General features: G+C 38.1%; 4 protein-coding genes and 2 long non-coding RNA genes across 7 annotated transcripts; 2 read left to right on the plus strand and 4 right to left on the minus strand.

Moving 5' to 3' along the window:
- Positions 1 to 18337: 18337 nt before the first annotated feature.
- On the minus strand, positions 18338 to 20851 carry LOC127962342 (zinc finger BED domain-containing protein 4-like). The gene is made up of 2 exons (XM_052561915.1): positions 19256 to 20851; positions 18338 to 19076 (listed from the first exon to the last, which is right to left on the minus strand). The coding sequence occupies exons 1-2, from the start codon at positions 20497 to 20499 to the stop codon at positions 18416 to 18418; spliced, it is 1905 nt and encodes a 634-aa protein (XP_052417875.1). The 5' UTR covers positions 20500 to 20851; the 3' UTR covers positions 18338 to 18415.
- A 1921-nt stretch (positions 20852 to 22772) lies between these two features.
- LOC127962415 (uncharacterized) lies at positions 22773 to 26202 on the plus strand. 2 transcript variants are annotated; one of them, XR_008154580.1, is made up of 4 exons: positions 22773 to 24196; positions 24460 to 24663; positions 25024 to 25228; positions 25842 to 26202. It is a non-coding gene; the product is annotated as an uncharacterized LOC127962415 (long non-coding RNA). The 2 variants fall into 2 exon arrangements; XR_008154579.1 differs by having other exon boundaries at positions 25024 to 26202.
- Positions 26203 to 36719: 10517 nt separating this feature from the next.
- On the plus strand, positions 36720 to 38949 carry LOC127962418 (uncharacterized). The gene is made up of 2 exons (XR_008154583.1): positions 36720 to 37221; positions 37317 to 38949. It is a non-coding gene; the product is annotated as an uncharacterized LOC127962418 (long non-coding RNA).
- A 10056-nt stretch (positions 38950 to 49005) lies between these two features.
- Positions 49006 to 82882, minus strand: LOC127962613 (uncharacterized). The gene is made up of 8 exons (XM_052562238.1): positions 82796 to 82882; positions 79919 to 81911; positions 79664 to 79827; positions 79272 to 79492; positions 77739 to 77868; positions 77433 to 77533; positions 77277 to 77342; positions 49006 to 49099 (listed from the first exon to the last, which is right to left on the minus strand). Exons 2-8 carry the CDS (start codon positions 81888 to 81890, stop codon positions 49006 to 49008), a joined length of 2748 nt encoding a protein of 915 aa, XP_052418198.1. The 5' UTR covers positions 81891 to 81911; positions 82796 to 82882.
- A 16638-nt stretch (positions 82883 to 99520) lies between these two features.
- On the minus strand, positions 99521 to 108158 carry LOC127962347 (leucine-rich repeat LGI family member 2-like). The gene is made up of 8 exons (XM_052561921.1): positions 107720 to 108158; positions 107452 to 107523; positions 106491 to 106562; positions 105618 to 105689; positions 105461 to 105532; positions 105135 to 105304; positions 104063 to 104227; positions 99521 to 103986 (listed from the first exon to the last, which is right to left on the minus strand). The coding sequence occupies exons 1-8, from the start codon at positions 107947 to 107949 to the stop codon at positions 103169 to 103171; spliced, it is 1671 nt and encodes a 556-aa protein (XP_052417881.1). The 5' UTR covers positions 107950 to 108158; the 3' UTR covers positions 99521 to 103168.
- Positions 108159 to 110050: 1892 nt separating this feature from the next.
- On the minus strand, positions 110051 to 117172 carry LOC127962614 (O-phosphoseryl-tRNA(Sec) selenium transferase-like). Its single transcript, XM_052562239.1, has 5 exons — positions 117151 to 117172; positions 116937 to 117107; positions 114896 to 114987; positions 113126 to 113238; positions 110051 to 110909 (listed from the first exon to the last, which is right to left on the minus strand). Exons 1-5 carry the CDS (start codon positions 117170 to 117172, stop codon positions 110780 to 110782), a joined length of 528 nt encoding a protein of 175 aa, XP_052418199.1. The 3' UTR covers positions 110051 to 110779.
- Between the last annotated feature and the right edge of the window lie 4628 nt (positions 117173 to 121800).

A 121800-nucleotide genomic window follows, 5' to 3' on the forward strand; every position in this document is an offset into this window, starting at 1 on the left:
ATTTGGGGTAGCTAAACTTTGCAGGACACTGGCCATCCAAGAGGAGGACTGAGAGTCCTGACATTAGCACTTTATATTCAGTGCATGTGATTTATCAACACTGAGTACATCTTAAAATGTACAGCTCATGAAAAATAAAAGATCTAGATGGACAAACATTAAATGCATAAACCAGTGTGAATAAAAAATAAACCTTAAAATAAATTTGGAGGTAGGTTGAAAAAGCCAGAATGGGAAGTTTTAAGTACAGCTTGAAGTGTGAAGTTTATTCGTGTACACGGATATGGCATATTCATGGTAGTACACATAAAATTAATGTATTTATTTGCCATTTTACGTAAATAGAAATCCTGTCTCCCCCTCTAGTGGACATTTAGTGTAAGACCTTCATTGCTCAGATAATGAAAGTCACTAGGATTTTTTGAGAAGGAAATTTGGTGAAACATTAAAATATTAGTCGTTGTCAATTACTCTCAAAATAAATGATAATAATGTTCAAATATATGTCGGCTTTCTCAAGGCCAACAAAGAAGACTAAAAGAAAAACCATTCAATTTAGTATGTAATAAAACTAATATTGCTAATTTCTTTCATAAATTTAACTATATTAATTTTCCCAATTAATTATTAATGTCACACACACACCTGCCTAGTGCCTTTTGACTTAAAAGATGAGAGTGGTAAATGTTACAGACATATTATCATGGAACTGTTCAGTCTATTATTGATTTTTATTTCCACTTCACTTTTATCCAATGAGACAAAACTATTTGTACTGTATTTACAGTGGGACAATATTCATACAATACTATAACCTAGAAATAATTTAAAGGCGTGACTTGCAAGTCACAGCAGCACGAATTATGTGCGCAGCAACATCTGACTCAAATATTATGTTAATTAACAGTAAGCGGTGGTTTCAGACACTACTCTTATAAGACTCTTATTCTGAAAGAATGTAAGATCGAGTTGAAGGCGGAGCGATTCGACCAATCAGATGAAAGGAGCGTTTCAGCTCTGCCCACAAGTGCGTATGAAATATTGAAGCCATAAACAGTTTTTTAAACCCCAAACGACAAAATGAGAAATCAAGTCAAAAACTCATTTTCCGTTTGTTTACCTAGATGCCATAAACGAGCCATTTTTCCATTTCTCGTTATTGAATTCATGTTCTCTCACTTGAATCCTCTTGAGTCTTTCGTTTTCTGATTTTTAATTGGAAACGGGTTTGGAATGGATGGAAGATACCCTGATTAGTAAGCAGGGGTTTTCTTGTCTCTACTCTTGCACTGCATTAATTAGTGCACGTACATTGATTTGGCACTAGACTGTCCAGCTAATAATAATACTTCAGCTCAACTGCTGTTTGAGCTGGAACAAATAGTGGACTCTGTGCTATGAACTGGATCTGTGGAGTTTTTGCAACACACATTTGTCATACAACATGGTTTTTGGTGCTTCAGGCTACCAAAACTATTTGCATAACTGACCTAATCATTATTCTTTCATCCCACCTGAGTTGCTCTGAGCTGAGCTACTTTTATGGCAAGCTATTAATGCTCTCCATAGTCAGCCTATTTCATTTGATTAATGCCGCACTTCTGCTACCAACACTCACTTCACATGAATGGCCACATTATGTACTACAACATACAATATTGTACACTAAAGATGTTGGGTGCTTCATGCTACCAAGCAGTGGTTTGCATGATTAATTACTCTGTTCTTTTCAGCTACGCTGTTGAATTGAGCTGGAACTGTGTATAAATGTGGGCAACCTACAAGTTTGTTGCCTTTATCAGCTGTTCCGCCGCATGTTGTGTTTCGGACTGATTTTACCATTCTCCACGCTTTAGCTTGAAGATGGAGAGGATAGCCCTAAAGCCATTGGTGCAGGGCTTATGTTGACATCCAAGTCCCCACTCTGTGGTTGGTGATGGCATGCCTGATTTAGTATCCATTCCTTTTTCAGAGGTTATTCCTACAACTTAAATGTCTCGGCGTGAGGGGGGATCAGGCTGTCATTGGTTACACCATTCAGCTTATTTGGGTTGATTGGATTTGCATCACCTAACATTGTGCTTGGAGTAAGCAGTGTCAAGATACTGACACAGATGCTCATCCTGTCTCTATCTGAACCAGAGATTGGTTTGTGACCATCAGTCTAGGATGCATACTTCTGCAACCAGATCTTCAAGTGACACAGGAAGTTCCTCAGGTTTTCTTTTTGAATGAAGCTTGCCAATACTTTATTATTCCATTGAACTGGTCTTGAACTCCAACTGAGTGGCTGTCACATTAGGTCAAGGCCATGACTGTGGTCTCATAAATTGGTCAGAGAGCATTATTGTCACGGTTGGTAAACCGTGATCTCGGGTTGTTTACACTTTGTGGTGAATTCTGTGTGTTCTGCGTCTGCACTGATTAGTTGTGGGCGTCTCCGTTAATTGTATCAGCAACAGCTGCCACTCATTACTCATCTCCTATATAAGGGCTTGTCTCACGTCTTGTGTTTGTGAGATCGTTGTTTCATGTCGTTGTGTCACCCCCGTCTGGCTTTAGTGTTAGTTTGCGTTTGGATGTCTGTGTTTTTCCCTAGAACCTCATCCACTCTCCGCACGATCAATCAGCCATGGACACTTACCTTCGGCTCTATTCCCCGCAGTTCCTGTGCCACTCTCTCCTGCTGCCTCACGCCACCAAGACCCGGACTCCCCACCTACACTCCACTTCCGGCTGGATTTCTCACCTACCACCGTCTTCCTGGAGTGTTATCGTCTCATCGTCTTTGTGTGTCGTTGTACTATTTGTCTTCATCTCATTAAATCCTGTTAACTCGCATTTGTTTCCGGACTGTCTTTCACCAGCCGTCACAATTATGCTCTCGCCCCGTGTCAGGTTGGTGAGATGTGTTTTTCTTTCTCAGACCAGACTCAGACCAGGTTCCTGTCGATCAGAACAGTTCATCTCCATGTCTGATGCAGAAAAGCTAGTTCATGCATTCATGACCTCTAGACTGGACTATTGTAATGCACTTCTAGGTGGTTGTCCTGCTTCTTCAATAAAGAAACTGCAGGTAGGCCAAAATGCAGCAGCTAGAGTCCTTACCAGGTCAAGAAAATATGATCATATTACCCCAATTTTACAGTCTCTGCACTGGCTACCTATTAAGTTCCGTTTTAGTTACACATTATCATTACTTACCTATAAGGCCCTAAATGGAATAGCTCCTGCGTACCTAACTAGCCTTCTACCACGTTACAATCTATCACGCTCCCTAAGGTCACAAAATGCTGGACTTTTGGTAGTTCCTATGATAGCAAAGTCCACTAAAGGAGGTAGAGCTTTTTCACATTTGGCTCACAAACTCTGGAATAGCCTTCCTGATAATGTTCAGGGTTCAGACACACTCTCTCTGTTTAAATCTAGATTAAAAACACATCTCTTTCACCAAGCATTCAAATAATGTATCTCTTAAATTGTGAGTGTAGTTGCATCTGATCAAATGTGCATTCTTATTCTTTAGCATGGGTTAAACTAATTTTACATTGTTGGAACAGCAGCTATGCTAACGATGTCTCTATTTGTTTCTATGTTTTGCCATGGGATTTACATTCTGTAGTAACTAGGATTTACACAAACTCCAGTCTGGATCCAGAACACCTGAGAAGAGATGATGCTGACCCCTCAGAGGACCTCAGATGATGCTAACCCTGAATCAACAAACAGAACTAACAAATATTGCTACAAGTGTTACTGCATCATATAATAATTACTGTTAATAATGTTCATAGTCTGGCTGATTCTGTTCAGAGTAAGGTTGGTCTGAGGGAACATCTGTTTTTGGTGGTGCCGTTTTGGCCCACTCTTACATGGTGCTTTATGCCATTAAGCCATTAGGTTTAATCGCCTGGGCCGTCAACACAGTCCCTCCAGACAACCCTTCTCTTCCGGTAGGGGGCGCTTGAGTCGAGAGAACACAGTCGGTTCTGTCGACGATCACGAGCCCATGCAGGTGGGTCGAGCTCGGCTATCCCGGAGCCTCTTCTAGACTCCGGAGCCGAAGGTAATTTCATTGATTCTTCACTGGCACATCACCTGAACATTCCTGTCCTTCCTGTGTCTCTCCCCATCCATTTCACCGCACTCAACGGCCAGGAACTGCCTCCTGTCACCCATCATACTGAACCCATCACACTCATCACATCCGGCAATCATCAAGAAACCATATCCTTTTTTCTCATGGACTCCCCTGTTGCTCCCATTGTTTTAGGTCACCCCTGGTTGTCCAAACATAATCCACGAGTGGAATGGGGTTCGAACACTATCACATTGTGGAGTGAAAGTTGTCATGAGTCTTGTTTGGTTTCTGCCTGTCCTGTTGTTCCTGTGTCTGTCTTTCAGAAGGAGACCATGGCGTTGCCAAACGTGCCCGTAGAGTATCTGGACCTGAAGGAAGTGTTCAGTAAGTCCCGGGCTGCTTCTCTTCCTCCGCATCGTCCCTATGACTGTGCCATAGACTTAGTGTCAGGTAAATCTCCGCCTAAAGGCAAGTTATACTCTCTTTCTATTCCTGAGAGGGAGGCCATGGAGAAATACATTTCTGATTCCCTAGACTCTGGGTTCATCCATCCTTCCTCATCTCCAGCGGGGGCGGGGTTCTTTTTTGTGGGTAAGAAGGATGGTTCTCTGCGACCTTGTATTGATTACCGGGAGCTGAACAACATTACTATTAAGAATACTTATCCATTACCACTCATGTCTTCAGCTTTCGAGAGGTTGCAGGGAGCATCGGTATTCACAAAATTGGATTTACCTAACGCTTATCATTTGGTCCGCATCAGGAAGGGGGATGAATGGAAAACTGCCTTTAATACCCCTAGAGGGCATTTTTAATATTTGGTTATGCCGTTCGGGCTTTCCAACTCGCCCGGGGTTTTCCAAGCACTCGTGAATGACGTGTTGAGAGATATGGTAGATCAGTTTATATATGTTTACCTGGATGACATACTGATTTTTTCTTCATCTCTCCAGGAACATGTCCAACATGTCAGACGAGTGCTCCAGAGGTTACTAGAGAATGGGCTTTTTGTCAAGGCGGAGAAGTGCGTATTCCATGCACAGTCGGTCCCCTTCCTAGGGTTTATCGTGTCGTCTAAGGGAATACGAATGGACCCTGACAAGGTAAAGGCTGTGATAGATTGGCCATCTCCAGATTCCCGTAAGGCCCTACAGCGGTTTCTGGGGTTCGCCAATTTCTATCGGCGTTTTATTCGTAATTACAGCCAACTAGCCTCACCTCTAACAGCCTTGACCTCCCCCAGTACTCCGTTCAGGTGGTCTGACGCAGCTGAAACTGCGTTTTCCAACCTAAAGAGCCGCTTTGTTTCGGCTCCCATCCTTGTCGCCCCTGATCCCACACGGCAGTTCGTGGTGGAGGTTGACGCATCAGAGGTGGGGGTAGGAGCAGTGTTGTCCCAACATGCTGCTTCAGACGATAAGGTCCACCCTTGCGCGTTTTTCTCTCATCGATTATTTCCTGCCGAACGTAATTATGACATTGGCAATAGAGAGTTGTTGGCAGTCAAGTTAGCGTTGGAGGAGTGGCGCCACTGGTTAGAGGGTTCAGGGGTTCCCTTTATTGTTTGGACCGATCATAAGAATTTAGAATACATTAGAACTGCTAAAAGACTCAATTCCAGGCAGGCTCGGTGGGCACCTTTTTTCGGTCGTTTTGATTTTACCTTATTGTACTGCCCGGGTTCCAAGAACGTTAAACCCGATTCTTTGTCACGTCTTTTTGATCCCTCCGCCCGTCCCGTTACTCCTGAGTGTATTTTGCCTGAGAGATTAGTTGTCTCAGCACTCGTATGGGAGGTCGAGTCGAAGGTCAAGACGGCCTTAGAAGGGGTAACGCCTACGTCTGGTTGCCCACCGAACCGCTTATTTGTGCCGGAGGAGTTAAGGTCCGAAGTTGTCCGGTGGGGTCATTGTTCCAACATGGCTTGTCATCCAGGGATAAGTAGAACTAATGGGTTGGTTAGACAACGATTCTGGTGGCCACGTATGGCTCGCGACGTCCGCGATTTTGTTTTGGCTTGCTCAGTGTGTGCCAGTGGTAAGTCATCTAACCGACCTCCTGATGGGCTCCTTCAACCGCTGTCTGTCCCTTCGAGACCCTGGTCACATATCGCTCTAGATTTTGTTACCGCCCTCCCGCCCTCTAATGGCATGACAGTCGTTTTGACTGTAGTGGACCGGTTCTCGAAGGCGGCACATTTCATTCCCTTGCCCAAATTACCGACAGCCAAGGAGACAGCGGTTACTGTTTTAGATCACGTCTTTCGGCTCCATGGCCTCCCGGTAGACGTGGTCTCAGACAGGGGATCCCAGTTTATATCCAAATTTTGGAAAGAATTTTGCAAGTTATTAGGAGCGTCAGTTAGCTTGTCGTCGGGTTATCATCCCCAAAGCAACGGACAGTCTGAGCGAGCCAACCAGGATTTAGAGAGGACGTTGAGATGTTTGGTCTCCAAGAATCCTTCTTCCTGGAAGGCCCACAATTCGTTGCCAGTGTCAGCTACGGGCCTCTCTCCGTTCCAGTGTAGTGTAGGGTACCAGCCAACAGCATTTCCCAGTCTGGAGTCTGAAGTCACGGTCCCCTCCGCTCACGCGTTTGTCCAGAGGTGCCACCGCACCTGGACCAGAGCCCGTGAGACTCTGCTCCGGGTGAGGGAGCGCACTAAGGCCAAGGCCGATCGCCACCGGTCAAAGCCTCCCGTCTACGTCGTGGGTCAAAAAGTGTGGCTTTCTACCAGTAACATTCCATTGCGATCCGTTTCGAACAAATTAGCTCCCAAATTTATCGGCCCGTTCACTATCACCAAGATCATTAGTCCGGTGACAGTCCGCCTCAAACTACCTCCTGCGTACAAGAGGATACACCCCGCCTTTCATGTGTCCAAAATTAAACCCATGTTTTATGCACGTATTAATCCGCCTACTCCGGTTCCCCCGCCGCCGCGTCTCGTAGAAGGGGAACCAGCATATTCGGTTAATCGTATTCTGGACTCTAGACCGGGGTGACGAGGATTCCAGTATCTGGTGGACTGGGAAGGTTACGGTCTGGAGGAGAGGAGTTGGGTACCTGCTAGGGACATATTGGATCACTCCCTTATTGATGAATTCAATCAGCAGGTAGGCCCTTCTGGGAACTCCAGGAGGAGTTCTTAGAGGGGGGGGGGGTACTGTCACGGTTGGTAAACTGTGATCTCGGGTTGTTTACACTTTGTGGTGAATTCTGTGTGTTCTGCGTCTGCACTGATTAGTTGTGGGCGTCTCCGTTAATTGTATCAGCAACAGCTGCCACTCATTACTCATCTCCTATATAAGGGCTTGTCTCACGTCTTGTGTTTGTGAGATCGTTGTTTCATGTCGTTGTGTCACCCCCGTCTGGCTTTAGTGTTAGTTGGTGTTTGGATGTCTGTGTTTTTCCCTAGAACCTCATCCACTCTCCGCACGATCACTCAGCCACGGACACTTACCTTCGGCTCTATTCCCCGCAGTTCCTGTGCCACTCTCTCCTGCTGCCTCACGCCACCAAGACCCGGACTCCCCACCTACACTCCACTTCCGGCTGGATTTCTCACCTACCACCGTCTCCCTGGAGTGTTATTTTCTCATCGTCTTTGTGTGTCGTTGTACTATTTGTCTTCATCTCATTAAATCCTGTTAACTCGCATTTGTTTCCGGACTGTCTTTCACCAGCCGTCACAATTATGCTCTCGCCCCGTGTCAGGTTGGTGAGATGTGTTTTTCTTTCTCAGACCAGACTCAGACCAGGTTCCTGTTGATCAGAGCAGTTCATCTCCATGTCTGATGCAGAAAAGCTAGTTCATGCATTCATGACCTCTAGACTGGACTATTGTAATGCACTTCTAGGTGGTTGTCCTGCTTCTTCAATAAAGAAACTGCAGGTAGGCCAAAATGCAGCAGCTAGAGTCCTTACCAGGTCAAGAAAATATGATCATATTACCCCAATTTTACAGTCTCTGCACTGGCTACCTATTAAGTTCCGTTTTAGTTACACATTATCATTACTTACCTATAAGGCCCTAAATGGAATAGCTCCTGCGTACCTAACTAGCCTTCTACCACGTTACAATCTATCACGCTCCCTAAGGTCACAAAATGCTGGACTTTTGGTAGTTCCTATGATAGCAAAGTCCACTAAAGGAGGTAGAGCTTTTTCACATTTGGCTCACAAACTCTGGAATAGCCTTCCTGATAATGTTCAGGGTTCAGACACACTCTCTCTGTTTAAATCTAGATTGAAAACACATCTCTTTCACCAAGCATTCAAATAATGTATCTCTTAAATTGTGAGTGTAGTTGCATCTGATCAAATGTGCATTCTTATTCTTTAGCTTGGGTTAAACTAATTTTACATTGTTGGAACAGCAGCTATGCTAACGATGTCTCTATTTGTTTCTATGTTTTGCCATGGGATTTACATTCTGTAGTAACTAGGATTTACACAAACTCCAGTCTGGATCCAGAACACCTGAGAAGAGATGATGCTGACCCCTCAGAGGACCTCAGATGATGCTAACCCTGAATCAACAAACAGAACTAACAAATATTGCTACAAGTGTTACTGCATCATATAATAATTACTGTTAATAATGTTCACAGTCTGGCTGATTCTGTTCAGAGTAAGGTTGGTCTGAGGGAACATCTGTTTTTGGTGGTGCCGTTTTGGCCCACTCTTACATGGTGCTTTATGCCATTAAGTGGACACAATCTGGACCCAGTCCATCTGTAAATACCTGCCAAAGGTTTATGTGGCTGCCATATCTGCTGAGCGTTTCAGAAGGATGTCACCTTCTGGTTTTCCATTATGCAAGGACGAGATGGCTTAGGCTTTTCCACCCGGCGCAGATCCTTTTTGGGACTTATTTAGATTGGAAGGACTGGAAACATCCATTTGAGAAGTTTAAGTTTGTCAGATAACTTTGAAATAATCTATTCTCTATTAGATGAATGAGGATCTGTAGGCTCTGTCAGCTCCTTTTGTATGGACATTTCCCCAAAGTTCAGCAAGTGGTTGGAGGCTTTCTCCCTTGCTATGCGGGGTCAGGTAGTACTATATCTTTAGCCTATGAGGCACGTGGTGTGACTTCACCTCTAAGGTGCCTGCTGGTTTTACTAGAGCAATGGCTTCTTTTTAGGCTCTCTTTAAAGAGCTTTTGATGGAGATGTCTGTACTGTGTCAGTTAAGTCCTCTCCTAGCACTTTCTTCAAGTTCTACTTGGATGTCTCTTGGCTCCCGAATCTCTTCAGCTTGAGCATCCTCTTTCCTTGGTCTTCCAGCTATCTTAGGTATGTCATGACCGGTGATACAAGGAGACACAGTGAGAGATCCAAATGCGAGTACGTTTTTATTTAAGGGCAATCCAAAGAGTAAACAGTCCAGGCATGGGTCAAAACCAGAATAACAATCCAACATGAAAACAAAACACGAACACAAGGCAAGGGCACGAATGAATGACGGACATTAATTCACAAGGACTCCGTGACACATACTAAGACAGACCGGGTTAAATACACAGGGAGAGACAAACGCTAATGGGAAATTGACAGAGTGTAATGATTGATAAACAGTGACAGATGGGTGCAATGATTTAGGCAGGGATGTGAGGAATGTGGTTAATGAAGTGACAGACACCGTGGGAAAGGAGGACATCTAGTGGATACCCAGGGAACACAACCCAGACACTGTGACAATACCCCCCTCTATGGAGCGGCTCCCAGACACTCCACAACAAGACACAAAACAGAGACCAGGAGGGAGGCGGACAGGTGGAGGCTCAGGGGGAGGGACGGAGGGCCAGAAGAAAAACATGGGAAACAGACACCAAAAGTGTATACACAAAATAGGGAGACCAGGAGGGAGGTGGACCGGAGGAGGTTCAGGGGGAGGGACCAAGGGCCAGGCTAACAGAAGGGAACAGACAGAAAAAAAAAACAAAAGAAAACAAAAACACAAAAACCAAAGTCCATGAAGGACATCACATGATGCCCACGAGGGCGGAACAGAAGACCACCACATCCTTGTGGTTGAGGCCGGAGTCCCCCAGGGCGGAGCAGAAGACCACCACAACCCTGTGGTCAAGGCGGAAGCCCCCCAGGGCGGAGCAGAAGACCACCACAACCCTGTGGTCAGGACGAGAGCCCCGCAGGGCAGAGCAGAAGACCACCACAACCTTGTGGTCAGGGCGGAAGCCCCCCAGGGTGGAGCAGAAGACCACCACATCCTTGTGGTCGAGGCCAGAATCCCTCAGGGTGGAGCAGAAGACCACCACAACTGTGTGGTCAGGGCAGAAGCCCCCCAGGGCAGAGCAGAAGACCACCACCTCCGTGTGGTCGGGACGGATGCCCCCCAGGGCAGAACAGAAGACCACCACGTCCTTGTGGTCGATGCCAGAATCCCCCAGGGCGGAGCAGAAGACCACCACAACCGTGTGGTCAGACCAATGGGAGGATGAAACTCTGGTAATCCTATGGTGTTCCTTCTGGATTCCAGAAGATCGGTGCTGACTTGACTCTGCTCATGAAGATTATTGGTGACTTGCATTTGTTCATGAAGATCACCGGTGACTTGACTCAGTCCTTGAAGATCACCGGTGACTTGGCTCAGTCCTTGAAAATCACCAGTGACTTGACTCTGTCCTTGAAAATCACCCATGACTTGACTCTGTCCTTGAAGATCACCAGTGACTTGACTCTGTCCTTGAAGATCACAAGTGACTTGACTTGACTCTGAAAAGTCAACGGTGACTAGCCTTGTCTCTGGAAAGTCCATGGTGACTAGTCCTGACTCTGGAAGGTCAAAGGTGACTAACCCTGACTCTGGAAGGTCAATGGTGACTTACCCTGACTCCGGAAGGTCAACGGCGACTAACCCTGACTCTGGAGGGTCCACGAGCACCTGACTAAACTCTGGAGGTTCAACGGTCACCTGACTCGACTCTGGAAGGTCCACAGGAACTAGCCCTGACTCTGGAGGGTCAACGTTGACTAACCCTGACTCTGGAAGGCCGACGGCGACTAACCCTGACTCTGGAGGGTCGACAGTGACTAACCCTGACTCTGGAGGGTCCATGAGCACCTGACTCGACTTCGGAGGGTCCACGAGCACCTGACTCGACTCTGGAGGGTCAAACGGAACCTGACTCAACTCTGGAAAGTCAATGGGCAACTGACTCGACTCTGGAAGGTCAACCGGAATCTGACTTGATTCTGGGGAATCAACTGGAACGTGACTCGACTCTGGAAGGTCAACAGGTACTAGCCCTGACTCTGGAAGGTCAACGGTGACTAACCCTGACTCTGGAAGGTCGACGATGCCTAACCCTGACTCCGGAAGATCGACGGTGACTAACCCTGACTCTGGAGGGTCCATGAGCACCTGACTCGACTTTGGAGGGTCCACAAGCACCTGACTCGACTCTGGAAGGTCAACAGGAATCTGACTTGATTCTGGGGAATCAACTGGAACGTGACTCAACTCTGGATGGCCAACAGGAATCTGACTCAACTCTGGAGGGTCAACTGTGGCTGTCATCCTGTGCAGTGGTGCTGGGCAAGCAGCCATCTTGGGCCATGACTCTGGACAGGTGGCCATCTTGTGCTGTGGTGCTGGGCTGGCGACCATCTTGTGCTGTGGCACTGGAACGGTGGCCAACTTGGGCATTGGCGCTGGGTTATCGGCCATCTTGGACCATGACTCTGGACTGGCGGCCATCTTGGGCCTTGGCGCTGGACCAGTGGCCATTTTGGGCAGTGGCGCTGGACCGGCGGCCATCCTGGGCAGTGGCTCTGGGCTTGCGGCCATCTTGTGCTGTAGCACTGAGCTGGCGGCCATCTTGTCTCGTAGCGCTGGGCTGGCGGCCATCTTATGCAACGGTGCTGGGCTGGCGGTCATCCTGGGCAGTGGTGCTGGGCTGACGACCACCTTGTGCTGTGACTCTGGGCTGGCAGACTTCTTGTGCAGTGGTGTTGGGCTGCCGGCCATCCCACCGGAAGAGACAGGAGTGGCTGGGGCATCCCACGGAAGCCGATGCTGCAAGTAGTACACAAATTCCCAAAACGCAAATGTGTCTAAATGCACCATTTCCTCTTGAGGAACCGGGTCATCCCGCTGTTAAAATAATTCTTAGGGGCCGCGTCATTGTATCCCATGCCCTCGGCCAGGGACCCGAACACCTGTGCCATGGCACCCACCTCATTGCCCTCTTGGCGGAAGGCGGTCAACTTCAAATATTTCACTCTCCGCTCCGCCATCGTGGCTGGGGAACGGGAAACATCAGAAGACATACTGCTGGATCTTGCTGACGGAGGACTTCTGTCACGACCGGTGATACAAGGAGACACAGTGAGAGATCCAAATGCGAGTACGTTTATATTTAAGGGCAATGCAAAGAGTAAACAGTCCAGGCATGGGTCAAAACCAGAATAACAATCCAACATGAAAACAAAACATGAACACAAGGCAAGGGCATGAATAAATGACGGACATGAATTCACAAGGACTCCGTGACACATACTAAGACAGACTGGGTTAAATACACAGGGAGAGACAAACGCTAATGGGAAATTGACAGAGTGCAATGATTGATAACCAGTGACAGCTGGGTGCAATGATTTAGGCAGGGACGTGAGGAATGTGGTTAATGAAGTGACAGACACCGTGGGAAATGGGGGACATCTAGTGGATACCCAGGGAACACAACCCAGACACTGTGACAAGGTACATCAGGCATTATATTATATCGTTCCCGAAGCGATGACGTCACGTTGAAGAGAACCTATGAAAGGGAATATCTTGGTTACGTATGTAACCTTGGTTCCCTGAATAGGGAACGAGATGCTGCGATGCTGGCTGTTCCGTACCTTCGATAGCGCTTCCTTCGTCATAGTGTAAAATCTGATGAAATAGTGCTCAGCATGCATTTATGAGCACTGCTCATGGCCGGTGCTAAGCGCTATTGGCCAATAAATGGTGTGATGGTAGAAGGGCTTCAGACATTCATCACACCGGAGGTGTTCCCGAAGCGATGATGTCATCACAGCATCTCGTTCCCTATTCAGGGAACCAAGGTTACATACGTAACCGGGATGTTTTCTCTTGGAATTTTGCTATTTTAAAATCTGTTGCCATGGATTGTTTTTTATATCTGCTGATTGAAGCGAACCCAATAACATAATATTATAGCAATGCGATTTTTGTTTTTGTTTGTTTGTTTGTTTTAATTCAAAGAACAATAACTACAATATTTTATCAAGAAATAAAATGACAAAATAAAATAGAAAAATAAATTACAACAAATAGAAGTTGTCAGGGGTAGGTAAGTATAAAAGTTCAAAAATACAAGATACATGCATTTCATACATACCACCTATACATATCAAAATCAAATAAATATAAAGTTCACAAGCCTTCAAGATTCTTACAGCTTTTTATTCAGTCTCTGAAACTGTCTATATATATAGGCCTACACTATATAGTGTTCCTGTAGCTCAATTGGTAGAGCATTGCGTTATGAAGCCCAAGGTTGGGAGTTCAATTCCCTGGGAACACATGATAGGTAAAAGTTGATAGCCTGAATGCACTGTAAGTTGCTTTGGATAAAAGTGTCTACTAAATGCATAAATTTAATTTAATGTGTGTGTGTGTGGGTTCAGCCAGCAAACCCATAAAATTAGATTTAAATTAGATTATTATTAAATTAAATTTGGTTCACACTATAAGTAAATTAATTAAGTAAAAATGAATATATCCATTGATACATTATGGAATTTTACACTAGTGAAACTGAATTTGTACAGAGCCAAAATAAATTCAAGTACAGTTTCCTCATTCATTGCAGAAAATACTTAATAACTGACTAAACAATTTAACATTGTCCTTGAACCAGTTCTTAAAAAAGACTTTTGTGTTTGTATAGAATGTTTCAATTATTTCATATGAAATAAAGATGCAGAGAAAAATTATGCTTAATTATTAATGACCAAGATAGGAGCCTTTGTTTATTTTTGTTACCTACTTGAAAATATGCATTATCAGCATGGGTGTGTGTAATTTGTATTGTAGAGCAAAAGTATTTTAGTTATTTATAAATAAAAAGTTACTTATCACAGATCTTACTTTATTGTAAAAAACCCATTATAAAAACCCTTTGGAAAACCTTGAGGGAACCAACAGAGAATTGGTCTTTATTAGTCAGGTTTTGACATCAAATCTTAAAAACATTCTATTCTCAGGGAAAGCAAGAACTGAAACATGTTTTAAAGCTATTATAAATCTAGGCCTATATCCCTAACATGTTTTTGTACTGTTGTTCTCACTATTTTATTACCACTTTAGTACAATTTTTATATACATTTTAAATATCACATATCACTTTTATTATATTTTTTACAGTGTATCAGTGAATAATATTTTACCAATGTAACTCTTACTGGATCCATAAAGGATTATAAGTTACATTTCTTATTGTTTGGTGTAAAGTTTATATCTGTATCCTGCTTTGAAAATATAGAAAGCAGACTACCAGTGTGTACATTTTGGAAATTTGAATTTTTGGAAATGAAGCAATACGCACATTGCTTAAAAAGTTACAGAGAATCCTAAAACACTGGAAAACAAAGTTTAAACCTGAACAAACATTTATGCAACTAATGAGAATCCCTGAAACCCCAAATTCACTTTCTGTTTCGTTGAAGCATCAAATCTATAGACATTTCTGTGTGGATGGAGATTGTAAGCTTTTCTCTTGAAGCTGGAACTTGTGTGACTGAGAAAAGTAATGAGACAAATCATTTATGCAACTAATTAGAACCCCAAATTCACTTTCTGTTTTTCTGAAGCATTAAATCAACATTTCTTTCAGTAAATGGAAATCTAAAAATGGTATAAAAGCTTGTCATTATTGGTGACTGCAAAATTTAATTTTCTCAACGGCAGTTTCTCTGGAGTTCTCACATGGGGTCTCACTTGGGAGGCCAATCATCTCTGAGTTTAAGAGAAAACGCCAATGAAAATTGGCTAGTTAATTTTGCATGCTGAGCCACTCCCTGTATAAGGAGACAGTGTGAATCCACTCAATCAGGTTTTACGCTGAGGAGCCGAGAACATGAGAACATAACCGAGATGTTCCCTATCTGTCGGTCACTACGAGTTATGTCGAACAACATATTGGGGCCATGGAAAATGCCACAACCTGAACACCATCACAACCCTGTGGCACTGCAATTGTCGACAAGCCATGGTGTGTCACAAACAGGGGCGCCCCCAAGGGGTGGCCACGGCCACTACTGTATAAACTATGAAGGTAAATCAGTTGCAAAACTCGAGAGGTTGTAAGTTGGAATTTGAGAACTTGTCATATTAATATTTGTATTTGTAAATTGAAATTTACACTCACGACCCTGATGTGAAAAGCTGAATCTTTCGATTTGCACACACAGACAATGATCAAAACACCCCTGTTTTAAAGCTGAACTTGCAGATTAAAAGTTACAAATGTGTAAAATGTCATTCACATGTACAAAATGACAGACACAAATGTGTGTATTTTGCACTTTACTTCAGTTTCGCTGTACAACCTCAAGTCGGCGCTTACAACCTCTCAGATCTGGCAGTACAAGTTCAATTCCTGGCGCTTTGACTTTTGCTACTCTTTTTGCGATACTACCTGTTGCAAAACTGACTTGTGCACTTGTAAACGCAGACGCGAGAGAACACGGGGAGGGGAGGGGGGTTGGGGGGTGATTGAATCCGTTTTATTGGTCGATGCCTGACCAATGAACAACGCCAGCCAGTGCGACTTGTCATGCTGAAAAAAAAAACATTTTTATGCATATGTATGCTTCATTTTTAAAACACTTGGACAATATTTTCATTAAATATCCTGACGGGATTTTATATTGCACTAAAAAAAAAAAAATTCGTTTATTGGTTGGAGCCAATGAAATGGGACGTTTTTATGTATGTGATGACGTCACTTCATAGACCAGATCGCGCCGTTTGGCGGTCAATGTCTGTCATCACGATGGAGGCATCAAACAATCCCAGGGTAGGTTTTTATTTTTAATAAATTAAGACAGTTTCAAAAATCAAATCATTATTATGTTTTCCTTGACTGATATGTTTCACTGATGACGACTACCATCCACACAAAAATAACTTTTTGCCATTTGTTTAAATGTGGGTGTAAATGCTCAACATAATTCATTATTTAAGGCATTTTCTTTGATGTGACGTTAACGTAATAAATGACGAGAAGGTGATAAGAGCGCCAACGCGAAGTGTCACCATGTTATCACACTAAATGGGGTTTATTTTGAGACAATGGCCAATTGATTATGATGTTACATGCTGTTTATTACACATTATTTGGTTATAATGAAGTATTCCAGATTGCCACGATGTGATCATTTTACTAGCTACCACTCCCCATGCCTTTACCTATTGAAAATACTAAAGCTTAATACTACATAAAAAGCATTGTTAGATGATAGATGAATTGAAGGATTTACATTTTTTTATTATTATTATTGATATATTCATATCATCTTGCAGGAATTGTTGTTGAACCATTTATTACAACGGCTTTACACACGTCTGTCACTTTGGCTGGAACGCATTCCTCTTGACATGGACTTCTTAGAATTTACGTGTTCTTGTGCACTGATCATTTAGCATGTATATTGGGGCTGTTAATAAGATAGAGTCCTGTATTTAAGCTCTGGCCCCTCAGGCCAGGCATCGGGCCAATTTTCATGTCAGCTCCGCTGAACAGGGCCGATCTGTTTGTCAAGTGCTGAAATTACAATCTGGAATACTTCATTATAACCAAATAATGTGTAATAAACAGCATGTAACATCATAATCAATTGGCCATTGTCTCAAAATAAACCCCATTTAGTGTGATAACATGGTGACACTTCGCGTTGGCGCTCTTATCACCTTCTCGTCATTTATTACGTTAACGTTACATCAAAGAAAATGCCTTAAATAATGAATTATGTTGAGCATTTACACCCACATTTAAACAAATGGCAAAAAGTTATTTTTGTGTGGATGGTAGTCGTCATCAGTGAAACATATCAGTCAAGGAAAACATAATAATGATTTGATTTTTGAAACTGTCTTAATTTATTAAAAATAAAAACCTACCCTGGGATTGTTTGATGCCTCCATCGTGATGACAGACTGCTACATTGACCGCCAAACGGCGCGATCTGCTCTAGTGATGTGTCGTTCATGAACGATTCGTTCATTTTGAACGAATCTTTAATGTGACTCGGAAAGAACGAGTCGTCACGGGGAGTGATTCGTTCAGTCGCGCATGCGCAGTGTTCTATACAGTCTGAGCCGGAAAGAGAATTGATTAGTTCATAGTTCGGGTCTATCGGGTTTTTGACTCGTTCCTTAATCACGTGACAGCCCCACACGCTAACCCAATGCAATCTGAGCCGGAAAGAGAATTGATTAGTTCATAGTTCGGGTCTATCGGGTTTTTGACTCGTTCCTTCATCACGTGACAGCCCAATACACTAAAACCAATGCAGTATGAGCCGGAAAGAGAATTGATTAGTTCATCTCATGAGTCTTCGGGTCGAGTCATTCCTTAATCACGTGACAGACCCATACGCTAAAACCATAGATAGTAAAAGAATGCAGTATTGAGCCGGAAAGAGAATTGATTAGTTCATCTTTCGGTTCTTCGGGTTGGTCGTTCTTTTGTCCCGTGACGTGACAACATTGGCTAATTAGTTAATTTACTACTTTCCTTACAAATGGGTGCGTAGTACTTATTATTATTATTATTGTTATTATTTACTCTTACAGTTACGTCATGCATTTCTGGTTTCAAATTGTTGCTTTTAATTTCTGTCATGATGGTACTTTTCCATAACACTGAATGTGGAAATAAAGAGTTGGTTATGCTTAAAATGTTGATATTTTTTCTCTCTCTCTCTCTGTTTGTTTGTTTGTTTTTGTGTAATTGTGCAGTTATTAAATCAGGTTGTCTGTGTAAACAATACTTTTGTAACATATGACACTTTATAAAAATAAAAAAAAACACTGTGTACATACTTTTTAATTGTTGTTTATTGTTTATTTATGTCCCAGAAAAGCTTTTTAACAAAGAGGAAAATTAAAATTAAAAGATAATAAAGCCACAGGGTCTAATAACCTTAACAAATAAACTTTAAAAGTACCGTATAAAAAAAAAGAAAAACTAAATATTGCACAACAAGGCTGCTAGTCTTTTTTAAAATAAATAAAAATAAATAAGCTTTAAAATAAATAATACAATGTGGCTATATTTTTGCAAACATGACTTTAAGGCATGTTTGCATTCAAAAAAACAAGCTCCCGGACCTTGGATGGGCTGAGTCTGTTTCTTCTATCAGATATAATCTGCCCAGTTTTAGAAAAAATTCTTTCAGATGGCACGGATGTGGCCACAATACAAAGTCTTTTCTTCGTGACTTCAGAAAGGCTTTTGTAAACGGGTGAACATCTCCTCCACCAGGACAGAGGGTCTGATGTGCGGGGTAAGAGTGGCTCTGCAAGGTAGGCCCGCATCTCCATCATCGCATCTGAGGTCTTAGAAGAGGTAGCAGAAGGCCTCAAGCTTGCTACCCTCTCATCAAAATCTTCCCAAAACATGGCCCCTGCACTGGCAGTCGCACCAGGATCTGAAGTATCCTCCTCACTCTGAGCTGGGTTAATAGCTGCTGCAGCTGCAATAATCCTCTTTACTGTCTCTTCTGCTGCCTGGTGATTGACAAAAGCTTGCTTTTTGAACCTTGGGTCCAGGCAAGTAGCATCAGCAAGCTTTTCAATGTGTTCCACTCTGCCAAACCTCTTAGTCATTTCTGACATCAGGGCATCCACTAGTTTTTTAACAGGGTCAAAGCTGGAGGGATTTCTTTGATATCGGGCAACAATCCTCTGAAGACCTCTTGTCATCAAAATGACTTTGGATGCAGTCACAAACCTATGAAAAATGCAAATTGTTTATAAATTAATTATAACAAAATAAAAATCAATACTGCATATACTTCTTTGTAAAAAAAAAAAAAAAAGGCTACAGAAAAAAGGCTGCATCAAGAGACGTTAAAAAATGTGGTTTTAAGATGAATAATAATAATTTAAAAATGTCCTAAAACTACTTACTTTTCTGCACTCACTTCTGTGGTGACCTCTTCAAATGGCTTAATGATGTCCAATATTTCTCTGGAAATGTTCCATTCCTCTGGTGACAAGCTTGGCAGAGATGCATTAGTTAGTGCCAGGGTGGAGATGATCGGATCTTTGATTTCTGTAAATCTTTTCAACATGTAATATGTTGAATTCCACCTTGTGGCCACATCCTGTTTTAACCTCAACGGCTCTTGACCCATCTGTTTTTGTGTGGCCTTGAGCTTGTCTGAAGCAACTGTACTTCTGTGGAAGTATTCAACTATTGTTTTGACCTTTTGCAATATAGTTTGGACCTCCTTCAATGCAGCTCTGACAATGAGGTTCAGCATATGGGCAAAACAAGGTATGTGGTCCCAGTGGAGATGGTCTTTCAGGGCTGAAACTATGTTGCTGGCGTTGTCTGTGACACAAGCTACAATTTTGTCACCCACACCCCATTCATTTGTAACCCTTGTCAGCTCACTTGCCAGGTAAGCAGCAGTGTGTCTGTCTGTCAAAACAAAGCAGTCCAGGAGATAGGAGGTCATCTGAAAGTCCTCTATGAAATGACATGTCACAGTCATATAACTTGTTGTAGTCAAAGAGGTCCAGCAGTCTGTTGTGAGACAAACAGCAGAGGCAGTCTTGATTTTGTCCATTATATCACTTCTTAATTTGTCATACAGCCTAGGCATTACAGTTTTTGATAATGTTTTTCTGCTAGGTAGACTGTATGACGGGTCCAGAAGATGTGAATACTCCTTAAAGCCCTTGTCCTCCACTATAGAAAATGGCTGAAAGTCACAAGCAATCATTCTCACCAGAGCCTCATCAAGTTTGCTTTGTCTTAATGGATCCATTGGTCTTGTTACAAAACTGCTCATTGAAGTTTGTTGTTGTGGCCTCCTTGGCCTAACTGCTCCTTGGATGATGGTGGCTGCTGCTGGTGTACTGGATGCTGTAGATGTGGTCAGCGTGCCAGCTAAAGCAGTCAAAGGTCCAGCAGAAAAAGTGCTGGTGGTAGAAACCGCTCCAGCTGCAGCAGGGCTATCATCTTCAGTCTCTGTTCTAACTTGTGATAACAGCACCGTAGGATGTGCAGATTTAAGGTGCCTTCTCAAATTAGAAGTGCTTCCTCCTTTAATTGAAAAACCTTTTTTGCATATGTTGCATTTTGCTTCAGTGGCTGTAGTTGCCACAAAATGAGACCAAACATCACTCCTTTTTCTAGTGCTCATTGTCCTGAGGTGTTAAAATCTGTCTGAGGCTCTTCTCTGCCCCTCACCTAGTGCAAAACAAAGGGGGATGGGTGTGGAATGGTCACCGTTCCCTTAGTGACAGTCTTGAGTGACAGTTGTTCTTCAGTTGAACCATTGGTTAAACCTTTGTGTGACCCAAGCACACTATATTTCTAAGTAAATCACTTTAACTCTCCAGTTTTATTTCAGTTTGGGTTATAACGGTTAAACCTGAAGTTATCATAACCTTAATGTTTTAAACTAACATTAATAATTCAATTTCAAAATGTTATTTGCTTTTAATTTATGTCATTATGTCCTTTTTTGAGCAATCTTCTTATACATATATTACACCAATATGTCAAGTCTCCCTAGGAAAATTATTATTATAGTAGCAAACTCATAATTGGAGTAAAAATTAACAAACTAGTCTATAAATACTTTTTATTGTAATATTGGATTATTATATAGCCTAGTGTTTGTTTACAGATCAATATTTTATTTATAACAGGGTTTTATTGATTTATAAAATAATAACAAACGACAAATCCTCAACAAACAGTAATAAAAACACAGTGACAGAAATGTCAGAAATTGTGTATGGGTCTGTCACGTGATTAAGGAACGAGTCAAACTCGACCCGAAAGACTCATGAGATGAACTAATCAATTCTCTTTCCGGCTCAAGACTGCGTTAGTTTTGTGTATGGGTCTGTCACGTGATTAAGGAACGAGTCAAACTCGACCCGAAAGACTCATGAGATGAACTAATCAATTCTCTTTCCGGCTCAAGACTGCGTTAGTTTTGTGTATGGGTCTGTCACGTGATTAAGGAACGAGTCAAACTCGACCCGAAAGACTCATGAGATGAACTAATCAATTCTCTTTCCGGCTCAAGACTGCGTTAGTTTTGTGTATGGGTCTGTCACGTGATTAAGGAACGAGTCAAACTCGACCCGAAAGACTCATGAGATGAACTAATCAATTCTCTTTCCGGCTCAAGACTGCGTTAGTTTTGTGTATGGGTCTGTCACGTGATTAAGGAACGAGTCAAACTCGACCCGAGAGACCCGAAAGACTCATGAGATGAACTAATCAATTCTCTTTCCGGCTCAAGACCACGTTAGTTTTGCGTATGGGTCTGTCGCCTGATTAAGGAATGACTTAAACCCGAAGACTTCTTCTTGTCAGAAAAGGGGTGAGGTGAGCTTGTCACAGACTGAAGACCCAGGTAAAGAATTAATATTTTTTTCTGTATCTTATAGTATTTTAGTTTTGTATTGTTTGTAGTGTGATCAACGTTTGCGTAAGTACTGGATGTGTTGGGGAAGTAGCACATAACATTTTAATGACATTTTGCTAAAATGAACGAAATGAACGAAATGACTCGAAAAAAGATTCGTTCATTTTGCTGAACGAGACTCAAAAGTCCGAGTCGGTAAAATGATCCGAACTTCCCATCACTAATCTGCTCTATGAAGTGACGTCATCGCATACATAAAAACGTCCCATTTCATTGGCTCCAACCAATAAACGAATTTTTTTTTTTTAGTGCAATATAAAATCCCGTCAGGATATTTAATGAAAATATTGTCCAAGTGTTTTAAAAATGAAGCATACATATGCATAAAAATGTTTTTTTTTTCAGCATGACAAGTCGCACTGGCTGGCGTTGTTCATTGGTCAGGCATCGACCAATAAAACGGATTCAATCACCCCCCAACCCCCCTCCCCTCCCCGTGTTCTCTCGCGTCTGCGTTTACAAGTGCACAAGTCAGTTTTGCAACAGGAGTATCGCAAAAAGAGTAGCAAAAGTCAAAGCGCCAGGAATTGAACTTGTACTGCCAGATCTGAGAGGTTGTAAGAGCCGACTTGAGGTTGTACAGCGAAACTGAAGTAAAGTGCAAAATACACACATTTGTGTCTGTCATTTTGTACATGTGAATGACATTTTACACATTTGTAACTTTTAATCTGCAAGTTCAGCTTTAAAACAGGGGTGTTTTGATCATTGTCTGTGTGTGCAAATCGAAAGATTCAGCTTTTCACATCAGGGTCGTGAGTGTAAATTTCAATTTACAAATACAAATATTAATATGACAAGTTCTCAAATTCCAACTTACAACCTCTCGAGTTTTGCAACTGATTTACCTTCATAATAAACTGTCCTGGCCACCCCAGGATGATTTGAAGTGGGTACTATTAATTTAAATGCAGAATGTAAATTCATAATAGTTTAAGAAGTGGGGAAAATGCATCAACTGCTTCGAGACAGGGGTAGCTGCAGCCTGGAGCAATGGGTGCACCGAAAAGTTGGGGCGTGGCAAAAGGTTTCTCATTGGTGGAAGGAGTTTTACTTCTGGCCAATCAGCAGCTAAATATACATTTACGTAATTTCCTTAGACAAGGTGGCGGCGATAAGACGTGAGGTAATTATTCATTGTTTATACGTGTATCTATACTTTATATACCACAAATATGTATATTCAGATAAGTTTGTTACAATACGATGATATATTTTTCCTTTGCGTTACATCTTGCAGCGTTAGTAATTAGGGCCCGAGCACTGCAGTGCGAGGACCCTATTGGAATTGCTCCGTTTATTAGTTTATTGTTGTTGACAGACATATGTACCATACCTGTCAAGTTTTGGATTTGAAAATAAGGGAAATTTTCCAGCGCCCATTGCGATCAGTCCCACCACCCCAACAAAGCTCCAGTATCCCTTACATTTTAAGACAGGTGTTATAGCCCAAATTAAAACACAAAAGGGTATATATGAAGAGCATTTATTTAAAGGCTTATTTGCATATTTTCTGTTAATTTAACATTGCTTGTCTTTACATTTACATTTTATTTTAATTCCACACATTCTTTTCATTTCATATTGCTTTTCTTTAACCGTTTTTCTTTTCATTTCACATAACTTTTCTTTTACTCTTTTAGTGAGTTGTTGTACCAATTTGTTGCAGACTTTGCATTCTTTAAAAAAGTAAATTCGCTGTCCCATTTATCGCGGTATTTACACATGGGTTTTGGTTTTTTGGCAGGTGTGCCTTCACTCTCTATTGTAGCATCCATCATCCTTCTCTGTTTTTTCTTTTGTTGTTGTTGTTTTTCCCACGTTATAACTCATGTCATCTGACCTCACACACCCCTCGCGACAGGCTACTACAGGTGGGAGTTATCGCGAGACTAGTGACAGAGCTCAGATTGGGAATGTTTTTATTATTATTATTTTATTAATAACGCAGGTAAAAAAAAAAATAATAATAATAAAAATACGGGAGACTTACGGGAAAATACTAATACGGGAGGACGGCGGGAAAGAAGGGTAAAATACGTGACTTTCCCGGCCAAAACGGGATACTTGACAGGTATGATATGTACAGTGAGACAAAACGATGACCGCACTGACGGCGAATCCTTCAGAGATGATTGTTTATATCTGCGTCCTTTTTGTACAAGAGAGTACAGAATACATCGTGTAAGTATAATAATTATTACCACCTCTATTGCAACTGTATGAAGATCAATTCACAATCTGGAGACGATTAGACAAAAAAAAAAAAAAACTCTAACTTGGAGTTTGTTTCTACCTTTCTGCCAGGTCTCCAACTAATGCAGAGTATATTCAAGCTGCCAACACACTGGTTGTGAAGAACCCTTTCCAGAGAAATATAGAAAGAGATGATTGTGTAAGTTACATTGTTTTTAAACCATTGATTTATCTCTATCAACATAATCATACACAATATTGTAGTAACAAGATGTTGTAATCTTTATTTGCTGGAAAATGACAATCAGTCAAGTTTTCACTGCCTGACCATCATCTTAATGTTAATGAAGTTCAGTGTTTTTATTATTTTTTAAATCTAAAACACCTTGTTCAGTAAGTATTTAGATGTTTTTCATACATGTCACGGTCTAAGCATGATCTGTTTCTGTTGTTCTGATGAAGGAAACTTGTGTTGGGGAGGATTCAGTGTCTGTTGAGACACATGTGAATGTGTTATAAAGTGAGTATCAGAAAACACATCCAGACACATGGACTGTCAAAGACCACACGACAGGAACATTCTCCCGGAGACGCTGAGAAAGCACAGAAGGAATGTCTGTGGAGGATGTACTCAAAAAATACACATACTTAAGGACACCTGCTGGAGTGAGTATATTAAAGAAAAAACTCATCAACTGTAAAATATCTTGTTTCAAATCTTTTCAGGTTATATTTTATTATTCTGTACCTTTTTAGCCCATCTGTTAAAAATTTAAAGCAATAGTTTTAGAAAACAATGTAAGATTTATCTGTGTGTATACAAGAACATGAAATGCATGGTATATTGTGAACCTTATACATTAGCTTCTGATTGTTTCTGCAGTTCTCCAGTGTATGTAGCTCCACTGTCTGAGTCAAAGAGTATGCAACAGAATCTGATGAATCTGAAAAGTGTTTTCTGTTTTTCTCTTTATTATTATTATTATTGTTGATATTATTCTTTTTATTTATTTATTTTATGAAAAGGGGACCCGGCTACACCTTTCCTACCATACACCTGATGGATACTGACTGTAAAATGGCAATCGTAGTTCGGGGGATCAGTGTGGTGACAGAAGATGGAACATTCTGCTGTATTCTGCTTTCAACATTGCATATCCACTACACCTGAGAAAGACACTGACTTTCCTTCAGAGGGACATTGTCAACATTAGAAGACGAGACAAGCTCTGTCAGTAACTTTACTTGTATTTCTTGTATTAGATCCTCATGCCTTGACTGTACCATTGCCCAAAGTGCACTCGAAGGACATTCACTCTTTTGAAGTTAATCCAACATGTTGAAGTGGTACATGCACATTAACCAAATAGCTTGCTCTATAGTTTTTCTATTCTATCTGTTTTCTTTTTATTTATTATATTATTTAAAAGCCCTTGCTATGTGTACTGTGTTAAGCTAACTGAGACTTGTTACTGCTCTTATATATCATTGCTCTTTTTGTTGTTTTTGATTGCTTCAACTCTGTCCTCATTTGTAAGTCGATTTGAATAAAAGCGTCTGCTAAATGAATAAATGTAAATGTAAATATTAGTATAACCTGTGGTATAGATGAGTGCCAGTCAACTTTTTTATATTCCATTCTTTTAGAAACCATTCACAGGAAGCATATGTACTTTTGGTCCTGAAGAGTCAGTAGTACAGTTGTATTATAATATAATGGAGAAGGGTCTGGCTGCAGACGTGCACTCTCAGACACTTGTGCTTCGTTTTTTATTGGATATTTTATTCTACTTATTGGTTAATTATTTTTTGAATCTCTCAACATTTGTTTTTCTCTTGTGTAGGTATGGTTTACTGGAAGTCTGTCAGTCCAGATGTGAGGAAGACACACAGAGTGGAGCTGGAGCTCAGCAGATGTGTGATGCTGTAGATACTGTGGTCTTCACAGCTTTCTATTCAGACAAAGAAAACAGAAGTTTGCTGGATTCTGTTCTATGGACTGCTACTACAGAATGAATGAATGAATTAAAGAATGAGTGGTTTATCTATCTATCATCTATCTATCTATCTATCTATCTATCTTTATCTATCTATCATTTTACTTGAATTGGTGACTGAAATTGAAAGCTAAATAAATGTTTTAGTGGATAAAGCTGTGTCTGTTTGCTTAATTGGTTAATGTCACTTAAAACAAGGTTACTAAACTCTTCTGACTAATTTTTAAATGTATTAGTTTTTAATTTTTACTATTTTTTCTTTATCAGGCAAAACCTGGTTTTCTAGTGTAACACTTTACAATAAAGGTTCATTTGTTGACTGATGTATTAACTAAAATTAACTATGAGCAATACATTTGATACGGTATTTATTAAACTTTGTTAGTTAATAAACATACAGCTGTATGTTGTTTGTTCTTGTTCACTAATGTTTACAAATACTGCTGACTTTAAATGACTTTAATTTAAGAGCAGCAAGTACGACTAACCTTGTTTAGAGACGTTTGTATTCTCAAAAATAATTGTAATCTGTTTTTGATTATCGATAAACTAAGACCTAAAAGTGCGGTGGTGATTACGTCAGTAAGCCCTTTTGAAGGTACTTTCGAAAGTAATTTAAAATAATATTATTTACATCATTAACGCAGTTTTTACATTGGATGAATTTCAATTGGTTTTATAGGATTATGTGTTTAATTTATCGCTTTCTATTAATCTTTAGGCCAATAGCGATTAAGAGTAGGCTATGGCTCGCCTTTAGGGGGGACAGCCAGTTTTCGCTACACCTTTTGCCACGCCTCCTACCTTTCTTTCCACCAATGAGAAACCTTTCGACACGCCCACCTTTTGACACGCCCATTGCTCCAGGCTGCAGTTACCCCTACCTGCCTGCTGCAGCCACCAAAAAAGATTGCAGATAGGCACCACCAGAGTAGTTGCCCTCCTCCCTCACCCTCCTCTCTAGCCCTCCCCCGTCCAAACAAAACACAGAGTGCCCACATACATCATGTGATGCTCTAGACTAGTTTGCATTGTAAATTTAGAATGATCTTTTTTTTTCAAGATATGGGGCAGAAAATGTATGGATCTATATCATTTGTATAATGTCCTATAGAAGAGTGATGTTTTTTCTCCAAAAGTCAGCATAATTACAAATGTGATATTGCTTTTATACAACAGCTCAATAAACAAGAAGTTAATATCAAGAGACTTACGTTTTATACAGCATATTCCCTGCTTTTGCTCTATTTAAAAAAAAAAAAAAAAAAAAAAAAAAATGTTTCGCGTCTCTAAGCAACATGATGCTTCGTTCCTGAATGAATCAACCGTTTAAATGGTTCGGTTCAACCGCAATGACTCACTTATTAACAGTGACTAGTTGAATCAGGGTAGATACCCTGATTTAGTTGCCACCTACTGACCATTTTAATTTCACATTTTCATTTTTTTTTTATCATTTCAAACATCAGTTTTCAATGTTTTATGTTTAAAATATTAAAACATTATTTATTCATTTGTAACTGAAGGTTAAAATATTCTATGTCCCTCTGAGCTGCATTAAACAGTTTGTAAAACATCTTAAAGGCACTTCAGATGCAACTTCTGTTTTCTCTGCATTGCAAAGATCTAATTTGTTGATACTGATTACATTTGCTTGGTAATATCCCAAATGCAAGTATTTGGCCTAAAAGATGTTGCACACTTTTAGAAAAAATGGCTTAAAGGCAGTGCCTCCCCTAGGACAAGCCTGTCTCCCCTGAGAAATGGACTGTCCATCTGATGATAAATTAAAATTTAAAAGCAAAAAATAAAATAAAAAATCCGCGCTCAGAAAAAGTTCATCATGTGAGAACAGAACGCCAATGAAATGTTTACCTGGCAGAGCTTTAGAGCAGTGGCGTGTCCACAAGAGTGGCACCCAGTTGCCATCCCAAAGCAGCATATGGGATCGAAGTGCATTGAGAGCGGAACAGCCTGATTTTGACTGAAACAGTTTTTTTGTTGAAAGCCAGAGAGTTCTGGTTTCCGCTCACTCGAGCCCCTGCGACGTTGAGGTCCAACGCTAAAGTGCCCTCGCGGTCCGGTCTGCCCCCTGTCCTCAATTTCTGCCAAGGATAGGATATTAATATTTTTGGTCATGCATAAAAATGTCTCCATGATATGCTTTTGAATAAATATCACTGTATTGTGCTGCAGCGCACATTCCATCAGCTGCAGATCTGGCGCCACGGAATTAATATACTGCGACATACATTAACATCAGAGTTAACTCAGTGGTAGAGTTACTCTCACGGGACACTGCACTTCTTCACAAAATATTTTTTTGCATCGCCTTTAAATCCTTACTTAAACGTTATTTAAACGTTTCATTCGTGTGCTTTTCTGACATGCAGTTTTTCTGAGCACAATCAGAGCGCTGCACGAACACAAAAAAGCCCTTCTAACTGTGCCTGATTTCTAAGTTATGTTTTGTGCTAATACTGTCAAAACACACAAGGTTTATGTGCAGACTCAGTTGGATGTGTCTAAAGTGAAAGTAAACAATTGAAAGAGGATGCATGTCTGTATTGAGAGTGAGGAGTTGTTGTCATAGCACAAAGCACCTCTCCTCGATATCACAGTCTCTCCCATGTTGGCAGGACACCGGCGGCGAAACAGGATTGTTTACATGTGTTGTTAACTCGGTAGTAGAGGAGGTTTTTTGCAAAATGACAAAGTAACATAAATAACTGCGACTGTTTCGTAAACACTAGATTGTAACGAGATGTAATGTACACAAACATTTCCAACATGTTTTGATTTAGGGTAAAGCTTTGTATGTTTAGTTATAATTTGATTTTAGCCCAATGACACATACTGTCCAGGATTTTGTATTGGGGGCTGCAAAGTGGACAAACCAGTTCTGGGTTGGCTAGGGTAGTTAAATGTGTGATTGCAAGATGTAAATGTCCTGTTTAGATTAAAGCCATTAACAGTGTGAATGCAGGGTGACTTACATCATAAACAATATAAATCACAATGTCCATATGTGTGCAGTGAGGTAAATGGTCCAGTACTCGGTGCCGCTCCAGCGAGCTCGTATGGGTCGATATTTTGGATGCCTGAGAGCTTCTCCAAACACCGCTGTTTTGCGCTTGGTGTGAGCTTGTTCCTGTATAAGGTCCCCTTATCTTTCTGCATTGCGTTACTTTCTTCATTTCTTTCTCATATTCGTAGATCCGTCTCTGTTCCGCCGACATAATAAATGTGCAAAAATTAAAGATCTCTGAAATGTTTAGTCGTGCCTCTGTGAAGTTCTGAAGGCATTGCCCCTGGTAACCGATAGCATGGCCGACCGGCTCAGACCCATAGACAGTAAAAGAAATGGACACAGCGACCTCATTGGAACTCAATTGAGACAAATGAAGCCCAGTTTTAGCGTTTTTTAGCACTTCCGTTTCTGACGCGCAGACTCAAACGAAGCTTGACGACGTCAGCAACCTGTCTGCCAGATGTAAATCTTCTAGTGGCTGTGCGTGCAAACTGCCATCGTTAATCTTGCAGAGACGGCGAGCTTGAGCGGGGAGTTCTTTGGCGTGAGTGAGTAGGATTAATTATTAATTAATGATTAATTATTTTGTATAGTAATTTAAAATGTAACGCCAGTACGCCATATTAAGTTAATTGCCTGCGAGCTTCTCCTCCTGTCTGTACGGTAATGCGACAGAGAGTCGAGTGGTTATGACGCAATCGTTAGCCTATTTTTTTGCAAAAACTGTTTATACGGGGCCATAATGTAACATAGAAGGTAATGGAGCCCTTTATACATTGTCGTGTATATTTAGAAATAAATAATGGACAAACGGAGTCTTTAAATGCCTCAGATGTAAAGTTATTCGCTGTCAAAGTGACGCCAAAATGAATGGGAGTCAATGGGAATGCTAACGCAAGTGAAGTTCTGCTACAAGATGGTAGCCCCCACCCGACTTCAACTTCCGGTCGAGTTCCTTGACGCCTGCTCAGACCCCTCCAAATCAACCCAAATCGGCATGTGACTCCTCACTCTCAGATGCACGCAGGTCTTAAAGGGACAGTAGGCTACATGCTGCCGTTTGAATTAAAGGGATAGTTTGCCCTAAAATTTAGTTTCTGTCATTGTTTATACACTCACAACGTTATCCAAAACCTATATTAACTTCTTTCTTGTGCTGAACACAAAAGAAGATATTTTGAAGAATCTGTGTTACCAAACAGTTGCTGGTCCACATTAAGTTTGATAGTAGCAAAACATACTCTGGAAGTCACTGTGAACCAGCAACTGTTTGGTTTTCCACCTTCTTCAGAATAATGTTTAGGTTTAGCAGAAGAAGGATCAGGTTTTTCCACTATTTAAATTTTTGGGTGAATTATTCCTTTAATGTTAATAAAACACCAAAAACACAGAGAAAAATCACTCAGTACTCTTGAAAGAAAAACTTTAATTCAGTTGCTTTAATAGGAATCAGTGTATATAGTGTTTTATTTTTATATTTGTTCATTATCAACATTATTATTTTCATCCTGGTCTATCTTTGGAGTTACATACACATCTGGAAAATGAACCTTAATAAAATTACCAGACATAAAATTTGACATAAACTCTTGTAAAGGTCTAGGAAAAGATGTTTTCAAACTCTTCAGAATGTTTTTAACTATTCTCCCTGATCAACTTCCAATCTTCTTAGTAAACACCTGTACTGAAACCCACTCTCTCTTTGACAAATCCAACAAATTTCCAACTTTAGTTATTCCTGCTGAAGCAAAATTAGAGATATCAGTGTTAGACATAGTACAGTTTTGACAAAACCAGGGGTTATGAAAAAGTGGTTCATCAAAACCAAAATGTTCTCTCCGTTCCAGCTTAAAATACCTCCAAGATTAAAAAACAGATCCATAAAACTTTAGAACAGTCTTATCTTTTACATCATTTTCTGAAATTAAAAACATCTGTTTTTCAAATCTGAAGAATAAAGCAGCTTTTGGTCTGTTTGTAGCCTCATTGCTTTTACCTTAGAGGTCAAATGGATTAACCCTTGACCGCCCTCATTGACAGGAAGACAAAGTACTCCAGGGGGGAGCCAATAATGGCCCCCCCAGAAGAAATCCACAAAAGCTTTCTGAAGTTGTAACAAGAGATCTTTTGGAGGATCTAATACTGTTAAACGATGCCACAGCAACTGTTAATATAGAAAGCAATGACATATTTCATATTAATAACTATTTTAATGTTGATTTTGTATATTTAGTATTACAATAATTGATTAATAAATTAATATTTTTAAAGCAATCACTATAGAACCATTATTGCATACTCTACCACAATACTATTATGTGAAGTTTATATTAAATTATTTTTACATCATAATATAATACAACATTCATTATCTTAAGTAGTTTTTTATCTTTATTTAAGAGGTCAAGGTCAAGGTAAACTTTATTGACCCACAAGGGGAAATTCATATGGTCATTCATTCATTACGCGCCCTTATCACAACATATTCTTCAAAAACAAAACACAACACATAATACACAACAGTCTATAAATAGAACAATACAGCCAAAAATAAATAATACTACAAAAATGAAAATTACAATCCAAGTACAAAATTACAAATACAAAATTACAATCCAACATTTAACATTAAAAATATATAATATTAACAGGTAGCTAAAACTATGATAGCTTACGATGTGCTTGATCATTAAACAATATGATCACTATGGGGACAAATGATCTATTATTAATATCTATTATTAGGACAGAACACTCTGAAGTAGACTTTTATAAAACATTACAAGAATGTTTTTTTCTAATCTAAAATTATATAATTTTCTGAGGAAGTACATCCGCTGGTGCATTTTCTTAGTTTTGTTCAGTGCACATTCATTAGAAGTTAATTTAGAATCAATTTCCACTCCCAGGTATTTATACATTGAGACCCTCTCCACTAATTCACCATTAATATTAGAGGGGGGAATTATCACTCTGTTTTTACTAAAATTTATGACCATCTCTTTTGTTTTCTTGACATTGATTTCCAGAAAATTTTCAGAACACCACTGGGTGAAACCCTGCAATTCTCTCTGAAAACCCCTCACAGACGAAATGTCCGACTTTAAAAACCAACCAATGCTGTATCGTCAGCATATATAAAATAAGTGTGAGCTGAAGAGGAAGCTTGACAATTATTGGTATATAATGTGTATAGGATAGGTGACAGAACACACCCTTGAGGTGCCCCTGTGTTTATCATTTTTGAGGATGATATATATGAATTAAATCTGACTTTCTGATTACGATCTGTCAAGAAGTCATAGATCCATAAAATCATTTGGGGATTTACTCCCAAATGCAGTAGTTTTCTCACCAACAAGTGGGGTTGGATCGTATTAAAAGCACTACTAAAATCAAAGAACACAATCTTGACCGGGCTCTGAGCATGTTCAAGGTGCTCATGAGTGCTGTTAATTAAAGATAGCAGTGCATCCTCAACACCTCTCTCTGCACGATAGGCAAATTGATTTGGGTCTAAAAGGAGTGAAACCTCTTGGAGAAGTCGTTTTAAAATTATTTTTTCAAAACATTTCATAACTGCAGAGGTAAGGGCAACAGGGCGCAGATCATTAAACTACGTAGGTCTATTGTTTTTAGGCATAGGCACTATTAAAGATTGTTTCCATAAGGTGGGAATAACGCCTGTATCTAATGACAGCTGAAACAACCTATGGAAAGGCCGAGCCAACTGATCAGCACACACCTTTAGTGTCCTGCAGCTGATCCCATCAGGTCCACAAGCTTTACGAGGATTTACACGTCTAAAATAGAATTTGACCTCGTAGTCAACTATTTTAAGAATAGTTTATCAAGTGAAAAATTACATTGTTAGGTATGTTATGCTTTCAATGTGTTTTTTTTTTTTTTTTTTTTGTGCAATAGGCTATATCAGTGATCCTCAAATCTGGCTCGCGAGATCCACTTTCCTGCAAAGTTTAGCTCTAACCCTAATCAAACACGCATGAGTTTGCTAATCAGTGTCTTCAGGATCATTAGAAAATCACAGGCAGGTGTGTTTAATAAGAGTCAGAACTAAACTCTGCAGGAAACTGGATCTCGCGAGCCAGATTTGAGGATCAATGGGCTATATAAATATATATTTTACATTTCAAGCATGTTGTCAGTGCACTTAATGTAATTAGCATCATATAATACACTTGAATAGTATTTAATTAGTGAACCACAATCATTTAATACAACTATATTTATTATTATTATTATTATTTGAAGGGAAAAAAAAAAAACGTGTGGGGAACCAGGCTACACTAAGAGACCAGAAAGCAGGATCACCATCAGATGAAACTGTAATATATAGCATATTGATTTACATCATACAGTGCGTATTTGTGTTTTCTTGAGAGTGTTTACTGTGTTTTAAAGTATTGAGCAATGTAGCCAATCATGACAGACATAAGTTGTGTCCCAAAGTTGAGTGTACACACTTTCGAAGGCCACGGACTTTTAAGACCAGTGCTGTGTTCAAATTCCATACTATCATACTACTTATAATATTTCTGCAGTATCCATCATGCATGCTGTGCATAGTGTGCAAATTTTCTGTATGCATCAAATACCCAGATGACCTACTATGTTTACCAGATTCTTTTAAATAAAGCTCAAGTACACTGAATTCAGTACAGAAGCTGTGTTCGGAATGGCATACTACTGTACCACACAACTCCTACTATACTGCAGTATGCTGCATGTATACTGTGAATAGTATGTGAATGTTCTGTATGAATGGAATGCCCGGATTACCTACTACATTTGCTTAAATTTGATGTATGCATCTGAAGACACTGCATAGGACACTGTTACCAAGAATGCAACGCGCTCCATGAAATGTTTCACCTCCAAACGTGTGAGTGATCTGGAGGCGGGGAATGGTAATTATAAAATATTTTTATACATACATGTTAATGTAAACTACAAACTATCACTGTGTATCTAAAAACAATATCGCAATTAGGACATAAATTGCACTTTTCTTTAAAATATTGCAAGCAAGTATACCATTTCACAGCCCAGGCCTCCGAAGTGCGTGAGATGTTCCAAATTCGCAGAATTTCCTAATTCCACCACCTGGGCTGCATCCAAAAACTTAGGCAGGTGACTTGCTGCCTTGCTGTCGTATCAGGCAATGACTTTGCAGGCAGCGTTTTTGCATGAAGGCACCTCATTAAACTGATTTCGGACAGGTTTCTGAGGCAATGTAACGGTTTAAAGATCTACGGAAAAATATAGAGAGCTTTGGTGATAACTAAGTGGATATTTCATTACTGCAATATTTATTTCTCGCTAGAAATGACATAAAAAGTGGAAAACGTTGATACATTTATTTACACACAACCTGACCACCGACTGCAACTTTCAGACGCCATCTTGTTTTGGCTTAACTCTAACAAAATGGAACGCACAGGGTTTTTGGATATCAATGGCTGTGAAGGATACATCTATGCTGCCTTCAAAAACCGGCCAGATGAAGACATCTCAGGAGACAGAAACTGAAGCTAACATTGAATTTGGACGTGCCTTGATGCTTCACGACCTTGGAATGCATCCTCCGAAGCGGATGCAGCCCAGATGTTTCCAATTAGCGCTCTATCGCATAGCAATGGTGCAAGAGGACAGCTGATGAGAGGACAACCCTGCTAGGAAAAGTGGAGCCAGAACTGCTAGTTTTTGTATATCATAATCAGAGTTGTAGTGGTAAAAAAAGGGGTGGGTAAACTATAAATTCTGGGTGACCACATCGTGGTCACGGTAAGGTGGACCACTGCCTACTTGGTGTATGTGTATCCTGATGACATCGCTATAGGCTATCATTTGATATTACTACCAAGGTTATCACTGGTTGTTCCCTCATATAGGTCACACAATCACTATTCAATTCATACATTAATCTAAGTTCTTGTTAAAGAGACTCAAGAAGGAATAATGAGGTTGATATCTATAACGTTTACTAAATGACAAAACTGAGAGAACAATTTTTTTAAAGAGGAATAGAGAGGGAGGCTTATATCCAAGGGTTCCAATGCAATGCACTTGTACGTAATGATTAGGGATTTTGGATTATTTTCATAGTCGATTAATCTATTGAATATTTTCTCAATTAATCGGTTAGTTGGTTGGTCTATAATATGTCAGAAAAATGTGGATCAGTGTTTCCCCAAATGCCCAGGAATGGTCCTCAAATGTCTCGTTTTGTCCACAACTCAAAGATATTCAGTTGACTGTCACAGAGGAGAGAAGACACTAGAACATATTCACATTTAACAAGCTGGAATCAAATATTTTTTTACTTTTGTCTTTCATATATTTTATCAATGACACAGACTGCAATGACACAGACAGCTTCATTGCAGAATGACATCCTTTTGGTGACATGGTTCACATGAGATGATTGACAGCTTTACAAACTAATGATATCGCACTGATGTCATAGCTGACGCGAATCAATAAGAGGAGAGTAATCGCTAGCTCTGTTAGCTGTTTTAGTTCTAAAGATCGCATAAATCAGTGTAAAATGAATAGAAATGTTATTCTGTATGACAAAATATTTTACAAACATGTCATAAAATTATTATCTCTTCAAATGTGCGTACCATTGGACTATAGCCCTGGTGGATCGTGGATATTGTATGTATACGAACACAAATAAACCGGCGATGAGATGAATGGCTGCTGTATGAGTGATGATTTCTATTCAAAATAACGAACGTTATTATTATTGTTATTATTATTAATTTCCTGATAACCATTTTTTAATTTTGATGCAGTCTGTTGCGTTTCGTTCATTTTGAACGAATCATGACTCAGGACTACAGAGTTGTCTCAGAGAGTGATTCGTTAATTTTGTGTTGACTGCACATGCGGATTACACAACATATGGGTTCTGAATCGACAGGTTAGGTCCGAGTCTTTTAATCTTCATATCAGTCCCATAGAGACGGGAATAGAAAAGATTAGTTCATTTTGCTGAACGAGACTCAAAGATCCGAGTCAGTAAAATGATCCGAACTTCCCACTACTGGCAACACCGCAAGCAATTGGTCAACACTGACAAGTTGCAGCGCAATATGAAAGACTTCGTCTTTAACAACAAACAACCTATGAAACTAATAATGAACAATATGAAATTAAAATGACATAAGATTAATTTAAAGTGTCATAGGAACTGTAGGCTATTTAGAGGTGGATAAACTCAATTCAGAGGTGGATAAACGCACTTTGGAGGTGGGTAAACGCTATTTCTGAATTTTGGGAGGTGCGTAAATGGCGTTTACGTCCGTTTAGCCTCCACTACATCCCTGATCATAATGGCGGAGACGGTGATGTACCTCAAGCTTAGCCAAGACCGAGGCCAGTTTTCTGCGTCCTTTGTCGGATTACAACTTTAAATGCAGGTAGGCTTGGAGCTTACTTGAATAATGTTATGACACATATGAAAGACTACAAAATACACACATGCATAGCAGTTCAGATGCTGACTGAAATCTTACAAAGGTGTGATATAGTTTATTCTCTTGACCAAGATGACTATATGAAGACACAGGTTTGCAACCTGTATTTTTTAGGCAGTTGAGCATAAAAATAAGACTGAATAAAAAATAAAGAAAAAAGAAAGAAAAGAGCGTAGTGAAGGAGTGGATGCCGATTTGCCATATCCTTCATACTGATATTAATTAAATTATTACATGATTTCTTGTTTGACTATTAATCAAGTTATAGCAAGAGTGAAATGTGTAACCTTATGTGTGCTGTATTTCTTTTCCTCAAGATTAATGTCCACATATTATGTGTGTGTATCCAACCGTAATGATAAGACACTCGCCAGTGCTAGAAAGCCTTGAATTTTAGATAAGTTCTCTGTGTACGTGTGTTAGTATCTGTCTGTACAGGGAGAAGCTCAGACAGTCCCAGGACAAACGATCAACTGCCAGTGTCCAGCATATCAGATCTACGTCTTTGGAGAGTTTTATCTAGGTTTTGGAACCAATCAGAATTTTGTTGACTCATGTATTGACGCAATTAGTATCCTCTGTCAGGGTATAACTGTGGTTGATTTTGTATTGTACTGGGGGCGGCCTGCGAACTCCTTCGAGAGTGTTGAAGCTGACTTCTGCTGATGAAATTGCAAACTATTTTCTTCAAGTAAAATTATTATTATTAATTGAACTCATCTCTGAGTCCTGGTCTTCATTGCGACATATCTGGTCCTTGGGTTTTAACTGTAAATTCCCCTACAGTTAATGGTGGAGGATCGGCGGGCAATAGTTCTTTGTTGACATCCCTGATCAATCATCAAACCAAGGTAGGAAAGATTTTAGATTTAATATTATTGGTTAGGGACTGTCTGTAAGTGGAGGGGGTCGAGAGAAGGAGGAACGATAGACTCACTCAGACGTGAGGGGGTAGACACCAGCTCCAGGGTGGAGTAAGGTAAATTGGTGTCACAATATACCTGTAAATAAGTAACCTTGTGAGTATAAGGGGTACAAGTACACATCGGTAGGTCTTGATATAAGATATTTAGAGATGTGTACAGTTACAGAGGGAACAGGTGCACACCTATAGGTCTTAGAGAGAGACGTAAAATTTGTTTCTAGGTGTGCACAGTCCAGGGGGGGACAAAAACGCATTCTTAACAGGCATGTGAACCCGTAAAGGGCAGTGCTGGGTCAAGCACCGAGGGACAAGGGACACATAGGGCCGTAAATAGGCAGTGCTGGGTCAAGCACAGAGAGCCAAAAAGCACGAGAGGCCATAAAGGGCAGTGCATTTATGGCCGGGTAAGCCAAAGTAGGGGTATGGGAAATCCCGAGAAGAATGTAAGACGCTAGACGGGGGTTCTAGTCGTATCTCGCTCTTCCAACTCTCGATCACCCACCATTACAGACAGGGGCGCCCCGAGCTTAGAAATAGGCCAGGTCAGTGGTTAGGGAAAAGAGTATCCAAAATTAGTGTTTAAAAATAAATAGTGATAATTCATATGTGCACCTATAAAAATATAGGGATATATGCAAAGGGAAAGTATTGATTGATCTGGGATGCCTCAGGAACAACCCCAAAAGAGCTAAAATGTAGTTTTCATGACCCTGATTGGATTGGACCAGTATATGGAAATTCTGGAATATACTTTGCAATTTCATCACGCAGAAGTCAAGTGCTGTTGGTAAGATCGCCGCCTCAATATGTTTTTGGTTTATGATAGAAATATGACTGACAAATTAGGTAACCTGGTCAGCCCTGATAGAAATAATGAAACAGAAGAGAGCAAATGCTGTAAACAGTTTGGCTCTGAAGCTCTGACTTTAAAAATATATATATATTCTCTGAATTCATTTAAAGAATGATCAGTCTGAGCTTTAATTCTGATTGTAATGTTAAAACAAAAACTTGATTGGCTTTAAACTTAGAAAGAACCTGAGAAATAAACATTTATAAATGTATGTGCCGATTTGTTAAAAATAATCCCAGAAGTAACTGAGTGATGATTTAATCTGATTCTCTGTGCATAGAAGGTTTAAATGACAAAGAATGATATCATAAGACCTGTTCCAGTTCCTATATAATTGTTGAAAGTCCTGACAAGGAATACTGAACAGAATTCTGTGTTAGTGAAAAAAAAAAAAAAAAAAAAAAAAACTGAAGGCACACAAATTGGCAGTGGCATTTTGGAAAAACTTAGAAGCTTATGTTTTGCTTTAAAAAAGATAAAATTACTTTGACTACAATGACGCCGTTGTTTTATCTCATGCTGGCCCCCACCATGACTCTGGCTTAAGCTTTAAAAGTACCAGAGACATGTTCTGAGTAAAAAAAAAAAAAATGTAATTCCTATATTTACTAATGTTTGGCCAAAAGAGTAATTTTATTGTTGGATTGCAAAATTGTAGTCACGCAGCATCATAAAAAAAGAAAAAAGAAGAGAAAAGAAAATTATTTTTTGTTTATGAGATGATAAAGTTGTAAACAAGTAACATAAACGGGGGTTTCAAAGTAACTTTGAAGACAGCATGCTAGCAAGACCCAAAGTAATATACCTGGGTCAGATAACCTCTGACAGATTTAAAACCAATGTTGAAATTCAGAAGCCATGGCCAGAATTAAGTGAATGGATAAATACAAGTTGATGTAAAAGTAATGACAATGACTGCAAAGAACTTTGAGAAACATTTGAGTTGCGAAAATAAAGTAAAAATACAAATATAAAGATGTTTATTTTTAAAATGCATATAATTTCTGACAAGTTTTAAACTGGGCTAGAATAAAATGATAGTACGATGAAATTATGTTAAAAATGAATGAAAATGCATTGTTACGAGTCCTGAATCCCTCAGAGTTCTCTCTCTCTCATTCAAAGTAAGCTAAAATGCCGTTATCTGAGCCTGTGTTTAAGTGATAAGATATTTATAGTACAGCACAGTGTTTCAATCAAATCATATGCACTGAGATGCTAAAGGACATACTAAAAAGAGTTCAGATTTAATGTATTAAGAGGGCAATTGGTAGTTAAATGTTCAACTGCCCAATGCATGTAAGAAATAAGAGATTATAAAAATAATGAATAACAATTTAGGAGCAATTGTTGAAGAGACATGAGGTCTTTAAAATCATAATACAGACCCTGAGCTATAGATGTAATAATTTTGAATAGTTAAACAGTTGTATTGCTATTTGTTCTATGACCAGTAACTTATCTGTCTTATTTTTAGTCTCCACCATCATATAGGGCCTGATGGCTGCAGCTACAGAAGCAACAGAAAATTACAATGAATGGACGGGTGTGAAAAATAAATTCACTGAGTAATCTCAGCATGATAGTTTGGAGGTATCCAATTGAGTTTAGCGATTAAATATTAGTTTGATTAACCTTTTTCAATGTTTTAACACTAGTAGGTGCTGTCAATGGCTCTCATGGTTCTTGAGTGCACCTTTCCTAAGCTGCAGGAAATACTGGATTCTGGAAGAAGACTGTTGAGGATGTTTCAACGGGAAAGAGTGGTTACCAGTGTGCATGAGGTGATTTCTCAATGACGGGTAAGATCCTCTTCTGGCCAATAGGGGACAACCTAAGGCAGGGGGTCACCGCCACTGGGCACCTGCCCTGAAGGGAGGTGTTATATGTGAGATGGTAGTGGAGTTGAGCGGATGCTTGATAGGCCTAGAGCATCATTAAGAGGGGAACTGTAGGAAGTACAGGAATCTGCCTCAAAATGTGAGCTCCTCCAGACCTGATCACCAGCAACCGCATTCCTTGACTGATTGTTGTGACAAGCGTCCACAACTTGATGCAACTATGCCAGGGGATCACACCCTGAGGAAAAGAGGCTTATTTATAAAGAGTTAATGGCAATGGGCTTTCAAGAACCATCTGAGACCATGTGATGACAGCCATTATTTTGAGACAAAAATTTCTTATGAGGCTAAAATGATATTGAACTAATATGTCTATATCATAGTCTTTACTCATGCAGGTCATTAGGCATGACACAAGATGATTACAAGATATATGGTGGTGGCTAAAAATGAAGACTGCTTCTGCTTAATCAAGAGATGGTTTAGATAACAAAGGTTAAGGGAATTAAGCATGTAAGGTAAAAATAATTTTAAAGAAATGTTCCTAGCATTATGTATTTTAAACAGTTTAAACTGAGATTTGAGATATAGAAACTTTGACATTTTTAACTTATTTGAATAATTTAGGTTTATATGTTGTAATGAATTTTATATTATAGTCTAAGTTAAAGTTTGGCAAAAATTGTCAAAATAAATAAATAAAAAATATTTTGCACAGTAAGAGAGAGAGAGAGAGAGTGCTTGAGTGGAGGCAGGGATGGTGCTCTTCTTCTATTATTGGCCTGCTAAGAAAGAGTAACCAAAACAGAGCAATAATTTTAAGACCAAAACAACCCAGCTGATCTTTCTCAAAATAAAAATCATTAATGATCAGGCAAACTTTGAGATTAGATAAGAGATTAGGTACAAACTTGGTAAAATGCACAGACAATGTTTGAGTTTAAATCCTTCCGATTTAATACCAAAAGGAAAACCTTAAATATGAGCTGTTAAAATATAAATGTGTTAAGTATGTGCATGCATGAGAATGGATATATATATATTATTGGGGGACAATTCTGTTCCTGTTTTGTTTCAATTGAGTCACTAACCTCTGGAATGAGTGTTTTATCATTACAGATGTGTTAAGTGAAATTACTTTACAGAAGTCGATAATTCTGAGTGAAACTAATGAAAAGACAATGCCGAACATGGGACGAGCTTTAAGTGTTTTGGTTATCCAGCTCTGTCTGCTACTGGTAATAATGACTTGTTTTGTCTTTTATAATGCTGATTTAAATCACTCTCTGGATTAATATGTTAAAGAGTGTTTATATGATTGGATTTGTGAAATTTAAGTTTGCCGTCAAAAATGGGTTTAAAATCCATGCCTAAATTTAAATGAGGGTCTAAATTTTAACAAGTTAACACTTTGTTGTTTGAATGGTAAAGGTAAATATTTTAGACGGCAGAAAAACAGTGACAGATTGGCTACGTCACTAACCAAATTATCCAGAGAGCACCCTCACATAAAGAAGCCTGGTGGGAAAACAAAGGAGTGAATCCTGCTTGTGTAATATAGTGCAAAAGCTTTATGTAGTGGTTTATGTAGAACAGAGATAAGTTGAACAAAAACGTGTGGATAGCCCCTTAATGGAGCAAATCCATAACAAGAGGTTTGAATTAATTGAAATAGAACAGCAAAAAAAAAAATAATAATAATAAATTTTGTTTGAACAAAACAATTGTAATAGGCTCTATGGAGCTGCTTATGAACACCTGTCAGGTCAAATCAAATTAATATTGTGAACACTGACAGGGCTTTTTGATAATGTATACTGTTTCAATACAGATTTACAGAAACTGAGGATGTCTCTTTAATAAATATTTGGGCGTTTAGAACTAAGTAATAGTATTGTTCATTTAGTAATAGTATTGGGAAATCTGTGTGCTTTTTTTTTAGTTTATAATAATTTATGAGTAAATAAATATCACTACCAATTGACAAACATGAACGAGGGTTTTAAAGACATTGATCTCGTAGCTGATGTGTAAGCATTTATCACTGACAAAACAGTGAGAACTAAATTGACTTAATACGAGGTATTGAGGATTTGCTTCTGAATGTGTCATTAATATAGTATGAAAATTGACAAGATTTGCATTTGAAAAAAAAAAAAGGGTAATGATAAGGCAATGAGTATGGTTAACAGTAATGTCCTGGTATAAAATACATGCATGACAATAAGTGGATAGGTTAGTTGTATTTTAAAAGTTAGACACTTCGATACTTAAAATGTAATTTTAACCAAATGTGTTAACAATGACAAGTTTATGGTTCATGTATGTGTAAACAGCATGTGAACTATGATGACTGCAACTGGATTCGTGGTGAAAGTAAAACTTAATAAAAGGGTTATTAAGTAATAAACTAGGACCTGCTCTAGGTTTGAGGAAATTATGATTATTTTTATTTTTATTTTTAAAGATGGCTCAATATTGATCTTACTTATTTTTGGTTTGTTTATTTTTGTGTTTTTAACACCAAGTTTGGAATGAAAGGGTAAAATAGATAATCAATCTCTATAATTGTACCATTGATGGGGAAAATTATAGATTTTCATAAAATAAGGGTATCTTTACTGGGATTTAGGTTATAAGCAATGTCTATATTTGGTATCTGTGAGGTGACTGAGGGTCTGACATATGTCAGGAATGCAATAACAGTGGTTATTCATTTAGCCCGGCTTCCAGAGAATAATATATATACGTTTATTGTAATGAGTTTATTTTAAGATATGACCAAATTAACTAAAATTCATCATAGTTGTATAAAACATGCTAAAAGAAAACAAATAAGGCAAATATCCTTCTTAAGGGTTTAAAAAAAAATTGAATTGGTTATAGTGTATGCGGTTTTCTTTAATGATTTGTTAAATCTGGTTAATGAATATGCAAATTTAGTCTTAAGGCTGTTAGATAAATGTTTTGTTTTAGAGGGTAAGTGTGAAGTAGCTGTAGTAGGAAGAGAGGTATTTACAAAGATATGTTGATGAAAGTATATATGGATGGAGGACACTTTTCCAGGTAGAGGGACACACAGAATAATTCACTGGAAAAGACATTATGTGAAGAAAGACTAGTGCAAGTGGCGATATTGTGGGATTAAGTTAGTAGATGAATGTATATGGGAAGTAAGAATGATTATGGGAAGTATTTTGTACAAAATAATGTGTTTATTACTAGAAATGTCAGCCAGTACCAGAGATCTTAAGTATATGGACCTGCTTAAGTTGACCAACAGCCTGCATTCTTAGCATGCATCACAACTACACCTGACCTCATTTATTAGACCAGATCTGGGGTATTAGACCCCACATTGATCTAAAACGGGGGACTGAAGGAGTGGATGCCGATTTGCCATATCCTTCATACTGATATTAATTAAATTATTACATGATTTCTTGTTTGACTATTAATCAAGTTATAGCAAGAGTGAAATGTGTAACCTTATGTGTGCTGTATTTCTTTTCCTCAAGATTAATGTCCACATATTATGTGTGTGTATCCAACCGTAATGATAAGACACTCGCCAGTGCTAGAAAGCCTTGAATTTTAGATAAGTTCTCTGTGTACGTGTGTTAGTATCTGTCTGTACAGGGAGAAGCTCAGACAGTCCCAGGACAAACGATCAACTGCCAGTGTCCAGCATATCAGATCTACGTCTTTGGAGAGTTTTATCTAGGTTTTGGAACCAATCAGAATTTTGTTGACTCATGTATTGACGCAATTAGTATCCTCTGTCAGGGTATAACTGTGGTTGATTTTGTATTGTACTGGGGGCGGCCTGCGAACTCCTTCGAGAGTGTTGAAGCTGACTTCTGCTGATGAAATTGCAAACTATTTTCTTCAAGTAAAATTATTATTATTAATTGAACTCATCTCTGAGTCCTGGTCTTCATTGCGACATATCTGGTCCTTGGGTTTTAACTGTAAATTCCCCTACAGTAGTATAGCTCAATGTTCAGCGGCATCTGTCACAGCTAAACAGTGCCCTGTTTGAATTTGTTAAAGGGGTCATATGATGCGATTTCAAATTTTCCTTTCTCTTTGGAGTGTTACAGGCTCTTGGTGAATTTAGAAGATCTGTGAAGTTGCAAAGACTAAAGTCTCAAATCCAAAGAGATACTCTTTACAAAAGTTCGTCCACGTCCCCCTCAAACGGATCATTCTAACACGCCCCCACATCTCTATGGCGGTATGTGGAAAGATTTGCATAATGCCGCCCCAGATGTTCATGCAAAAAAAGGCGGCGTATCTTTTATTCTTGTTGTAGTATTGTTGTTGCCACCACCACCATTTCATATAGACGCTGTGTGTTTCACTGTGAAAGCGAAACTACTTTTTTTGGCCTTCTAAAAGAGGACAATATCCATTACGTCATGTCTGGAGCTGATTCGTGCTGGTCGCTGAGGAAATACATACATTTTACACTGTGGATCGGTGAATTGGCTTTCACTGTGGATGATGTGGTGTCCAGCCCGGGGTTGTCACAGGTGGTTGCTTCAAGACCAAGGCATGCTCCTTTTTAGAATCTGCCAGTCCTCTGTCCTCAAGCCGGCACACCTCTGCTCACTCAAGACCACGGCTCAGTCTAGGGCTCCAGCCTCTGCTCACTCAAGGTTGCCGTGTGTGACGTTGTTCCGTTGAGAAAGCGAAACTACTTACAAAATACTTTTTAACTGTATTTTATTTTGATAATGAGCAGGCTTCAATATAGCAAAATTATGTTGTGTCAGCATGATGGTCATACCAAAGCTGGTTGGTTATACAGAAGCAATACATTATTCAAAGATGTAAAGCTTTTTCAAAATAAAGAAAACTACTCTCTGCTGTTTCGTTTTCCTTTCCGAAACCTTTGGAATGTGTCACAACGAACTGTATATTAGTACACAGTAATTTAGCACATGCGACCTAATTTCTCAATGGTGCAACTAAAAAAAAACAGAGGCCGCACCAGTGCAACCAGCCATTCGAGGGGGGAAAAAGTCTCTGTGGTTAAACAACAGAAATTAGAGCCCTGCATTTCAGCCTGAGCCCGACGGTCCACAACCTGAACAAAATCCGAGTTTTTTACACCCCTCGATTTAAGGCTCCTTTTCGCTAAAAGTTGCTTTGTTATTTATTGGCTCATTTGACCACTAAACAAGTGTGTGGTCAAGCATTTGTGCCTAAAGTAAGCGAGTCAGATTTTGACTGTAGTAGACAGCTGGATTTATTGGCTTTTCATCTGCCGCCTTTTTCCTCATCGAAAGAAGAGTGGCTGCATTGTTTGTGCGAACGAAGGGATTAAGGAGTAATCAGTTATTTGTTTCATGGCCTCATTCTCATAAGGGTTAACCTATTTTTCTTAATGCGATGTTCTTTTTGTCTCTAATTCTTTTGTTTCCTCTTTTGACTTTTGCTGGCTGAGTTTTAAATGAAGTTTGGCAAATTCTTTTAGCCCTAATAAAAGTTGTTTGTATGGTGATCCACACCTCTTGCCTTTTCCATCTGGAACATATTTGTGTGTGGGGGTTGTTTTTCCCTGAATTTTTCCATCTTAGTCACTACATTTTGGCTGCTTGCTACACACGCATTAATTTGTATGTTAACTGCTGAGTTTGTGCAAGATGTTGCACTACACATAGCTGTCATTGAGAATACTTATTCTTCTGAATATGTATGTACAAATACATGTACTTATTCTTCTCAATTAGTACATGGATGTGTTGTATTTGCATCATTTTTAAGGTCTAAAAACATATTATGACTGCATTTGGATGGATTTTTTGTGATCTTTCATTTTTTACCTGCTGCTGCTGGGTCATGGGCCAAAACCTTATGAATTAAATTGTGTTAGTCCACCAAGATCCAATTAAAATGTTTTGTCCACTATTTTGGTCAGAGAAAATTCCCACAAAAAACTGTGCCCATAAATGTGCTGTTCACCACAGGACCATGATTTCAGTTTCACAGGACAGACCCAGCCTCCTACAGGATTAGTGTTTCAATGGTTGATTTTGACAGGTTTTTTTTTTTTTTTGAGTGTTCTTTTTGTCTCTAATTCTTTTGTTTCCTCTTTTCAACCTATGCTGGCTAAGTTTTAAATGAAGTTTGGGCAATTCTTTTAGACCTAATAAAAGTGGTTTGTATGGTGATTCACACCTCTTGCCTTTTCCATGTGGAATGTATTTGTGTGCACTGGTTGTTTTTCCCGGCATTTGGGGGAGGCTTAGTCACTACATTGTCGTCCTGTCGTCCTGTCGTCCTGTCGTCATCTGTCTGGACTGAGCAGTTTTAAGGGTCTATAAGGGAGCAGGAAGCAGGAAATTCACAGTCCTCACGCATTAGCAAATATTATAGAAATGGCAGCACAGCCAGTGGTCAGAGACATGTATGGTTTATTTAATCGGAGAACAAAAGAATATAGAGAAAGGCAGCTGAAACAATATCCAGATGTTCTCTTCAGAATATATAGGTTATTGCATCTTCATGTTCTTCTCTTCAGACCCACAAATCCCATCCAGTGGATGATAATGCTTCGAAATCAATATGAAAACATCACTGCTCAATGGACTTTCTTAAATCAGGCTGACCAGAATATTTGGCATGTGATAAACGTCTCTGGTGATCGCAATGAATTGGAAAGATTCTGTGAAAATTTTCCAAAACATCTGCAGGAGATTCAAAATGATGAAGCTGAAGTTGATGAAAATGAAGAAATTCTGAGAGCAAGAATACAAGAGCTCGAATTAGAAAACAGAAGACTGAGAGAACGACAACACTAAAAGAAAAAGCCCTCTCATAAACATGAGGTACAACATTCAATACAATCACCTTACACACAGTACAATACATATTTCATAAAAGCAAATATTTTAGGAATGGTTTAAATGGTTGTTATAATTTTTGAATCGTTGTCAGTCAGAGTTGATTGGTGTTTGTCTTTTACCTCCATCTTTAGTCACAAATTAACAAAAGGTAGTAAATGTTTTAATATAAGATGTGTTTTAAGTGTTTTAAGCTGCAAGAATTTTAAGAATGTTCATTTATTTTCTGGTCAAAATCTGTCAAACGTTTAAATGTCACACAGTCTCTTGCTCGATAGTAACAGAACTCTGTGAGATCGCTAGTGAATTGAAGTAAGCTAACTGGACTGAAGTATGCTTTTTAGTTATTATAAAGGCCTCTATATAATCTATTAGGAATCTAAATATAAGTTTTGCTTTCCATGCTGCTACGAGGACCAATGGCCACAATGACACTCAAAAGTTTTGAAAGTGACACCCGTATGTAAATGCAGTCATGACTTTCAAAATTGCAATGACATATAAACAGATGGGACAAAAAAATAGAAATATATTCTGTCAATATGTGCATTAAGCAATACAAATGCAGATTAATATTTAAATGTTTTTAAACAACCTTTTTTTTTGTGGGGGGGGGGGGGGTATTGAAATATATTGCAAAATTTGTAACTAATTGTTTACAAAAGTTGCCTAATGAATTGTAGGCCTAAATCTAAATCTCTCACTGTACTATTCTACAGTAAGTCTCTACACTGTGTTATTATGGTTATGGTGGTGCTTAGGGACACATTGTTTGCACATTACATCTTCACTTTATTAGCACCCTTACTAATTTAAGAAGCACCCTCAGCTATTATAGAAGGGCCCGCATCTGACCTCCTCATTTAATTAGATATTATTAGTCAAATATTATCATCAACTAGCCCCTAGCATATTATTCTGGCAATCACTGTATAATATTTTCAAGGTTGATTGATCTGTGTTATCTCTATTAATTAACACATGAATTACACAGATCTATTCTTTAGACCTAAACAAATGGCTAAAGAAAAATAAAAGTCTTTAACAACGACTATTACAAAAATAATAATACTTACGCACAACTGTTTCTTTCCTTTTGCAGGTGAAATCACAGCTCTTCAGATGTTGGTGAAAATGAAATTACTTATTGTTGATATTTGCGACGGGCAAAGGCTCATCGAAGGCTTAATGCTGCCCTCCTCCGTTCATCCGAAGCACTCCGCTTAATGGGATATATTATCTTCATATACTATATAGTCCAGCTTTTATTGTTTCATAGCCCTTATATGTACAAAGGATTTATTTCCGTTTATGCAACTTTGATGAATATAATAATTTTCTTTAAAAATCAGTTGTACAAACTTTTGCTCTGGTTGCTTTGCCTCCATTGGAGTGCATAACGAGGGACTTGTATATTGCTGCCTGTTACCAGAATTACAACTCACATGGTTTTATAATGAAATGAGAACGTCAAAATATTTAATTTACATCAGTTTTTCTTGGATAGGAACAATAACTCTGTGTGTTTTTTAATCAATATGCACATTTGCTAAAGGGCAGGATTAAAAGTTCTTACTTGTGAAGAAGGGACATAAAGGTAGTGTATTGATGATAAAAATGAATATGATGTTAATCCTATATATCTATCTTATTTCTATCTTATCCTTTTTCATATAAATATTACATTTATATTTATATTATGCAGTATTTCTATCATGACAGTTCATTATTTACACATAGAATTACATGCAGAATCTAAAATGTTTATAATTTTTTTTAAAGAAAATTTGTCTGAAAGTTATTAGTTTTTTTAGTACTGGGTAAATTTTACATAACCATTGTTTTTTTTATATATATATTTTATCATTGTCAATGTTTTTCAGATGTCGGAACCTTGTTTTTAGAGGATGAAGCTTAATTAATTCATAAAATACAAAGAGTCATAAGGATCTTAAATTTATCCCTACATTTAAACTCAATCATGAAACATATTCATGATGCAGAATCAATGTGTAAAAAACAACAGCAACAACAACTGAGCTGAGCTGAATAACTTTTTCAAACTCGGTCTGGAGTTCCATTCTGTCTCCTTCACAAACCTGAACACACTCCCAAACAGATCAGGGAATGAAGCCATCAGGTTGATGTTCTCTGCATCCTCAGGACTACGTAGAAAAAAACACCATGGACTGACACACAATAATACTAAAATGTTCTGGTATAAATTCCTTGTATGATATTATATGTCCCTCACTAATGCTTGTGTAGGTTGCGTATAAAACGCAGCTGGCCCAGTGTGTTTTCAGGATAGGCTTTCTTCTTCCCATCAAGTTTCTGGACAAGCTCAGATGGCAACTGAAAAGAAATATTTTTACAAATACAAATTATTTTTCAAACCAAGATTAATGCATGCCATGCACTATAATTAACTGATTTATAATAAAGAAAAAATAGACATGAAATCAGATTGTTAGTTATTTTTATTTTCATAATTCATTATGTCAACATTTCTTAAATATATTTATATTTACACAGTATGTTTGAATATTTATGCACTGGATTTAGAATAACTTTAGTTCTCCATTCAGAAAAGCTTTTCCCCTCTGTGTATTTTTCAACAGCTTGAAGGAGCTCCTCGTCAATATTACGAGAGTTCTTGGCTTCATTCTGGTTCCTCATCTTTTTGAAATACTCTCCTGACAGGATTTAAAAAACATTACAATCTCATCATGTCACAATCACCAGCTGGAGTGCCCTTGATCTCCATAAGAGAGCACTTCATCCAACTTCTGCCACTCTATCAATGACTTAATTCCCCATAATCCTCTGTCCAGTCTCATCAGCACTTATTGTTTGCACCTGTGTATCATTAGCCTTGTTAGCTCACCTGTCACACACCTGGACTCATTTAATGTGTTTTTGCCCGTGACCCAGTTTCTGTCTTTCCGTGTTTGATTAGTTCCCAGGTGTGTCCATTATCTTCCTCATGTGTTCCATGTCCCTGTTAATTTAATGATTCCATCCACCTGTGTTTCCCCAATTATCTGTTGTTCATAAGCCGTGTCCCTTCAGTTCTGTTTTGTCGGGTCTTCTCACTTGTGCTCACTTGTGCTCACTTGTGCTCACTTGTGCTCACTTGTGCTCACTTGTGCTCACTTGTGCTCACTTGTGCTCACTTGTGCTCACTTGTGCTCACTTGTGCTCACTTGTGCTCACTTGTGCTCACTTGTGCTCACTTGTGCTCACTTGTGCTCACTTGCGTGTGTCTACCTCTGTGCTCCATGTTGGATATCCCCTGTGTTGGATATATTAAAAACCTTATTCCGTTTACCCTCGACTCCGTATTCCTTCAGGCAGCGTAAAACCGTGACAGAAGACCCGACCTAAAGAAGAAAATAGAAAACTGCGTGTTTTTTTTCCTCCGTTTTGTTTTTGTGTTTTCAAAGTCTTTTTGTTTCGTAGTGTTCTATGGATCCCCTCTATCGTCCCGAATTCCTCATCCTCCTGCTGAAGCAGGAAGGACGTTCTCTCGAGGACCATACCAGACAGTTTTTCCTATTAGCTAATGCCACCAGCTACCCGGACGGCGCGCTCTGCACCTTCTACAACACCAGCCTGAATTCCAAATGCAGAGCGTTGTCGTCCGAAGATGGTCCTCGAGAGGATTTCGCCGCATTCGTGGAGTGGACTCCACGGAGCCAGAGCCCACCGCAGCCGCAGAGTCCGAGCCATCCACTGACAGGGAGCCGGAACTCGAGAGCGCGACTGACCAGGTGTGTGAGCCGGCAACACTGTGCATCGTGGGAGTCCTCGTGGAGATCAAGGGCGTGGAGGAAAGCCCTGCCCACACTCCTGCGACTGAGGGTGAGCTATATGCAGTCTCTGAAAGTCATATGGAGCAAGTTCTGGATCTGATGGACTGGTCTACGGAGGTAATCCCTAATATTCCTGTTTCCCCGCTGGTTCCGCCCAGCCCTGAGTTTCCTGTTTCTCCGCTGGTTACGCCCAGCCCTGAGTTTTCTGTTTCTCCGCTGGTTACGCCCAGCCCTGAGTTTTCTGTTTCTCCGCTGGTTACGCCCAGCCCTGAGTTTTCTGTTTCTCCGCTGGTTACGCCCAGCCCTGAGTTTTCTGTTTCTCCGCTGGTTACGCCCAGCCCTGAGTTTTCTGTTTCTTCGCTGGTTCCGCCCAGCCCTGAGTTTCCTGTATCTCCGCTGGCTCCGCCCAGCTCTGAATCTTCTGTTTCTCCGCTGGTTCCGCCCAGCCCTGAGTTTTCTGTTTCTCCGCTGGTTCCGCCCAGCTCTGAATCTTCTGTGTCTCCGCTGGTTCCGCCCAGCTCTGAATCTTCTGTGTCTCCGCTGGTTCCGCCCAGCTCTGAATTTTCTGTGTCTCCGCTGGTTCCACCCAGCCCTGAATCTTCTGTGTCTCCTGTATTCCCTCCCAGCCTCCCTCTCCCGCCTCCTCCCAAACCTGCTGGTCCCTCTACTCCTCTTTCGCTGGTTCCGTCCAGTCCTGATCCTCCTGTCCTCCCTCCCATCCTTCTCCTCTCTCCTCCTCCTAGACCAGCCAGTTCCTCGTCATCCCTGCTGGTGCCAGCCAGTCCCGCAGCTCACCCTCAGTCCGCGCCATCGGGGCGCGGTGGTTCGCCGCTGGACTGCCAGTCTCCAGCTCCGCCTTGGCGGGTTAAGGCCTTGTCTCCGCCTCCAATCTCCGAGCCCTGGACTCCTCCTCGGTCCTTCGACCCAGCGGCTCCGCCTTGGCTCTTAGCTCCCTCGTCTCCACCGTGGCCTGTCATCCCACCTGCTCCACCGGGCTCCCTCGTCCCTCCGGCTCCACCTTGGTCAGTCGTCGACCATCCGCCGCCTCGGGACTCCTCTCCTCTGGTTCCACCTCGTCACTCCATCCCTCCGGCTTTGTCAGGCTCCTCCTTCCCTCCGGTTCCACCTCCATCCTCGGTCGCTCCGGCTCCACAGCGGTCTGCCAGGACCCTGCCTCCGCCTTGGTCGCCTGAGCCTTCTGCTCCACCTAGGCCCTCCGGAACCTCGACGTCCCCCTGGCTCTGCGGCTGTGCTGCTCCATCTTGGGCTCCTCACCCACCGGTGCAGTCTCCGCCTGTCGGCCCCCTGGTGTCGTCGACCCTTCCTTCACCATGGCTCCTCCCGCCGTCGACTCCACCTTGGATCTCCGTCCTGGCTGGTCTCTGGTGGACCATCTGGCTCCTCCTGCTCCTGTCTCCTCCCTGGCTCCTTCCTCCGTCGTCTCCTCCCTGGCTCCTCCTTCTGTGGTCCCTGTCTGCTGGCCCCCTCCTGGAAGTCCGTCCTCCACCGGAACCTCCTCCCAAGTTCCCACCTACGCCTCCCCCTGTTGTTTCTACGGTGCGAGGACGCACCTACCGGGAGGGGGGAGTACTGTCACACACCTGGACTCATTTAATGTGTTTTTGCCCGTGACCCAGTTTCTGTCTTTCCGTGTTTGATTAGTTCCCAGGTGTGTCCATTATCTTCCTCATGTGTTCCATGTCCCTGTTAATTTAATGATTCCATCCACCTGTGTTTCCCCAATTATCTGTTGTTCATAAGCCGTGTCCCTTCAGTTCTGTTTTGTCGGGTCTTCTCACTTGTGCTCACTTGTGCTCACTTGTGCTCACTTGCTACTTACGTGTGTCTACCTCTGTGCTCCATGTTGGATATCCCCTGTGTTGGATATATTAAAAACCTTATTCCGTTTACCCTCGACTCCGTATTCCTTCAGGCAGCGTAAAACCGTGACATCACCCTATCCACCTTTTTCCTATGCCCCATGACGCTTTTTGCAAATTATGTGAGTAACTTCGGTTTATACTGTAAACAATCAGCAAAAGGTTCACTCTTTGAACACAATAATAAGCATTTTTAAAAATGAGGTGACATTTTTTTTTAGTCACCCTTCAATAATCAATCATTTGAAGAAAATTTAAAAGTGTAAAAGCATTAGCAAATTACCTTCAATATACCATGAAAAACTCATAAAGATTCCTTTAAAGGGATAGGGTTAAGAACCTAGCATTTTATACCAAGTCTTGCTTGTCACAAAGGGGCTACCGCTTGCTCTTGCATAAGCTTGCTGAAGGAACTATCTCAACAGATCCCTAGAGATCAGATCCCTGTTTAGATAGGTATCCGAGGACACATAGGTGGAGCAGCGTCCAAGATGAACAGGGCTTTTACCAACTCAAGAAAGCAAACGAAGCAACCATGCAAAGCCCTCACCGTATAGGATTTTAGAAAGCATGCAGAGCACTAGCATGCAAACTTACCACAGTATGGATTTCAGAAAGTGCGCAAAGACTTCACGTGTACGTGCTCACCATAACATGGATTTTAAATACTGTTCTAAGTGGGGGCTCTCATGGCACTCTGATTGAGCAGCTCATAGACGGAATGGTGCATCCAAAAACAATATGTTTGAGAGTCACCAACTTAATCTGTGGTAATAATGCTGGGGCTCCCAGGGAAAAAGCAGAGAACTCAATGTCACATGGGAGGAGAACTCCGAATTCAGAAAGAAAGAAGCGCACTCATAGGCGACCCTTTTTGGTAAAAGAGGGTGCTGCTAAACTACTACGAGAACCTCCCAAATACCCCTTCATGTTGAGGGAGGTGATGCTTGAAGTGTATAAATAAAGACACACTGGCTGAGCAGAGCCCAAGGAACCAAAGACTAACCATCTCAAAGAAAGGGAACAAAGCTGAGCGTGTAACCCTTACCGTACAGGATTTTAGAAAGTGTGCAAAGTGCTAGCGTGCACACTTTCCACTTACGTGGATTTTAGAAAGTGTGCAAAGTTTTTAACGTGCAAACTCACCACCATTTGATTTTTAGAGCTAAGCGTGTGTACTTAAAGCTTCCTAAGCATCGCAGAGGTGCTGAACCGAAAAGGAGAGACAAGCTCAAATTTACAAACCTCTGAGTAGAGGAGCATCAACTAAGTCCCTCAGGGTGACCAGGCCAGACATCTATGAAATTCCTTGCAGTGCCATGCCGGGCCTGATGATCAAAAAGTCTTCCACAGAAACATGTGATCTTGGCCGCCTGCACTGGAGCCCCGCTCAAGGGGCGCCTCCTTTTAGTCCGGACCATCAGTATGGTGGTTACCAACCGTAACATCATAGTTCCAGCATACTAGACTGTTATGCAAGAAGTTCCCACTTTACCTCGGTCAGGTGGAAAGCTGGTGATTACAGGGGAATTAGGAAGGGGATGATAAGAGCAGATGTAAAAACCTCCAAATGGAATGAGTAGATACCTAAGTATTAGGGGTGTAACGATACGCGTATTCGTATTGAACCGTTCGGTACGACGCTTTCGGTTCGGTACGCGGTACGCATTATGCATACCGAACGGTTCGTTGGACTAATTAATTATATTTGGAAAAAAAAAATAGAAATATAATGATATGCGTTCAACAAGGTAGCCCAATAACCCAAACGACGTAACAGGCAACGCCCCTGACACTCCCGAAGAAGAAAAAAACACCAACTTATGTTTATGTTATGTTATGACTCAGTCAGGCGCTCGCTCACTCAGTACGCGCTGAAGGCTCGTTGCAAAATGGCCAATGCGTTTAACAGACTAGAAAAAGAAGATGACTCTCAAACATATTGTTTGAGATGCATGATTCCATCTATGAGCTGCTCGATCAGAGTGACATGAGAGCCCCTCCTTAGAACATTATTTGTAAATCCATGTTATGGTAAGTGTGCACGTGAAGTCTTTGCACACTTTCTGAAATCCACACTGTGGTAAGTTTGCACACTACACTAGTGCTCTGCATTCTTTCTAAAATCCTATATAGTGAGGGCTTCGCGCGGTTGCTTCATTGCTTTAAAAAAAAAAAAAACACCAGCGTGAATACTTGAAACATGTCAACTCATTTACGCCGACATCACCTTATTGTGTCAGTATCTGGGAAAAGACGAAAAAAAGGAGAAACATGCACGCAACAAACTATGCCTGCAGCATTTAGACACCAGTATTATAGCTTACAGGGAATCCAAAGTGCACCCAAACACCAGACCTGTTGGTTATTTTAGGATCTTATATTTCTGGTCTGTTAAATGCATTAGACATTTTGCAATGAGCCTTCAGCGCGTGCTGAGTGAGCGAGCGCCTTAGGGTATCGCTCCTAAAAACGCGTGGAAAACGCTAAGCACGTCTTTCTCCTCCTTTCCAAAGCGCTCGGGCAGAAGCGCTCATGAGGCGTCTGTCTTTGCTAAGCAACAATGACGTGCTCTCTCCATGAGACGCGGAAATTTCAGCAAAGGATAAATGGATTTGCAGCTCTAAAAATCGCTTGCAGTAGCTCTGCTACTAAATTTATTTCAAAATTGCAATCCATATACAACTATGATCAGCTGTTCCTTCATCTTGGCTGAGTTTTCAACGTTGTTATGGGAAAGGATGAAGCTGATTGGTTAGTTCTTGTCACATGACCCGCGGTGCGCTTGCGGCATTCTGAAAAGTTGAGATGTTTTTACATTTTGCTTTATCTAAAACGTATCGAACCGAACCGAACCGAACCGTGACATCAGTGTATCGTATCGAACCGAACCGTGAATTTTGTGAACCGTTACACCCCTACTAAGTATTGCTCTGATTCAGATGAGAATGCTGATGCCTCATCTGGATCACATTCCTTAGGTCTTGCCTACCTCCCCGTTGCACACGATTCCTCTTACCCCAAGGAACGTGAGTCCCGACACTAGCCTTCTGTGCTCATCTCTTATCCTCAGATCAAGATGGACCAGGACCCTATGTTGTTCGAACTCAGACCTGGACCTTTGTGGAATAAAGGATTTGAAGGTAGCTGAACACGCCTTCGCCTCCCTGAACTTCTCGACTACCATCCCAACTGTTGTACTGAAAAGTTCAGAAGGCAAAACCAGAGAATCGAGAATAAAGGCCCTTTCTTTCTTCCCGATGTCTGCCAGGTTCACCCACAGATGTCTCTCCATTACCACCATGGCCAACATAGACCTTCCCACGGCGGAGGTGGCCTGCTTGGTAGCATGAAGAGAGAGATCTGCAGAGACCTGGTCAGTGGAAAGGCCCTCGCCTTTAATCAGGTCTTTTAGCAGATCAGCCTGATATGGTAGAAGCACCGCCATTGTGTGCAATGAAGCCAAAGCCTGACCTGCTGCTTTGTATGCCTTGCCATTTAAGTGAGATGTATCCTGAAGGGGCTTGGATGGCAAGGAAGGAGATTTAAGAGAGGATGTCTCCCCCACAGAAAGATAGATAGCCAGCTTCAGCTTCTTCCAGCTTCTCTTCTACAGGTGGCATCCTCTCATACCCGCTTTCAATGTTGACGTAACTCGTATGCTGAAACTGATGGATGCAAGAAGAAAATGGCCTCTTTCATTCCTTTCCGATCTTTGCATAGAAATCATGATCTCTACGTGCTCACTCTCCTCCGTGCCTCAGCAGCGGATAGTCCTGAACCACGGGAAGCAGATTTCCTCTAAAACAGAAACAAACAAGAGCGGACCTTTTTCATTGAAAAACGCTCAAAATTCAATATAAATAGATATTCAATAAATTCAATTCAAGTTTATTTGTATAGCGCTTTTTACAATACAAATCGTTACAAAGCAACTTTACAGGAAATTACGTTTCTACAATATTTAGTAGTAGCTTATAAGTGGTGACTGACAGTTTGTGCACGTATGACAGGATTTTCCAGAAAAATTGATACAAGACGTAGTCAGCCAGACGATGGACATTATTAACAGCAATTATTAGACGATGAAGTAACACTTGTAGCAATATGTGTTAGTTCTGTTTGTTGATTCAGGGTTAGCATCATCTGGGGTCCTCTGAGGGTCAGCATCATCTCTTCTCAGGTGTTTTGGATCCAGACTGGAGCTTGTGTAAATCCTAGTTTCCGTGGCAAAACATAGAAACAAATAGAGACATCATCAGCATAGCTGCTGTTCCAACAAATTAAAATTAATTAGTTTAACCCAAGATAAAGAATAAGAATAATCAGATACAACTACACTCACAATTTAAGAGATTCATTATTCGAATGCTTGGCGAAAGAGATGCGTTTTTAATCTAGATTGAAACAGAGAGTGTTCCAGAGTTATTTTGGGAGCCAAATGTGAAAGCTCTACCTCCTTAAGTGGACTTTGCTATCCTAGGAACTACCAAAAGTCCAGCATTTTGTGACCTTAGGAAGTGTGATGGATTGTAACGTGGTAGAAGGCTAGTTAGGTACGCAGGAGCTAAACCATCAGAGGAAGTAACAGTACATCCATCTAGTTGCAAATAGTTTTTGCAAACTTTTTTTTTTTTTGTCCAATAATTAATATCTCCGTCTTATCCAAATTTAATAGGAAAAAATTATTGGTCATCCAATCTTTTACATTTTTAACACACTCTGTTAGCTTAGATAATTTAGAAGTTGAATCTGGTCTCGTTGAGATATATAGCTGAGTATCATCAGCATAACAGTGGAAGCTAATTCCGTATTTTCTAATAATATTACCAAGGTGCAACATGTATATTGAAAATAAAAGGGGACCTAGGACGGATCCTTGTGGCACTCCATATTTTTGGTGATAAATAAGATGCCTCCCCATTTAAATTAACAAAATGGTAGCGATCAGACAGGAAGGATCTAAACCATCTTAGAGCCTGCCCTTGAATACCTGTATAGGTTTGTAATCAATATATGAGTATGTCATGATCTATGGTGTCGAACGCAGCACTAAGATCAAGTAAAACTTGATGATGCAGCCTTGATCTGACACAAGAACCAGGTCATTTGTAATTTTAACAAGTGCAGTTTCTGTGCTATGGTGGGGCCTGAAACCTGAATGAAATTCTTCATACAGATATTTTTTTTTGCAGGAAGGAGCTCAATTGAGCAGACACAACATTTTCCAAAATTTTTGAAATAAACAGAAGATTTGAAATAGGCCTATAATTTGCCAGTTCACTAGGATCTAGTTTTGGTTTCCTAATAAGAGGCTTAATAACTGCCAGCTTGAATGGTTTTGGGACATGACCTAAAGATAATGACGAATTAATGATATTGAGAAACGGTTCTTCAGCAACAGGTAACAACTCTTTCAGTAATTTAATGGGTATAGGATCTAATAAACATGTTGTTGGTTTAGATACAGTGATACGTTTATTTAGCTCTTCCTGTCCTATAGTTGTAAAGCACTGCAGTTTATTGCACCAATGGATGAAACTGAAGTGTTAGACGCTGTAGAATCTACATTCGCTATTGTATTTCTAATGTTATCTATTTTAGCAGTGAAGAAATTCATATAGTCATTACTATTAAACGTTGATGAAATATTTGAATCAGGTGGTGTCTGGTAATTTGTTAATTTAGCCACTGTGCTAAATAAAAACCTTGGATTGTTTTGGTTATTTTCTATGAGTTTGTGGATATGCTCTGCCCTAGCAGCTTACAGCCCTAGAGCCTGTCTATAGCTGTACATAGTGTTTTTCCATGCAATTCTAAAAACTTCCAAGTTAGTTTTTCTCCATTTGCATTCAAGACTACAAGTTTCTTTCTTAAGAGAGTGAGTATTACTGTTATACCATGGCACAGTATGTTTTTCTCTAACCTTTTTCAATTTGATGGGGGGAACAGCTTCTAATATATTAGAGAAAATAGTGCCCATGTTGCCAGTCATTTCGTCTAGTTCATGTGTATTTTTGGGTACAAATAGCAGTTGAGATAGATCAGGCAGTTTATCTGCGAATCTGTCTTTGGTGGCTGGAACAATAGTTCTGCCCAGATGGTAACGTTGAGACATATAGTTAATATCAGTGATACGCAGCATGCACGATACAAGGAAATGGTCTGTAACATCATTACTTTGAGGTATGATATATTTATCAGTAAGATCGATTCCATGAGATATAATTAAATCTAGTGTATGATTAAAACGATGTGTGGGCCCGTTGACATTTTGCTTGACTCCAAGAGAGTTTATTAGGTTAGTAAAGGCAAGTCCTAATTATCCGAATTATCAATGTGAATATTAAAATCTCCCATGATTAGCGCCTTATCAACTGTAACCAGAAGGTCTGAGAGGAAATCTGCAAATTCTTTTAAGAATACGGCCCTGGTGGTCTATTGACAGTAGCCAGAGCAAGAGATACATTAGATTTATTTTGCATGTCTGACAGTGTAACATTAAGCAGAAGTATTTTGAATGAGTTAAACCTGTATCCTGTTTTATGGGTAACACAGAGAATATCACTATATATTGTTGCAACACCTTATAACAGTAGTTTGGTGGAGTAGACTCATTTAGACCAAAATAATAATTTGGTTTTAGCCAGGTTTCTGTCAAGCAGAGTACATGAACTATTATCTGTGATCATTTCATTTACAATAACTGCTTTAGATGTGAGTGATCTAATATTTATGAGCCCAAACTTTAAAAATAGTTTTTGTTCATTTACTTTTACGTCTTTCTGGTTTAATCACGATAAGATTTTTTCTAGATCCCAAATTTATATTTTTTAATCACTATTCATGGAACAGACACAGTCTTAATAGATTGTACAGCCCAAGTACTTCATTAATCATTTAAGCGGGTGGAACAAAAGTCATCATGATAGTTATTTAAGAACTTACTAGTCACATGGAGCGAAGTGTCCTGGAGATGTTGTCAGAGAGCAGCTCCGCTCCGACTCTGCTGGGTTGTCGGCCATCAGCGCGAAACAGCCTAGGACGCTCCCAGAAAAGATTCCAGTTATTTACCAATAGCAGTTTCTGTTCTTTACACCATGCAGAATCATGGGTATCTGCGCAGAAACATTGGGAACACGAGCACCAGGGAAACAATGAGTGTGCACTTTACCTTCGGCCAATGTAGCATTGACGTGTCGGACCATGGAGTCTCCGATGATCTCAGCGCTTTCATCTGGTAATTGATCTTGGATATATTCCTCCAGCGTGTACTCGCTAAGCTGAAGAACAAGGTATCCAAAATGTGCATCCTCTGCAAGTCCACATATCTCACGATGGAGGAACATTCAAGTTGGTGGGGAGTCGTGGCCTAGTGGTTAGAGAGCATGACTCCTAACCCTAAGGTTGTGGGTTTGAGTCTTGGGCCGGCAATACCACGACTTAGGGGCCCTTGAGCAAGGCACCAAACCCCCAACTGCTCCCCGGGTGCCTCAGCATAAATGGCTGCCCACTGCTCCGTGTGTGTGTTCACTGCTATGTGTGCACTTTGGATGGGTAAAATCCAGAGCACAATTCTGAGTATGGGTCACCATACTTGGCTGTATGTCACTTTTAAGTTGTGGAAGTTGTAGAAATGTAGCCTAGTATGTAAAACAATCATAAAATTGCCATTAGGAAAAAAATATTGATTACAAATGATTGATTATTGTCCAGCAGTGTATTTGATTTATCACAGCTAATTAAAAGTAATTAAAAAAGAAGATAATTACTTGTAAATAATAATAATCATAATCATAATAATAATAATATTATTATTATATAGGCTACATACATAAAATGATTGTATTTGACATTTCTGTCACTTCTGAAATTATGGCTACGGCCCTGGCGTGACAAAATGTTAGCTTATACATAATACTCTTTAAGCTCTTTTTTTAAAAACTTGGCTTACATACAGTTTTACGTATGCCATGTTGCATCATTAAACTAGCATTTAACAATGGACAAAAGTTTTTTTTTTTTTTTTTTCCTATGGATCTCTAAACATAAATGCTACTGTAATTTGCCCCCTGACTAAACATTTAAAGAATTTAGTAGAAGCATTTAAATAATCCCGTGAATGCACTTAAAGAATGCAGAATCGAATAGTTATAATCGAATCGAATCGAATTTAATTGTGAATCGAATCGAATTGAATCATTCTAAATTTGCAAAAAATCGTTCTTGAATCGAATTGAAAACCTATGAATCGTAATCGAATCGAATCACTGCCTTGCTAAAGATTCACAGCCCTACTTTGTAGTTTGTTTTATATGTTGAGGTCGTGTCCATCTCAGGTTTATCATGTTCATGATGTTCTACCGTAATGAACGTAGCTTTTTAGTAGGGGAAATTCACGACATTTAAAGAGCCAGTAAGATGAAAATAAGCTTCCTATCACTGTTTATAAGTCCTGTACAATAGGTTTAAATCCATCCAAGGTTAAAAAACATTGTCATTTTGTCAAAATATAATTTTAAAATTACCTCAATTCTCAGAGATCCCCAAACGGTTCGCGTGAAGCTGTTCAAACCCCAAACCCCACCTTTCGGTAGCATACTGTGTTCTGATTGGTCAACTGACATAGTCAGGTTTGATTGGTTGTTCCGCACACTTCATGGTAAACAATGCGTTAGCATCTTTTTGGGGTGAATTATGTCTTATTCCTCTCATCGCGAAGCAAACAGTAAAATAAAAAATTTGAACAGTCTCGCTGCTTTTTCTTCTGTGTGGGTGTATTCAAGCCACGCGCTTCAGTTTGAATCTGAATAGCGCGTTCAGCGCGGGGGCGTGGTCACATTAGATATAGTGAAGGGAGACGTGAAAAACGGTCATCGCGTTGTTTTCATATGGATTACTTTATCACAGAATATCTGTTAGAAGCTTTCTAAAGATATCTCTCTCATGTCTCTTCGTTGAGTATTCACAGAGTTACACTTCATTTTAATGACGTGTTTGTACATGACGATCAGCGCAGACAGGCAGCAGACAGCACACAAACTGATAAGACGCTCGGGAGAAAACAGACACATAACTTCATAATCATACTTCGCGTTGTGATTCGGAGATGCTCGTTCTTCTAAATAAAGTTGGTAATGAACCCTCTTTTATGGCCAAATGCTTTGAAAATCCTGCCTTGTACTCACCGAGATTAGAAAAGCAGTCATCAGTGAAATGTTGTGAACACAACAAAAGGGATTTGTTGTACTGCTCTGGTATTGTGGTAAAAATGAATTTTAGCCATAGGTTCTTCTGATCTTCATTCTTTGGCAGTGAAAATAAAACAAACTTGCCTTTACAATTAAAAACACACTGTCTCCTCAAAATGACGCTCTCACACCAACCAGAGCGTCTGTGTGGGGGGTGGGGCAGGTCAGAGATCCGTTTCTCCCAACACGGTAGGCGGAGATTATTATGCAAAGTGTTCCTAGTTTCGTACATAGAGATGGGCAAAACATTTGAAATCTATAACAACTTGTTTCAGCGATTCAGAGTCAACTCCTTACTTTAGAAGCCAATAACTTTATAAATCATGTACTTTTTGGTTTAATTACTTTGCACATTGTTTACACTGATGGACAGCTACATCATACACTGTTATACAGGTCATTTTTGATTTCCCATCTGTGTGGCTCTTTAAAAAAGTAACCGTTTACATTCCTAAGGTGTTTGCATTGTAAGAATGTACAGAGATACTTCAGATTTATGAACGCTGACTAGTTAGGTGGCCACCTATAATATCAAAAATGGTGGGCAAATAAAATAAATAATCTTGCTCTATCAGTGCAGTGACAAGTGAAATGTTAACTTAGTTTGTACATTTGAAAATATATAGTTATAGAGACTCGGACATGTAAGGTCAGATTTTTTTATTTTTTAAATAGTGCAATCTTTTGATACTACAGCTTATTTGTATTACATGATCTGTATACATTAATATTTATTTAAAATATATGATTTATAATAACTGTTAAATTAAATTGCTTGTGTGTAAAAGATAATAATAATAATAATAATAATAATAATAATAATATGAATCACAATAAATATATTAATCATAAAATGACTCCGTAATTATAATTTAAGCCAGATTTCTTCTATTTTTTAGCATTAGTGACCTTTAATTTGGAGCAAGATAAATTGGAGTGACTTTGTGTCAGACATGTGTCACTTCTCTCACATCTGATTGATCCAACTTCAGTTTGAGATGTCTAACCCAGAACATAACCTGCCTCGGAGCAGGTTAGCCATGAGTGTAAGTTACTGTGGCAATGAATGCCGCTAAAAGCCAAGCCATTTACGTGGTACGTAAACCCAGGATTGGTGCAAACTACCCTGAAATCTACCTGGCTAGCCAGCTAATCTAGCTTCATGGTACAGGCCCCTGGTAAGAAGCCTACATGTACGCTCCCACCATTTCACACATTACTTCACACCTAAACATGAAAAAAAAATTATGCTCCTCCTTTTTGTCTCTCTCTTTCTATGGTCAATTTATGAATGAATGTGGACATGAAATTGCCAGTATGGAAAATGATAGAATGAAGCGTTTTCTTTGCGTATCTCAATTTCATGTGTGAAGTGAAATAAAATGTTGAACTGTTTCTTTTTCTTCTTTTTGAGGAAACCTTTGCAATGCAAGTTCAATAATAATAATAATAATAAAATATTACATATCATTTGGTAGTAAAACAAAGTGCTACACGTTTTATTGCTGCAAAGATTAGTATATTTATTTTGTACAACATTTGGAACTGTTTTTTATCACTTAATTATAAGCACCACAAATGAAAATTGTCATGTTATAGGAACTACTGAACAGACATTTAGAAGTTTATTTTAAATTACAAATTTAAGATTAAAATAAAGCCATGTAAACACTTGCATTCTTACAACACTAAAAGTGTTTCCCATCAGGTAATGAAAAGTGTGTCACACACTTGTGGCTTCATCCTCACTTGAACACTTGGGGCAAATACAGGAAATGCGCCATAGTAGTAGTCAAGTGCACAGACCGCAAGTATGTGTATGGATACGTAGCGAAGGGGGAGGGGATATCAGACTCTGATTATGAATTACCAAAATAACCTTATATAATTCATACTTGTATTAAAAAAATGTATAGCTTGAATGCAATGTAAGACGCTTTGCATAAAATCGTCTGCTAAATGCATAAAATGGTAATGTAATTCATACACTACATAGTTGAATACATTAGTACATTAGTACATAGTGTATTAGTTCATAGCTTATAGTGCATCATTTGCGATGCATCTTAAAACCTCTTAGGCCGGGTTCACACCGCAAGTTTCAGCAGAGCAGAAGCAGCGCGCGCCTATTTTGCTTTCACACCGGCAGCGGAGGCAGCGGAGGCAGCGCGCAACTGAACAGCAGATTTTGGTCAGAGTGCTCTATAATGGGTACGTTCGCATTGCTTTATTTCCCATTTAAAATACATTTAAATAAAAAGACTAGGCAAGAAGCTTTTTTAATTAATAATTTAATTGTTACTTTTGTTGGATCTTTGTGTTGCTGTATTTGTTTACCGTGCAGTACGTGTTGTTGATAGAAGAAAGGCCATCGCGCTAAATTTGTTATTAAGGAGACTAAAAAGACCCAGACTTTGGGTTCATCCCATTAACCGACGTAGGAGAGAACATGGTGCATATTACCATCTTGTCACTGGGTTTGTTTGCAATTAAATTTACCAAAAAACACCCTGAAAACCAATTTAATAAACGGTGTTAAATTATGTGTATTGTAAATGGTTCATAGCCTTGACTTCCTGCTCATCTTGAAATCAGCATTTACTTGTTTATTATATATGCATGTATCACCTGCTTTTGTTATTTGTGTGCTTATGTGTAATTTAGAAATTGTAAATAAATGGTTCCAATTGAATCAATTTTGAATCAAATATTGAGTTGTTTGCTCGTGTGCCAGCGAAAGCGTCAAAAACACTATAAAATTAATTACCATCTGCAATAAGAGCCGCTGCAACTTCATCCCATGCTTTTTCCTTCTCCTGCAAGTCTTTATAAAGTACATTGTGTGGATCATAAAGAACTTGATATTTCTCAACTTCCACAATGAGACGAGTGTCGTCCATCATTGTCTTTCCATGTGCACTCTGAAGACCACCGCCTGTGACACCACGTGCTGTTGTTTATGATTGTTAGCACGACAGCCGTTCTTCTGCCAATACATAGGCCTAGTTAAAAGAATAGGACAACTACTTAATACATTTATTATTATTAGTATATATTATGATTTATAATTTATTATTATTAGTAGACCAACTACTGGTCTACTAATAATAAATAAATCTCCAAGGCTAAGCTAGCAATATAAATTATTTAAAGTTGTTTTTGTATTTCGGCAAAAAAGTCTATTTTTGGATAGAACTGTAAGTACTTTAACAGATTTTGTAAAAAAAAAAAAACATTAAAAATAAAATTATAATAAAAAATAGAAAAATATGTGGTTTTAAATATCATACATTTTTTATGTAATTTGCTAAGAACTCAGTAGATATCATTAATGCAAATTTTGGGCAAATTTTCGTTTAAGTAGCTACATGTGTATTTTGGCCATGATCATGATCATTTTGGCCATGGTCACTTTATCTTCTATAGGCTACATATTTTTTTATATTAATTTCCTTTTCGTAACATACTCTAGTTCTTGTTAAAACATCCTAGATGTGCTTTTTTTTGTGCAGTTAGAGCACTTTTTGTGTGAAATCATATTTATTTTGTCCATCAAAGGTGTACTTTCACTTTAAATGAGCGTCAGCAGCGCTGCAAAAATAGACCCAGCACCGAAACGATCGCGGCACTGCTGCTTCTGCTCTGCTTCTGCTCTGCTTCTGCAACGCTCTGCCGCGCAGCCTCTGCGTGCGGTGTGAACGCCCTCATCTGTTAACATAGGCACAGAAAAATATACGCGCTGCTTCTGCTCTGCTGCAGCTTGCGGTGTGAACCCGGCCTTAGCCTGTACCCCGACGCCTTCGTCCTCAAAGCCTCTTAACTCGCACGTGTCAGTGTTTATGAATAGATTAAAGTCCCCGTGAAACGGAAGTTGCAAACGGCTTTTCTCCAGTGTTGTGACGTATTTCCGAGAGAAACGGAATAATAAATGAGGAAAATAGTGGGCGTGGCTTATTTTCCAACTAGTACCTGATTGGATCTAGATAAGTAGGTGTGTTCAATTGCATGAGACATGGTTCATTTCAACTCACCGTCGTCAAACTTTGTGAGGTACCAACGGTGTACACTGACGGGACAGCGTTATCTGTTAATGACAGATATTTCATGAACCCCATTACGTGTTCTGTCCTATTTTTGGAGTATTCGCGCGTGAAGTGCTTCGAGCACATCCGTGAACACTCTGTTATCCCTCCTTCCTCGAAATGTAATAAAATCGATCCATCTGGACCGTAACGAGGGAATTTTAGGGAAAGGGAAAAGTGTTCCGTGAGTTCCACAACCAAAAATGCACCTCCTCGCCATCTCTCCTTTCACGCGCTGTCAATGCTCGCAAACACACAGGCAGCCTGTCTACTGTCAGTTGGAGGGGCGTGGTTACGGATTAAGCAGACGCCCAATTCCTCAAGCCTACGTCATCAGTGAAGGTCCTCCAATGCAGAGGGGAGGGGCATTTTCAGATTTTGATTAAAGATTATGAAGCCAAAATTTTTTTTTGTGTGGATTGACTCGCATGGATGAATTGTTCAGCACAAAACGATCAATTTAGGCGAACAAAGTAAATATAGTCATTTTGATTTCATGTGTACTTTAAATGAAACGGGACAAATTTAATCTTGACAAACTATGTATCATTATAAAGTTCTAAGCCTCAAGCATTGATGACAGATCGCTGTTTTTCAATGGAAAGCTTATAAAGACTGTATTTGCCGCATTTGTGTAAGCAGTACACATACAAACATAAGCAATGAACACATTGTACATACCAGATCCGTCGTAATAACGAGTCATAAACACATTCTGTAAATCCCGGTTTAGTTAGGAAGGTAAGGGTCCACTGAATGACATCTCATGAAGCACGTTTAGTCCAACGAAGCAATAACGTTGTAATATGGATCATAATTCCTTTGTTTACATTTCAGTTCTTCAGCTACAGAATTGTTTGCATCCATTATGGAATAACTCACGGTAGGAAACTGCGTCTTGTTAGTAAAAACATGGCATGGTTTTGCAGCATACAGTGTCACAAACAGAATGAGACAATCCACGGGAAAAAAGAATGAATGAAAAATAGGCGAAAGATAGTTTTTTTTTTTTTTTTTTTTTTTTTTTTTATTTAACATTCCTTCAAAAATACAAATATGATACAGCATATATCAAGTAAAGGAGCCAGGGGTTCAAGGATGACCAAACAATTACAAATCAAAAAAAAAAAAAAAAAAAAAAAAAAAAAAATAGTAGAAAATAGTAAATAATAGAAAAAAAAAAATAAAATAAAATTACAATAAAACAAAATAAAAAAATAAGAAAACAGATTACACAGCCAAAATCTTCCTCTTCCTTCAAAATATAAGATGACAGTCAGATAGAAATTATACAAAAACACCAAAAAGTGAGCATACATTCAAAGTTTTAGTTGCCTTTTTGTTACAGGAGGTAGATAAAGATTTTATATACATTTTAATATCTTCTAGAAAGTAAGAGAAGTGGGGCGTGACTTTCATAACCTTACATTTGTGGATAAAATATTTTGCAAGCAAAATAATTAAGTTGCAGAGAAAGTAAACATTTCCATATTGCTTCTCAAAAGTGAAAATTCCCAACAAAACATCCTTAAAGAAAAGCTCAAAGTCATTGTGTATGAAGTTTACAATGAATTGGCAAATATCTTGCCAAAGTTTTCTTATGTAAACACATTGCCAAAAAAGATGCAGGACAGACTCTGGTTGTGAGTCACAGAACGTACAGTTCACATCTATGTTTAATTTGAATTTCGACACAATAAATGTTTTAACAGGATAGTACTGATGAATGAGCTTAAAAGAAATCTCTTTAACCTTATTTACCAATAAATACTTGTTAGGAAGCGTCCAAACTTTTTTCCACAAAATATTTTTCACTGATCTATTCCATTTTGAAATAGCATGAGGAGTGGAAACACAGTCATTAAGAAAAAGAAAACGAATATTTCTGTTATTTTTCAGTGTAGATTTAAAACATATCCCACCTACATATGTGTCAACTGGGTCAGGGAGAGGCATTTCAGAACTTGTCAAAGCACTGTTATAGCCCTTAAATAACATGATTACACCATTTGGGATAGCACCAAATACAGTGGCAAACTGTTTTGGAGTAACAGGAAACTTATAGTGAGAAAGAAATTCTTGATAAGTAAACAAGTAACCACTATTATGAAATAATTGACTAACCCGATTGATACCATTCTTAAACCAGTTTTCAAAAAATAGGGACTTATATTTATAACAGATATTCTTATTATTCCAAATGAAGTAACTAGTTGGAGAAAAATTGTGTTTGAAAATCATAGACCATGCCAAAAGTGCTTGTTTGTGGAAATTAGAAAGAGCAACAGGGATCTTCTCAATACTGTAGTTACATAATAATAAAAAATTCAAACCTCCCAACTGTGAAAATATATACTCTGGTATAATATTCCAAATACTGAATGGATTTTTCAAGTAGTTCCTCAACCAGTTGATTTTAAAGGTATTATTTAACGTTGAAAAATCAACCAAATTAAGACCTCCGTTACTGTAGCTGTTAGATAGAACAGATTTTTTGATGTAATGCGTCTTATTTTTCCATACAAAGTTACATAATTGTTGATCAATTTTTTTACACATCGCTTTATCAGGTTCTAAAGAGATGGCGGCAAATGTTAGACGTGAAATCCCTTCTGCCTTGGAAAGGAGTATCCTTCCTTTTAGAGACAAGTCTCTCTGAAGCCACTGATTAAGTTTTCTTTTAGTTTTCTCTAAAATGGGCAAGAAGTTTAATTCACATCTAAGTTTTGGATTTTTGGATATTACTATTCCAAGGTAGGTTAATTCCTCTTTGACTTGGATATTACATATGCTGGAAACAGAGAGTTGCTTAACTGGCATCAATTCACATTTGTGCATATTAAGAAGAAGCCCAGAAGCATTGGAGAACATTTTAATAGTATTAAGAGCTAAAGAAATCTGGTCTGAATCTTTAAGGAAAAGGGTAGTATCATCAGCCAACTGGCTGATGATGATTTCCCTTCCCATGATACTAATCCCTTGCAAGGTACTATTCTTAATGTGACTGGCTAATAATTGAGTAGTCAATATAAACAAATATGGTGAAATAGGGCACCCCTGACGTATACCTCGTTGCAGATCAAATCTTGGAGAAGTACCATACTTAAGCTTAATTGAAGAGTTACCATAAGCATACAAAGTTTTAACAGTTTTAGTGAACAGGTCCCCGAAACCAAATTTTTCTAAAGTTTTAAATATAAAATCATGTTCTATAGAATCAAAGGCTTTGTAAAAGTCAAGAAAAAGCATATAACTATCATCCTTCACTAACTCTGAATAGTCTAACAAATCAAGAACCAACCGAATATTATTTGAGATGTGTCTGTTTTTAAGAAAGCCTGATTGTGTTTCATCTATTATATCCTGTAAAATAATTTTTAAACGTTTTGCAAAGATTGTAGCAATAATTTTATAATCACAATTTAAAAGACTGATTGGACGCCAATTGTCTATTAGTAATAAGTCTTTTTTAGGTTTAGGGATAAGAGTTATTAAACTTTGAGTTAGGGTAGGGGGGAGATATTCCACCCTAATGCTTTCATATATAACTTCTAATAAGAAAGGAGCCAAATCTTTTGCAAATTTTTGGTAAAATTCTGAAGTAAGGCCGTCTATGCCTGGTGATTTGTTAACTTTTAAATAGTTGATTGATTCAAGGACCTCAGATAATGTAACGGGACGATCACAAAAATCTTTGTCAGGAGCACTAATATAATTAATATTGTCTATAGAGTTCATAAAGGATATAGTGCTGTCATAACAGAATTGACTGCTATAAAGATTCTTATAGAATTCAGAACAATGTTTGCCAATTTCTTTTGGGTCTTCCGAAATAGAGTTACTGATTTTCAACTGATGAATATTATTTTTAGTTAGGGATTTTTCCAACCTAAAAAAGTAAGCCGTATTTTGTTCTCCTTCTTCAAGCCAGCGTCTTCTGGACCTTACGAAAGCACCTTGAGCTTTTAATTTATAAAGTTCATCCAATTTGTGCTGATGCTCGAAAAGACTATTACTTTCCTCCAGAGATAAGCTATCAGGGCATTTGGATGAAAGGTATGCAATGGTTGAAATTATGTTCTCTTCTTGTGCTCTTTTGAGTTTAGCAACTTTACTACAATAACTTCTGAAAAATTTGCCCAATTCAAATTTAAGCAACTCCCAATGTTTGCCATAAACACGTTCTGCTTTAGCTTTAGTCCAAAATAAATGAATTAATTCCTTTACCTTAAGAGTAACGGTTTCATGCTTAAGTACAGAGCTATTAAGTTTCCAATAGGAATTATACATTTTAGAAGATGATATTGGCTGTAAACCAATATGGATTTGTATTGCTTTGTGATCAGTTAACGGGGTAGATAAGATATCAGTATTCAGATTGTCTTCAAGTGTACGGGAAACTAACCATAAATCAATTCTCGATTGCTTCGACCTTGACTTATTACACCAGGTAAAGGCTCTGGTATGAGGGTGCTTAACTCTCCACGCATCAATCAGATCAAATCTTTCCATCAACATTTTTAGCTTTACATTTGTATTAGTACAAGAACCAGGAGGCCATCTGTCAATTATATTATCTAATGTGATATTAAAGTCACCACCCAAGAGTATATATGCATCAGGAAATTTGGCTAACCAATGAACAACTTTCTCTTCTAACTTATCTAAAAGAACATCATTTTCTGTCTTTGAATTGTACCCATAAATATTAATGACAATAAAATTAAAGTTCTGAATTTGAATAATATGACATATAAAATGCCGTTGGTATCGAAGTCCATATAAGGAAGTTTACCAACAAATAAGTTTTGTAGTGTACAAACCCCGGCAGACCGTTGAGAAGCATGAGCACAAAAAATGGCATTTCCCCACTGCGATTTCCAAAAACGCATATCCTCAGAGATGCTGTGAGTCTCTTGAAGAAAACAAAAATCTGTTTTATATTGTTTTGCAAATAAAAAAATGGCTTTCCGTTTTAAATTGTTCCTTAGTCCCCTGGCATTGAGTGAAGTTATTGATAAAGACATCAAAATAACAAGATCTGAATAAAAAGAAGAAGAAGAAGGGAAAAAAAAAATCACTTGAACAAGTTCCTTAGAACAAAAGCTTAAAGATAGCTACTAACTGTGATGAGGACATAGCACTACATCAACTATGGCTACTTTGAGGATAAACGGACGAAGCATAACTTTTGGCCATCAACTCAAAACATGACCAAGTCCTGGTAAATAAAAAAGAAGCCACGTATATATAAGCAAGAATATTAACAGGAAACCTCCACTCAAAAAAAAAAAAAAAAAAAGGGCAATCAGCCTGATGGAAAAATCTCCTTTTTCTCCACGAAGGCACGACCAGCTACAAAGTAGGCAATTTTTCCTGCTTTCCGAGCCTCATCTACTAGTGGCCACAGCTTCATTCTGTTTTCTCTGTCGGCCTTACATAGATCCTCTCTGAAACGCAGACCACTTTCCCGTAGAAACGCAGAATTTTTGGCTGCCTCCCATACCGCTGCTCTGAGTGCACGCGAAGAGAACTGAATGATTATACCGCGGGTAGAATTCACTTTCTTCAAACCAACACGGTGCACTGTGTCAATCACATCCGGAAGACGATCACTGTGTTCTGGCAGTACTTTCTGACAGATGCGAATCACTTCTTTCCTTACATTTTTCTCATCAATATTTTCTGGCACACCGTGTAATTTCAAATTCCAGCGTCTAGAATATCGCTCTAATTCAGTGATGCGTGACTCCAAAACGCCGATTCGATTACTCTCCTTCAAAAGCGATGACTCGACCTGGGAAACTTTGGTCTTACCCTCATTCACATCTTCGCATACGGAGTTCAGCTTTTCTTTCAAACCAGCAATGTGAGAAGTATTCGCCGCAACCATTGACTCCAGTTTATCAGACCTCATGTTGATTAGCTCAGAAAGTTTCGTGATAATGTCGTCAGCGGACTCACCGCGGCCTTTTTTGGGGGGAGGCTTTAGAGGAGTGGAAGGAAGCGAGGGGAAATCTTCTACTGACAACATAGAAAATTCCATCTTCTCTTCAGGCCCATAATAGTCGTGACAACTGTCAATTAAAACGTTACAGGCAGCAGCAGAGTTAGTCGTCTCCGTGTCAGCGGCCATTTCTTTCTTCTTCGTCGCAGAATTCTTTCTTTTCTTATCAGCTGACATGTTTCTGTATGGACTGTGGTAAACGAATAGCACTAAGTATCCAGTTAAAAAATAAACTGATAAAGAAATGTCCGTTTTATTGCTCAGATTTATATTTGTTGATGGGTGCTATAACTCAACACCTGTGCTCACGGCGCCATCTTGCGCGCTCCCCGGCGAAAGATAGTTTATTTGAAATTGGCGCTCCCTCGTGACGCGCTCTGACGCACCTGTCAGCTGATGGAGGCGGAACTTATAGCGATCGCCTTTTCCTTTGTTTGTTTTATTTTTCAACAGTTTTTATATATGTGAGAGTTTGTTTTATGTTGAATGTGAATGTTTGTGCATGATTACCATCTGTTTGAGTGCAAATCAGCCCAAATCAGCGTAGACGTTATGGAATGGTGCATTTTGGGTAACGGTGGCCATTTTAGAGGCATCGCAAAGCAGGTTTGTAATAAGATAATAGCCGGTCTCCAGAAAAAGTTATAGAACGTGACAAAAAAAGTTGCCTATACCTATACGGACAAACTTAATAATGTAGCCAAACAACGCTGCTTAAAAAAAAAAAAAAGAGGTTGTAGGCGGAATCGATCCCTATGAACACATGAAAGTTTACCAAGCCTCAGTTTCCCTGATAATTTCTCCCACCGGGTCTGTGGAGTGACCGCTTACACCTCCGATCAATTAAAAAATTTAAAGTCACTGGAGGCTCACCTGCAGATCCCAAATGGATCTGCAAATTAAACGTGGAGAAAACAATCATTCTCACTAAGAAAATGTTAACATTAACCAAGCATCAGTGGTGACACACATACACACTTCTCAGATTCTGCGAGCTATGAAGCTTGTCTATGCGGGTTTGTTACACTTCAGGAGTAATTACTCACCTATCATACTTGCAAAAATCCACTGTTTTCCTCCGGTAGTTCTGTAATCCATTCACCTCAGACACAACCCACCATCCACCAAAACAAGACGCTTAACTTCCTATTTTGAATTCATTCCAGTTTATTTATTTATTTATTTTTTAAACAAGCTGTTCAAATTTGTTAATACAGTCAGCACAAAAATATCAAAAAGCAAATTAAGTTCAGGATTGGGTCAGAAGAAAATGTTTAAACAAAAAATACAGACACTAAACTGACTGCCTTACTGGCCAAAAACTAGAGAAAGCGTAATGTGTCTGTGTCTGAGTTTGTGTGTGTGTATGTGAGAGAGAGAGAGACCATACACATGTCTCACCATAACTATGTATTATAATATTATCGAAGGTGATGGTTTCCCTCCGTACAGCGGCGACCCAAGCCATCTGACGCCTCTTGGTGATTTCAGACACCTTGTGTTTTTTTTCCAAGTAGGAAAATGTTGAAAACTAATATGATTCACGAGGCGTTTGCCCTGTCGATCATGAAACCGATTACAGCAGTTCACAATACAGCAATACTGAACCATTTTCCAAAAAATAATCAAAATCAATGACCAAATGACCAATGTTACCTAAAGCCTACTATACAGTACATCTACTTCTGTACCGCGATTCCCACAATGCATTGCGACGTGACGCAACGATCCCGACCTCTATTACTGAATGATCATGGCTATTAAAGTGAACATGTCTATATGAATAGAGAGAGTGGATTATTTACTTTGGCACATTTGTGTTATTACCATCTGTATAAGTGGCCATCAGCACATCAGCACTTATTTGCATCGTAATTCTTTGTAAATGATCCATTTCTAGCAATCTCGGGATGTTCTGTAATTGGCAAACAAAGTTAAATATTTTTTTTATTTTTCTTATTCAAATTATTCTTATTGTGTTTTTCTAGTGCTCAAATAAATCACTTATATGATGTCTAGTGTTTTATAACTGAAATAACTATGCACTGGTATGTTTACTGACTAAATAGTTTGTAGAAGCCTATAATACTATTGGGAAATATATTTTCTTATATTTGGGGGGTGGGGGGTGTAGACATAGTCTTAGAAAAATACTTGCAGGAGTCTCGTTTTTCATGAAATTTTATTCAGATTTGAAATAGAAACTCATGAGACATGAGGCTTTCAACCCATTACTTTTCTAGATTGCTCCAGGACTCATTTCATGTATTTTTATATCAAATAAAAAAATATTTAAGTGTGGTAAAAAAAATTCAAGGTACTTCAGTGTCTATAACTTTTAATATTTTTGAGCATTATCAAATCTGGTTGATAAAAAGTATAGCCCAAAGGGTCTTCTTTCCAAAGACACCAAAATTATGTTTGTAACACACTGAAGTAGGAAACTGTCACAATTATAAGTTTGGTAGAGCACTTTCAGCTGTGAGTCCCATAATAGGGGGTGCTGGCTAACAGGTTTTTAAATCTCTAACTGTACTATTCTAAGTCTCTACACTGTGTTATTCTTATTATGCTGGTGCTTAGGAGACATTGTTTGCACATTACATCTTCACTTTATAAGAAGACCCTCACTAATTTAAAGGGGGGGTGAAATGCTATTTCATGCATACTGAGTTTTTTACACTGTTAAAGAGTTGGATTCCCATGCTAAACATGGACAAAGTTTCAAAAATTAAGTTGTACGTTTGACGGAGTATTTCTGTTCCAAAAATACCTCTTCCGGTTTGTCACAAGTTTCGGAAAGTTTTTTTCGAGTATGGCTCTGTGTGACGTTAGATGGAGCGGAATTTCCTTATATGGGTCCTGAGGGCACATCTGCTCCCGTATAGCAGAGACGAGACATTCACTGATCAGAGCGAGAGCGTCGCGAAATGTCACAAAAGAAGTGTGTTTTTGGTTGCCAGGGCAAGACAACCCTGCACAGATTACCAAAGAAAAAACAGCATTAAGGGACCAGTGGATGGAGTTTATTTTTACAGAGCATCAACGGAGTTGTGCAAGTGTTTGTGTTTGTTCCCTGCATTTCAAAGATGCTTGTTTTACAAACAAGGTCCAGTTTGATGCCGGATTTGCACATCGTTTATTTCTTAAGGATAATGCAGTCCCAACGAAAAAGGGTCACGATCATGTGTTGGAACCACATGCGGTGAGTAAAACTGCTTCAAATATCTCTGTGTTGTTAATTTAGCTATCGGCGCGTAAGCACATCAAGTAAACAACATGCGATGTTGTCATCAAACTGCACTTTCCACATGTACAGCTTAAAAAAAAAAAAAAAAAAAAACGACATAAAGTGGAACTTAGTCATTTTCCAAAACCGCTAAGCAAATATATACAGTTTCAGTACATACCACATAGAGACGTTGTTGCTGCTGCTGCTCTTGTTAAATTTCAGCCTCGGGATCTGATTCTGGATCATAAATAAACGACTGAATCTGACTGTAAGCCATGGTTTGTTTTGGTTGGTTTTGTCCTCATGGTAATGTCACAGCTTCCAAACGCTCTCAACGCAAAAGCCTACTGGCGCTCGTGATTCTTTAGCTCCGCCCACACGTCACGCCTCCAGCCGGTCGTGTTTTTCCGGGAAAAATCGGTACAGACTATCTTTCTCTTATGAATATAATAAAACTAAAGACTTTTTGGAGTTATGAAGGATGCAGTACTACTCTATAGGTACTCAAGATTAACAGGATATTGAGTGAAGACGAGCATTTCACCCCCCCTTTAAGAAGCACCCTCCTGTATTCTGGTACGTGCCTGCATCTGACCTCCTCATTTCATCAGACATTAACTATTTGTCAAATATTATCATCAACTAGCCCCTGACATATTATTCTGGCCATCTCTGTGTCAAATTTATAAGAGTGAGTGATCAGATATCTGCGTTATCTGAATGTTCTGTTAACTTGATTCCTATAAATTAAAACACATCTATTCTGTAGACCCGGGGAAAAATTTAATCAAGTTACATTATTATTAAAAAACAAATAGCCTACAACAACAATGAAAAAGAAGAAGAATACTTATGCCCAACTGTTTCTTAGCTTTTGCAGGCAATGACTTCGCACTTTTAAGAAATTGAGATTTATTCATCATCTGAAAACGGAATAAATAATCTTTCCATTGATTGTTAGGATCGGACAATATTTGGCAGAAAATCTGAGGGTGCAAAAAAATTTAAATACTGAGAAAATCACCTTTGAAGTTGTCCAAATGAATTAGCAGTGCATATTACTAATCAAAAATTACATTTTGATATATTTATGGTAGGAAATTTATATAACATCTTCATCTAACATAATCTTTACTTAATATCCTAATGATTTTTGGCATAAAAGAAAAATTTATAATTTTGACACTCATATATTTTTTGCTATTGCTACAAATTTACCCTAGCGACTTAAGACTGGTTTTGTGCTCCAGGGTCAAATATATTTGATATTTGATACGCTCCCATTCACTGGTCTGCCTGTTGCCAGAATTACAGCTAAAGTGGTTTTATAATGTAATGAGTCAAAATGTGTCAAAAGAAATATGTCAAAAGTCAAAATATTTCATTTAAGTCAGTTTTGTTTGGATTGGAACAATAACTTTCTTTGTGTGTTTTTAAAATGCACATTTGCTAAAGGGGTTGAAACAGGCATCCTTGTGAAAAAGGAACAAAAAGAGGTAGTGTACTGTATTGTTGATGAAAATGAATAATCCTATTTATCTATCTTATTTCTATTTTAGCCTTATTCACATAATACATTTGTATTTCTATTATACAGTATTTCTATCATAATAATATAATGACAGTTCATTATTTACTCATATAGAGATACATCATGAATCTAAAATGTTTTATTAAATGTTTAATAATTTTAAAAGAGAACAAGTCTGATAATTACATCAGTAAATACAATTACAGATGTACCAAATGTACCAGATATTTACATATTTTCCACAAGATAACTCAAGCAGTCACTCAAATTGAAAAAAATACCCTGATTAGATTTTATATAATCTTTGTTTATATATATATATATATGATGCAGATTATGATGCAGAATCAATGTGCAAAAATATTTAAATTCAAATATTTTCATTTAAATATTTAAATGAAACAATCAGATCCGTGGAGCTGAGCTGAAAAACTTTTTCAGGCTTGTCCTGGAGTTCCATCCTCGCTCCTTCGCAAACCTGAACACACTCCCAAACAGATCAGGGAATGAAGCCATCAGGTTGATGCTCTCTGCATCCTCAGGACTATGTAGAAAAAAAACACCATGGACTGACACACAATAATACTAAAATGTTCTGGTATAAATTCCTTGCATGATATTACATGTCACTCACTAATGCTCGTGTAGGTTGCGTATAAAACGCAGCAGGCCCAGTGTGTTCTCAGGATAGGCTTTCTTCTTACCATCCAGTTTCTGGACAAGCTCAGATGGCAACTGAAAAGAAATATTTTTACAAATACAAATTATTTTTTAATGCATGCCATGCACTATAATCAACTGATTTACAATAATAATAAGAAAATTCAGACATTAAATCAGATTGTTGAAGTTGATTTTATTTTCATTATTTAAACATTTCTTAAATATATTTATATTTACATAGTTTGTTTGAATATTTCAGCATTGAATTTAGACTCACTTTAGTTTTCCATTCAGAAAAGCTTTTTCCCTCTGTGTATTTTTCAACAGTTTGAAGGAGCTCCTCGTCAACATTACGAGAGTTCTCGGCTTCATTCTGGTTCCCCATCTTTTTCAAATAGTCTACTCTCCTGACAGGATAAAAAAAAAAAAAAAAAAAACATTACAATCTCATCATGTCACAATCACCAGCTGGAGTGCCCTTGATCTCCATAAGAGAGCACTTCATCCAACTTCTGCCACTCTATCAATGACTTCATTCCCCATAATCCTCTGTCCAGTCTCATCAGCACTCAGTGTTTGCACCTGTGTCTCATTTGCTTTGTTAGCTCACCTTGTCCACCTTTTTCCCACGCCCCATGACACTTTTTACAAATTATGGGTGTAACTTCTGTTTACACTGTAAACAATCAGTAAAAGATTCACTCTGTGAACACAATAATAAGCATTTTCAAAAATGAGGTGACTTTTTTTTCACCCTTCAATCATTGATCATTTAAAAAAAATGTAAACATGTAAAGGCATTAACCAATATATTCTCCTTCTATCAGCAGCAATATAACAACGTGTTGAATATAATTATAGTAATATATCTCTATATTTTGTAACAATAACATTTTACAGCATCTTTGTGAAAACATACCTGGAAAGAGACATGAGGATTTGGGGAGAAAAATGAAAGATTCTAAGTGCATTCCAGGGAATTATTCATGGTTTATATTATAAATGCACAGTATACATAAGGAAGACCCTATCTAGGATTAACCCACGCAAGGCTGTGGGTCCTGAGGAAATACCTGGCCATATACTGAGAGACTGTGCTTAACAGCTGACAGATGTCCTAACAGATATATTCATCACATCGCTGAGCCAGGCAGTCGTCCCCACATGTCTCAAATCCTAACACATTCTCATCCCAAGGTGTCATATACTGACACTTTTGACATTTCGTCAACATCCTACACACATGGCACCCTCCAGCGTCAATATTAGATGCAGATTATGGGTTAGGGTTAGGGTTAGGGTTAGACTGCTAGGGGCCTTCTGGCCCATATTTATCTGCGTCTAATATTGACGCTAGAGGGTGCCATGTGCGTAGGATGTTGACGAAATGTCAAAAGTGTCAGTATATGACGCCTTGGGATGAGAATGGCCTGCAAATCCACAACCATCATTCCGGTACCAATATATATATTTCTATATATCACTATATATATGTCTCCCATAATTTCAAATGCAGTAGGCTCATTAGGAAAAACGTGGATATAAGCCTGGTTATCTCTGCCTTTCATTGTTAAGTCTTTTTATAGTATCTGTACTGCATACCTACGTTAAGTTCATGACACATCAGCTGTTAATAAAAATGCAACTTTCCCATCATTTAAATTAAAATCATAATTTCCAAGTACCATAAGCAGTGATGAACCTTTCTGGCTTATACCAAAATTACAGATCATGGGTTTAAATAAGCGCATGAGTTGATTGTTAATCTTAAAGTGATAAATGCCATTGCCAAATCAATAGTGCTTTTTACCGTTCACTAGTCCAGAAGAAGGGGTGTGCGAGGGTTTGCTCCACAGTTGGTCTGTTGTTTGGATCTTCATTTATCATCCACTCGACAAGATCCTTCGCTACATCATCATCCAGAGGATCCAGAGAGTATCTTCCTCGTAAAATGTTGTACTCACAAGCAGCACCTTTACCAAATGGATGGTGTCCTCTAGAGAGAATGTAGTACACTAACATCCCAGCAACCTTAAAAAGGGTAATATTATTTATAGTTTAGACTTTCCCTAATTATGTTTTAAATTACTTGCATTTAAGTCAATAAATTAATTTCTAAAAATAATCCATGTTTAAGCATAGTTGTAAAAAAAAAAACAGCGTTCTAATAACAAAACTACTTAAAATGAGATGAGAGATCACCTGAATGTCGGAGCTCCTCTTGTATCCAGTGTTGGCCTCCTCATCTATGGTCTCCTTTGCCTTCCAGCATCTAGTTCCAGCAATGCTTGTTCGTAAAGTGGTTTCACTCTGTTTCAGTCGGCGACTTATGCCAAAATCAGCCAATCTGGCTTTTCCATTTATGTCTGGGAAACAGGGAAAGGACATTGCCATTTTAAAAAACAAACTTAGTTTTGATAAATTAAAAAAACAAATAAAGTTTAGTTTAGCTCTTACCAATCAGGACATTCTGGGGTTTAATGTCTCGATGGAGTACTTTGGTTTTCTGATCGTGTAAAACCTGTAAGCTGCAGAGAACTTCATTCACCAGTTTCTTCAGAACCAAAGATCTCTCAGTGCTTTCATCTGGTAAATGATCTTGGATATATTCCTCCAGTGTGTACTCACAAAGCTGAAGAACAAGGTATCCAAAATGTGCATCCTCTGCAAAGTCCACATATCTCACGATGGAGGAACTTTCAAGTTGTGGAAGTCGGAGAAATTCCTCCTCATTCCTGAGAGCTTGGTAGTTAGATTTAATCATTCGTTTCACAGCCACCTCAGTGCCGTCATCCCTCAAACCAAGGAAAACTTGTGTTCCATCACTTCCCTTAGCAATCTGAAATTCATCACTGAGCACAAGAGTAAGGTTTCCCAGTCTGTATGTTCTGCTAGCATCAATGTTAGCTAGTTTCTCAAGCTTAGACCCCCAACGACAGCTAGTCTGAAGCCACCTTCTTGAGATATTTGGACTCTCAGTGGGTTGTGTGAACGGCTGCACACTTGAATTTGATTCCTCAATGGATGTCACTATAGTGTCTGGATGTGGTTCCTCTTTATCTTGCTGTACACTTTCTTGTGATCCCACCTCTTGCTGGATTTCCTTCTTCTCCTTCTTCTTCTTCTTCTTTTTCCTGTTCTTTTCCTGAACTGCAGTCACCTCACATAAACCATCTCCTGTTCCTGAAGGATGTTTGAGTGATATGTTCAGTTTTTGTAGCTTTTTGTTCATAGCTTCATCCTCTATCTCTGCAGCATTAAGTATCCTCTCTGGGACTGAAGACAATCCACACTGTGCAACAAGTTCAGGAGCGATGTCATTTATGTTGGCGAAAAAACTATATGTCCACATTCCAATCAGACTTGAATAATCAGGACATGTGAGAGGCAGAAGACTATTGCATAATTTCTCGTAGACAGAATGATTTAATCTCAGTTTCTGCTCAGATGTCTTCTCCATCATGACATTGAGAATCTTTAGAATCAGATGATTGACTCTTTCTCCTTGTGGATTTCCAAAGTGCTGCAGACTGTTTGTCAGAATTGACACAAGATCACTGAATACCTGAGGAGAAATGCTTTCACTGACACGCAAAGCAGCATTTAAGCAGTTCAGTGCAATGGTCCAGTGTTTCTGAGGGATTCTTGAGAATCGTTTGATGACTCCCTCAATGTATCTGTCTGCACTCTTTGTGTCTTTTAACCATTTGATAGCGCTCTGATGATACTGCTCTGCACCTTTACCAATGACACTGTAGTAGAGCTCAAAATAAATCAAATGAACAAAAGGATCCTCTTGAAAGAAATGTTTCTTATAAATACTATAAACATCTACCTGACTTTTCTTTCGTACAGCACAATTAAAAGAGAAAGATATATATACTTTGTCAAACACTTCACCCTGTGAAGACAGTCCACAAATCATTTTCTCCACCTTTTTATCAAGCTCTGGATTCACCCCATAGTTAGTTTCAGGTGAAGCTCCAGCCTCTATAAGTGCTTTCACAATGTCTTCACGGTCTTGATCAATAGCACATTGCAATGGAGTAAAAATTTGCAATTCATTTCCATTTGGATCAGCTTTTCCTGCAAGTAATCTTTCCACAATACTCAGTGGAACCCCAGCTGTAAATGAAGCATAATTTAAAGGTGTTCGTCCATATGTTGAGGGTTTGTTAGGATCAGCTGACTTTTCAAGTAGATAAGAGCAGATATCTTCATTAAAGCATAAAACTGCTGCAGTTAATGGAGTAACATCATCATTCCAGACCTCAGAAGGGTACAGACCATTAATATCTCTGCTTCTTATTAATTTGCGAAGTTTCTTTAACTTGTTGTCTATGATGCATTGTATTAGAGGATCAGTTTTTCTTGGTACTGCTGGAACTGGCACTGGAACCAGATATTCTACTTGGATCTGGAATGCCATGGATCTTCAAATACTCAACATCTGTTGAGAGATGTTAAATAGTTTTACTTATCATTATTACTTATTTCCTTCTTTCTTTACATTGTTAATAGACAGGGTTAATCTTCATCAAGTTTTTAGTCAGTATTGAAAATCTAACCCTTTGAATTTAGTCTATATCTCCATCATGTCATATGTATTCATTTCAGTAAATTCTAATCAGACTAAAATGCCATACAATATTGTCAATAAAAATAAAATGTGTGATATTGTTTTGACAAAATCAGTTTTAAAACATTTAAACATTTAAAACAGGCTATATCATTTTAATAATTAAAACATTACAAAGATTCATAACCATAAAAACCTTAAAACCTGAGCTCCTAAATATAACAGGATATAAGTAAAACAAAGTAGTAGTAATATTATACTTTTAAGTGGGCTTTTTGTATTCATAGAAATTAAACTTTCAGATGGGCTGACCAGTCTTAAATAATATTTTCGCTGACTGGTCCTTATTTAATGACAGGTCTTCACATTTTTTTTTTTTACCATGAAAATGCGTATCACAATGTTTAGAAGAGAAAGAATAAGTTTCACCTGCGCGTCTAAACACGTCTGCTACACAGACGCATTCAGTCTGTATCAACATGCTCATTCATAAAGACTAAAAGAAAGTTATGCAGAGTCTTTTTTCATTCAATCGCCACAAATGTAAATGTGACTGTGTAAGATAAATGGTTTGTGCGACTTTGTAATTCATTTCAATTAAAAGTTATTATTGGTAATTATATGTAGCTAATTGCTATTGCTAAACAAGTCTGGTTAAATTAAAAAAAGTATGGCTTTTCAAACAGCATGTTAGAGAGGTTATAATTAGCATACCTATCTTATTACCAAAAACTTTCCATTTAGTAGAGACAGACCTGTTTTCTTCGTTGATATTGAAGGCTGTATCCGATAAAAAAAACTTCCTGTTCTTATACATTGTGCACGTCATCCACTCCACACCCTAGGAAAACATGATTATGTAAGAATGTTGTTTGGCAACTTGCTGCAAAACACAGTCAGTGCTACAGTATGCCTTTTTTAATGTGAATTAAATAACATCTTGAAATGAAGTGACAGTATAAGATTGTTCAGTTAAAATGTAGCAATTATGTATTGACTTAAAATAAATGTCTAGCCAATTAAATCCAATTTTTTTTTTTACCCAGTAATGTTTATTATGGCATAATTCAATGTCACTTATAATATGAAGATCATCCTCTTTCTGAAAGCCGTGGTGGGTAACTATGAGTCATTATCACTGTAGGGTGTCCTGTACATAAATAACTCATTTGCCATAACTTGAACATAACAAAAAAAAAATACTATGAAAAGATGTGTGATATATATATATATATATATTAGGGGTGTAACGGTTCACAAAATTCACGGTTCGGTTCGATACGATACACTGATGTCACGGTTCGGTTCGGTTCGATACGTTTTAGATACAGCAAAATGTAAAAACATCTCAACTTTTCAGAATGCCGCAAGCGCACCGCGGGTCATGTGACAAGAACCAACCAATCAGCTTCATCCTTTCCCGTAACAACGTTGAGAGCTCAGCCAAGATGAAGGAACAGCTGATCATAGTTGTATATGGATTGCAATTTTGAAATAAATTCAGTAGCAGAGCTACTGCAAGCGATTTTTAGAGCTGCAAATCCATTTATCCTTCGCTGAAATTTCCGCGTCTCATGGAGAGAGCACGTCATTGTTGCTTAGCAAAGACAGACGCCTCAGGAGAAAGACGCGCTTAGCGTTTTCCATGCGTTTTTAGGCACGATATGTGAACGGCCCCTAAGGCGCTCGCTCACTCAGCACGCGCTGAAGGCTCGTTGCAAAATGTCTAATGCATTTAACAGACCAGAAATATAAGATCCTAAAATAACCAACAGATCTGGTGTTTGGGTTGGATTCCCTGTAAGCTATAGTGTCTAAATGCTGCAGGGATAGTTTGCTGCGTGCATGTTTCTCCTTTTTTTTGTTTTTTTTTTCCCAGATAGTACTGACGCATATATCCCAGATATTCCCGCTGGTTTTTTTTTTTTTTTTTTTTGTAATCCCGCTGGTGTACCCTGTCATGTTGCAGATGCGACATACCGTTGTTTTTTTATCCACCACTCTCTTGCCATCACCATTATAGCTTAAAGGGAATCCAAAGTGCACCCAAACACCAGACCTGTTGGTTATTGGAGGATCTTCTCATTTCTAGTCTGTTAAACGCATTGGCTATTTTGCAACGAGCCTTCAGCGCGTACTGAGTGAGCGAGCGCCTGCTGAGTAGCCTAACATAAACATATAAGATGGTGTTTTTTTCTTCTTCGGGAGTGTCAGGGGCGTTGCCTGTTACGTTGTTTGGGTTATTGGGCTACCTTGTTGAACGCATATCATTATATTTCTTTCTCTCTCTCTTTTTTTTTTTTTTTTTCAAATATAATTAATTACTCCAACGAACCGTTCGGTATACATAATGCGTACCGCGTACCGAACCGAAAGCGTCGTACCGAACGGTTCAATACGAATACGCGTATCGTTACACCCCTAATATATATATATATATATATATATATATATATATATATATATATATATATATATATATATATATATATATATATATATATATATATATTTATTTATTTTGTTTCTTCTATTAATATTTTGTTTAACAAGAGATTACTCAGTTTGAATGTATTGATAATTTGGTAATAAATAACAATATTTTTATTTAATAAAAAAAAAAAAATGTTTGTCCATTTCCCTTGAAGGTTGTCCACCCTTTCTTATTGGGGAAAACGCCCCTTTCAGAAAAGGCCATCCCGTTTAGTGACATCAGGACAACAGATTTGTTTTGTCTCTTCAGTGGTGGGAATTTAAACTGAGGAGAGTAAGTTGGTAACTTTTCAACCGCCAAATTTTCTTTGTATAAATTTGCTTACTTGGTTTGCCAAAGCTTAACATGTCCATCCTATCGGCATAAAATATTCAGGAATTGATTAGAATACAGTATTTTCAAAAGATGTAAGTTTAAATATGCCAAATTTCTTTAACATCCAGAATAAATATTTAGCTAGTCACAATTTGTTGTAAGCCAATATGCTAATTGAAGTCAAAAATGTCCACCCTGTCGGCAACTTAGGCTTAGGGTGGACATAGCATTTATTTTTTGTTAATATTGCTAAAAACTAAAATGGTGTGTGTGTGTGGGGGGGGGGGGGGTTATCAATGTAATTAAGTATGTAATTAGTATTATTATATTATTTTTTTTTTTTTTTTTTTTTTTTAAGTTGAATAAATGTTTCATTGTCATATTTTGTCATGCTTTATGTGTCCACTCCATCATATGCTGGCCACCCTGTCATCTTGATATTTAAATATTTGCCATAATCTATCAATAAAATTCAGTGTGTTCTATAGCTAGGTGCAGGGGCAATAACGTGCAAACAACAAACCTGTTTAGGAAAGAAACGTAAAGGTGTCATTGGATGCAACATGCACTTTTTCAAGTTGTTTGAACATAAATGTGTGTAGTGTGTTTGCAGTGTGTGTACACAACCATCCTATAATGATAAAAATCGACCCAGTGTTATTTTTTTTATTTTTTTTATCTCGTTTAATCATTTCCACTTTCTCATATCGAGCTGGTCTCAGATGCCTGTCAGTGTGACGTCACACAGTCAAAATAATGTTGCATTTATATGCAAAAAAATAATGGTTTGCAAATGAAAATTTAAGTATTGAGAAAAATAAATGTGCTTTTTGCAAACAAAAAAAATTAATATTGCAAAACATAGATAAAACAGCGCGAAAGGAATGATTTTATGGCATCATGTCGGAGGAATTACAAGCCCAGCACAGTCATTTTTAAACATGTCTAAAAAGTTTGTGAGCTATTGGTTTGAATTTGTGACGTTTGTGCATTTGAACGAGCCGATTTGTTGATCTATCTGAAGCTGACCAATCACGAACTAGGAAAACCAGTACCACAGAAGAAGGAAGACGAAGACGGCAGCGCCAAGGCGAATGTGGACTTTTGAAGGTTCTGCAGTGTTTTGGTGATTGTTAAGGACTGTGTAATTTGACTGGTCTTTGGAAGGTTGTGACCACCAGGGGGCATCGATTAGAATGCAGACGAGATGTTCCATTTAGGTGTTTATTGAAATAAAGGTTCAAAGTATATGTGTGTGGTTCTGAAATAAAGATACAGACATAAATCAGTAAAAATGTAAACTCTATATAAATAACAAAGAATTATTACATGCCTAACAGGTATATAATAAAACAAACACAATGCAGTGTTATAATAAATTATTATTACTAAGTAAATACAAAATTAGAAATGCAGTAGTACACAATATCTCTATTCAAAGATTACTTACTTTGCTGCACATTAATTACAACAATATACAACATGGCAAATTCAACTAAACATATAATAATTATGGACTGCAGAGTTACTCCTTAAATTAAACAACGTTACACATCGTGCAAGAACAGAATTTATTTAAATTAAGGCAAATAAGGTTTGCAGAGCAACACTTTCAGTAATAAACATCATTCTCAACAATTAAACACAAGAGCAGTACGAAGCTCCACCATTTTACTGTACGACAATGAGCAGCAACATGGCTCAACATTATTGAGGTAAAAGTGAGGTAAAAATAACAACAAACTTCAAAATACTTACTGGTAGTTGCACGCACACAATATTAGGAACATTTATATAAGTACAGCGAAACTTTCTTATATTATTTATGAAATAAAACTGCACTCTCTTTCATCATCAGCGATCTCTTCCAAGTGTCTCGAAACTGAAACTAAAGCTGTCTGCTTCAGTGAGCCAAAGAGCGCAGTGACACTTCTGATTGGCTGATTCTCAAACAGTCAGTTTTATCTGCCTGAAAGGAGTTGTCCTTCGTCACAGCCGCCCCCAAATTTGTTACACTATATTTGCCACTCTAAGAAGGACTGACCGTATCAGTGTCTGGTATGGCAGGCAGGGCTACAAGGCAAGCGACAGGCCTTTTTTGTCCTTGACTTTGACTACAGCAGTCCTGACTCTCCCATCAGTTCCTGGAATAACCTCAGTGACATGACCTAAAGGCCACTGTGCTCTGGGCAGCTGTGGGTCCACCACCGTCACTATGGTTCCAGTTTACAGCTGAGCAGGGTCCTTGTGCCACTTAGAGCGAGTCTGAAGAGTCGGGAGGTAGTGTCGTATAAAGTGGGACCAAAACTGGTCAGCCAGCACCTGATTATGTCTCCAACAGCGGCGACTCAAGAGCTCAGACTCAGCATACACAGCCTGTGGTAAAGAGGGGTCTAGCCGCCCCATGAGGAGCAAGTTGGGGGTTACTGGGTCAGCATCAGCCATGTCTGTTGATACGTAACCCAGTGGCTTAGAATTTAAGATCACTTCTACTTCAATAAGTACCGTCCGCAGGACCTCTTCGGGGACAGTCTGTGATTGGATGGTGGCATACAGTGCAGCTTTAACAGACCTAACTTCCCTTTCCCAGACTCCTCCAAAGTGTGGTGCGCTTGGGGGGTTAAACTTAAACCTAATCTGGTGTTTAGCCAGTTGAGTCTGGAGTGTGGGGTGTAATGACCTGAAGGCCTCCTGGAGTTCTCTTTCACCTCCCTTAAAATTAGTGCCCTGGTCAGACCAGAGCTCTGCTGGTTTACCCTTTTGTGTAAAATGGCGGAGGGCCATCAAAAAGGAATCTGAGTCCATACTAGACAGAACATCCACATGCACAGCACGCGTCGTCAGGCATTTAAATAGTATACCCCATCTCTTCTCATGGCGATGGCGAACCTTCACTGTGAAAGGCCCGAAGCAGTCCATGCCCGTAGAGGAGAACGGGGTCTAGATTGTGGGAGGTCTGCCATCTTGGGCACTACTGGAGGGGCTCTCCATCTCTGGCAGTCCGGACAGGAGTGCTGATGGCGCTTTACAGCTTCACGGCCATGCAGAATCCAGTATTTTCGACGCAGCTCTGCAAAAAGGCGCTCTGATCCTGGTTGGTGATGGCTCTTGTCATGATGAGCTGGGTCACTTTATGCCGATGGTCCAGGACCACTGGGTGAATAGAATCTGGTTCTAACTAGTCGCTGCGGCGGAACCTTCCTCCAACCCGGATGAGCCTCACAGTCTTGTCATACTCTGGTGCTAGGGAGATCAGCCTACTGGTGGCAGCTACTGGCTTACCGGTACTCAAGAGACTAAGCTCCTCAGCAAAGCTGTCCTGCTGGGCTCGTCTCAGTACTTCTCTCTCTGCTTCTTGGTAGTCATCAGCAGAAAGAGTGACTGGGCTCACTGATGACACAGGGCTAGATTGTGAAACCGCTTCTATCAGTGCTCTGAATGAGGAAAACTGATCAGCATTTGGTAGCAGAGATGTCTGTATACTTGTAGTGAGACAGCAGATAATGGGTTTTCGCAGCTCAGCAGGATTCTCAGTCATCTCTGTGGCTGGCTGTGTAGGCCAGACTTCCGGCGACTGTTGTAGGCACGGCTCTGACTCCATCTGTTCTTACCAGCCAGTTCCAGCAGGGTTTTTCCCCGCGTTATGTCATCAGCTGGGTTGTTGGCAGAATCCACATATCTCCAGGCCCGGACATCAGTCAGCTCCTGGATTTCAGCTATTCTTGTTCCCACGAATACCTTGTACTGACAGGAGTCAGACTGAAGCCATGTCAGTACTGTTGTGGAGTCGGTCCAACATATAACATTGCGGATGTGCACAGTCAGCTCGTTTTGAAGTAGTGCAGCTAGCTGTGCAGCTGTCAGGGCAGCACACAGTTCTAGTCTTGGTACTGATTGCTGCTTCTTCGGGGCCACTCTGGATCTAACATGTAGGAATGACACTTCCACATGGCCCTGTGAACTCTCCGTGCACAGATAGGCCACTGAGCCATATGACTTCTCTGACGCATCAGCAAAGATTTGTAAGTCTGTAACCGTGTAGTGAAAGGGACTATAAATCCCAGAGGGTCGAACAGGCGTGCCAGGACTCTATATATGTTTCGTATGGTGGGTGTAGGTTGGTCCAGCATACCGTATTTATACCTTAAAGTGTCTGAATTGCAGAGCCAGCGGAGTCCCAGAGCCAGCTCCTGTGGGTCAGTACCTGACTCGTTGAGCCACAACTCACTGCTCTCAGATCTTGCTTCTTTGGGCAGATGGCTGATGACCTCGAGGGTGTTACTGGCCCACTGGTGTAATTCAAATCCACCTGTAGCCAACAGTGAGGTCAGTTTGTCAACCAGTTGACGGGCTTTTTCAACAGATGGGAGGCTTTGCAGACAGTTATCCACATAAAAGGATCGTTCTATCGACACTCGAACATCTTCACCTGGCTGACTATGGTCAAACACATGTTTCTGCAGCGCATAAGTTGCACAGCAGGAGCTACATGTGGTGCCAAACGGAAGGACTTGCCATGTGTAGATGCTGGGTGGTTCTTCTGTATTCAGGTCTCGCCACAGGAAACAAAGCAAGGGCTTGTCTTCGGGGAGCAGCCTCACCTTATGAAACATGCCCTTGATATCACTGCTGATAGCAATTGCATGCTCTCTGAAGCGCAGCAGTACACCCAGTAGACTGAAACTTAAGGTGGGCCCAGGCAACAGCAGCTCATTGAGGTTGTTTCCCTTATACTTGAAGGAACAGTTGAACACAATCCTGTTCTTGTTAGTGGGTGAGAGGGTGGAGATGTGCAGACACTGTTGTGATGTTGCCTGCTGCTTGCTATACCTGATCGGCCACTGAAGTGTCCAGCCCAACTTTGTCTTCACTGCGGCTGATCCCCCGTGGGGCCCCACACGCACCGGCTCCACTGGAGTGATTAAGTGGGTATAATCTGACCCAATTAACAACAGGGGTTGCACTCTGTTAATCGTCTGGAGAGGGAGACCTCTTAAATGTTTGTGCTTCCTCTGAAGTGCTTTCATTTAGTAAGTGTGTTCAGCCAGACCCAGTTGTTCAGCAGTAAATGCTGCAACTTCTGGAGAAATCATAGTGGACGCCACAACCTGTAGAGTTTAGCTGCAACTTCTGGATAAATCATAGTGGACGCCACCACCTGTAGAGTTTCAGTGGTGGTGTACGCAGCCCAAGTGCAACATAAAGCAATCCCCATCATGGGAAGCACTTCGGGAATCAGTTCCTGCACAGGAGAGGTTGAGCACGCTGGTTTTGGGTTAGCAGCTGCTCTCACTGACAGCAGCAGTGGATCCTCCATGCTGGATGCCAGTCAGGAATACTGAAGAGCTGACCTCCAGGCTCTGGGTGCAACAGACAAGACGTGATGAGCTTCTGGAAGATCAGTTGTGAAGTGATGAGCCTCTGGAAGTTCAGCTAAGATGTGAAGAGACTCTAGAAGTTCAGCTGAGACGTGATGAGATTTTGGAAGATTTACAGTGACTTGACGAGACTCTGGAAGATCAACGGTGAATTGACCGGGTGTTGTTGTGTCTGCCATTTTGTGACCAGGCTCTGATTTCACTGCTATTTTGTGAGTGTGCTTTTGTGCAGCCGCCATTTCACAAATGAGTGCAATGTCACGTTCCTCCTCCGTGACACCCACAGTAAACAAAGAGCCAACAGTCAATAAAGCATAGTCCAGGAACTAACAGAGTGATGAACACGGACCCTCATGTCTAAGCTTATATTGCAGAAGTTGATTTATGCCATCGCAGAAAATCTCTAGCAAAATAGGTAACTCAAAATATTAAGAAATGGCCAAAAACTCTCTAATATGGTTCTCCAGTGATCGTGGGCCTTGCTGAATGGTGAAAAGTATTTGTGTAGTGTCCATACCTGGTCATTGTTCACCTGAACAGCTGCTGGATCCTTGTGTGGCTGAGTATTCTGTAACAGGGCTGATGAGTCGTGAGACGTGCGGATCCATGTGCAAGATTTTATTACACAGAGACATGGTTGTAACAGGCATGGGTCAAACGCTGGCAAACAGGTGTATAGAGGGCAAGACAAAGAATATTCCTAGGGCAAGTGTGAATCTTCGATGTAAAAACAATATCCAGAGGGCTACGCAAGAGGGGTAATCCAGAATCCAGAGCAAAGGGTCAAAACACGAGAAACAGGGCAAGGCAGGAAAAAGAATAAACTATGGAAACTAGAAACTGAAACAAGACTATGAAAACCAGGAACTGAAACAAGGCTATGAAAACAAACATGGACTGGCTTGGTATCGCAGCTATCACTAGGAAAGGGATATATGCAGAACAATACTCAGCAGTAGTATGTGAGTGGAAATCCAATGCTTATAAAGCATGTCTGATGATTGTGCTTTGTGTGACTGGTCTCAGGTGCATGGAATGTGATTGGGATAATGAAGCATGGGAAATGTAGTCCAGAGTATACTGTGTAGTGTGAGAGTCTCTGTTGTGGATGATGACCTCTGGTGGTGAATTAACAGAAGTTCAGTGACCGGATCATGACACATTCATTGCACAATATATCTCTAAAATCAGTTTAACACATTCTTGAAGTCGTAATGACTAAGAATAAGTCACTTTCTTTATAAACAGATTTTAAAGGTTTGTGCTTTTAACAATTTCCCTGTATTGAAGCATAGATGATCTTTTTCTTTCACAAAAGGCTTATTTTATTTTTTTATTACATCCAAACGCATAAACACACACATTTCTGCCTAATCAACCCAACTAAAATGTAAGTTTTGATTTGTTACTCTGAACAGGTCTTGATATATATGATAGTGGTGATTCATTTTGATTAATTACTTGACAATACAACTTAGTCCACTGACGAAGAGAGAGACATGATTTAAATAAATATAGAAAAATGAGGAAAAAATGTCTCTAAAGATAATAGAACTGCATTTTTCACCTGCATCACTATTTGACCTGCGCTGAAAAACAGGGCCGTGCAGAGACCTTTGGAGGGGCAGGTGCTCAAAGTATAAAAGGGGCACATGGAACAAGGCTTTAAAAAGCGCGGTTCAAAATATCAATACAGCAATATATTGTGATGCATTCCTTGCTAATTTGCGTATTGATATGGATTATTATGTATTGATACGGCAGCCAATGCTGTGATGCAGTTTTGAAAAAGAAAAAGATTAGAAGAGACAATTTTAAGTTTAAAAGTAAAAAAGTCTACATTTGCCTCTTTTTCTTCCTCTATCTCCATCTCCTCATCTGATCTTTTACTTTCCAGTCTCTGTCCATCTAAGAACAAGGCACAATCTACTATTTCATTATCAATCTATTATTTTAACCATCACTACTACTCTTGCACCAAATCAATAAGTCCACCTTAAATATTGATACAAAACAATAAACAACTGAGTCATGCTATAAAAGCACTGTATAACTTATATAGGCTTATGTTTTATTTATTTTTCCTTTTTATTCAAAACAATTCCAAACATGCTTAATACTTCAGGAAATATCTCGATTCTCAAACGTGTAAGTAAACGCGTTTTGCACCTTAATAGATTGTTATTTGATCAATAAATGGAAAGGTAGTGTAATCTATTAACTACACATAAAACCCCGCCTTTTTACTTAAGTGCCATATCATGCCATAAAATATTTTTAATACGACTGAATTTGCATTTAATGTAAATTTTAATAACAATATTGTAAGTTACTTATTTTAACTCTTTCATTTTGCAGAGAGTAAAGAACATTTACATTATCAAAGAACATTTTCATTCAGTTTAGCCAGAGTTCAGGCACTCTCAAAAACTACCATTAAAATCACTGAAGCACTTTATATTACATTATGCACATCAGGATTGTTTTTAGTTTTTAATCTCTCTCTCTCTCTCTCTCTCTCTCTCTCTCTCTGAAGAAAGAATTCGCTAAATAATTCAGTCAGCAAACAAGTGAACAAAAACAGCGCGTTTCACGATGACTCTTCTGCACGTCTCCGATTGGCCATTGCATTCGCGCAACAGAACCCTTGATTGGTTATCATCATGAAGCGTTGTACGAATGTCTCTGGCTCAGCCCCAGCCAGCGAACACAGATTTGAATTTAGCAGCTGATGCTGTGCACTGAACGATCTAATCACAACAGTGTGATTATATCAAATATATAAAAACTATTATTCTGCTGTTTTTTTTTTTGGTCGTTTGGAAGCTGCATTTAAAATCAACTTGGCTCAGAAATCTTTGAATGGGCATGACGCCTCTGCCCTCGATGCCTGTGAAACGTTTCTCCCTCAAACAGCACGCTAAGGTTACTAGTCTACACTACAGGCTACACACCGCAATATAAACAACACATCTGCATGTTCTCACATCACCGTCGTTCTTGTAAAATAATAATAAGTAAATACATATCAAAATCACTTCGCTGAGAATGAAACACCACTTACCAGCTTCCGCGGTAATGAAAATATCCTCTGACAATTAAAAAATGCGCGTGCGGCGTGAAGAATCGTCCCGGTCGGATGAGGAGGTTGTCGTCGTCAGGTCAAAGGTCATCATGTTGGTCATCTTATTGACGGCTAAATTATTATTCAAAATTTTACTAATATTTAGATTGGGCATGAACAAAAGGAAACGTTATGACAAAAAAAAAAAAAATTAGAGGAAATTTTGCTTTGACAAAAGGGCACTTTGGGTGACCCATTTCTGTGTTGTTTTTGAGGTTTGTGTTCGGATTATTGTATGATTGGAAGATCCAAACATGGCACATTATAAGAGTCAGTCACTTACTGATTTTTTTTATCGTATTTGATATAATCCATGATGCCATGTATCTAAACGATGTCCAGGACCTCCTGCAGAAATAAAGGCCAATGAAATAAAAAATACAGCAGTATATTTCGTTGTACACATGGGGTACTTTTTTCCTCTGTGTTCACCAAACCCAGAGTGTTTGCTGCTAAAAAGCTCATTTTTTGTTTCATCTCACCATAGAAGCCAGTCATATTTAAAGAGCCACACAGATGGGAAATCAAAAATTACCTGTTTTACAGTGTACGATGTAGCTGTCCATCAGTGTAAACAATGTGCAAAGTAATTAAACCAAAAAGTACACGATTTATAAAGTTATTGGCTTCTGAAGTAAGGAGTCGACTCTGAATCGCTGAAACGAGTCGTTATAGGTTTCACATCTTTTGCCCATCTCTATGTACATCACTAGGAGCACTTTGCATAATTATCTCCGCCTACCGTTTTGGGAGAAACTGAACTCTGAGCTGCCCCCCCCCCCCCCCCCCCCCCAACACAAACACAGACGCTCTGGTTGGTGTGAGAGCATCATGTCGAGGAGACAGTGTGTTTTTAATTGTAAAGGCAAGTTTGTTTTATTTTCACTGCCAAAGAATGAAAATCAGAAGAACCAATGGCTAAAATTCATTTTTACCACAATACCAGAGTAGTACAAACAAATCCCTTTTGTTGTGTTCACAACATTTCACTGATGACTGCTTTTCTAATCTCGGTGAGTACTGGATTTTCGATCATCTCCGAGTCACAACGCGAAGTATGATTATGAAGTTATGAGTCTGTTTTCTCCCGAGCGTCTTATCAGTATGTCTGCTGTCTGCAGCCTGTCTGCGCTGATCGTCATTTACAAACACGTCATTAAAATGAAGTGTAAATCCGTGAATACTCAATGAAGAGACATGAGAGTGATATCTATAGAAAGCTTGACATGTCTACTTTGAAACTCAACAAGTGCTGCCGAAAACAGATATTCTGTGATAAAGTAATCCATATGTAAACAACGCGATGTCTGTTTTTCACGTCTCCCTTCATTATATCCAATGTGACCACGCCGAACGCGCTATTCAGATTCAAACTGAAGCGCGCAGCTTGAATACACCCACACAGAAGAAAAAGCACCGAGGCTGTTCAAGTTTTTATTTTACTGTTTGCTTCACGGTGAGAAGAATAAGACACAATTCACCCCAAACAGATGCTAACGCATTGTGTACCATGAAGTTGTGTGCGGAACAACCAATCAAACCTGACTATGTTAGTTGACCAATCAGAACACAGTATGCTACCGAAAGGTGGGGTTTAAGGAAACTGAATCTTTTGAACAGCTTCGCGCGAACTGTTTGGGGATCTCTGAGAATTGAGGTAATTTTAAAATAATATTTTGACAAAATGACAATGTTTTTTAACCTTGGATGGATTTAAACCTAATGTACAGGGCTTATAAACAGTGATAAGAAGCTTAGAATTTTCATCTTACTGGCTCTTTAAAGTTCCAGTCATGTCTGATAACTGAATATGCTGGAGTTTGTTTTTGGATGAGCTAGGAGAATTTTTCTTGAAACCATCCCAAACAACATGTGTTGATGTAGGTTTTGTTTGACAAGTTATTTTTTAAGGTTTTCAGACCGCGAGATTTTCTGCAATTCTCCAGCTGTGGTCCTTGGAGAGTCTTTAGCCACTCAAACTCTCCTCACCACCACACATTAGGACGATATAGACACACGTCCTCTTCCAGGCAGTTTTGTAACATTTTATGTTGATTGGAACCTTTTAATTATTGTCCTGATGGTGGAAATGGGAATTTTCACTGCTCTAGATCTTTTCTTAAAGCCATTTCACTAATTCATTAATTTTTGAAGCTCAATTATCTTTTGCTGCACATGAGAAAGATATTCTTCAGTTTTTCATATATGACGGATGATTTTTCTTTCATTTTTTTATTAAAAGATCAAAAGGATTAACAATGCAGATACATTTTCCCAGGGTGCCAATATTTTTGGCCATGAATGTAGGTATACTAATAGTTTACTAATTAAATCTTTGTACTCTTTGAAGTATAGTCTCAGTAAACTACTAGTTTAGTAGTTTTATATATATAAGTATACTCATAAGTTTTCTTTAAGTGAACTTCACATCATACTTTAAGTATACTACTATTTAGGTTTGAATATATTCTGTTACATGAATATCTGAACATACAAAACATTGAAAGAAAGAAAAGGGTATCTGCTTGTAAACTTCATGCATTCTTTTTAAAAAAATTTTAATGTGGGTAAGTTTCATAAAAATAAAGAAATAACATTTTGAACAAAAAGCTGAAAAACGACTATGAATTGGATTCAGAATGATAATCAAAACATAGATGGAGTCGATCAACAGCCCAAAGCTTGACTGTTATTATTACATCTTCATCGGTCGACATTTTATTCCATAACGTTACAGTTTTGATGCTGTTCCTGTCATGTCAATTGTCAAGTCTTCTGATCTATTCTGCTTTCTAATTGTTCACCAGTCTCTGATAACAAATATACTAAATGAATATGTTGCAGTTCTCTGCTTTAATAAGTATCGTCTCTGGGACTGAAGACAATCCACACCATCTAACAACTTAAGGAGCTAAATCATGTATGTAGTGTAGGCATAGGAAAACAATCCATAGGTCATCATTACAAACAGTCTGGAATAATCAGGACACGTGAAAGGCAATATACTTACGTATAACTTAAAAGAAAAAGAGTAAATACTCAGTTTCTGCTCAGACATCTTCTGCATCATGACACTCAGTATCTTTAGTATCAGATGAATGGTTAATTCTCCTTGTGCATTTCTAAAGTGCTGAAGATTGTTTGTTAGAATTGACACAAGATGAGGAGAAACACTTTCACTTTGGCAACTGGCCAAAGTTTCTGAGCAATGACTCTCTCAATGTATCTGTCTGTGCTGTTTGTTTCTTTTAACCATTTTTAACCACTTGATGGCGCTCTGATGACACTGCTCTGCACTTTGACCAATGATACCATAATACACCTTAAACAAAATAATATGAATGAAAGGATGCTTTTGAAAGAAATGTTCTTTATAGACTTTGTAACCTTCTGTCAGTTGTTTCCCTCGTACAGCACAAAAAAAAGAGAAAAAATTAGATGCATTTCATACTGTGAAGATAACTGATTAATCATTTTCTCCACCTTTATATCAAGCTCTTGGATCACTCCATAGTTCCTTATAGGTGAAGCCCCAGCCTCTATAAGTCTTGATCAACAGCACATTGCAATGGAATCCAAATTTGGTCCTTCTGGGAATGGGTTCTGGAATGCCATATATATATTAATATTTACGCTGCCATTCAAGCTCTGTAATGTTATTATTATTTCAAATAACAAAACAATCACAAAAATACTCTCTAATATGTAGAGACATGTAATTCAGGCACTAAGTATTATTACTTCATTATAATAGACCAGTTTTGAGGTAGCAGGCTTTGCAAGCCATGGAATAAAAGAATTAAAAATGTAATTTAGAGTTTATATTTCAAAATTCAGACTTTGTTCTTGCGATTCCGAGATTATATCTCACACCTCTGATAAGAAACATCAACTCGTCATTCTCTCTTTTCCAATCGGCTCAAAATCATGAGTTTATATCCCACACTTCTGGCTTTTTTCCTCAGAATCCCAGCAGCAGTTTTAACATTATGTGACATGACATCTGACGCACAGATGCCATTGGCATGTGTCAGTTTGCAGTGGCATGTGTCACTAAAACCTGACACAAACTCGCAATTGTTGAGTCAAGTTATGAAGTTCGAACTAGGAGATAAAAACTTACATTTGCAAGAAAAATGTCAGAATTGTAATATAAAATAGGTAAATGTTATGCAAAATTGTAGAGGTTTAAAAAAAATATTGTTTTTAATATTATAACTGTAGGGTTAGTACAATATGTCCCTTATGTGAATATTATATAGATTTATTGTTTTAATCAAATTAATGCTTTAAGTAGGGTAATCACAGCAGGTTTCATCCAGCTTTAAATGTTTGCGTTCAGCTTCAAATGTTTTTGACAACAGTATATAAAATGATTTCCATTCCGATTCTGACACTCAAAAGCACAACAATATAATTTTTCTCTTATATCATGGATTTTACCCCTTTCCCTCCACTTATTCCCAGTGTTTGTCTGCCCCTTTGTTTTGTTTTCTGCCACCACAATGCGCCTGCATCTGCAAGTGACGTAACTGTGACGTCTACTCCAAACTGGTCTCGCGTTTCTTTTCTTTACATTAAGAGAAAGTGTTAATTTTTTGTTAAAATCTTTAAATTATATCCGTATCGTGTCATATGTGTAAATTTCTGTAAATTCAATTTTTCTGTAATTATTTTATCTAACTAATATGGCATAAAATATTGTCAATGTAATAAAAATGTTTTGAGAAAATGCACTTTTAACATTAAAACTATTTTTAAACATTTAAAGTAAAACATTGCTACTATAAAAGTCATTCTGAGCTCCTTAAAATAATAGTTACACTGAAGTTATTATTTTTTATTGTTAAAAATATTCCTCAAAGCAATTGTTGTTTTACAACTTTAGTAAAATTTTACTAGTTCTAGCACATACATTGCTGCATTCACGTTAGTTGTTTGTCCATATGAAAGTTAAAAAGTGCAGAGCAATCCCCAACATTCTGGAGATGTTGAGTGGAACATAAGTTTTAGATCAATCGTTATGGCCCAGTTTAACCCTTTGAACCTAACACAATGTAATACTGATGCAAATATATATTTATTTATTTTTTTCAGTAAAAATCTTTAACTTTTACTTCTGGTGTTGTTAATAATCTTAAGTACAGTATAAGTATGCAGTCGATATCAGTGCATTTAATTATGTAAATGTGACATTTAATATAACTGGTTTGTGAGACTGATTAAATGTAAAGTTTTTGAGACTAACAAGGATAGCTATTACTGCTGTCAGATAGCATGTTAGATGGTTAAAATTACCTGTTGTGTTCCAAGACATCATATATCTTTCCATTCGTAGAGCTAGGCCTATCATATTGGTATCTGCATCGTTGAGATTGATACTTACCGGTATTTACTTATCTAGTATGCTCCCGAAAAAATGGTAATGCCATAACTTCCTAGTTCTTATAGACACTCGACTCTACACATCATCCACCCTACACCTACTTCAGGAGAAAAGTTTGTGTATAGGAAACCCCCAAATTAGGGGTGCTCCGATCACGATCGGCCGATCGTTATGCGCATCTCGTCAGTAAAGCCGGTTCTCTAATCAGCGGTTAATTCGATCAGGTGCGTGATTTCACATAGAGCAGCTGTTACTACACAGAGCCGTTGTAAACTGAGAAGATGCGCAAATCACGTTAATTTTCAGCGTTTATTGGCGCATCTTCTCAGTTAACAACGGCTCTGTGTAGTAACAGCTGCTCTATGTGAAATCACGCACCTGATGGAATTAACCGCTGATTAGAAAACCGGCTTTACTGACGAGATGCGCATTAACAATCGGCCGATCATGATCTGAGCACCCCTACCCCAAATGGTGGCAACGTGCTGTAGGCTGATAAACACAACTAATGCTACAGTAAGCCTAGTTTAAACTGCATCCTAAAACTAGGTAATGAAATTGTAACTGCACATAAAATGTTCTAGGCTTATTCTGTACAGACTCAAAATGAATGTTTTCTTGTCTTTATCTTTACCTAGTAATGTTATTCACTGTAACTTTGATAATATCAAAATCACCCCCTTTCCTAGTTTTTTCTTTCTTTCTTTCTTTCTTCCCCCTTTCCAATAGCTACATAACCATTCTTTCAAAACTGTTAGAAACCAGGTATAATGATCAGTGTTCATGAGCATTTATTTACATTAGTATTCAAAACCAAGTCTAACATTCAACAAATGAGAATAAAAACAATTTACAAAATTGAAATGCTATTTTGCATATCAGATTAAGCTAAAACTGGTATAAGGACATTACATGATCAAGAGTTGTTCTTTGATTTTTTTTTTTTTTAAATAAGATTAAGGTATTGAATATTAATAGCTGAATATCATGCTTTTGCAAGTTGCAGTCATTATTTGGGCTTGTGTTGTTCTGCTCTCTGTATCCCAGCTTGCAAAACAGTATAGAAATTAGGTTCTTATTTTAACACACTTGTAATCAAAGTCACACATTTAACATTCATCACTTATACTTAAAATAGAAAGCATTTTACATTCATTGCAAAATGTATCTCCAAAATCGGTTTATAACATTCTTGAAGTTGTAATGAGTACACTCTCAGAAAAAGGTACGAATGCTGTCACTGGGGTGGTACCTTTTCAAAAGGCACACCTTTGTACCTAAAGAGTCCATATTGGTACCTTAAAGATACATATAAGTACCTAAAGTGTACACAATATTAGTACCAAAAAGGTACATGATTTTAGTACCTAAAAGGTAAAAAATTTTACCTTTTTAAAAGGTACTGCCCCAGTGACAGCTTTTGTACCTTTTTTCGGAGAGTGTAAGATCAAGTCACTTTCTTTATTAAAAGACATACAGGTGCTGGTCATATAATTAGAATATCATCAAAAAGTTTATTTATTTCACAAATTCCATTCAAAAAGTGAAACGTGTATATTATATTCATTAATTACCTACAGACTGATATATTTAGATTATTTATTTTAATTTTGATGATTTAACTGACAACTAAGGAAAATCCCAAATTCAGTATCTCAGAAAATTAGAATATTGTGAAAAGGTTCAATATAGAAGACACCTGGTGCCACACTCTACAGTAATTAACTCAAAACACCTGCACATGCCTTTAAATGGTCTCTCAGTCTAGTTCTGTAGGCTACACCATCATGGGGGAAGACTGCTGACTTGACAGATGTCCAAAAGATGACCATTGACACCTTGCACAAGGAGGGCAAGAAACAAAAGGTCACTGCAAAAGAGGCTGGCTGTTCACAGAGCTCTGTGTCCAAGCACATTAATAGAGAGGCGAAGGGAAGGAAAAGATGTGGTAGAAAAAAAGTGTACAACCAATAGGGATAACACACCCTGGAGAGAATTGTGAAACAAAAAACATTCAAAAATGTGGGGTAGATTCACAAAGAATGGACTGCAGCTGGAGTCAGTGCTTCAATAACCACTTTGCACAGACGTATGCAAGACATGGGTTTCAGCTGTCGAACTCCTTGTGTCAAGCCACTGTTGAACAACAGACAGCATCAGAAGCGTCTTGCTTCAAAAAGGACTGGACTGCTGCTGAGTGGTGCACAGTTATGTTATCTGATGAAAGTAAATTTAGCATTTCCTTTGGATATCAGGGTCTCAGAGTCTGGAGGAAGACAGGAGAGGCACACAATCCACGTTGCTTGAGGTCCAGTGTAAAGTTTCCACAGTCAGTGATGGTTTGGGGTGCCATGTCATCTGCTGGGGTTGGTCCACTGTGTTTTCTGAGGTCCAAGGTCAACACAGCCGTATACCAGGAAGTTATAGAGAACTTCATGCTTCCTGCTGCTGACCAACTTTATGGAGAAGCAGATTTCATTTTCCAACAGGACTTGGCACCTGTACACAGTGCCAAAGCTACCAGTACCTGGTTTAAGGACCATGGTGTTCCTGTTCTTAATTGGCCGGCAAACTCGCCTGACCTTAGCCCCATAGAAAATCAATGGGGTATTGTGAAGAGGAAGATGTGATATGCCAGACCCAAGAATGCAGAAGAGCTGAAGGCCACTATCAGAGAAACCTGGGCTCTCATAACACCTGAGCAGTGCCACAGACTGATCGACTCCATGCCACGCCGCAGTGCTGCAGTAATTCAGACAAAAGGAGCCTCAACTAAGTATTGAGTGCTGTACATGCTCATACTTTTCATTTTCATACTTTTTAGTTGGCCAAGATTTCTAAAAATCCTTTCTTTGTATTGATCTTAAGTAATATTCAAATTTTCTGAGATATTGAATTTGGGATTTTCCTCAGTTGTCAGTTATAATCATCAAAAATAAAAGAAATAAACATTTGAAATATATCAATCTGTGTGTAATGAATTAATATAATATACAAGTTTCATTTTTTGAATGGAATAAGTGAAATCAACTTTTTGATGATATTCTATTTATATGACCAGCGCCTATATCATAATTTTAAAGGTTTGTGCTTTTGACAGTGTCCCTGTATTGAGATACTCCACTCCAATATGACAATTTTGTCATTAATCACTTACCCCCATGTCATTCCAAACCCGTAAAAGCTTCGTTCATCTTCAGAACACAATTTAAGATATTTTGGATGAAAACCAGGAGGCTTGTGACTGCCAAGTAAAATACACTGTCAAGGTCCAGAAAATTATGAAAGACATTGTCAGAATAGTCCATCTGCATCAGTGGTTCAACCATAACATTATGAAGCGACAAAAATCCTTTTTGTACACAAGTAAATAAAAATAATGACTTTATTCAACAATTCTTCTCCTCTGTCTCTCCACATCACCGTAGCGCCATTTTGGAGAATATGCGCTGAACGCAGGCAGTGTACGCTCCTCTGAGTCAGCCGTGCCACAACAATGCGCTGTTTTCTTTCAAACTAAAGCTTAAATATACATAGAAAACGTAACATTTTGGTGCGGCTAACACAGAGGAGTGTACACTGCCTGCTTTTATGGGTTTGGAACTACATGGAGGCAAGTGATTAATAACTACATTTTCATTTTGGGGTGGAGTATCCCTTTTAAGCATATATTTTTTCCTTTCACAAAAGTCTTAATATTTTAATGAATTATCACATAAACACACATTTCTGCCGAAAAACCACACAACTTAAATGTAAGTTTTGATGATTTAAACTGTGAACAGGCCCTTATAAATCGAGGATGATAGAGGCGTTTCATTTTAATTGAATAATTACTTGACAATACAACTTAGTCCACTGACCAAAAGAGAGACATGATTTAAATAAATATAGAAAAATGAGGTAAACATGTCTCTAAAGATAATAGGACTGCATTTGTCACCTGTATCACTATTTGATCTGCATGCCTGATCTGAAAACTGTATTTTTTTATTCTCAATGTTGTTGCAGCCACATCATGCACAATATCAGCTGTTGCTTACAGAGTTTTGAAAGGCTCTCAGAGTTACAGTATATATCATTATGAAGAGTGATTTAAGTAGTTACAGGTGACAACTGCAACTCTTTTCCACAGTCCATGCACTGTACATTCAGCAGAAATATCATCTGATTCAGCAGGGCTAAGGAAATGTTATATATATAACAATAATAATATGAAGTAGTACAACAAAAATTGTCGAAACCCTCGCAGGATCTATGTAAAACTACACAGATGCATGATGCAATACTTATTACTGTAACCTGATTATGCTTCCCAGACCTCCCTCATCTTAAAACCCACTAATTGCCTTCCCAGAAAAACATCCCAACTGCTAAAGGAAGGGTTGCTGATGTGCATTAACTGCAACTGTGTCATCTATACTGTACCACTCAAAGACTGAGATCAATGATGATATGCTCAAAGATCTGTGTGCTGCCCTTAAAACTGGATGCGAATAGGAAGTCCCTCCGGTCAGTGGAGACCACAGTGAAGGAGCGAGGAGACTGGATGTAGACTTCCTTGAAACGCTCAAAAACCTTCTCTTCTGCATCCCACAGATAGATCTGCGAGAAGGTGTAGTCGCTTCCCAGAGCCAGGTAGTACCTTTCTTTGAAGGAAAATGGCTGCAGGATCATGGAGCCTCTCGAAGGAAGGGCCTGGACCTCTGAGAACTCCTTTGCAGTCCAATGCAAGACTTTGGAGTCGCCGATGTATCGGGTCATGGCCAGATAAAGATCCTCCTTGATCCTGAAGGTCTTGACAGCGACTACATCTTCCATATTTGGGATTTCCCCTTGCAAGGCAAACTTCTGAGTGCTCCTGCTCCACTGGTAAATGACCGGTACTTGGGAACGGCTCGCTAGGATAAGATGGGCCTTACCGTCCAAATTCACAAACTCTGCATCTGTATCACGAAACCATTCATGAAGCGACTGGTAGGAGTAGAAGCCCTTGTCATTCCATTTGTAGAGAGTAGACAGTCCAGCCTTCGAGCTGTCAGCGATGATGAAGAACCAGTCGTTGCCAATCTGAAATGCCTCAATGTCATTCGGCTTGGAAATCGTGGAAACCTCAATGTCCTGAAACTTTGTAAACTTGCTTTGGTCTTCATCAAACTTGTAGATGTGGGAACCCCCAAAGAGTTGAGCAACGATGACAAACACCTGGTCCTGGATGATCACAGACTTGCAGCCAACTATGGACTGACCTAAAAAAAAACACAATGCATGAGATTTATTTGGCCATATACGCTCCTTCATATGATGGCTTTACAATGATTGTACCTGTGATGTTGTCATAACTCCTGAAGTTCATCTCGATGTGGTCCCATTGGAGCACCATGCAGCTCTCTATGTTGGGAGCAGCGATGGCCACATACACGTCATTCTTGTGGGAGAATGTGTCCACAGACAATGACTCGGTAGACACAGAGTGGAGAGGAATGAAATCTGGAAACATATGGTAAAATTGCATCTTAGTAACTAAGTGAAATATTCCCAAGCTGTAAATGCTCCTGTTGGATGAATACATCCCAATGCATTGTCTATTAAGACTGGGACACACCAAGCTGACTTCAATGTACTAGTGTGTACAAAAACTAAAAGTGTTGACGCCTTGAATTGGCTGGACCAAAAACTGTACTTGAACACACCACATGGCCTTTAAAACTTCAATGAAATGGAATTACACTAAAAAATAAAGGTTTCCATTGGCATCAATGGTTCAATGAAAAACTTTTAACATCTATATAACTTTTTCATTCAACAAAGTGTGCTTTTGTAGTGGAAAAGGGTTCTTTAGAATATTAAAATGTTCTTCAGACAAAGAATTGTTCAATGAAAGATTCTTTGAGGAGCTAAAAAATGGTTCTTCTATGGCATTGCTGCAACAGCCATTTATTTTTAAGAGTGACTAATAACAAATCCTTTCTTCCTTTTAGTTCCATACAGAAAAAAGATATAGTGCAGGACTTGGTTCTATGCATCTGTATTTAATTGGATTTTCAGATGTGGATGATGCGCTCAAAATTGGGGCAGATGAGCGTGAGCTTGCAGGAGAGAATTTAAGCACACTAAATGATTGGAGAGTCACCAGAGAGAAGTCATTTCACTAGAACATCCAGTTATAGAATAAAAAGGTCAAACATTTGCACACGTTAAATGTCCACAATATGATCTATAACATGTATTTAGAAAACAGATATGTTGAATTAATTTCAAGTCGACTTCAAGATTTATTTTTACCACGGAATCTGGTAAATAGCTATAAATAACAAACACAATCCACTGAATTGGGTTTATAGTCTGAAAAATCATCCAATCACACTACGAACCATGCACATGCTCTTTCACATACCTGTAGAGACGCATTCGTTATGTAAGCTCGTCATGTCATTGAGCCGTTTCCCCTTCATCTCCTCGGGACCGGCGCAGAGGACGTCTGATACAGTGGCGTTCGTGCTCTTTAACCACATCATCAGCCACTTCGCTCGGCAGTCACACTCAAACACATTGCCCCTCAGGTCTCTGCAACAAAATATAGATGAAAACATCAATAAGCATTGATCTTATTATATACTGTACATTTCTGTAGGTTTAAAAAGACATTATCATCTCATATTCAATGCACTATACTATAATACAGTTATTGCTAAGTAAGCATTTACAGAAGCTCAGACTCACAGCTCTATCAGTGAGTCCAGATCAGTGAATAGATCTCTGGGCAAAGCTTTAATGTTGTTGTTTGCCAAAGACCTGGGAGGAATACAGCAACAGTTTAGAGAAAAGTGCAAATAATTGGCAGACGTATGTTCATTTAATATGATTAAAAGAAACGTACAGATGAGTCAAATCCCTAAGTCCTCTGAAAGAGTATTTTGATGTTGTTTCAATCTTGTTGTTTTCTATAAACCTGAAGAATTGAGAGAAAATGAAGAGTAGAATGTGAATAAAGATGTACCATCCAAGATGTAGATTAGTTTGTTTCTTCATCAGATTTGGAGAAATGCATAATTGTATCACTTGCTGAGCAATGGTTCCTCTAAAGTGAATGGGTGCCGTCAAAATGAGAGACCAAACAGCTGATAAAAACATCACAATACGCCACAAGTAATAGATGCCACTCCAGTCCATCAGTTAACGTCTTGTGAAGCAAAAACTGTTTTTGTAATACACAAATCCATTATTAAGGTGTTTTAACGTTAAACCGTTGCTTTTGGTAAATATGAGTCCATCCATAATCCATAATAACGATGACGTTTTGCTTGTAAATGGTTCTTGATCTCTATATTTCTCTCCTGATTCAGACAGGAGAAAGTAATATTATGAATAGAGGACTCATATTTTAGCCGGAAGTAAGACATTTGCAATGTCTTGATGGTTCTGTTACTTACAAACACGTAGCTTTTCACTTCAAAATATGTTAAATGATGGAATGGAGCGGTGTGGATTATTGTGATGTTTTTATCAGCTGTTTGGACAATCATTCTGACGGCACCCATTCACTGCAGAGCATCCACTGGTGAGCCAGTGATCACCAATGCAAATCTCTTTTTTCTCCAAATCTGTTCCTATGAAAAAACTAAAACATTTGCATCCTGGATGATCTGAGAGATTTTTGACTTATTTAAAAGACCTTAATTTAATTAACCAAAAGCACAACATTTGCCATTTATCTATGAAATTATACCTTTTTAAAAGAGTAAAGACTTACAGGTACTCCAGGTGCGGAAGGCCAGAAAATGCATCGTCCCGTATTGTAGTGAGAGCATTGGAGTTCAGCAACCTGTCAGAGTTTACATCCACAATCATTCAATCATCGTCAGTGTAATTATAACAATCAGACTGTGTTTACACTGCAGTGCAATACACATACAGTAGATAAAAAAGTGCCCTGTCACTGTCGATGAGTGCTAGGACAGGCACATATTTCTTATGTCAGTGTATTAAATTGCTGACATCCTGCAATACACCAATGACAGCAGGGAGAAGTCATCAGAGTCACTGTGTTCTCAGTGTCAAAAAGTGAAGAGGAGGAAAACCATCACTATCTGGAAGCAAAAGTTCCCTGACTTATTAAATAGCTAGAGGTGAGTGAAAGAGGCCTTTCTATTTGACATCTGTCACCTTCAACTGTTTAGCTGAGGTGTACACTGGATTCCAGAGCTAAATCACTAAGGAGAAAACGAAGTTTAATTAATTGTTCAATATGCCAAGTAAGATTCCTACTCAAGTGAACGCATTATTATACAGGCCAAAATATTCTCCAATCTAACATTAGACCGCTAATTGAATCTAGTCTGTTTTTGAGGTTATTCAACACTTATAGGGTCAACTGTGCAAACTGGACAGTTTTTGCTAGAATCTGAATATATTTGGTAGACTGCATAATGTTATTCTTTGGGGTTTTTTGCAATACCGCATACATTTATGAAAACAACCTTTAATAAAAATTATACATTTACACAGTTTTACAGTGTTTTCTTCAGCAAAAGATTTTAGTTTACAGTAAATACGACTGAAAACCCCAGAGCCATGTCCTTGTTTGTATTTTATTTTTTATAAATAAATAAATCTACAAATTCTCAACAAATGCTAAGTTCACCAGAATCAGTTTCCAGAGTGACTCAACATCATGTCGTACACATATGCTCAGCCAGATGGGCATAACTTACAGTAACTGTAAAGATGGCATGTGTGAGAACATCGCCTCCTTGATCTCAGAGAAGGTCCCATTCACAATACTCCTGAAAAACACCAGTCATATGAGACATTCATCACAAGCCTGACACAAAACGAGACCATGTTGCATACATTACAATAGAAAGATGACAGCTATGCGACTGATTATGAGCAGCAGTCGTCCTGTAATGCTATATTTCCACCTTCAAACACCAGTGTAGGCTAACAGCTGATCTAATACAGAAGAGTATGTGGACTCACAGTGAACTGACATCGTTGGGAATGAATCGCAAGACATACGAAGACCCGACGCAGATAATAGACTCCTTGGAGCAGCTGCACGAGGAAGGGCATTTAAACACCTTTTTCCCCGCGTTCCCTGAAGATGCCAGGCATAACACCAGCGCCGATATGATCACGACGGTCTGCATGTTGCATGTGTGAATCCGTCCACCCTGCAGCAGTAAATGCAGCACTGAAGCTCCTGACATCAGCAGTCTCGGTCTCGCGACTTATTTATTTATTAGTGCGCCCAACATCGGTGGATGCTGGGTAAACAGCCTCGAACATGATTAATGCGATAATTCAGTCAGGAATCCTGAAATATGTGCAATCTTTTTAATAGAAATAAGAAAATGTATCTTCCATTTTAGAGAATGGAGAGACTTTTACTCTTGCGTCATCAAAGTCCACATGAAATCACTTACAGTGCAGTGTTTCTTTCCTGTGTTGGTGTATTTCCCGCTGAAACAGTATGTTGAGGCTATGGTTCATTAAAAAATAAAAGCCAATAACCTTTCACACATAAACAATTAACTCCAATTTTTTTTTTTTTTTTTTTTTTTTTTTTTTTTAGTCTAGAAATATAGCCAGAAATTTAGTTACAACTACAAATGTAACAGTGAAGATTACATTTACTCGGACTGCAATATCTTTTAATATTATAATATATATATAACCACTACAGGGCTAAATAATTGTGTTTTATTTCTAAAATTCTTTTTTTTTTCACTCTTCAGAAATGTGACACATTATATCTGATTTATTTTTAGAAAAATGCTACTTTGTTTCATTTTTACAAATTGCTAGTAAATTTCACAAATAATTGAAAATAAATGGAAAGTAACACTTTGAATTAAACGTGACATCTTGAAACATTTTCTTGTAAAACACACTCTCCAGTAATCTGGTTTATTTAGATTTTTGAAAAATAATTTTTACAATATACAAAAAAAATCTAAATTAATCACTCTTAGTTATTTTAATTAAATTGTTAAGCTAATGTTTCTTAACTATTAATTACATTTTTATTATTAAATATACATTTTAACTATTAAATATTGTATTTTTATTCATTAGCTTCTACTAAATGCAGGGATTTAGAATATACTTTAAAATATGTTTATTTGTAAACAAAGCCACAAAACTCTTCTCTTGGGTTCTTCTGCAATTTGACCGTCTCGCTGTTCTTTAAAAAGTCAATATGCTAACATCTATTTAAAACAATGTGTTATCTTACCGTAACTGTTTAGAAACCACAAACACAAAAAGTTAAAGTAGGTAATAAGTCTTTGAGACCCGATCCTCAGATACTGATGACTGAGTAAAACATGAAGAGTACAGCATCTGGAGCTGTCTTTTATAATTATCTTTTCGATTGGAGATAAACAGATTTGCAATGGGTTCTAGAGGTTTTAAAACAGTTGCAGTTGTTGTTGTTGTTGTTTTTATTAGTTGCCTGTTTTTCATTTGTTTACTCAAAAAGGGCTTTAACCAAACCAATCTGATGAACATAATACAATCTGAAACAGTGCATGTGAAAAAAAAAAACAGTGCATGTGAAATAAAAATGAAGATCAGCATGCAGATTTGTCAATAATGGCAACAACAATGTGATTTGTGTGTGTGTGTGTGAAGGGTGTGAATATATGTGATTGATATATTTGTTTAGTTTTATGTTATGTTTATGTTTACCTAATTCATAGGCTAATCTGTGGTGATGCGAAATAATAAACAGTGTGATTGGTGATGAAAGGAAATTAATAAGTGTAGCCTAAATGGTTGGAAAAAGCTGTATCAGCAAAAGTAGGAAACAGTAAGAGGAGAAGAGTTAAAGCTTGTTGAACAGATGGATGTGGAGCGCAGGAGAGACGGTGAAGCTGGAGGACTGAGACAGAAGGTTTGCAGAGAACAGCAGAGGCTGATTCCACATAAATCATGAGCAGAAATACTGCTGGACTGCACACTAAATGCATTACAGTGAGGTGTGAGCAAAGCTGATTCAACACCTCTCACACAAAAACAGAGACTACAGCTTCCTCCGCTACGTCACACAGCAGATGTTATTACATACGCTGCTCTATTGTGTTACTGAGCTAGCACTTTACACACTCCTCTGAAAGAGATCACTTTGTGAGGACTGCACAGCTTAAATGAAAAAAAAAAACACATTAAAGAATATATGCTCACCCGAAATAAGGACAAGAAATATTTGATGTGTAAAGTTAAACATATGTCCTGAAAAATAACTAAATCATTTTTTTTAATCTATTTAAAAAAAAAAAAAATCTATATATTTATATGTTTGTGCAATATGGTTTAAAGTGAAACACATTCTAAAAAATAAAATAATAATAAATAAAGTTTAAGAATCTAATGGGAGCCTTATGAGGTTTTACTGAAGTTTATCTACATTAATTTGGTGCTTAATATTTTTATATTAATCTTAAGGGCAATCATTACTAGAACTAGATTGTCTCCAGGTGCCTGAGATGAGAGTGTGTTTATTAAAATCTGTATAAATTAAATCGCAGGTATCGTTGCAGGGTTTGGTACATAAAGAGACATTTGGTACCTTATTTGCATTCTGAGTGAATACAAATATTTTATTTGTTTTGATTCAGAAATAATAATAAAAAAACTCTTTCATTTTCCTTTGATATTGTTTAAAACAGAGAATTCCCTCTGCATTGTCTATTCAACTACGACTGTGTAAAACGCAGCAGAACCAGATGAATTGAAATGACAAAATAATGTATGTATTGTCCGTTATACTTTCAAACATGGGTCAAAAAGCATTTATTGAGCATCGGGGAAACAAACGAATGCATTTGTGGCCATATGCTGATAAATCAACATTCAAACACGAGGTTATTGCAACAAGATCAAATTATGAAAAGAATATTCCTATGTAACTCTTTCCCCCAGAGCATCAGGGCAAGGTTTGGTCATCTTCAACTGGCGATCCTGACTCACTCTTCTCTGCAGGAGTTTCCTTGTTAACGCTCTTGAGGCATTTATCGAGTCTCTTGATGCACAGAGTTATATCATCTCTGTTATTCTAATAGCAGAGGCTGCGTTAAAGTACGGACATGGATAGGCATCTGCATGCGACATGAAGCCACGAAACGTGTGTTTGCTCACGGTCTGCTCCACACCCAGCGGGACGACCCTGCAGGGAAATAATAGACCAGTGAACAAGTCTTGTGAAAAAGAAGTGCACTTAATTGTACTGAATGTGCACTTACAGCATACATCCAGTCTTAAAAGTAGATTTTTTTGAAAGACTGCTTGCAGAGAATATATTAATAAAAATAAAAGATCACTTAAGTGACTTAACGCACTTTAGCACACTTTTAAAAGTGCACTTTGTAATAATTTAATTTATTTTTTACTTTAATATAATACAGGCAGACTTTTTATGAATGCATAGCCGATCCAGTATACAAACCGAGTTTAGATGTCATATGGACAATATAAACACTGTTCTGCATTAATTATGCCATCCTAATATTACCACTACAATGATCCATTTCTAGCTAACGATGATAAATTAAACTGGTCCTCTAAAAGATTACTGAAGACAAATAGAGTCTCTCTATTATGCCGATACAGACAGCGGTTCTTTTCCAGCAGAGTTTCCTTGCTCTTTCTAAATTCACTGCAGACACTTAGGTCGGTCTTAAATTCTTCTGTCATATTTATTCACTGCAGACAGAGTGCACAGTCTGTGACAGACTAAAAGGAGGTGGAGAGGATAATGCTACAGGATAAACCCTTGAGAATGAGAATGACTCCCATTTAAATGATGAAAGCGGACAGCAGAAAGAAGCTTTCATTAATATTACAGCAGGTCAACTACTGTCCGGCGGAAAATATTAAAGGAATAGTTCGCCCTAAAATAAAAATTTGCTGTTTTCTTTTTAGTAGTTTCCATCATTAAGATGTTTACATTTCAAACTGTAAAAGTCTGGAATATTGCTTCCTCCACTGAAAAAAACTCCAATGTTTTTACTTTTGGCATGAGATGTCAATTGATGGACTGGAGTCCATCCAGACTCTTTTTCGATAATACTGTATATTATTGTGATTGTTGTGATGTTTTTTAGATGTTTGGACTCTCATTCTGACGGCACCCATTCACTGCAAAGGAACCAAGTGATGTAATGCTACATTTCTCCAAATCTGTTCTAATAAAGAAAGAAACTCATCTTTACTTTACTGCAAATGATTAAACTGAACTGAGCTGGATGATGACATCACTGAACTCAGTGATGAACCTCCTTTAACCGAAAATGAGTGTTTACTATTGTCATTTTAAAAGTGTATTTATCACAGAAACAATACTTAAAAGGTGCTGTATGTAGGATTGACACCGAGTGGTTGAACTAGGTATTGCAGTCCAAATTGGAATATTAGAGAGGGGTTTTTTTTCACTCAGCCCATCCTCTTCAGACTTGATGCAAGCAGGTTGCCAGATTAATGACACAAACAGAAACAAAAATTGTTTACATTTATATTAAATGCAATTAGCTGAACTTCAGTTTTTTTTGAATAACTTAAGTAAGACCTAAGTACATCTTTATATGCAATTTCATAATTTGTACTGTAAAGTGTACTGCAAAGCGTACAAGCATTTATTATAAACAAAAAAATTTAATGGCATTTTGTAATTATACATTTGTAATGATGAAGATGCATTTTATTACATTCAAAATAAATTAACTTTAAATGTACTAAAATTTCAGTTAAAATTATAATCAAATACTTTACATGTGATTTAGTATGTTAGTCAACACATCAGTGTACTTCTTTAAAACACAACAAAAGATTAAAACAATAATTTTAAATGTACTTCAAAGGGCACTTTTTTAAAACATACTTAAGTGTGTTAAGTAACAGTCCTAAAAGTGTCTCTCTTTAAGTCACTTAAGTGGCGTTTTATTTCATTAATGTTGTTTTCTGAATGTAGTTTCTAATATATGTATATTTAAGTTTTAAAGTACACTACAAGCGCACATTATATACAATTAAGTGCACTTCTTTTTTACAAGGATGGTTGGCTGATGGCACCACAATAATGCTCACAGTCCTAAGTGGGACACTTTTTCACATTGAAAATGTTTCAAAATAATAATAATAAACATTTAATGTATTTTAAATGTTGCTTGCACATGAAAACAAAAACATTCAGTCAAAACACGTGGCCACTTTTGTACGGTGGTCACTAGAGTGCTTGGCCAGATGGTGTGGTTACAGGACCTGCCAGCAGGGACTAACCCTGACCTCTCGTGTGACATGCAAAAGCTATTTTTAGAAACATTATTTACAGAGAAAACGTATTAATGAAACCCTTGTTTAATGAACTGTTATTGAACTCTTGCTCACATGACACATGACTCTTCACCCAGTGTTATTGGCTTGTGTGGCGTATGCAGCAGTCTCTCCCCGTGTCTCTCGGCTACAGCGCTCATCTCCTGCGCCAGGTGGCCATACAGCTCCTGCGGGCCGTACACAACTACAGTTATAAATAGCTCTCCACTCTTCATAGCTTTTTTTCTTTTTCTGTCACACATTCTGTTTTCTGCTAATGTTGCACTTCTATGTCTGCTGGTCTACAGTAAACCCAGCACCTGCTTCCCTCTCCAGCCACCCTACCCTTCTCCTGCTTTCCCATCTGACGCTTAAGTATAACTGCATCACAGAATGAGCTGCGTCCACCGTTGGGATCAATTACAAATGAACTGTAGGAGGCCCTCAGGTTATGGGCCCCTATTATGATGCTGTTAGTAAGACGTCTGAGATCTACACTATGAGAACACAGAGTTCTTGAGGGTTCATTATTATTATTAGAATTAGTATTATGCAGCAGCTCAAATTATGCAAATGAAACTCATCCTAGCAGCCAGTTAAAAAACAACCACACAGCAACACTTTTTTTTTTTTTTTTTTTTAAATAAAACCTGCAGATGTAATATTATACTATTATAATGCTATAATGATATAAAATGCCACTGAAATGTAGTTAAAGAGAGACACTTTCATCACTTAAGTACACACTTAAGTACACTTTTCAAAGTTTTACTTTAAAATGTAAATAAATTTTAAATACTAATAAATGTTGACAAAGTATTTTAATACCAAGTAATCCTTGATTATAATTTTAACTGTATTGTTTTAATCAACATTACAGTTAATATACTTTAAATGTAAAACATTGCAACTGCATACGTGTAATTTCGAATATATCTTATATTTATTTTTATATTTAGATATTAACATATATCTTAGTTTACCATAAATGCCTTTAAGTACATTCAGTACTTAAACCATATTTTAAAGACAACAGAAATCATTTAAAATCACATATAAAGATGTATTTACATGACCAACTTAAATGGGTCGAAAAAGCAGCTAATTGCATTTAATATAAATGTAAATTATAATATATTTTCATTTAATTGAAATGAATTGTCTCAAAGTATTACATTCAGTTCACACTTAAGTATATTCTTTTAAAATACATTATTTCTCTAGTACTCTTTTTAAAAGTATTCTAAATTGCACGTCTTTTTCACAATGTTAAAGTCAGAAATTGATTCTCCTTTGGTTAGACCATGTTAGAAACTGACTCTGCCCACAGAGAACATAATAATGTAAATTATTAATAATCCGGATGCATTAGTAGTGAATCGATTAGCTCTGTAAGTGTCTTATCACATGAAGGCTAATGGTGTTTTCCTGCATGTACTGGAGTCTCATTGGGTAACATTGAGTAACTTACTTGAAATGCTAAACGTGCACGCACACACACACACACACACACACACAATATAAAACTGTACATTGAAAACAAATTTACTTCATTTTTTTCTGTAAATTTTTGAACTATTGTTTTTATTCTAGAAACTTCTGGAATTACAAAATGAATTTCATTAATTTTATATTACAACAGTCCTGTTTTTGTTAATAAAAATATTTGTGTTAATATAAAGCCAGTTTTGCCATAATTACATCAGAAATACCAGATAAATTGAATCTGAAAGCAAAATATAAATAAAAACTATAAAAGTCTATAAATAATACTAAATTAACACTGATACCACACAGCCATAAACAGAAGTTAAGACAATGTTTGAGTTTCTGAAATATTTTCACCTTCCTCTCAGACAAGAGTTTCTTGTAGCCATTGGCTCCCAGTGTGAGCAGCGTAATGAGGACGTCTAGAGACGGGGACGCAGAAGCTCGACCTGCACAAGAGCACATCATCTCAATCCTGTAATGCATTAAAGACATGCTTATCATAGTAAGACTTTATTGCAGTTCATAAAGAGAGTCGAGTACAAACATAACAAGGATGCATGCGGGTACCATAACAGTTCATGTCAACAGTAATATGCATTTAGATATGCATCTAATGCTCATCTTTAAAACCACAAATAATTTAAAACCTCAAAACTAATATATATATTTTCATTCTGTAAAATATAAGATTTATCAGTCTTTTAAAGATTTAATAACAAAACCTCAAAACTAATAATTAATAAAAATAAAAACATTTAAAATCCTTTACAATATAAGAGTTATCAGTTTTTGTAAAGATTTTTGTGGTAATGACTGATGTTGCATGTTTATGCATGATCATATTTTAATTTAGATATGCATCTAATGGTTAATATCTTTAAAAGCACAAAAAAATTAAATAAAACCTTAATAAAAATATATATATATTTTTTAGATTGTAGTGGTAATGACTGATGTTGCATGTTTATACATGCTCATATTTGCATTTAGATTTAGATATGCAACTAATGCTTAATCTGTAAAAGCACAAATAATCAAACAACGAAATACCATATAATGCTGTGATGCATACATTCAAAACATTTAAAGTAAGTGCTTTTAGTTTTGAATATTTAATGTAAAATACTAACAGCATAAAATGTTATCTGCCATAACATGAAAATAACAATCAGCTTATTGCTGTCAGCATGAATTTTAATTCCGTTGCATCCCTGAGCGTTATGCATATCATTTGATTTGATAATGATTTGATAAACAGTATTTACTTTCTATTTACTAGTAAAAGAGGAGCAAATAAGAATGTATTTTAGTAAACTATCATCAGGCATTCTGAAAAGATGCAGCAGAGCTAAGTAACAATGGACTAAATTATAAGTGCACCCCCCCAGTCTTACTCTCTCTAGCGCACTCAAGAGAATCAATATTAGTAGTGTTTGGGGATTCCTCTGCAGTGCAGAAAAAGGTGGGAGGGATACAGTATGTGGGAGCCAGCAGAGAGCGGCACAAACAAAAACACTTCCCAGGTCTCTAGAGACAGCTTATGCAAGAGGAAATACATGATGGAGTATTACTGTATGAACTGAGAAATGCACATTCAGAACAGAAAATATTCAGCATGCTTTACCTTCAGAGATCAAAGCATTCAATTATTTCTTCACCCTTTACCATGTCTTTTGGAAACCAGGGTAAATTTAGGGTAAATGTAAAAAAAAATAGGCAAAATTGCAATACAGGGCATCTAGGATTGCAAATTTTCACCACAACTTTTTTTTATATATATGCTAAGTGAACGTTTTTCAACATAAATAATTAGTGTCAACCAGTAAAGATGCAAGAAAAGGATTTAAGAAAATAATACTACTTAATATAACATTGCATTGTTACATTAAAAACGATGAAACAGCACAGAAAACAGCTGAAAAATTTTGAATATTTTTTTTTATCATTTACTGAATAGGCTTTGTGTGAGAACTTTGACTCATAACGCCCAGCATTGCATTTTAGCTTAATGTAAGCATGTATGCTTTTTCCCCGTCACTAGACAAGCAGAAATAAAATAATGTAATAAAATAAGATAATTGTATGTCGAATACTAACTTTGTAAATAAATGCATTTACTCCAAAAGTGATAAGTCATTTTTGTGACTTTAGTGAGATGTGGCATGCATTTTTTTCCCCCGCAAAGATGTTGTGTAAATGTCATAATGTTGGCTACTGCTAAATGGTATATTTTTAATTCCTTTATACAAATGTTGCAGCTTATAGTTAAGAGGACTGCAGTTTTTTTTTGTTTTTTTTTACTGTTTTTCAGACTCTTGCATACAGATTTCAGAAATAAGTTTTGTATGGATCACTCATCTGTAACATGTTTGCAGTTTAAAGAGAATAAGCATACCTGGATACATCTTACTGATCTCTGTAATGAAGCTCACATCGAAGCCTGCGATAATGGCAACGCTGACCGGGACCGGGTTTTTATCAAGACTTTGGACAAAGGCATCGATTCTCCCAATGTGAGCCCCATACAAAAACACTTCATAAGCCAATAGGGTTTCTCTGAAGTAAACTACATTTTGTAGTAGATTTACACAAAAAAGCTGAACTGTTACCTGCTGAATAAGGTGCATACATTTTGATGACTGCACTCCATTATTGACTAAATGAGGAATATCATGCTTTGCACACAGAACAGCAAGCTCCTCGAGACTGTAAGAAGACAATTAAATAAATAGACTTTAAATCAATTTAATTTAACTACAAAATTAATAAATATATTTTCTCCATTAGTGTTTCTCAGATTCAAAAAGAAAAAAATACAATAAAAAAATTTCATATATTGACTAAATTATATATGTATATAAAAGATTGTGATTCCCGATGCACACAAATTTGTTGTTTACTCCTAGTAAACCCTGCTGGTTACAGTGTTTACTTTTTTTATTATTAAATATTATTTATTAGTGAAAAATACCTTGTTGTGTAAAGTATAAGTATGTTTCTTTTACACATTTACTTTTTAATCCATTGTGAAATGATTTAAAAGTTATATCAGGATTTATACCATCTATCATATACTATACTATTTAATTGAATGCAAAATACTATTTAAATATTACTCCTGCAAATTCTTGCTTGTTTTTTTTTACTTGTTTTGTTGTAAAGAGATTATCTGATTAATATATATTTTTTTATATTCCTAGACTTATTTGTTGCAGTTTTTTTAAACAGTTATATTGTAAAACTAAAATACCATTTTTAGTTTGCGTTGTTAGATTATTGGCTGCATTTGAAGTTATTTTTTGCTTAAAAAAAATAAATAATATTACTGTCAAATTCATGTCAGATAATAAAAATACTGTAATGAATACAGTAGTTCGCCATGTATTTGTTCATGTTTTATTAAGGGATAAGTCTGAAGCACACCATAAAATAATTCTAGCAATTAACACAAGGCTAGTAGTATAAACAGCTGTATACAGATACACACCCAGGTATCGGATCAGTACTCAGCCGATACCCTGAGACCAGGTATCGGATCAGTACTCGGTATCGGCCGATACCCTGAGCCCAGGTATCGGAATCGGTATTGGGAAGAGAAAAAGGGTATCGGAACATCTCTGGTTTTGTTTTGAAAACCTGGCAATCCTGATCTGAACGCATGTGATGGAGATATACTAGTGGAGTGCCTTTACTGACAATATGCGCATGAAAATTACATTCGATTTTGTTGCACAGCCCTACTAACAAACTTAAGCAAATGTTAACTACTCGATTATAATTTTAACTTTAATCAACTATACATTTTTAAGGTGTTATTATGAATATATTTAAATTTGTGACAAACAAGTTTCAACAGAAATTACATTGAAGCATATTTTAGTTCACCATGAATTCTTGTCAGTACATTCAGATTAGATATGTCTAACATGTTCAAGCAAAAACTGTGGCAAAATTATCATTCAAACGCTATTTTTCTTAATTGCATCAACACTCACAGTCAAGACACTTACGATTGCATTTTCATTCAGTGTCCCGCAATGAATGTAGCAAAATTCAATGTGCACATTGAAAAAATGCATTTATTTTACTGTCTATGATTCTGAGCCGATCACGTGTCCGCCCCCTCGCGCCACGGCAAGAGACTCAATACAAGAATACATGAGCACAGCTCATCTCGCTGTTCATCTTGATTCAGAAGCGCTGCAGGCTTCTCTGAGTTTAAACTTGTTAGGAGTGAAGAGTATTCTGTCTGTGTGACTGTTGCGTTAGAGAGACGCAGACGTGAGATGAAACACTTTCTAACAGTCTCGATTTTCAAAATGATCAGCTTCTAAAAAGAACTGTTTACTTCCGGATTTAGACTCCTCCTTTTGTTCGCGTCATAGTTTCAAATTAAAAGTCCCCGATCCACGCGTACATGTGTACAGTCTCAAAGCATAGGAATAACATGTATAAAATAATAATTATAATAATGTTTAATCTTTATATTATTATTCTCAAAACTTGCAAATTAATTTATATCATTTACATTTTATATGCCATAAGGGTGAGTTCATTTTTTGCACATTTTCTATTTCTTCAATAGCAATTTTTGATAAATGATCAGTAACACTTTAATGTATTTCAAACTGTAATACATTTTAATTTTAATTGCAATTAAGTGCAAAAACAAGTGCTATTTAGTATCTGAAACTAAACTCATTCAGATTGCGTATATCTTTTTCAATTACCCATAAAGTAAAATAGTCTTTTAAAAGTATTCTTACGTGTACTTTGTGATTAAGCACTTAAATGCACAGCATACACATTCTGTGTGCTCTTGCTTCAGAGATTAAATAAATTCTCAACTGAAGAAGGTAAAGACTTGGGGGAGGGGGGCTGTAATACAACTTAAACCTTTTTAAAATATGTGACCCTGGAGCACAAAAGCAGTCGTCTCTGGGTTATATTTGTAGCAATAGCCAAAAAATACATTGTATGTGTCAAAATTATAGATTTTTCTATTATGCCAAAAATCATTACGATATTAAGAGAAGATCATGTTCCAAAAATATATTTTGTAAATTTCCTACCATAAATAATAAAAACTTAATTTTGGTTTTGCATTGCTAAGAACTTCATTTGGACCACTTTAAAGATGATTTTCTCAATATTTAGATTTTTTTGCATCCTCAGATTTTCAGATTCCAGATTTTCAAGTAGCTGTATCTCAAACAAATACGGTCCGATCCTAATAAACCATACATCAATGGAAAGCTATTTATTCAGCTTTCATGTGATGTATACATCTCAATTTCGAAAAACTGACACTGACACTGTACTTTCAGAGTAGGGTTTAGTGATAGTATTTCACATATATTTTGTATCTATTGAAAAACAATTCTAATTGAATTATTTCTTTTTTTAATTTGATACCAGTGCCAATGGTAGCCTATAGGTTAATCCAAACCACAAGAATATTCTTTATACTTAATAAATAAAATACTTTATTCTCGTGTTTTTGTTGTCCTTATTTTAACTAAATTTAATTTAGTTTAGATATCTTTCTACTATTGTATTTTAGTTTGATTTTTATATGCATTCTGCAATTGTGTATTTGTATTTTTTAGTACTTTTTATTTCTTCTTTGCATGTGGATGTGTGTGTATATGCTCTATTTTTGTTTTTAGAATGACTTGTTAACATTTTGTCCAGGGTGAAGATTAAGAATAGCCTTTTTGGTGAATAAATAAACTCTCTCTCAGTGAAACTGAAAATAGATTGGGCTACTTTAATAAAACAAATAAAAAAAGAGAGAGACATCAGCAAGAGTCAGAAGGGGTGTAAACTTTTTGAATGAAATGCATGGTAAATTGTACTTATTTTGTCTTCTGCGTACAAAAGTATTAGCTTCTTGAAGGGAACTAAATGAAAAAAATCGTTAAACAAATTTTGCACATCAATTCAAGTTTACAGAAATGAAACATCAAAACACATTTCCTCTCATGAAGTTAGATTATTAAAATGTTGCATATTCTGAAAGGGGTATATAAGACATATAAGAACAACCATAGCTTAGGATGCTTTTGCACAGTTTATAATAACCAGTTTTGACTGATTGTTTATAATATTGTGTATTACGGTAATGATTCAGTGCTTCTGCGCCTGTTTCTCTGCTCTGTAATGAATGTGTGTTAAAGGCCATAGTTAGTTAATTACCACTGTAGGCTAATAAACACCACAGAGCATATGTCTAACATCCGTCTTCATGCTTACATAAATTAGTTAGACATATCTGATTCATGTGCATGGATCTTGTAGCTTATAAAAATATAATTTGCAGTCCAATTTCAAAACTTCCTGCATACTGCATTAGATGAGGAAAAATGAAATGTGATTTGATTTCAAGAACATACTGTACAATAAGACACTCAAACATGCAGCTGAGATAAATATAGTAGTTCATGTGGTTCTGTGAAGAGGTTATCAGAGATAAGCCTTATCACTAAATCATACAGCTGATTTTTAATCAATAATCTGTTTTAGCAGCTGTTATATCTGAGCAATAAAATAGACTGCAGTGCCACTGGCTTATTGCTTATTTTATGGTGACAGCCAGTGCTGGGGAAACGTTTTATAGAAACTAACTTTTGCATTACTTTTGAGATATTTTCAACTTGTAATTTTAGATAGCTACCTGAAAAAAAGTCATCTGATTATGTAACTCGCATTAACTGATGGCAACAGAAATATGAAGACATTAATCTCAAAATATTATGACTAACCTCATAATGCTATGACTTCATTCTTGGAATTTAGACTATTATAATTAAAAACTTATGATGTTATTCTCGTATTGCTATTCTATTTGTTCGATTTCTATGACTTTTATGGTGGTAATAGCAATATGAAGATACTGTACATACTTTCATTGTGTTCTTCTATTTAATAGGCCTACAGTTTACTAACCCTGGCAACAAATAACCCTGACATTTACTGGTTGCATGTTAAAATATTTAAATATTTCTGGCGTCATAACTTTAAATCCAAGTTTGAATATGATCTGTTGCATGAGTAAAGGCTTTAAAGCTCATGAAGTCTGGAAGGCATGCTTTGGTTGTTTGTGGACTGAAGGGAATGTGTTAGCGATGAAGCTCCTTCCTCCTCCGACTGCCTTCTCTCATCCTCTGCATCCTGTAGGTCTTTCGGGCCACTTCACGCTCTTTCTCCTGCACCTCTGTGTCATCCAGCACCTCCAGACCCGGGATCTGACTGATCAC

The sequence above is a fragment of the Carassius gibelio genome, chromosome B7 (assembly GCF_023724105.1).
Source record: "Carassius gibelio isolate Cgi1373 ecotype wild population from Czech Republic chromosome B7, carGib1.2-hapl.c, whole genome shotgun sequence".
Lineage (NCBI taxonomy): Eukaryota > Metazoa > Chordata > Actinopteri > Cypriniformes > Cyprinidae > Carassius > Carassius gibelio.

What these genes read in the sequence shown, in the direction of transcription:
- LOC127962347 (XM_052561921.1), bottom strand. Translation starts at nt 107,949, where the DNA reads ATGTCAGGAGCTTCAGTGCTGCATTTACTGCTGCAGGGTGGACGGATT. An exon ending in CTTCCGCACCTGGAGTACCT is followed by an intron (nt 105,690 to 106,490) that starts GTAAGTCTTTAC and finishes TCAATTCTTCAG; the next exon opens with GTTTATAGAAAACAACAAGA. An exon ending in CTTAGGGATTTGACTCATCT is followed by an intron (nt 105,533 to 105,617) that starts GTACGTTTCTTT and finishes TATTCCTCCCAG; the next exon opens with GTCTTTGGCAAACAACAACA.
- LOC127962614 (XM_052562239.1), bottom strand. Translation starts at nt 117,172, where the DNA reads ATGTATGCACCTTATTCAGCAG. An exon ending in GTATGCACCTTATTCAGCAG is followed by an intron (nt 117,108 to 117,150) that starts GTAACAGTTCAG and finishes TACAAAATGTAG; the next exon opens with TTTACTTCAGAGAAACCCTA. An exon ending in GATCAGTAAGATGTATCCAG is followed by an intron (nt 114,988 to 116,936) that starts GTATGCTTATTC and finishes GCTCTTGTGCAG; the next exon opens with GTCGAGCTTCTGCGTCCCCG.
- LOC127962613 (XM_052562238.1), bottom strand. Translation starts at nt 81,890, where the DNA reads ATGGCATTCCAGATCCAAGTAGAATATCTGGTTCCAGTGCCAGTTCCA. An exon ending in ACCCCAGAATGTCCTGATTG is followed by an intron (nt 79,828 to 79,918) that starts GTAAGAGCTAAA and finishes CCTGTTTCCCAG; the next exon opens with ACATAAATGGAAAAGCCAGA. An exon ending in CGCAACCTACACGAGCATTA is followed by an intron (nt 77,343 to 77,432) that starts GTGAGTGACATG and finishes TTTTCTACATAG; the next exon opens with TCCTGAGGATGCAGAGAGCA.
- LOC127962342 (XM_052561915.1), bottom strand. Translation starts at nt 20,499, where the DNA reads ATGAGCACTAGAAAAAGGAGTGATGTTTGGTCTCATTTTGTGGCAACT. An exon ending in ACAGAAGTGAGTGCAGAAAA is followed by an intron (nt 19,077 to 19,255) that starts GTAAGTAGTTTT and finishes CATTTTTCATAG; the next exon opens with GTTTGTGACTGCATCCAAAG.